The sequence below is a fragment of the Erinaceus europaeus genome, chromosome 2 (genome assembly GCF_950295315.1).
Source record: "Erinaceus europaeus chromosome 2, mEriEur2.1, whole genome shotgun sequence".
Taxonomy (NCBI): domain Eukaryota; kingdom Metazoa; phylum Chordata; class Mammalia; order Eulipotyphla; family Erinaceidae; genus Erinaceus; species Erinaceus europaeus.
This window is the reverse complement of record NC_080163.1, coordinates 121750183-121885393: the sequence shown is the minus strand read 5'-3', so window position 1 is coordinate 121885393 and position 135211 is coordinate 121750183. Positions and strand designations below refer to the sequence as shown.

The 135211-nt window shown below is 42.8% G+C and overlaps 2 protein-coding genes, 1 non-coding gene and 1 pseudogene across 9 annotated transcripts in view; 2 read left to right on the top strand and 2 right to left on the bottom strand.

The window, feature by feature from the left end:
• Positions 1-9574, top strand: part of KLHL36 (kelch like family member 36) — a 16301-nt gene extending 6727 nt beyond the window's left edge. For all 5 annotated transcript variants that reach the window (XM_060185087.1, XM_007528351.3, XM_060185085.1 and 2 more), the window contains 3 exons: positions 2581-3654; positions 5143-5300; positions 8822-9574. In XM_060185087.1, the coding sequence (XP_060041070.1) occupies positions 2737-3654; positions 5143-5300; positions 8822-9377 (1632 nt within the window). In that variant the 5' untranslated portion in view covers positions 2581-2736 and the 3' untranslated portion in view covers positions 9378-9574. The remainder of the gene's footprint in view (positions 1-2580; positions 3655-5142; positions 5301-8821) is intronic.
• A 36402-nt stretch (positions 9575-45976) lies between these two features.
• On the bottom strand, positions 45977-46083 carry LOC132537184 (U6 spliceosomal RNA). Its single transcript, XR_009548647.1, has one exon. It is a non-coding gene; the product is annotated as a U6 spliceosomal RNA (small nuclear RNA).
• A 23896-nt stretch (positions 46084-69979) lies between these two features.
• USP10 (ubiquitin specific peptidase 10) lies at positions 69980-134894 on the top strand. Of its 3 annotated transcripts, none has more exons than XM_007531620.2 (14): positions 69980-70137; positions 106017-106085; positions 111035-111095; positions 111843-112886; positions 115650-115741; positions 116240-116349; positions 116732-116787; positions 116988-117091; positions 119545-119644; positions 120567-120744; positions 125067-125232; positions 128492-128636; positions 130288-130353; positions 133866-134894. In XM_007531620.2, exons 1-14 carry the CDS (start codon positions 70117-70119, stop codon positions 134051-134053), a joined length of 2400 nt encoding a protein of 799 aa, XP_007531682.2. In that variant the 5' UTR covers positions 69980-70116; the 3' UTR covers positions 134054-134894. The 3 variants fall into 3 exon arrangements, with proteins under 3 accessions (XP_007531682.2, XP_060041067.1, XP_060041066.1); XM_060185083.1 differs by lacking the exon at positions 69980-70137 and adding an exon at positions 90638-90771; XM_060185084.1 differs by lacking the exon at positions 106017-106085 and having other exon boundaries at positions 69998-70137.
• LOC103121127 (large ribosomal subunit protein uL1-like) lies at positions 83867-88802 on the bottom strand (annotated as a pseudogene).
• Positions 134895-135211: the final 317 nt, after the last annotated feature.

Here is a 135211-nt window from a genome sequence, read left to right as displayed (position 1 = left end):
AAGGATCGTCAGTTTCCCCAATGAATGGGTACTCACGGGATGCACCACGAGAAGGTCGATCCAATGCATCCCATCAATTCCAGTGTAGCATGGTGACTAAAAGTTTGGGCTCTGGAATCAGAGATTCAAACATCAGCCCTGCCACTCAGTCACCGTGGAACTTCAGCAGTTTCACTGTCTCTTTGAACCTTGGCTTTCCTTCTCTGGAAAATGGGGATTATAGAGTTATAAATTATAGAGTAGATAGTAGTTGTAGAGCAGGTGCATAATGGTTATGCAAAGAGACTCTCATGCCTGAGGCTCTGAAGTCCCAGGTTCAACCCCTCCACACCACCATAAACCAGAGCTGAGCAGTGCTCTGGTTAAAAAAAAAAAGAGAGAGAGAGAGAGAGAGAAAAAATGGGTAGTATGTAGACATAGGTGGTCCCTTGAAGGTTTTTTTGTGACACTCAAATGAAAGGGTGCAGGTGTAGCACAAAGTGTAATGTGAATCTCATGAAAGCCCAAGGGAAAGGCATCAATCATCATCTACTTATTGTTACTTAACTCTCCTGCAATGGTCCCTGGAACCATGATAAGAAAGCCAGTGTGGAGCTCTTTGGAAAAAAAACTAAATCTCTGGACCCTGAATATCCTGGGCCTACTGGTAGGAGTGCAGGTGTCTGTGGCTTGCCCATATCTGCACCAGCGTGTTACAAGGCATGGAGCACACTGCCTTCCTCAGCTTGCAGCCTCAGTGGACTTCAGTAACACAGCTAAGTTGATGTTCCTCCAGCATTCTTCAGTTATTTGCCATGTCCTGTCCCTCCTCTCTCTCTCTCTCTCTTAATTCAGAGTCTTATTTATTTACTTATTTATGAGAGAGATAGAAGGAGAGAGAAAGAGAACCAGACATCTCTCTGGTACATGCTGCCAGGGATTGAACTCAGGACCTCATACTTGAGTCCAACACATTATTCACTGCACCACCTCCCAGACCACTCCTGTCTCATTAATACCCCTCACCCAAGTGATCAATAGGTTCATCTTCTTTTATGAGATGCAGAACCAGGGGCTCAAACTTCTTATGACTCCCCACAATGACATGTCTGCTAGTACATGGAAGAACTGGGGTGCAAACCTATGGATGGAAGAGCAGCGCTTTGATGTTTCTCCCTCTCTTCTCTCCCACTCCGAAAAGAAGGAAGGAAGGAAGGAAGGAAAAAAAGAAAGAAAGGAGGAAGGAATAGCCTCAGGAGGCCACTCATCTATTTCATGCATATGTGAGGCTCTGGGTTCATTCCCTAGCACCACAAAGAAAAGGAAAGAAAGGAAGAAAGAAATAAAAGAAAAGAAAAGCCCAGGAGGTGGCGCAGTGGATAAAGCAGCAGACTCTCAAGCATGAGGTCCTGAGTTCAATCCCCAGAAGCACATGTACCAGAATGATAGCTGGCTCTTTCTCTCTCCTCCTATGTTTCTCATAAATAAATAAATAAAATCTTTTTTAAAAAATCACCTTCAACCCCACCAATATGTCCTGGAGCTCAGCTTCCCTAGAGACCCACCCTACTAGGGAAAGAGAGAGGCAGACTGGGAGTATGGATCGACCAGTCAACGCCCATGTTCAGTGGGGAAGCAATTACAGAAGCCAGACCTTCTACCTTCTGCAACCCACAATGACCCTGGGTCCATGCTCCCAGAGGGATAGAGAATGGGAAAGCTATCGGGGGGGGGGGTGGGGTGGGATATGGAGATTGGGCGGTGGGAATTGTGTGGAGTTGTACGCCTCCTACCCTATGGTTTTGTTAATTAATCCTTTCTTAAATAAAAATAAATAAATAAATAAATAAAAATCACCTTCAAAAGAAAGGAAGAAAAGAAAGAAAGGAAGGAAGGAAGCAAGCAAGCAGTGAGGGTGGAAGAAATAAATTTTTAGGGCCAGGGAAAAAAGCTCAGCATACTAGAGCAAAGTGTTAGGATGTCTGAGACTTCAAGGTCCCAGGTCCTAAGCCAGAGCTAAGCAGTACTCTGATATCTTTCTCTCAGTATCATTGAAATAATAAAATGTTTTTTTAATTTATTCCCTTCTGTTGCCCTTGTTTTTTTATTGTTGTAGTTATTGTTGTTGTTATTGATGTCATCATTGTTGGGTAGGACAGAGAGAAATGGAGAAAGGAGGGAAGAGAGAGAGGGGGAGAGAAAGACACCTGCAGACCTGCTTCACCACCTGTGAAGCAACTCCCCTGCAGGTGGGGAGCCAGGGGCTTGAACCAGGATCCTTACACCAGTCCTTGCGCTTCACGCCACGTACACTACTGCCCGACTCCCGTAAAATGTTTTTTTAAGAAGAAAATAAATGTTTAGGAATGGCATTATAGAAGGAAGGAACCATGATATATATAGACACATGAAAAATGCATCCCTATTTCCTGTAGTATACTCTGTTGCCTTACTTCCTATGTCTTTCATTGCAGTGTGTGTTAGTGCCTGGAGTGAAATGCTCCATTGATTCCAGGACCCTGCAGGCAGTGGGGGGTAGGTTGATGTGCTTCCCCTCCCCAGTCTAAACTGAGCCTGGCTGGCCCCTTGCTCTTGCTGCAGGTATATCGCTGGGCTGACCATTCAAGCACTGTGCTACAGCGACTGAATGAGCAGCGCCTCCGAGGCCTCTTCTGTGACATCATCCTGGTAGCAGATGAGCAGCGTGTGCCAGCCCACCGCAACCTGCTGGCCGTGTGCAGTGACTACTTCAACTCCATGTTCACCATTGGCATGCGAGAGGCCTTCCAGAAGGAGGTGGAGCTGATTGGTGCCTCCTACATTGGGCTCAAGGCTGTGGTGGACTTCTTATATGGAGGTGAGCTGGCACTGGACGGCGGCAATATTGACTATATCCTGGAGACGGCACACCTGCTGCAGATCTGGACGGTGGTGGACTTCTGCTGTGAGTACCTGGAGCAGGAGGTGAGTGAGGACAACTACCTGTACCTGCAGGAGCTGGCCTCCATCTACAGCCTCAAGAGGCTGGACACCTTCATTGACGGCTTCGTCTTGCGCCACTTCGGCACACTGTCCTTCACACCTGACTTCCTGCAGACCGTGTCCATGCAGAAGCTGTGCCTGTACCTGAGCAGCAGCGAAGTGCAACGTGAGTGTGAGCATGACCTGCTGCAGGCCGCCCTGCAGTGGCTCACACAGCAGCCAGAGCGCGAGGTTCACGCCCACCGGGTGCTGGAGAACATCCACTTCCCACTCATCCCCAAGAATGACCTGCTGCACCGCGTAAAGCCTGCTGTGTGCTCACTGCTGCCCCGGGAGGCCGGCTGTGAGGACTTCATCGAGGAGGCAGTGAGCTACCACAACAACCTGGCCGCCCAGCCTGTGATGCAGACCAAGCGCACAGCACTGCGCACCAATGCGGAGCGCCTGCTTTTCGTGGGTGGTGAGGTCTCTGAGCGGTGTCTAGAGCTCAGTGATGACACCTGCTACCTGGATGCCCAGAGCGAGCAGTGGGTCCAGGAGACACCGCTGCCTGCCCGCCGGAGCCACCACTGCGTGGCCGTGCTGGGGGGGTTCATCTTCATCGCCGGTGGCAGCTTCTCCAGAGACAACGGAGGGGACGCTGCATCCAATCTTCTTTATAGGTATGACCCCCGCTGTAAACAGTGGATCAAGGTGAGATTAAAGCCAGATTCTTTCTTTTCTCTCCAGGCCTTTTGAACTCCCTGGTCTCCACTGCCTCTCACCCCACCCCACCCTCTTAGGCTTTGACTGCAGTCCTAATGCTGTGTGGTTTTAGGGACCTCCAATGTGCTTAATAGCACTGAGCAGCCTCCCTGGTCCAGGTTTTTATTCTTTTTTTATTCTTGTATTTATTTTAATTATTTTATGACAGAAAAGAGAGAGAAAAAAAAGTGAGATAACCACCATGCTGCTTTTATGAAGCAGCCCCCTCTGTTTCTGCCTGTGGTGCTCCCACGTAGTGCCAGGGACCCAACCCAGGGCGTCACTGCAGAGCTGCAAGACATATGCTCTACTGGATGAGCTGTCTCCAGGCCCCCATGGATGTCTTGATTCCAAATACAAGGTGGGACAAGAAAGTGGCTGCCCCCTTCCCTGTGCTCACACCCCAGGATGGGAGCAATGAAGGCTAACCTGCCCTCTGCAGGGCCCGTGATGGCTCAGAACAATGCTGTCCAACAGAACTTTCTTAACCAATGGAAATGTTCCACATCTGGGCGTTCCAGTGGGGTGACCAGCCCATCGTGCATGGTATTTGAGCCCTTGAATTGTTGTGGCCCATGGAATTGAGGTGAATTTTTCTATTTGACTTAACTGTGGCCAACATACATCTGAGCAGGGGTGACCCCACAAAACCAGTGGTTACCAGTCAGTGTCCCCAAGGTCTGAGTCTGCCAAGCTCACAATTCAATCAAAAGGAACTCTGACAACCTTTTGATCTTATTCTCAAAAACTTTGGTGGTGTGGTCCAGAAGGTGGCGCAGTGAAAAAGCTATGGACTCTCAAGCAGGAGGTCCTGAGTTCGATCCCCAGCAGCACATGTGCCAGAGTGATGTCTGGTTCTTTCTCTCTCCTCCTATCTTTCTCATTAATAAATAAATAAAATATTTTTTTAAAAAAAGTTTGGTGGTGGCAGCAGCCTGAGCATGTGGGTCCTGCCAAACCATGTTAATTTTTCTGCTTGGATTAAAAAAAAAAAAAAAATCAGGTCTTCTGCTTTTTTACTTCCTGCTCTGTGGTACTTTCTTCCCTTCTACATGGATGACGGTCAGTGGGAAGAAGACTATCCGGTGGAGAATGAGGGAGAACATGGGTTTTTATTTCAGGATGCCACTAAATCAGCATTTCTGAAGAGTGTGCATCCTGCAAAATTCATGTCCACAGGGACACCTGAGTGTTGGAGGAATTGTGTTCACTATCTGCCTCTTGAGGACTTGAAACATCCCAAGGGCCTTAGGGACTCTGAGAAGGAGACCCCCTCGTCACCTCAAGTCCAGTTCCTTTCCCCCCCACACTCTGCCCTCACTTCCCCTTCCCGGGCCATGTGTTTGTGTAGAATACGCTTGAACAGGTGGTGCCAGCTACTGACACTGCCCTGCTCCCTGCTCGGGAAGGGAAGGTACAGGTGTCTCACCCCCACAGGTGGCCTCCATGAACCAGCGTCGTGTGGATTTCTACCTGGCTTCCATCGAAGACATGCTGGTGGCTGTCGGTGGCCGAAACGAGAATGGAGCTCTCTCCTCAGTCGAAACTTACAGCCCCAAGACCGACTCCTGGTCCTATGTGGCTGGCCTGCCAAGGTGATTGCGACTTTCATAGCAGGCTCTTCTGGTGTAACCTTCTGGGACTTAGAGTATAAACCTCACTTTCTGTATATTTTAGCCTCAAGTTCAGGAAATGTCAGGCCTAAATCTATCAATGGTAGGCCACAGGAGTAGGGGACAAGGTGGTGAGGTCCAGAGTGTGGCTTTTGACCATCTAAGAATAAACTCCAGCTCCACTCTGCCTCAGACACAGACGGCCCCCAGTTGAGTTCACTTTCTGGATTGCAAGGGCTGAGTGAGTACAGGCTCAGGTGTGAGGAGTTTGCCTCAATAAATAAATAAACCTCTGCATTTGAGCAGGGGTTATGTAAAAAGTGGGGTGATGGTTATACTAGATCTGCAACAAGGCAGGCATCTTCTCCCCAACTCTACACACCCACCCGCTTTTTCTTTTTTTTCTTTTTTTTTTTTTTTTTAGATAGAGACAGGGAGACAGGCAGAAAGAAAATGAAGGAGACCACAGCACCAAAGCTTCCTTTACTATGTGGGGGCAGTGCTTGGACCTGAGTGATACAGTTGGCAAAGTAGCATATTATCCAAGTGAACTAGTTCACCAGCCCTGCCCTTCCTCTCTTCTCTCCTTTTTTCTTTATATTTTTTTTCTTTTCTTCTTGCAGAGCCAGGACCTCACTCATAAAGTTTCAGCACTCACACTAAATTAATTTTCATAAATTGAGAGAGAGACCACAGCAACAGGGCCTCTTCCAGTGCCATAGCTCCTCCCATGTGGTGTTTGAACTTGAACCTAGACCACAGCCGTGGCGTTATAGGTACCCTCACTTATGCCTCTCTCTAGTGGAACCCACTTCCATTTTAAATATATAACAAATTTTTTAACTGAAAGGGCTTCAAAGTATCATATGTTATGTCAGGAGTTAAACCTGTCCCCTGCCCCATCCAAGTCCTGTGCTCTTCTTCAACTGTGAAGCCAGCACAATGGGACTACCCAAGTTATAGATTTCACAAGACACTAGCCCTAAACCTCCACCCCCATGCCCATAGCATCCTGCCATGAGACAGCTCCGAGGCTCAGAGCATTCTTCTCCCCTCCATTCTCCCCACCAGGAGGGAGACATTTACTGTATGTGTCATTGCCATAATTTTACTTTATTGGAGCCCTGGAGTTGAACCTCAATTGAATGCTCTTTCTTTACAACTTGCTGGGCAACATGTTCTTGTGTCTTGGAGACACTGTCCCCCCCAGAATTCAAAGGGTGCATGGCTAAGTGTATGGGTGTGGATCTTAGACCCTGTCCTTCCCTTCACACCTATAGTAACAATTAACCTTCTTATGGAGTCCTGGGGGCCAGGGGTAATCTGACCGTCATGACAGCAGCTGCTGAGTGCTATGTGTCAGCTCTAGGCCAGGATTTTCACCTGAGGAAGCCCTTAGTTGCTCCAGGAATCTGTTGGGTGAAGGATGGTACTCATGTGGTGTGTCATCCAAGCCAGGATGATAGTAAACTGGGCAAACCCAGGCCTACAGGCTCCCCAGATGAAGGCTGGGTACCTCACTGTCCCCTCCTGTTTTTGTTGTGTTTTGTTTGTAAGTATTTTAATGACAGAGATGGGGGGGGGGAGATAAACCAGAGCACTGCTCTCAGGTTGAACCTGGGAACTCAGAGCCTCAGGCATAAAGTCTTTTGTATAACCATCATGATGTCTCCCTAGCCTGTCCTTTCTTGTTAATCATAGTCAGGAAAACACCTACCCTAGGTTTCTCTGGGTCACCCAGTGCAGTTTATGTGCCTTCAGCATTGTAACAACCAACTTTTTTTTTTTCTTTCTCAATGGGCTTGAGCTTTCCAAAGCTGGAATAATCAGCCTATGTTACTGTTACCACTAGTGTCTACATGTCCACAGTTACTTCTAGTGTGTATATGTGTGTTTTTGGATTTACCAGACCTCTGCTTAGCTCTGGTTTATGGTGGTGTGGGGGATTGAACCTGGGACTTCTGAGTCTCAGGCATGAGAGTCTCTTTGCATAACCATTAGACTATCTATCTACCCCTGCCCTCCACAGTTACTTCTTTATCATCCTTCTGTGAACCTACACACTAACACAAGAGCCAGGCCATTATCTTTAAGAGTAAAACTCTCAGCCCACGAGGTGGCACATTGGTAAGTATTAGACTTGAGAGCATGAGGTTCCAAGTTTGAAACCTAGCAGTGCATGTGCCAGAGTGATGCTCTGGTTAGCTTCTTCTCTCTCTCATTAATAAATAGATGAAATGTAAATCTTTGTTTTCAATATTTATTTACTTATGAAAATGAGGGGAAAGGAGAGAGAGAACCAGAGCATCACTCTGGTCCAAGTGATGTCAGGGATTGAACCTGGGAGCTCATGCATTATAGTCCAGTGCTTTATCCATTGTGCCACCTCCCAGACCACAATAAAAATAAATCTTACCAGGCAGTGGCGCACCTGGTAAGGCAGTAGCTCAGGTTCAAGCTAGGTTCACTTGCAGGGGTGAAGCTTCACAAGTGGTGAAGTAGGGCTGCAGGTATCTCTCTGTCTCTTTCCTCCCCCACCTCACCTCCCCTCTCAATTTCTGTCTCTGTCCAATAATAAATAAATAAATGTTTCTTAAAATCCAAGATAAAAGAATAAATCTTGGGAGTCAAGCAGTAGCGCAGTGGGTTGAACGCAGGTAGCACAAAGTGCAGGGACCGGCATAAGGATCCTGGTTCAAGCCCCCAGCTCCCCACCTGCAGGGGAGTCGCTTCACAAGCAGTGAAGCAGGTCTGCAGGTGTCTATCTTTCTCTCCCCCTCTCTGTCTTCCCCATCTCTCTCCATTTCTCTCTGTCCTATCCAACTACAATAAAACAACAAGGGGAACAAAAGGGAATAAGTAAATAAAAACTAAAAAAGGATAATAATGAAAAAAATATATTAAAAGAAATAGCAAGGCACTGTCTCCCATCTACCTTCCTCCAGCTGAGAGAATGCTCTCCTGGACATCATTCTCTGCTTCCACTCTAGTGTACATTTTCTACGTTTGTCGTTTTTTATATACGTTTTATTTGTTTTTATTTATTTATTGTGCCTCCAGGGTTATTGCTGAGGCTCAGTGCCTGCACCATGAATCCACTGCTCCTGGAGGCCATTTTTTCTCATTTTTGTTGCCCTTGTTGTCCTTATTGTTGCTGTTGTTGTTGGACAAGACGGAGAGAAATCGAGAGAGGAGGAGAAGACAGAGAGGGGAAAGAAAGACACCTGCAGACCTGCTTCACTGCTTGTGAAGTGATGACCTTACAGATAGGGAGCCGGGGGGATCTTTATACCTGTCCTGTGCTTTGCACCATATGTGCTTAACCCACTACACTACCACCCAGCCCCCTGTTTTTATTTTAATGAGAGAAATAGAGACCAGAAATAAGACCAGAGCATTGCTTAGTTCTGGCTTATGGTGATGCAGGGGAACTGCACCTGGCTTCTGAAGGGCTGCCCTGCACAGCGCTGAGCTCTCCTGTCTGTCTGTCTGCCCATATGCAGGTTTACCTATGGTCATGCGGGCACCATCTACAAGGACTTTGTGTACATTTCGGGGGGCCACGACTACCAGATTGGCCCCTACCGCAAGAACCTGCTATGCTATGACCACCGCACAGATGTGTGGGAAGAGCGGCGGCCTATGACCACCGCGCGTGGCTGGCACAGCATGTGCAGCCTGGATGACCGCATCTACTCCATCGGAGGCAGCGACGACAGCATCGAGTCCATGGAACGCTTCGACGTGCTGGGTGTGGAGGCCTACAGCCCGCAGTGCAACCAATGGACTCGTGTGGCCCCCTTGCTGCACGCCAACAGTGAGTCAGGCGTGGCTGTGTGGGAGGGCCGCATCTACATCCTGGGCGGCTACAGCTGGGAGAACACGGCCTTCTCCAAGACCGTGCAGGTATACGACCGTGAGAAGGACAAGTGGAGCAAGGGCACCGACCTGCCCAAGGCCATTGCAGGCGTGTCAGCCTGTGTCTGTGCCCTGAAGCCGAGGCTTGAAGACAAGAAGAAGAAAGGCAAGGGCAAGAGGCACCAGGACCGGGGCCAGTGAGCCCCCCTGCACCCCTCTTCACCCCACCACCTGACTGGCTGCCTTGTGGTCCCCACCACCATTTCCCAGAGTGTCTGTAGGCCAGCACCCACATGGTAGAACCCCGGAACTATGATGTATTTAGCAGTATTTTTAACTTTTCTGATTCTTGGTATTTCTATATCATAGTAACCAATTAAATATTCTCTATAACTTTACAGATTATCTTGCTTGAGTCATTAAACCTTGGCCCAGGCAGGAAGTGCCCCCACCTTACCCCATCTCTAGGCATGCCCTTTGCCTATAAGACAAATCTCCCTAGGCAAGCTGCCCATCCCCACCCCACCCTCCCTCCCCCAGAATAGATTGGGCAGGGGGGACATGGACACTTTATAATGTAAGGACACACTTCCATGGGACAAGTCAGATTCTTTAGTCCAGGGCTCCCACACATCTGACTGAGCTTTTAAAAGTGCAGACCCAGGAGTTCAGTGGTAGCGCAGTGGGTTAAGCACAGATGGCGCAAAGTGCAAGGACCAGCAATGGGATCCCAGTTCAAGCCCCTGGCTCCCCACCTGCAGGGGAGTCACTTCACAGGTGGTGAAGCAGGTCTGCAGGTGTCTATCTCTCCCCCTCTCTGTCTTCCCCTCCTCTCTTCATTTCTCTCTGTCCTATCCAACAATGATGACATCAATAACAATAATAACTACAACAGTAAAACAACAAGGGCAACAAAAGGGGATAAATAAATACTAAAAAAAAAAAAAAAGTACAGATCCTTGGGCCCTGATTCCAGATGCTGGTACCTAGAGCTACTGGAGCTGGGACTACCTGGAATTAGGCCATGGAGTGACTGAGCAAAGGCTCTGTGTGGAACTCACAGGCCAGGTCAAGTGTATCTGAGTTACAAACAAGAACATAGATCCCCTAGGTAGTGAGTACGTGCCTGGGACAGCAGCTGTTCCCACTGACATTTTCCCATCATGCCACTGGCATTTCAAAATAATTTCCTTTCTCCTGCTTGGTAATCTTCTCAAATTCTAAAAGGGCATAAATGTTCATGAAATTCTTTATAAACATGAATCTTTTCTTAGATTTATTTATTCATTTATTGGATAGAGATAGGAAACTGAGAAAGAAGAAAGAGATAGACACCTGCACCACTGCTTCACCACTTGTGAAGCTTCCCCCTTGCAAGTGGGGATCAGGTCCTTGCATATGGTAACGTGCACTCAACCAAGTGTGCCACCACCTGGCCCCCATAAGCATGATTCTGTAATCTGTCCTTTTGTTACTTTTTCTTCTTTATTTCTGAGCCCTCCATTTCTTTTTTTTTAATTATTATTTTTTTAATATTTATTCCCTCTTGTTGCCCTTGTATTTTTGTTGTAGTTATTATTGTTGTTGTCATTGTTGGATAGGACAGAGAGAAATGGAAGAGGAAAAGACAGAGATGACGAGAGAAAGATAGACACCTGCAGAACTGCTTCACCGCTTGTGAAGCGACTCCCCTACAAGTATGGAGCTGGGGGCTCGAACTGGGATCCTTACACCTTGTGCCACCTGCGCTTAAACCACTGCGCTACCACCCAACTCCCGAACCCTCCATTTCTTAGCTCACCGATGTTCTCACCTCCTCACCTCTGCTTATGTTTCTCAGGAAAAGACCTTAGAACTGCCATTGTTTTATTGTGACTGTCATGAGAGAAGCTGTTGAGAACATCTGCATGGGTGTGCTTTGACCTCTAGCAGTGGCCGAGGAACTCCTAGCTCAGGTGACAGTCCCAGCCATCTGCTGCTAAGTAGGGTTATGCTGCTGACAGATCCTCAAACCAATTTTGAGCTCTTTCCTTATTCATAAAGCAACAGGGTTAGATAAAAACCACAGCAGGTACTTCTAGGAGCTGCAGTCCTGTCTGTCCACATGCTATATTCTGTTCTTCTGGAGTCTACGCATCCTGCTGACCTCCCTGGTCACTAGATCAGGTGTCAGTAGTGTGTGCCCTTTGAGGAGAGAGGCCAGACCGCTGCCCGAGCCTCTCAGTCACAAAGATCACAACAAAAAGACGGCTTTGTCATGCATTCGTTCCTCCAGGAGCCAAAGGAAGCTCTCATGTTCTGTACCTAGCAAAGTCCTGTTTGCAGAAACAAGACTCCTGGAGGCTTGTTAATATTGATAGTAGAATGAAATTTCAACTTTTTTTCTTTTGGGGGAGTCTCTATTCTGTACTACCTTTATTTCCCTTCAAGGGTTGATGTGATTTTGATGGGTCTGTTTCTGTAGTGACCGGGAGAGCTGATAATGACTAGAGAATTAAAGGTTCAGTCTCCAAGTCACTTCTCCTTGTTATTAATTGGGCCAGCAGTTTACATAATTGCCTAGTCCTTGCTTAGGAATGTCCCTTAAGGCTTATAGATCATCGAGAGAAGTTCTGCAAGGCATGTGGTCTATGAAATAAATTATATCTTGTGTTAAAGACTGAGAAGATGTAGCACACCTTGTTGAGTGCACACATTACAGTACACAAGGATCCAGGTTCAAGCTCCTGGTCCCCATCTGTAGGGGGAAAGCTTCATGAGTGGTGAAGCAGGGCTGCAGGTTCCCCTGTCTCCCCTCCCTTCTCAATTTCTCTCTGCCTCTGTCCAATGATTAATTTTGGGGGGCCAGGTGGTAGTGTACCAGGTTAAGCACATATAGTGCGAAGCACAAGGACCCAGGTTCAAGTCCTCACAAGTTCACAAGCAGTGAAGGTTCAAGTTCACAAGCAGTGAAGCAGGTCTGCAGGTGTCTTTCTCCCTCTCTATCTCCCCCTCTCAATTTCTCTCTGTCTTATACAATATATATATATTTTTTTCTTTTTTTTTTTTTACCAGAGCACTGCTCAGCTCTGGCTTATGGTGATGTGGGGGATTGAACCTGGGACTTTGAAGCCTCAGGCATGAGAGCCTCTTTGCATAACCATTATGCTATCTACCCTCCACCCAAATAAATAAAATTTAAAAAAAACACTGTTAAGACCTGCATTACCTGTTAAGCTTCCATCCAGTCAGCATTTCTAGATGTCACAGAGCCTGAAACCCTTTTTTTCTTGACTACCATGTCCCAAGCCTTCACAAAGCATGTTTTTGCAGAACTTCTACCTATTTTTAAATACCCCACCCCCTTCCAAATCCAGGAAAGTTCTCATTGATGGCAGATCCTTTAGAAGGCATATGGACTAACAAAAAACAAACAAACAAAAAAAACAAGCACTAGGATCTAGATTCTGCTCCCCCAGCTCAGCACCAGAATCCAGGGGCTGGTCAAGTGAGGCCTGTGGAAAGACTATCTTCTCATGAAGTAGGATGGATTTGACCTTGGGAGCACAGTCCTCAGTATTTAGTGGAAGCCAACTGTTTCTCCTTTTTATGATGACATGGCCAGGACAGGGGTGTGGTGCTGGCCTATGTTCTGGCTTTCTCATATCTTGTGGGTGATACTGCCTGCATCTAATATTTTATTTTATTTTTTTATTTTTTTTTTATATTTATTTTATTTCCCTTTTGTTGCCCTTGTTTTATTGTTGTAGTTATTATTGTTGTTGTTGTTGTTGGATAGGACAGAGAGAAATGGAGAGAGGGAGGGGAAGACAGAGAGGAGGAGAGAAAGACAGACACCTGCAGACCTGCTTCACCGCCTGTGAAGCGACTCCCCTGCAGGTGGGGAGCCGGGGTTCGAACCGGGATCCTTATGTCGGTCCTTGTGCTTTGCGCCACCTGCGCTTAACCCACTGCGCTACAGCCCGACTCCCTTTATTTTATTTTTTAAAGAATTTATTTATTCATGGGAAGGATAGGAGGAGGTAGAGAACCAGATATCACTCTGGTACATGTGCTGCCAGAGATCAAACTCGGAACCTTATGGTTGAGAATCCAATGCTTTATCCACTGCGCCACCTCTTGGACACCACAACATCTACTATTTTAGAATGGCACTCCTACCACTATAAAGACAACTTGTCAGGGAGGAGGATAGTGTCATGGTTATGCAAACAGACTCTAATGCCTGAGGCTCCAAAGTCCTAGGTTCAATTCCCTGCACTACCATAAGCCAGAGCTGAGCAGTGCTCTGGAAAAAAAAAAAAGAAAGAAAGAAAGGGGAAAAAAGGGAGGGGGGTTGGGGGGAGACAGTTTATTATTTCCCTGTCTCAGAATCTGATATAATTGAGGTTTAGGGGAATTGGGCAGTAGCGCAGTGGGTTAAGCGCAGGTGGTGCAAAGCACAAGGACCCACGTAAGGATCCTGGTTCAAGCCCCCGACTCCCCCCCTGCAGGGGAGTCACTTCACAAGCAGTGAAGCCAGTCTGCAGGTGTCTTTCCTCCTCTCGGTCTTCCCCTCCTGTCTCCATTTCTCTCTGTCCTATCCAACAACAATGACATCAATAACAACAATAAAACAAGGGCAACAAAAGGGAATAAATAAATAAATAAATAAATAAATAAATAAATAAATAAATAAGGTTTAGAAGTGTTCTTTTCAACACAACGAATCCAGAGACTTCAGGTATGGAATGACAACCCTTCAGCTTCATTACTCAGGTGAGACCATTCCTTTCATAGTATTCTCTAATTCCATTCCAGTTGATTCACTTCCTAACAAAGTCCCAAAACCTAGATATAGACCAGATCCCCTGAGATAGACATATGTTCACACGTATCCATAAACTAGGGCAAAATATATACCTGAAAGCAAAAGTACACAATAGTCTGCAGTGAATAACCCCCAACTCTTCATCTGCACTATTCCAGCCTTTAGGTCCATGATAGTTCAACAATTTGTTTGGCTTTGTATGTTAACTCTTTTCAGCCACCAGGTTCCAGATGCCAGCAGGATGCCAACCAGACTTCCCTGGACAGACGACCCCACCAATGTGTCCTGGAGCTCCAATTCCCCAGAGACCCACCCTACTAGGGAAAGGGAGAGGCAGGCTGGGAGTATGGACCGACCAGTCAACGCCCATATTCAGCAGGGAAGCAATTACAGAAGCCAGACCTCCCACCTTCTGCACCCCACAATGACCTTGGGTCCATACTCCCACCAGCGCTTAATCTGCTGTGCTACCGCCCAACTACCTCTCGCTCTTTTTCTATCTCCTCTATCCCTCTCAATTTCTCTCTGTCTCTATTCAAAATAAATAAATAAATAGATGTAGAGCTGGTCAGGAAGTTTCCTTTGTGCTAAGAAAGATTTCTAAGCTCATCTGCAGTCCTTAGAAAGGCATCTTTCTGGGAGTCTGGTGGTAGTACAGCGGGTTAAGTGTAGGTGGCACAAAGTGCAATGACAGGAGTAAGGATTCCAGTTTGAGCCTCCGGCTCCCCACCTGCAGGGTAGTCACTTCACAAGCAGTGAAGCAGGTCTGCAGGTATCTACCTTTCTCTCCCCACCTCTGTCTTCCCCTCCTCTCTCCATTTCTCTGTCCTATCCAACAACAATAATAACTACAACACTAAAAAACAAGGGCAACAAAAGGGAATAAATAAATAAATATTTTTTAAAAAAGACATCTTTCTGTCCTGGTCAGTGGATTATCTAGATGTGGAAGACAGCAAAAAATGGGAGACCTGTGTCGGGCTCTGCTATCTGGTTTTCTAAGGGCCTGAATTCGAGTTTTCAGTTCCCACCTATAGGGGCAAGGTTTGTGAGTGGTGAATCAGTGCTGCAGATGTCTCTCCCTCCCTATCACCCCCTTCCATCTCAATTTCTGACTGTCTCTCTCCAATAGAGATATTAATAATAAGAATACTGAAAAACAAAAAGAAATCACTGTCATATTCCAATTCAGAAAGTAAGAAAATGGTTTTCAGCTCAAGACAGGCAGAGCATGGGGATACCCTCACACAGATGGTCACTGGAACTGCAAAGTTCCAGGTAGATCCTCTAGATCTTCATCTGAACAACAAAGCACATGAGTGTATTGATGGTCTGAGTGCTCTGATGACAACAGGTGACTTAATGGAACCCCCAGGAGCTAGTCCAAACAGGTCTCACTTGGGGTGAGAACTCAAATACTGAAAGTGGAAAGGATGCACCCCTTCTCTCTGGCTCAAATACCTGGCCCCCAAATTAGCAGTGGCCTTCCTTATTTGCAGCAATGTGGGCAGTGGTGGGGGGAAGGAACCTCTGACCCTGCATCCATCCCCCACTTGTGGGGTCATCCATTTTCATCCTTACCTGACTTTCAGAGCAATCAGCTAGAATCTCAGACTAGTGCTCCCACACCCAAGAAACCATTTAGACACAGCCCAGACATCTCCCCTGACTGTCACAATGTGTCCCATGGGGCAGCCCCAGGAATGTCTGGAGACACTGGAGAACAAAGTGACTCCCTGGTCACTTGGTGATCCCCCCCACACACACCCTATGCATCTGCCAAGAGTGGCAAGTTTTAATGACTTTTTGAAATATTTCCATACTTGCTCATGACTGTTTTGTAGGTCTCATTGCAGGGGTTTTCCACCTCCCATTCCATTTCCCACCCCCATCTTCCCCCACCCCTGCTACTGTGAGCTCAGAATGGGTTTGCACCAGGGTCTTTCTGCCCTGGCATGACCTGACAGTGCTTGGATTTTTTTAAGGTCCGCCCCTCCCAGGCTGGCCTGAGACTGGTTTATCAAGAATACTCTCACTCCCTTAGGCTACCTCCCTTGTGCTCCTCTCAAAACCTCCACTTCAGCAGTCTGCAGCTGGAGAGATACCCAGGACCTACCCACCTCTTATTCCCCACTCCCCATTCATTCTCTACCTGGGTGTGGCCTGGGTCCTGATCTACTCCCACCCACATTTCAATGTGAAATTCCCCAAAACTCCAACAGTGAACTGCCTCCACTTTTATTAGACTCCTCAACTTTGGAAATGCCACATTTTTTTGTCTTTGTTTTGTGTGATTTATTTTTTTCGCTTCACAAGTGATGAAGCAGGTCTGCAGGTATCTTTCTCTCCCCCTCTCTGTCTTCCGCTCCTCTCTCAATTTTTCTCTGTCCTATCTAACAACAATGACATCAATAACAATAACTACAACAATAAAACAAGGGCAACAAAAGAGAATAAATAGATATTCTTTAAAATATTTTTTAAAAAATGAATGAAAAAGCAGTACAGAGTAGTGGAATGTACAAGGACCAGGCTCAAAAGAGAGAATAGAGAGAGAAGAAGAAGGAGGAGGAAGAGGAGAATGACAAAAACAAGAGGAAATTCTCTTTTTCTTTGTTTTTATTTATAATAAAAAATACCGACAAGACCATAGGATAAGAGGGGTACAATTCCACACAATTTCCACCACCAAAGTTCCATATCCCATCCCCTTCCTAGAAAGCTTTCCTATTCTTTATCCCTCTGGGACCATGGACCCAGGGTCATTATGGGGTACAGAAGGTGGAAGGGCTGGCTTTTGTAACTGCTTCTCTGCTGAACATGGATGTTGGCAGGTCAATCCATATTTGCATCTTGTCCCTATCTTTCCCTAGTGGGGCAGAGCTCTGGATAGTAGGGGTCCAGGGTACATTGGTGAGGTACTCTGGGGAAGTCAGGTTGGCATCATGGTAGCATCTGCAACTTGGTGGCTAAAAAGCATTAAGATATAAAGCAGAAAAAAATATTTAATAATCAAGAATCTAAAGGTAAGACTATAGCAAATGAGATTTGGGGTCTCCATTTTGAAGAAAGTTAGTAGGTCTATTTTAGGTAGATTGCAAAGGACCCATGACTTTACTAGTTTTTGCCTGAGCCTGACAGCTAACATGCAGGTGGACCAAAGGTATTGCCTGGGGAGAGGGTGTCAGAGTTGGAAAAAGAACTAGAAGCAGAGAGAGATAGCATAATGGATTTGCAAACAAACTCTCATGTCTGAGGCTCTAAAGTCCTGGGTTCAATCCCCAGCACCACCATAAGCCAGAACTGAGCAGTGCTCTGGTTAAAAAAAAAAAAAGAAAGAAAGAAAGAAAGAAAGAAAGAAAAAGAAAAGAAAGAAAGAAAGAGAAAAAGAAAGGAAGGAAGGAAGGAAGGAAGGAAGGAAGGAAGGAAGGAAGGAAGGAAGGAAGAAAAAGGACTAGAAAGCTGGGTCATGGAAGAGAGTAGCGCCCAAATATGGAGAAAGTATATAAATATTGTTATCTGGTGGTCGGGAGGTGGTGGGTGCAGTGCTAAAGTTTTGGACTCTCAAGCATGAGGTCCCAAGTTTGATCCCTGGTAGCACATGTACCAGAGTGATGTCTAGTTCTTTATCTCTACTCCTATCTTTCTCATAAATAAATAAATAAAATCTTTTAAAAATATATTGTTAACTGTAAACCTCATCAATTTGATCTAGGTCCCATATTCATCACAGGATCCTGTGTAACCTCTTCATCCCTGTAGGTCTGAGCTCAAACTCTGTGGTCATGGCTAGGAATATTCTAGGCTGCACTAATTTCAGGACCCATCTTCCTCAAGTTGTAGAGGATGTTGCCCAACTTCCCTTTGGAGAATGGGGCTGTCCCTACCATTGTTGATCTACATTGAGGGCAAGGTCCTATAGGGGCCCACAAGGGGGTCCATTATATTGTTCCTGATGGAGATGACCAGTGACAGTGGTGAGAGGGATCTGGGACTAGGGCCCCAGGTGAGGTTGTGGCCTGGTAGTGACCAAAGAGCCATCATTAAAGTGTGCCAGTCTCTTGCCCTTATCCAGATTTTGTAGTCCTTACTTTGTCCAAGGTTAGCCTTGGAGGGATGTGAAATAAGTAATAAGTGAGAAGGGAAAGTTTTGCTAGTGGTAAATTAGTGCTAACGGTGTCTCTCTGTTTCTCTCCCTCTCTTATTTTATTTTAATTTATTATTGGATAGAGACAGAGAGAAATTGAAAGGGAAGGGGGAGATAGAGAGGGAGAGGAACAGAGAAATACCTGCAGCCCTGCTTCACCACTTGTGAAGCTTTCCCCCTGCAGGTGGGGACCACGGGCTTGAACCTGGATCCTTGAACACTGTAATGTGTGCATTCAACCAGGTGTGCCACCACCTGGATCCCTGTTTCTCTCCCTCTCTATCAACCCCCTCCCTCTCAGTTTCTGGCTGTCACTATCCAAAAAATAAATAAAGATAAAAAATTAAAACAAAAAAGAAACTTTAAAAAGATGGAATTTGAGGACCCAGGACATTAAAGTTTTGGACTTTCAAGCATGAGGGCCCCAGCATCACTTATGCATGCCAGAGTAATGTTCTGTTTCTCCCCCACTGCTGCAAATAAATAAATAAATCATAATATTAGAAAGAAGAAAGAAAATGTGGAAATTTTTAGCCCATTGTTTTAAATATATATATACATTCATTTGACTCTTGTAACTAAGGCAGTAACAAGGCAATTTTAGGGGCCAGATTGTGGTATACTTGCTTAAGCACACTCATTACAGTACATGAGGACTGGGGTTCAGGCCTTTAGTGTCCACCTGCAGGAGGAAAGCTTCATGAGCAATGGAGCATTGTTGTAGATATTTTTCTTCTCTCTCCCTCTCCTCAGTTTCTCTGTCTCTAATATTTATATATACATATATATACATATATATATATATATATATTTTTTTTTTAAGTAGGGCTGAGGAGATAGCATAGTGGTTATGCAAAAGATTTTCATGCCTGAAGCTTTAAAGTCTCAGGTTTAATCTGCACCACCATCATAAGCCAGAGCTAAGCAGTGGTCTGGGGTGGGTGGTGAATCCCAGTCCTGGAACCTCTGGTGTGGGGCTCACTTTCCTGCATGCTTCTCTCAGTTCATAACAACTGATACAGCATCTGCTGATCTCAACCTAATCAATGCAACGAGTATCACCTAGGCATGTTTCACTTCAGACTGTGTCCAGAGATGTCAGGCGTGGAATATCAACCCTCCAGAATCATTACTCTGGTGAGACCTTTCCTAGCTCATAGAACTCCTTAAAACCATAGAACCTACATATAGACCAGGCCCCATGAGTTAGAGCACATGTACACATGATATATCCATGTTAGGGGAAATATATACCTTAAAGCAAAAGTGCACAATTGTTTGCAGTGAGTCAATAAATTCAGCAAGCAAGTAGAAAGACCTAAAAAAAAAAAAGACACCATAGGGGGTCAGGAGGTAGCGCAGCGGGTTAAGCACACATGGTACAAAGCGCAAGGACTGGCCTAAGGATCCCGGTTCAAGCCCGTGGCTCCCCACCTGCAGGGAGGTTGCTTCATAAACTGTGGAGCAGGTCTGCAGGTGTCTATCTTTATCTCCCCTTGTCTGTCTTCCCCTCCTCTCTCTATTTCTCTCTGTCATATCCAACAACAACATCAATAACAATAATAATAATAGCCAACAACGATAAGACAACAAGGGCAACGAAAGGGGAAAAATAGCCTCCAGGAGCAGTGGATTTGTGGTGCAGGCACCAAGCCCCAGCAATAACCCTGGAGCCCCCCCCCAAAAAAAAAGACACCATAAAGTACCTAATCAAGTAGTTTCTACTTAGACCTAGACACCCTTCTCACTAATTTAACACTATCAAAACTTTGCCTCTGTAATGTGCATTCAACCATGTGTGCTACAACCTGGCCCCCTTTTCTTTCTATTTTTTGTCTGTAAAAAATGTTTTTATTGGGGGTCGGGCGGTGGCGCAGTGGGTTAAGCGCACGTGGCGCAAAGCGCAGGGACCGGCGAAGGATCCCGGTTCGAGCCCCCGGCTCCCCACCTGCAGGGGAGTTGCTTCACAGGCGGTGAAGCAGGTCTGCAGGTGTCTATCTTTCTCTCCCCTCTCTCTCTGTCTTCCCCTCCTCTCTCCATTTCTCTCTGTCCTATCCAACAACAAAGCAACGTCAACAATGGCAATAATAACCGCAACGAGGCTGCAACAACTAGGGCAACAAAAAGGGGGAAAAATGGCCTCCAGGAGCGGTGGATTCATGGTGCAGGCACCGAGCCCAGCAATAACCCTGGAGGGAAAAAAAAAATTTTTTTTTAAATGTTTTTATTATCTTTATTTATTTGATAGAAACAAACAGAAATCAAGAGGGAAGTGGGAGAGAGAGGAGGTAAATGAGAGAGCATAATGGTTATGCAAACAGACTCTCAGGCTCCCAAGTCCCAGGTTCAATTCCCCCACACCACACCACCATAAGCCAGAGCTGAGCAGTGCTATGGTGAAAAAAAATAAGCGGGGGTGGGGGGGGGGTTTCTGAGTGGTAGCGCAGTGGGTTAAGTGCAGGTGGCTCAAAGCGCAAGGACCAGCACAGGGATCCCGGTTCAAGGCCCCGGTTCCCCACCGGCAGGGGAGTTGCCTCACAAGTTTTGAAGCAGGTCTGCAGGTGTCTATCTTTCTCTCCCCCCATGTCTTCCCTTCCTCTCTGTTTCTCTCTGTCCTATCCAACAACAATGACAGCAATGACAATAATAACAATCACAACAACAATGATAAAACAACAAGGGCAATAAAAGGAAAAAAAAATAGCCTCCAGGAGCAGTAGATTCATGGTGCAGGCACCGAACACCAGTGATAACCCTGGAGGCAAAATAAATAAATATGTAAATATATAAATAAAATTTTTTTAAATTAAAAAAGATAAAATAAAATAAGAGGGAGAAAGACAGAGAGACACTTGTAGCACTGCTTCACCACTCATAAAGCTTTCCCCTGCAGGTGGGGGCCAGGGGCTTGAACTGGGGTCCTTGTGTATTGTGACATGTGCACTTAACCAGGTATGCCACCACCTGGCCCCTATGGCTCCCATTTTCAAAGTTTCTACTGACAGGTTTACAGATCAGCTTACAATGAAAAGGAAGAATTGAGTCCTTATGATCAATTCAAGTTCATTGCCACCAGCAAAATTAGTCATGGCTTTGATGATTAATTCATTAGGTATGGAGTGAGGGTATAGCATAATGGTTATGCAAAGAGACTTTCATGCCTGCGGCTCTCAAGTCCCAGGTTCAATCCCCCACACCACCATAAACCAGAGCTGAGCAGTGCTCTGGTAAATAATAATAATAAATAATTCATTAGGTGTGTTGGGGCTAATAGTACCAAAATCTGTAACTGTGTGCATGTTTTAAATTATGGCCTTTACATACATTATTATTGTATGACACTTAAAGCTTTTCTGTATCTTACTTCTTTTTAATTAATTTCCTGCACATCGATTCTGTTTTTCTTGTTTAAAATTCCATACAGAGTATTCAACTCTGGATACACATTAAAACGATTTGTCTGCTGGGGTATGGCTTACTTTATAATTACATTCCTAGACTGGTGTGGCTATTGCAATGATTTTCAGTCTTATTTTCTCTGCCCAAATGAAAACAAAACAAAAGCTTGCATGTTGAGACTAAATATAATTTGGAAATTATATTGGACTGCCCTTCAGTGTTATGGGAGACTAGGGCATTTTGATTCTGCTTTCATTGTACTTCTAATTACTGTATTTTTCCAGGAATTTCATTCAGATCTTTAATTATAGCACCAAGCCCTATGACCTGGAATGCAACTCTTTGCTTAAATGTGTGTCTACTGGGGGTGATTTGCTTAGAAAGGAGAAACAGGGGAGTCGGGAGGTAGCATAGCGGGTTAAGCGCACGTGGCTCAAAGCACAAGTACCAGCGTAAAGATCCCAGTTCCAGCCCCCGGCTCCCCACCTGCAGGGGAGTCACTTCACAAGCGGTGAAGCAGGCCTGCGGGTGTCTATCTTTCTCTCCCCCTTTCTGTCTTCCCCATCTCTCTCCATTTCTCTCTGTCCTATCCAACAGCGACAACATCAACAACAATAATAACTACAACAACAATAAAACAACAAGGGCAACAAAAGGGAAAATAGAAAATAAAAATAAATGATTAAATAAAGGAGAAACAGTAGGCATAGCTTATGGCAAGCAGCTTGAATCCTTTATCAGAAAGATGTAGTAACCTGTCAGATGCAGTCAACTGCCTTACCCATAGTGGCCAGGGAGAGGTAAAGGTCTCTTCTTCCCTCAAGGATTCTGCCCCTCTGACCAGCCCAGAGGCCTCTCCCTGTGGGGAACCTTGACCCTGATTTTTTTAATCAAAGAAGTTATTTATTTATTTATTTATTTATTTATTTATTTATTTATTCTGGTAGAGATAGAAATTAAGAGAGAGAGGGAGAGACACCTGCAGTATTACTTCACAACTTATGAGGCTTCCTCCCTGCAATTGGGGACAGAGGCTTGAACCTGACTTTTTTGAGCACAGTAACATGTACATTCACCAGGTACACCACCACCTGACCCCACACCTGAACCTGAAGTCACTCAAGATGAATTGACTTCAGGATGAAGTCCTGAAGGATGGAGTGAGGTACAAGTCATGCCTATTATACCTGAAAACTGGGTTTCAAGTTGCCCCATCAGGCCCCAGCTGCCAGGTCCCAAACTCACTCAGTTTCTATTATTTCAATTTCAGAAGAATCTTGGGCTAGGTGTTGAAATACAACACTGGATATGAGGGAGACCAGAGGCTAGGACCCTGAGCTCCCTTCACATCTCAGGGTTGAGAGGTAAAATTTCATATTTTTAAATATTTTTAATATTTATTTATTCCTTTTTTGTTGTTTTATTGTTGTAGTTATTATTGATGTCATTGTTGTTGGATAGGACAGAGAGAAATGGAGAGAGAAGGGGAAAACAGAGAGGGAGAAAGAAAGACTGCAGATCTGCTTTACCTCTTGTGAAGCTACTCCCCTGCAGGTGGGGAGCCAGGGGCTCAAACCGGGATCCTTACTACGGTCCTTGCACTTTGTGCTAGGTGCGCTTTACCTGCTGCGCTACCGCCCAACTCCCAAGAGATAAAATTTCAGAGATTCTTGCCTGGTAAATCAAGGGGTCTACAGACAGGTGGATGGATGCATACACACCTATCTGGCTGTAGGTTGTGTTAAGCATGAGTGTCTCTCACCAAAACTTGAAGAGTACTTGTTATCAGTCTTCATTACATCAGAGCAAGGGACGAGAAGCATCAAAAGCATCTTTACAGGTGTACACAAATCATGATGGTTAATATTAGGCAACCATGGCACTGTCACATAATCCTTTGGTTACATAGTAGATATTCATTTTGTCCTCATCATGCATTCCTTGGTCAGAGGAGCCATGGTGTTTGTCACAGCATGCAGATTTAGGCCTTTTTAAAAATATTTATTTATTTTCCCTTTTGTTGCCCTTTTTTGTTGTTGTTGTAGTTATTATTGTTGTTATTTATGTCATTGTTAGATAGGACAGAGAGAAATGGAGAGAGGAGGGGAAGACAGAAAGGGGGAGAGAAAGATAGACATCTGCAAACCTGCTTCACCACCTGTGAAGGTACTCCCCTGCAGGAGGGGAGCTGGGAGCTCGAACAGGGATCCTTATGCCAGTCCTTGCACTTTGCACCACATGTGCTTAACCCGCTGCGCTACCACCCGACTCCCAGGTTTAAGCCTTTGTCCTTGGGGTCTGTTGACTTAGAACTGCTCGTTAACTTAAGATATCCACCTGATGCCCGTCAGAGAATAAGAATTTGTAGCCAGAAGGAAGAACATGAAAGGTGGTGAAACATTCTTTTTTGTTCTATACATAGTTTCTCAGTAATTAGGAAAATAGAGAAATCACCAATGTATCAATAAGTAACAGGAATAAGAATTCAGAGGTCTACAATCATCAAGAAATCTGAGATTAAGAAACTAGGGAGTCTCCAACCATTAGAAAAAGAAAAAAAAAAAAAAACTTGGGAGCCGGGAGGATAACATAATGGCTATGCCAAAAGACTTTCATGCCTGAAGCACCAAAGGTCCCAGATTTAATCCCTAGCACAATCATAAACCAGAGCTGAACAGTGCTGACTATGAATAAATAAATAAATAAAATTTAGGGTTGGAGTGGAGGCAGAAAATATAGCTCACTTGGTAGAATGTGTACCTTTTGAAGCATGAGGCCTGGGTTTGAGCCCTGGAACCACATGGGAGTCCTGTGAGCAGCACTGGAGTAGCTTCATAGATAGCTGAATAGTTCTGTGGTATCTTTCTGCCTCTTCCCTTCTCTCTCTTTTTTTCCCTATATTTATTTATTCCTTTTTGTTGCCTTTTTTTTTTTGTAGTTATTGTTGTTATTGATGTCGTTGTTGGATAGGACAGAGAGAAGTCGAGAGAGGAGGGGAAGACAGAGAGGAGAGAAAGATAGACACCTGCAGACCGGCTTCACCACTTGTGAAGCGACTCCCCTAGAGGTGGGGAGCTGGGGGCTCTAAAGCGGGTCCTTAACGCTGGTCCTTGCGCTTTGTGCCATGTGCACTTAACCTGCTGCGCTACCGCCCGACTCCCCTCTCCCTTTCTCTTATCTCATTCTCTGTCTCAATGAGTAGACTATAAAATGGGCTGGGAAGACTGCTCTCATGCAGGTGTAGCACATTGGGCTCATTCTCTAGCAAGCATCACGGGTTTTTTTTATTATTATTATTTTAATTATTTATTATTGGATAGAGACAGAGAGAAATTGAGAGGCATGGGGAGGTGGAGAGGGAAAGAGACAGAGAGACACCTGCAGGCCTGCTTTACCACCCGTGAAGCTTTTCCCCTGCAGGTGGGGACCAGGGGCTTGAACCTGGGTCCTTGTGCACTGTAGTGTGTACACCTAACCAGGTGCGCCACCTCCCGGCCCCGAGCATCACATTTTTAAAAAAGTGTGAAAAGGGTCCACAAGATAGTTTACTTGGACAGTGTACTTGCTTTGTCGTGTGCATGACCTGGGTTCAAGTTTGAAGGAAGCTTTGTGCTGTGGTGTCTCTCCTTCTGCCTGTGTTTCCTTTTTTTTTTTCTTGTAAAGAATTTATTATTTGGGGCTAGGCAGTGGCGCACTTGGTTGAGCACACATGTTGCAATGCGCACGGACCAAGGTTTGAGCCCCTGGTCCCCACCTGCACGGGGATAGCTTTGTGAGTGGTGAAGCAGGGTTACAGGTGTCTCTCTGTCTCTCACCTTCTCTATCGCCTCTTCCCTCTCTACTTCTGGCTGTCTTTATCCAATAAATAAATATTTTAAAATTTAAAAAGGAATTTATTATTTTAATCATTTTATTTTATTTATTATTGAATACAGACAGAGAGAAATTGAGATGGGAGGAAGAGGTAGAGAAGGAAAGAGACTGAGATACCTACAGCACTGCTTCACCAGTCTTGAAGCTTCCCTCCCCTCTCCCCCCCTCCCACTTGTGGGACCAAGGACTTGAATACTGGTCCTTTTTTTTTTTTTCTTCCTTTTTTAAAAAAAAATTTCTTTATTGGGGAATTAATGTTTCACATTCAACAGTAAATACAATAGTTTGTACATGCATAACACTCCCCAGTTTCCCATATAACAATACAACCCCTACTAGGTCCTCTGTCATCCTTCTTGGACCTGTATTCTCCCCACCCACCCACTCCCACCCTAGAGTCTTTTACTTTGGTGCTATATGCCAATTCCATTTCAGGTTCTACTAGTCTTTTTTTTTTTTTTTTTTCTGATCTTGTTTTTCAACTTCTGCCTGAGAGTGAGATCATCCCATATTCATCCTTCTGTTTCTGACTTATTTCACTTAACATGAATTTTTCGAGGTCCATCCAAGATAGGCTGAAAACAGTGAAGTCACCATTTTTTACAGCTGAGTAGTATTCCATTGTGTATATATACCACAACTTGCTCAGCCACTCATCTGTTGTTGGACACCTGGGTTGCTTCCAGGTTTTGGCTATTACAAATTGTGCTGCTAAGAACATATGTGTACACAGATCTTTTTGGATGGATATGCTGGGTTCCTTAGGATCTATCCCCAGGAGAGGAATTGCAGGGTTGTAGGGTAAGTCCATTTCTAGCCTTCTGAGAGTTCTCCAGACTGTTCTCCACAGAGGTTGGACCAATTTACATTGCCACCATCAGTGTAGGAGGGTTCCTTTGACCCCACAACCTCTCCAGCATTTGCTGCTGTTACATTTTCTGATGTATGACATTCTCACAGGAGTGAAGTGGTATCTCATTGTTGTCTTTATTTACATTTCTCTGAAAAAATTAAAATAAAATTAAAATTTTAAATATTTTATTTACTTATTTGTTGGTTAAAGATAGAAATTAAGGAGCCAGGTGGCAGTGCACCAGGCTAAGCACACATAATATGAAGTGCAAGGATCTGCTCAAGGATCCTGGTTCGAGTCCCCAGCTCCCAACCTGCAAGGAGGGTCGCTTCACAAGCAGTGAAGCAGGTTGGCAGGTGTCTATCTTTGTCTCCCCCTCCTCTCTCAAGTTTTGTCTGTCCTAGCCAATAAAATGGAAAAAATGGCCACAAAGAGCAGTAGAATCTTACTACAGGTACCGAGCCCCAGGGAAAACCCTGGAGGTAAAAAAAAAAAAAAAAATTAAGAGGAGTAGGGGAGAAAGAAAGGAGACAGGGACAGATAAAGAAAGACACCTGTAGTAAAGTTGCACTATTTGAGAAGTTTCCCCTGCAGGTGGGGACCAGGGATTTGAACCCAGAACACCCTGAGCATTGTAACATGTGTGCTCAACCAAGTGTGCCACCACTTAGCCATATATATATGATATATATGGCAAATAAAGGATATATATATATATATATATATATATATATATATCCTTTATTTGCTGGGTAGAGATAGTCAGAAATTGAGAGGGAAGGGGGATATAGGAAGGAAGAAAGACAGAGAGAGACTTGCAGCACTGCTTCACCACTCACAAAGCTTTCCCCTTATAGATAGGGACCAGATACAAAATACATTTTTTTCTTTTTTTTTTAAATATTTATTTTATTTATTTATTCCCTTTTGTTGCCCTTGTTTTATTGTTGTACTTATTATTGTTGTTGTCGTTGTTGGATAGGTCAGAGAGAAATGGAGAGAGGAGGGGAAGACAGAGAGGAGGAGAGAAAGACACCTGCAGACCTGCTTCACTGCCTGTGAAGCGACTCCCCTGCAGGTGGGGAGCCGGGGTTCGAACCGAGATCCTTATGCCGGTCCTTGTGCTTTGCGCCACCTGCGCTTAACCCGCTGCGCTACAGCCCGACTCCCACAAAATAAATTTTTAAGAAATTGTAAATGTGTGAGGCACTAGATCTGCCAAAAAAAAAAAAGTAGATAAATCTAAAGTATCTATGGCGAGTTTGTTCAATAAAAAGAAGCTACTTTGATGATAAGAACTCTGCTACCCAAAACAAAAATGAACAAGAGAACAGCTAAAAAGGACAAACCAGGTCATTCAGCAAAGTGGTCAGCTGGCAGATGCTAGGGACCAGGAACTCAGGAGATGAGAGGCAGCCATGGGCTCCCTTCTTTCCCCCAGGCAGGTTACAGGGCTGAGCCTGAAGCTGCTGTTTAACTAAAAACAGACATTAGATAACATGCAAAACAAGCACTAATCCCCGCTCCAGTGGGTCACCTGCAATGTCACTGGACTCTGGATGAAAAACCCACTGTGTTGGTTTCAGTAAGTGACATGAAGACAGAAGCAAGCAGGGAAGAAGGTCTTGTGACATAGACTGGAGTGACAGTTGCCAGCCAAGGATTACTTTGGAGTGGGGCATGGAATGGATATGCCCTGGGGCAGGGGGTGTCTCAGGAGGAATCAATCCTTTGTCACTTTGATTTTGAACTTCTGGCTTCCAGAACTGTGACAGAATATATTTCTGTTGCTTTAAAAAGTTTCCCAGGGGCAGGAGAAATAGCTCACTTGGATAATATGCTGCTTTACCATGTGTGCAACCCAGGTTCCAGCCCAAACCCACAGCACTGAAGGAAGCTTTGGTTCTGTGGTCTTTTTCACTCTCTACCTCTGCTTCTCTGCTTCTATTAAAACATAATAATGATAAGCCCCTGATTACTGGGGTTGAAAGGTAACCCACCTAGCAGAGCACACCGAGACCAGAGTTGGCTCCTGACTGCTATATGGGAGTGCCATATAAAGGGGAAATTTTCATGAGCAGTGGAGTAGTGCTGTAGTCAGTGTCTCTCTCTCTCTCTCTCTCTCTCTCTCCCTCTCCCCTTCTGTCTTTCACCCTCTATCTGAAAAGAAAATCTGCCAAAGAGGTATAATCATACAAGTGGAAAAGCCCAAGAGAAGTTCATCAAGCAAGTAAAAGCGCTGCTTAAGGTGAAGTTGGAGCTTGTCTGGTGCCCTGAGAGGTCATCATTGCCTTTCTTGGTCTCAGATTTCTTTACAGCCTTCAAAATTATTGCTAACTCCCAAAGCTAGTGTGTGAATGTGGAGGGGGGGGTTGCGTGCGCGCACACACGTGTAATCTATTGCTACCACTGAGGAATAAAATCAAAGCCATTTAAATATCTGTTTGAGGGCTCACCAGGTACAGCATGTAGTTTGCCATGTGCAGCCCAGGTTCAAGTCACAGTACCACAAGGGCAGTGCTATGGCAACAGGCGAAACCCAAGTGTTATGGTCTTTCTCTCTCCAAAAAAACCAGCCTGGGAAGAGTGAACTTGTGCATGCATGTATGAATTCCTGATAGCTCTCTCCTCCAAAGAAAAAGGAAATTCATTACATGTTAATATAAAAATAGTATATTTTTATATGAAAGGTTGGTTTGTTTTTTTTTTTTAACCTGAGCATTGCTCAGCTCTTGTTTATTTTGGTGCAGGAGATTGAACCTGGAACTTTGGAGCCTCAGGCATGATAATCTCTTGCATAATCATTATGCTATCTACCCCCACCAATGAAAAATAAAATTTCCAAAACAAAACATTTTGTGGTGAGAAGTATATTTTGCACCTTTGCTGTTTTTTAAATATTTATTTATCCCCTTTTATTGCCCTTGTTGTTTTACTGTTGTAGTTACTATTGTTGTTATTGATGTTGGCGTTCTTGGATAGGACAGAGAGAAATGGAGAGAGGAGGGGAAGACAGAGGGGGGAGACAGAGAGGAGGAGAGAAAGATAGACAGCTGAAGACTTGCTCCACTGCCTGTGAAGCAACTCCCCTGCAGGTGGGGAGCTGGGGGCTTGAACCGGGATCCTTAAGTCAGTCCTTGTGCTTTGCGCCACGTGCACTTAACCCGCTGCACTACCGCCCGACTCCCAATCTCTGCTGTTTTTGTTGTTTCTTTGTTCTGTTTTCCTTCTGACAGGTCTTTGCTGGGACTCTCACACTTCCAAGAATTTTTTTTACCACTCCCAGTGAATTTTTTTTTTTTCAGATAGAGGGAACTAGGGGGTGAAAGAGAGAGGGAGAGAGAGAGAGAGAGAGAGAGAAGAGGGAGATGACACTAGGGGTCAGGTGGTGGTGCACCTAGTTAAGCTCTCACATTATAATACTCAAGAACTCAGGTTCAAGACCCTGATCCCCACCTGCAGTTTCATGAATGGGAAGGCAGGGCTGCAGGTGTCTCTCTGTCTCTCCCTCTCTATCTCCCCCTCTCTCCTTTCTCAATTTCCCTCTGTCTTTTTTTTTACCAGAGCACTAACCAGCTCTGGTTTATGGTGGTACAGGGAATTGAACCTAGGACTTTGGAGCCTCAGCCATGAGACTCTCTTTGCATAAACATTATGGTATCTACCCCTGCTCTCTCTGTCTCTAATTATGAATAAATAACATTTAAAATATGAATTTCTACAAAAAAAATTAAAAAATAAAAAATAAAATATGAATTTCTGCTTTTTAATTTTAATTTTTATTTTTTTAATTTATTTCTTTATTGGGGAATTAATGTTTTACATTCAACAGTAAATACAATAGTTTGTACATGCATAACATTCCCCAGTTTCCCATTTAACAATACAACCCCCACTATGTCATTTATCATCCTTCATGGATCTGTATTCTCCCCACCCACCCACCCCAGAGTCTTTTACTTTGGTGCAATACGCCAATTCCATTTCAGGTTCTACTTGTGTTTTCTTTTCTGATCTTGTTTTTCAACTTCTGCCTGAGAGTGAGATCATCCCATATTCATCCTTCTGTTTTTTCAAGGTCCATCCAAGATCAGCTGAAAACGGTGAAGTCACCATTTTTTACAGCTGAGTAGTATTCCATTGTGTATATATACCACAACTTGCTCAGCCACTCATCTGTTGTTGGACACCTGGGTTGCTTCCAGGTTTTGGCTATTACAAATTGTGCTGCTCATGTTACAATGTGCAAGGACCCAGGTTCACTCCCCACCTGCAGGGGAAAAGCTTTGCAAATGGTGAAGCGGTGCTGCAGGTGTCTCTCTGTTTTTCTCCCTCTGTACTTCCCCCTTCCTCTCAATTTCTGTCTGTCTGTATCCAATAAATAAAGATAATAAAAAAAAATAAAAAAAAAAACAAGTTCCCTGTAACTACCCAGTCTAAGAACACATATGAGAAAAGTGAACATTTATTAAGGAAAAAAAAAACAAATTGTGCTGCTAAGAACATATGTGTACCACATCAACAAAAGCAAGACCAAAAACCACATGGTCATATCAATAGATGCAGAGAAAGCTTTTGACAAAATACAACATCCCTTTATGATCAAAACACTACAAAAAATGGGAATAGATGGAAAATTCCTGAAGATAGTGGAGTCTATATATAGCAAACCTACAGCCAACATCATACTCAATGGTGAAAAACTGGAAGCATTTCCACTCAGATCAGGTACTAGACAGGGATGCCCACTATCACCATTACTATTCAACATAGTGTTGGAAGTTCTTGCCATAGCAGTCAGGCAGGAGCAAGGAATTAAAGGCATACAGATTGGAAGAGAAGAAGTCAAACTCTCCTTATTTGCAGATGACATGATAGTATACATGGAAAAACCTAAGGAATCCAGCAAGAAGCTTTTGGAAATCATCAGGCAATACAGTAAGGTGTCAGGCTACAAAATTAACATTCAAAGTCAGTGGCATTCCTCTATGCAAACACTAAGTTAGAAGAAATTGAAATCCAGAAATCAGTTCCTTTTTCTATAGCAACAAAAACAATAAAATATCTAGGAATAAACCTAACCAAAGAAGTGAAAGACTTGTATACTGAAAATTATGAGTCACTACTCAAAGAAATTGAAAAAGACACAAAAAAGTGGAAAGATATTCCATGTTCATGGGTTGGAAGAATTAACATCATCAAAATGAATATATTACCCAGCCCTAACACAACATGGGAGCACCAGGCATGATGGCAGGTACTGTGATGTTTCTCACATGCTCTTTCTCCCACTTTTTCTATTTCATTTTTTTTAATTTTTAAAGTCAATTTTCTTTTATATATATTAATATATTTATTTATTATTGGACCGAGACAGAGAAATTGGGAGGAGAGGAGGAGTTAGAAAAGGAGAGAGACAGAGAAACACCTGCAGCCTTGCTTTACCACTTGTGAAGCTTCCCCTACCCCCTGCAGCTGGGGACCAGGGACTTGAACATGATTCCTTATGCACTGAAATTTCTGTGCTTAAACAGATGCACCACTGCTGGCCCCCTGTATATTTTATTCATTTATTATTTCCTGGATAGAAATTGAGAGGGAACAGAAGATGTAGAGGGGGAGACACAGAGAGACACCTGCAGCGTTGCCTCACCACTTGTGAAGCTTCTCCTCAGCTGGTTGTATCTTGGGCTTGAACCTTAGTCCTTGTGAATTGTAACATGTTCACTCCACTGGTTACATCACCTCCCGGACCCCACTTTTTTCATTTTAAATTTAAAAGGAGAAAACAACTGTTGGCAATAGTAGAATTATGTAGTATAAAACTGTTGTACTAAAATACATCGATATATGCATCTTTTTTTAAAGGTCATTTTGTGATTGCACATGTATAGTGTGAGAGGACCAATGTTCAAGCCCTTGATCCCCACTTGCAGGCAGTAGCTTCACAAGCAGTGAAACACTATCTTAATGTGTCTCACTTTCTTTTTCCACTCTATCTCCCCTTTCCATCTCTATTTCTTTCTCACAAAACAAAAAGAAAAAAGACTTTTTAAAGGTTACTTTATATTAAAAATGTTATTTCATTATTCTTGACCAAGTATCCTTGACCAAGTATTCTTGACCAAATACCTCAGGACATATAGAAAATATACTCCATTGAGAATAAGAAATAACTTGAATGTTTAGGCTCTCTGTGTCTGTTCCAGAAGGGGTTTGCTAAGAAGTAATGGTTGGGAAATCCGAATTCCTAGCTTCAAGTCTACCTACTAATGCTCCTCTGCAATCTGAGACCATCGCAGGCAAGGGATTAATATATCATTTGCACTGTCACTTACACTTCTGCAGGCTAAAACAAGGGTAGTGAAAGTGGAAAGGACAAAAGTAGGAAAATCTAAGATATCTAAATCAAAGTGACTAGTGACAGTTACTATAATGCTCTCTGTTATGCAACCCACTTTTCCTAAAATGCTACAAGGTTTATTGCAAATAACTAAAAAATCTGGGTATTTTGTGCTTCCACATTCTCTTTCAACACCATTCAGGTTTTACTTTTGTTTCTAAAGATTTATTTATTAATGAGAGAAATAGGGGAGAGGAAGAAGGAGACAGCATCACTCTGACACATCTGATGCCGGGGACCAAACTTGAGACCTCACACCTAAGAACTCCAAAGCTTTATCCACTGCACAACCTCCCAGACAGTGGCAGCCTTTATTTTTTTATAATTTAAAATATTATGATACTTTGCTTACTTAAGAGGCAAAATATTTATACAATCTGAAGAGAACAAGAGTATACATACTTTGCTTATTTAAATGATACATACACTTTAGTAGAACTTACACATTTGAATAAAACTACATACATATGTAATTCAAAATCTAGGAAATATCGAAAAATGTAGTGGGGGAAAAACCCTTTCTTGCCCCTTGACCTTAGACTCTATAAGTAGAAAATATTAGAGTATGGTTTTTTATTTATTTATTTTTTTTAAAGCCTTTATTTTATTTTATTATTATTATTTTTTTTTTCTTTCTTTTTTTTTTATTTATTTTTTATTAAAGAAAGGATTAATTAACAAAACCATAGGTTAGGAGGGGTACAACTCCACACAATTCCCACCGCCCAATCTCCATATCCCACCCCCTCCCCCGATAGTTTTCCCATTCTCTATCCCTCTGGGAGCATGGACCCAGGGTCATTGAGGGTTGCAGAAGGTAGAAGGTCTGGCTTCTGTAATTGCTTCCTCGCTGAACATGGGCGTTGACTGGTCGGTAGAGTATGGTTTTTTAAATGAATTAATTTATTTTCCCTTTTTAGTTGCCCTTGTTTAACATTGTTGTAGTTATTGATGTTGTTGTTGGATAGGACAGATAAAAATGGGGGCTCAAACTGGGATCTTTATGCCCATCCTAGTGCTTTGAGCCATGTGTGCTTCTCCTGCTGTGTACGGCCCAGCCCCCAGTATTTGCCTTTAATGACTTTGGTGTACCTTACTAATAATGAGACTATTTCTCATAGAGACTCAGAGTAATACTTTGATCGGACTTTTCAGGAAGCATTTCTTTAGATCATGTTCAGAGTTATATTTCTCTTTTTAAATATTTTTCATGACATGCCCGGTTTTATATATATGGAGACAGAGATAGAGGCAAAGGCAGGGACTGAGAGACAGAGAGACAGCGTCCCAGCATATACAGAACCTATCTGGCTGGAATGATCACCTAATCTGGCACTCTCTCCGTCTCAGGAGATGTTCTCATCCCTACTCCCAGCCTGTCCTGGGACCCTCTTCCTAGTAATTGCTACCTCTGCATTTTTCCTAGTTAACATGGATTTTTGATCATTTGAGAGTTGGTCTCTATTCTTGAAAGTTGCTCACACTTTCAAGGTGTTTCCCTCCTCCCCCCTACATTAAGGAGCACTTTAACTGCTATGTGGATACAATATATTTCCTTGCAAGGGAGTATTTGAAACTATGATCTGTATTTAAAGTTGATTTACAAATTGCTGAGTTTGCTAGAATATATATCTGTCATTTACAAGGAAACAGTCACTGTGCAAGAAGAAATACAGTGTTGACAGTAGTGTTTCAAATATATAGTGTTCTTATGCACTCTGTCCAAGAGTTACTGAAATCAACAATGTTTACTCTCAAACTGTAGTCAAGTCTGTGGAGCTAAGAGAATTTACATTTTTACTTGATTCATTTTTTGTGAACCTTTGGGAAGCTAAAGGCAAGTTTTCTTCAAGTAGATCCTGTGAAACGTGGGTTGTAACCCCAGTTTTTTAAAAATTATTATTCAAGGTTGCACAGCATCAGATGTGTCTGACTTCTAAGGAAAATGAGACCCCAGACACATTGATGGGTGAGTGTCAAAATATTTAAGTTGGGATGGTTGGATTTAAAATAGCGGTTCAAAACTCTCTCAATAGCTGCTGTTTAGTATTAAGCTTAATTGTCTTCACACATTTCATCCATCCTGACCAGCCCTTACTGTGGCACAAAACTCAGACCTGCCTTGCTAAAAGTTTTCTTTAGTACACTAAAGAATATACTAATTTGTACATCTGGGGAACAATATAGTTGCTGGGTCTTTGTATTTGTTTTGTCATCTCAGTGTAATTTGTTTTAGGTAAAATACTTAATTAAAATAATGAAAATAGAAACCAAGCATTGCACAATGTAAAGGCATCAATACCCCTGTCCCAAACTCACCTGTTCCCAGTGTCTTTTTCATCCCATTTTCCATGTTTTCAGCTACATGTTCTCAGGGGAAAAAACAAAACTCAGACCTGCTTCTCTGCACCTCTAACCACACTTGATGGTGTTGTTAGCCAGAGAGGTGAAGTCTCCTATTTTTTTCACCAAGAAGTGCTGTCTTGAAAAAAATATTTTGAGGGAGAGGCTGGGTGGTGGCTCACCTAGTTGAGAGCACATGTTACAATGCTAAAGGACTCAGGTTCAAGCCCCTGTTCCCCACCTGCAGGGGGAAAGCTTCATGAGTGGTGAAGCTGTGCTGCTGGTGTCTCCCTCCATATCACCCCCATTCCTTCTCAATTTTAGGCTGTCTATCCCATCAATAAATATATAAAGATAATAGAATATTTTTAAATATGTATATTGAAGGGGCTGGCAGTATACCTGGTTAAGCACACATAGTACTCAGAACAAGGACCCATGCAAGGATCAAGTTTCAAACCCCACTCCCCACCTTCAGGGGGGTCGCTTCACAAGAGTCGAAGCAGGTCTGCTAGTGTGTCCTTCGTTCTCCCTCCTCTCACCTCTCAATTTCTTTTTTTTTTAATTTTTTTATATTTACTTATTTATTCCCTTTTGTTGCCCTTGGTGTTTTATTGTTGTAGTTATTATCAATGTCATTGTTGGATAGGACAGAGAGAAATGGAGAGAGGAGGGAAAGACAGAGAAGAGGAGAGAAAGATAGACACCTGCAGACCTGCTTCACCACCTGTGAAGCAAGTCCCCTGCAGGTGGGGAGCCGGGCCTCAAACCGGGATCCTTTCGCCGGTCCTTGCATTTGGAGCCACATGCGCTTAACCCGCGGTGCTACCGCCCGACTCCCACCTCTCAATTTCTGTATTATCCAATAAAATGAAAAAATAGGCCATCAGGAAAAGTGGATTCTTATTGAGCCCCAGCAATAAATAACCCTGGAGGCAAAAAAAGGAAAAATCTTTTAATTGATTTATTCATTTACTTCACTAATCATATCTTTCTCTGCCCCCTCTGTCTTCCGCTCCTCTCAATTTCTCTCTGTCCTGTCCAACAACAATGACAGAAATAAAAATCAATAATAACTACAACAAAGATAAAAAACAAGGTCAAAAAAAAGGAAAAAATACCCTCCAGGAGCAGTGGATTTGTAGCATAGGCACTGAGCCACAGCAATTCCACGGGGGGCAGGAATTAAAGAAAAAAAGAAAAATAGAGAGAGAGGGGGACTTTTAAACCTACTTCACCACTCATTAAAAATCCTTCCTGCTGGTGGGGAGTAGGGGCTCAAACCCAGGTCCCTGTGTATGGTAAGAGCAGTCTCAGCTATGTGCATCACCAGCCATGCCCCATTCTAACATAGTTATCTAGTTGTCTGTGTTTAGGTTTCTTCCATATTTTGACTTACCAACTATATAGCTATATAAACATAGCTGTGCATATGTCTTGGGACTAGCATACAATTAAATATTAGAAATTAAAGTACATATATATGTTTTTTAACAGACTATTATTATTGGAAAGGGCAGAGAGAAATTTAGAAGGGAGGGGGGGAGGTGGAGAAGGCGAGAGACACATATGCACCTGCAGCCCTGCTTCACCACTCTTGAAGCTTTCTCCAACTCAGGCGGAGATCAGAGGCCTCAACCTGGGTCACTGTGCACTGTAACATGTGGGCTCAACCAGATGTGTCACTGCCTGGACCATAAAATATATATATATTCTTTTTATATTTTAAAAATATTTTTATTAATATTTCTTTATTCCCTTTTGTTGCCCTTGTTTTACTGCTGTAGTTATTACCGTTGTAGCCGTTGTTGGAAAGAACAGAGCGAAATGGAGAGAGGAGGGGAATACGGGGGAGAGAAAGATAGACACCTGCAGATGTGCTTCACACCTGTGAAGCAAACCGCCTGCAGGTGGGGAGCCTGAGGCTCTAACTGGGATCCTGATGCCTGTCCTTGTGCTTTGCACCACGTACACTTAACCAGATGCACTACCAGCGGACTCCCAATTCTTTATATTTTAATGAGAGAGATACAAAAAGAGAAAGATCAGAGCACTGCTCAGCTCTGGGTTATGGTGGAGCTGAAAATTGATCCTGGGACTTCAGAGCCTCAGGCATGGAAGCCTTTGACATACAGAACCATTATGCTGGCTCCCCAGCAGGGTCAGTGGAAGATAAGGAAGTTAGATGAGTGATATGCCTGGAGACAATCTGAGTATTCAAGACTATCGGAAGTTCTCAAAAATTGAGAAAAGTGGGCAGTTAGTGTGTCACCCAGTAGAGCACTTAAGTTGCCATGTTGGTGACCCGGGTTCCAGCTCCAGTCCCTACTCGCTAGGTGGGGATGGGGGAAAGATTTAGAAATAGTAGAACAGTTCCGCATCTCGGTTCTTCATCTTTGTCTCTACATACATTCAAAATGAATAAATAAAATAAAGACAGCTGATGATGATGTTAGAGTCCTGTAGGTAATAATAAAAATAACATAAATGATATATTTATTATATATGAATAAAATAAATTAAATGAAGACAGCTGATAATGATGATAGAGTCCTATAGCTAATGAGCAGGAGCCGTAGCATTAGCAACAACAATGAAACATCAAAAAGAAAACGACACATGGGCCTTTAGAGTTTTTCAAATATTATGAATAGGGTACAGAAAAAGTACAGGTAGTCAATAAATACATAAAAATATTACACTTGTTATTAGGGAGGTACAAAAGAAACTATAATGTTGATTGTATTTATAAGTAGCTTTAAAAAAGTGGGTCACTATTGAAAAGTTACTGTTTTTATTGTTGTTGTAATTATTGTTGTCTTCGTTATTAGATAGAATAGAGAGAAAAGGAGAGAGGAGGGGAAGACAGGGGTGGAAAAAAAGACAGACACCTGCAGACTTGCTTCACCGCCTGTGAAGTGACTCCCCTGCATGTGGGTAGCTGGGGATCCTTACGCCACTCCTTGCATTTCACGCCATGTGCCCTTAACCCGTGCGCTATTGCCCAACTCCCTGTTTCTATCTTTTTTTTCCTTTCAGAGAGTTTAAACTTTTAAAAATTTATTTATTCCCATTATTGCACTTTTTAATTTTTTATAGTTATTGTTGTTGTTGACCTTGTCAGATAGGATAGAGAGAAATGGAGAGAGGAGGGGAGGACATAGACGTGAAGGGAAAGATAGACACCTGCAGTCCTGCTTCACCAATTGTGAATCAACTTCCCTGCAGGTGGGGAGCTGGCAGCTCTAACCGGGATCCTTACCCCGGTCCTTCTGCTTTGTGCCCCCTGTGCTTTACCAGCTGTGCTACTGCCCAACTCCTGACCTTAAACTTTTATAATTATCAGGTGTGGTCCTAGTGTACACAGGCTTTCATTTTTTAAATTTTGACAAAAGCATACTCTGATATTTTAGAAAATGTGTGCTTTTTATTTTGGAAATGCATACTTGCTTGTTTAAAAATGTCACTAATAACATTGTGAGTTCGCTGTCAAGTGTAGAATTCTCCCTTCAAGAAAAAACTTGTGACCATTTGGTATGGCTTGTATGCAAACTTCTGTAAATCTTTTAAGTTTTAGTAAAATATTTTTTCTTATTCTAAAAAAAAAAAAAGGCAAAGAAACACAAATGCCCAGCAGCATATGGCTAGCGGGTGTCTATTGGGGATACTGACACATATCATAGGGCCAGTCACTCCAGTGAAGATGTTGCAACTGGGGCGACACAGGGCCATGCTGCTGTCCTGTGGTGCACTGCGGGCGCCCCTGCCCCTATGGACTCACACAGATGGGGGGCACTGAGCTGTGCCCAGGGCCAGCGTGGATGGGCCCCACAGTATCACCAGAGCTACGCACATCTGCATGAACAGGGACTGCTGCCAGGTGGGACCTCCAGCTGGTGGGCAACAGGAGATAATGCAAACAATATTCTTCATAAGAATGCAGCTGTCTCAGGGAAGAGCCAGCTTGTTGGAAACCCTGAGACTTATAATGTCTGATCACTTATGTCACCTATTTCTCTCTTACTGGCAGCTATGTACTAAAACCAGTTATGTTAGAAATTCTTGGGCAGGGGAGATAGCATAATGGTTATGCAGAGATTCTCATGCCTGAGGCTCCAAAACCCCAGGTTCAATCCCCTGCTCCACCATAAGCCAGAGCTGAGCCGTGCACTGGTGTTTCTGTCTTTTTCTCTCCCTCTGCATCTCTCTCAAAAAGAAAATAAGATATATTTTAAAAGTTTCTAAAAAGAAATTCTTTGTAATCTTTGTAGTTCTATTTACAACTTCCATGGTGTTTTGGCCACATCAGGGTAAACTCAAATAGTGGTCAACAGGGCCTTTAGGCTAAAAGTAAGTCTGTCTTATTTGATACCCCTGAATTATGCCTACATCCTTGGCATAAGGTCAGAATTTGAAAAGTAAACAGAGAATCTGATATAGTCACTAAAATGGAGACAGGAAGTCTGATATAGAGCAGTTTACAGACTAGGGGTGAGATCATTCTATTGTGTATGCCCTTAAGATGTTATATATATATATATACCGTAAGATGTTTATACTTGACATAGCTACATGCATACACAACCAATATATAAGGAAAAGAGCTGCCAGTGCAGGACACACACAGGGAAGAATCTTTTTTTGTGTTATTGCTGGGCTTATTGCAGGGTTATTGCTGGGCTCAGTGCTTAAACTAGGAATCCACTGCTCCTGGAGGCTATTTTTTCCCTTTTGTTGCCCTTGTTGTTCATCAATGTTGTTATTGCTGCCGTTGTTGTAGGACAGGACAGAGAAAAATGGAGAGAGGAGGGGAAGACAGTGACAGGGAGAGAAAGATAGACACCTGCAGACCTGCTGCACTGCCTGTGGTGTGTACCCCCTGCAGGTGGGGAGCTGGAGGCTAGAACCAGGATCCTTACTCAGTCCTTGCGCTTTGCACCACATGCGCTTAAACAGCGTAGAATCTTGTTGTAAGAGGTACACCATGTGCCTGCCAGTCTTTATAATGGAGCTCAGGGTCCTGGCATCTGGTCCTTAAACCCAACACTATTCTACAATACCAGCTACTATTGAGGGCACAGGAATGATTAGAACAATGTGAGCAAGAGAACTGGGATACGGTGCAGTGGAGTAAGTGCTAGACTCTTGAGAATGAAGTCCTAAATTCAATCCCCAGCACTGCATATACAGAACGATGCTCCAGTTCTCTCTCTTCCTCATATTAACAAATAAGTAAATTTTGGGGACTGGGCTGTGATGCACCAGGTTATGCACGTATATAACCATGTGCAAGGTTCTGGGTTCAAAGCCCTGCTCTACACCTACAAGAGGGACACTGCACAAGCAGGGAAGCAGGTCTTTCTCCCTCTTTCTCTCCATCTTTCTCAATTTCTCTTTCCTATTCAAAAAAAGTAGAAAAAAAATAAATCTAACAAAACAAAACAATGTGTCTAAATGGTCATACTAAATTATTGCTAGGCAATTACATTTTTAAAATTTTATACTTATTTATTTTCCCTTTTCTTGCCTTTGTGTTTTATTGTTGTTGTAGTTATTGTTGTTGTAAATGATGTCATCATTGTTACATAGGACAGAGAGAAATGGACAGAGTAGGGGAAGACAGAGAGAGGGAGAGAAAGATAGACACCTGCAGACCTGCTTCACGGCCTTTGAAGCAACCCCCTGCAGGTGGGGATCCTGGGGCTCCAACCAGGATCCTTACACTGGTCCTTGCACTTTGTGACACGTACACTTAACCCGTTGTGCTACCACAAAGCCCCGAAATTTGATTCCTTAATAAATCAAAGATACATTAAGCACATTCAGCAATATTACCTTAATATCTTGGTCTTCATATCCTACCCTGTGGTCAGTGACACTATTCTGGGTGAAATTGTAGGTCCAAATTCTTTCTGACTGGGCTCTTGTTCCAACCTTGCAGTGATAGAAATTCACATTTTAACATAATCACTATCTTTACTACAATGGAAAAGGCACTTGTAAATTTTTTTTCTAAGGATTTCTATTTCTAGAGGTCAGGCACATACAACTGACAAGGAGCAAGAGTGGAAGGAACTTAGTTGTTTAAAACTCTTGTTATCTCAGGTTTACTTATGGAGTAAGTGTTTTTTTTTTTCCCTTCTGCACTACAAATTCACTGCTGCTGGAGGCCATCCCCCCCATCCCTCTTTTTGTTGCCCTTTGTGTTTATCATTGTTGCTGGATAGGACAGAGAAATTGAGGGTTGGGGGGAGACAAAGAGTGGGAGAGAAAGACATACACCTGCAGACCTGCGTCACCCCCTGTGAAGTGACATCCCTGCAGGTGGAGAGCTCAAACCAGGCTCCCAACCCCCATCCTAGCCCTTCATGCCATGTGTGCTTAACCCGCTGCACTACCACCCAGCCCCCAAGAGTGCCTCTTCAGTAGTTCCACTTCCAATCAAAGCCAAATTATCAGTGGTCTGGGAGGAGGAGGCAGAGTGGATAAAGTGCAGGATTCTCAGGCATGAGGTCCCAAGTTCAATTCCCCAGTGCCACATATACCAGAGTAACATGCTGATCCTCCCTTCTCCTCTCTCTCTCATTAATGAATAAATAAGATCTTTAGAAAAAACAAAAGAAAAATATCTCTGAAGATGGGTAAGTTGCACCATGGAAGAAATTAGAGCTTCTGTATTTTAGGTCCTGAGTCCAATCCCAAGCACTGCATATGTTAGAGTGCTGCTTCTGTGCCCCTATACCCCCTTCTGTAGTTCATGAAATTAAAATAATTAAAAATTATATTTTTACCCACACAAGTCCTTAATCCAGCAAGTTTACAACTGAGTTAACTCAAATGTCTTTCTCAAGCTGTTTCTATTCAGGATTTGTATCATAACTGTCTAAAGAGAAAATTGGTTTAAAGGTCATTTTTATGGATTTTTTTTGTAAATTAAGATACTTTCAAGTTTTAAAATAAAAAACAGTATTACAAAAATTCATTATGACTCCCTGTGGGTTCAGAAATAAATAGCTCTGCCAAAACCATACTGCAAAGTGCAAGAACCAGTGGAAGGATCACAGTTCTGGCCCCTGCCAAAACCATACTGCAAAGTGCAAGAACCAGCGGAAGGATCACAGTTCCGGCCCCCAGCTCCTCACCTGTGGGGGAATCACTTTACAAGCTGTGAAGCAAGTCTGCAGGTATCTCTTTCTCTTCCCCTCTCTGTCTTCCCCCTCCTGTTGGTCTGCTTCTAAATTCTGCTTCTAAGACCTCTTCTGTTGCACTACCTAAGGTGTGGTCTACTTACATAATCACTGTGTTACCTGGGAACTGCCTTGCCTGTAGGGCATTGGTTTAATCCACACTGGTTCCTGAGCTTTTTCCTTCTCCCCACCCCATATCTTACCTAAATCTTCTTCCAACCTGACAGTTACATCTCAGGATATATAAGGACAGGATTATGATTAGAGATAGCTCTGGTTAGATCACACTGCATTCCCTACTCAATAAAGATTGAACTGCATCCCAGTTCAGCCATGACTCCCTGGTCTTCTGTCTCCCACGCACAAAGGTAGCCTGGCACCCTCCTCTCTCCATTTCTCTCTGTCCTATTCACCAACAACTACATCAATAACCACAACAGTGTTAAACAACAAAGGCAACAAAAAAGGGGAAAATTAATTAATCAAAAAAAAAACATACTGTAGAATTTTCTACTGATAGTGTCTAAGATCAATGGGCAGGAAAGGGTTTTTCCCCCACAACCTTTTTCTATATTTCCAAGATTTTCAATTACATATGTATGTAGTGTTATTCAAATATGTAAGTTCTACTAAAGTGTATGTATCATTTAAATAAGCAAAGTATGTATACTCTTGTTCTCTTCAGATTGTATAAATCTATTGCCTTTTAAGTAAGCAAAGTATTTTAAATATATTATAATATTTAAATTATTATAATATATAATATTTTAAATTATAATATTTTAAATTATAATATTTTATTTTATAATATTTTAAATTATAATAATATTTTAAATTATAATATTTAAAATAATATTTTAAATTATAAAAAAAAAGGCTGCCACTGTCTGGGAGGTTGTGCAGTGGATAAAGCTTTGGAGTTCTTATGTGTGAGGTCTCAAGTTTGATCTCAGGCATCAGATGTGTCAGAGTGATGCTGTGGTTTTCCTCCTTCTTCTCCCCTATTTCTCTCACTAATAAAGAAATCTTTTTTTTTTTAAGTAAAGCCTGAGTAAGGATGAAAGACAATGTGGAAGTCCAAAATAGCCATGTTTTTTAGTTATTTGCAGTAAAAATTGAAGCATTTTAGGAAAAATGGGTTGCATAGCAGTAAGCATTAAATAACTGTCATTAGACACATTCAGATAATTTAGTTTTCCCCTACTTTTGTCCTTTCCACTTTCCTTACCCTTGTTTTAGCCTGCAGTAGTGTAACTGACAGTGCAAATAATGTATTTATCCCTTGCCTGTGATGGTCTCAGATTGCAGAGGAGCATCAGTAGGTAGACTTGAAGCTAGGGATTTGCATTTAGAAACCACTACTTCTTAGCAAACCACTTCTGGCACAGACACCAGAGAGCCTAAACATTCAAGTTATTTCCTATTCACAACGGAGTATATTTTCTATATGTCCTGAGATATTTTTACTTGGTCAAGAATAATGAAAAAACATTTTTTATATAAAGTAACTTTTTCAAAAGTTTTTTCTTTTTACTTGGTAAGACAGAAATAAACAGAGATGGAAAGGGGAGATAGAGTGGAAAAAGAAAGTAAGACACATTAAGATACTGTTTCACTGCTTGTGAAGCTTCCCCCTGTAAGTGGGGATCAGGGACTTGAGCCCTCGTCCTCTCACACTATAACATGTGCACTCACAAAGTGACCTTTAAAAAAAGATGAATATATTGATGTATTTTAGTGCACCTGTTTCATACTCACATAATTCTACTGTTGCCAACAGTTGTTTTCTCCTTTTAAATTTAAATGAAAAAATGGGGTCTGGGAGGTGATGTAACCAGTGGAGTGCACGTTACAATGCGCAAGGACTAAGGTTCAAGCCCAAGATCAATCCAGCTGAGGAGAAGCTTCATAAGTGGTGAGGCAGCGCTGCAGGTGTCTCTCTGTGTCTCCCCCTCTACATCTTCTGTTCCCTCTCAATTTCTATCCAGGAAATAATAAATGAGTAAAATATACAGGGGGCCAGCAGTGGTGCATCTGGTTAAGCACAGAAATTTCAGTGCATAAGGAACCAGGTTCAAGTCCCTGGTCCCCAGCTGCAGGGGGTAGGGGAAGCTTCACAAGTGGTAAAGCAAGGCTGCAGGTGTTTCTCTGTCTCTCTCCTTTTCTAACTCCTCCTCTCCTCCCAATTTCTCTGTCTCGGTCCAATAATAAATAAATATATTAATATATATAAAAGAAAATTGACTTTAAAAATTAAAAAATGAAATAGAAAAAGTGGGAGAAAGAGCATGTGAGAAACATCACAGTACCTACCATCATGCCTGGTGCTCCCATGTTGTGTTAGGGCTCAACACCAGGTCTGCAAGCATGGTGATGTGATGTGCACTCTACTGGGGGAGCAAGCTCTGGACCCCTTCGTTTATTTATTTTTATGGATAGAGCACCACTCAGAACTTCTGTATGCTGGGTATCAAACTTGGGGCCTCATGCATGTGTAGTATGCAATTTACCACTAAATTTCCTCTCAGTTCAATGCTTATGATTTTGAGATAGTGACCTAAGCACAGCTCTACCATCCATGAAACTTCACTTGCTATTTCTGTGTTACTGTTCAGTGGTGCCAGGAATCAAGCCCAGGGACTCCCACAATAAGGTATGTGCAAAGTGACTCTTCGAAGAGTTGTTAAGTGATTCTACTAAATAAATATTATCTGCAGTGTCCTGAGAGGTGGTACAGTGAATAAGACATTGGACTCTAAAGCATGAAGTTCTCAGTTTAATCTCTGGCATTCCATAGGTCACAGTGATGCTCTGGTTCTTCCCTCAATCCTTCTCATTAAAAAAAAATTGTTTTCTTTTTCCTTTCCCTTTTGTTGCCCTCGTTGTTTTATCATTGTTGTGGTTATTATTATTATTGTTATTGATGTCACTGTTATTGGATAGGAAAGAGAGAAATTGAGAGAGGAGGGGAAGATAGAGAGGGGGAGAGAAAAATAAGACATCTGCAGAGCTACTTCACCACTTATGAAGAGAAAACCTGCAGGTGGGGAACAAGGGGCTCAACCCAGGATCCTTACTCCAGTCCTTGCGATTTGCACCCAACTCAGGACCAGAAGGTGGCTCAGGGGGTAAAGCACGTGCTTTATATAGCATGTGGCTGGGGGTCTGATCCTGGACACCGCAATTGAACACCACAGGCAGGCAATGGGAGGGACTCCATGCATAGAGGAGCAGTGCTTTGCATGTCTCCCTCTCTTAAAGGATATAGAATGGAGACTGGCAGGGGAGGCTTCTCAGCTGTTCCATGCAGGTGCAAGGTTCTGGGTGGGATTGATCCCCAGGCACAATATTTGAAAAAAATTTTTAAAAGATCTTTGTATTACTTAAAAGATGTACAGTTAAAAGAACAATATTACCATGAGTTTATAGCCAATCTGCAGACCTGGAGGCTGGCACAGTGGTTGGAGTTTTGGATTCAAGCATGAGGTCCTGAGTTCTACCTCCAGCATCACATGTTCCAGACTGATGCTATAGTGTTTCCTCTCTCTCTCTCTCTCTCTCTCTCTCTACCTCTCTCTCTTTCTCCTCCCTTTCTCCCTCACTGATTAATAAATCTTTTAAAAGAGCTCCAGCATATGTAGAACCAGAGTTCAGACAGACCTAGGATCCCACACATGCAAATCCAGACCTCTTGCCACTGAACCACCTCCCAGCTTGCATTAACTGGCTCTTTAAAAGATTATAATTATTTATATGTGTGTACATATGTTTTATAATCTTTTTAAAAAAATATGGTAGGCTTCATGAATTTGTGTGTAATCCTTGAGCAGGGGCCATGCTAATCTTCTCTGTATCATGCCAATTTTAGTATATGTGCTACCGAAGCCAGGACTATATTATAATCTTATTTAAAAAGTGTTAAGAGAGGGAGACAGTTGGAGTCGGGTGGTGGCACAGCGGGTTAAGCGCACATGGCGCAAAGCGCAAAGACCAACTGAAAGATCCAGGTTTGAGCCCCTGGCTCCCCACCTGTAGAGGAAGATCCGGGTTCGAGCCCCTGGCTCCCACCTCACAGGTGGTGAAGCAGGTCTGCAGGTGTCTGTCTTTCTCTCCCCCTCTCTGTCTTCCCTTCCTCTCTCCATTTCTCTCTGTTATCCAACAATAAGGACATTAATAAGCACAACAATGTTAAGCAACAAGGGCAACAAAAAGGGAAAATAAATAAAAATAAGAAAAGAATGGAAAAGAAAAGAAAAAAAAGAGAGGGAGACAGTGAGACCTTAGTGACAACAACAACAACAACAAAATAAAATAACCTATTTATACTCTAGAATTGCAGAATGGCTAGGGCAATGGATCTATAAGCATTAAGTCCTGAATTTGATCCCCAGCATTGCATGTGGCATAGTCATGCTCTGCTTCTCTTTTTTGTATTAATAAATAACATTCTTTTCCTTTTTTAAATTTCCTTTTTTTAAAACCGTAGTTCCTGCCTGGTTCCTACTCAGCTCCAAGATAGGCCCCTGTCTTGCTCTCCTTGGCTCCTAGAGCAGCTCTCACCAGCCAGCGCCCAGACAGCCCCATTGTGCTGGAAGGCCAACAGCACAGGACTCCCCAGAACTGTCCCTGCAGAAACAGAGCCCCAGGAGCCCCCAACCACACTCCACAGCGCATGGAGCCCAGCCAGGCCCAGGCAGCCAGGAAGCAGTGGGGGTGAGGGGGAACTTGGAGTGACCTCCCCAGACCAGCACATTGCAAAGTGCCAACCCTCAGCCCAGACCAGATCCACAGCCCGGGCGCGGGGCTCTGCACAGGTTGGAGCCAGCCGAGAGAGAGAGAGAGAGAGAGAGAGAGAGAGAGAGAGAGAGAAAGACAGAGAGAAAGACAGAGAGAAAGACAGAGAGACAGAGACAGACACAGTGAAAACACTCTGTTCTAGAAATGCGAGGGGACCCCCAACTTGGAACCGCACCCCCAGCCCCAGCCTTCACCCTAGTCTAGGAGCCCGGCTCCCCATGTTGTCCCAGGTCAAATGTTCACCATTCCAAACAGCCGCCCCCTGAAGACCTCTTCATGGGCCACACCTAGAGGAAGGACAGTGGGTGCACTTTTTCAGTGAGCAGGCTAGCGGAAAGTTCTCCTGGCCTGGCCACTCACGAAGCCCCCTCAGGCCGGTGGGTTCCAGGGTCCCCTCCTGCCCGGGGTGCAGAGGTGTGGGGGTTTGGGGTGGGCGCAATCCCGGCCTCCAGCTGAGCGGGCAGGTCCTCACCCTCGGGGTGCTCGAAGCCACCTACAGGGACACGCTGGGCGAGGCCCTGGCACCCTAGGACCCCTCTCCCAGCAGGGAGGAAAGGGAAGGAATGCCCAGACTCTCCAACGGGGTCCCTGAGCTCGCGCTCGCCCTCGCTGAAGCTGAAAGCAGCAAGATCTGGGGGCACGCAGCCACCCTTCCAGAGTGTCCCTGCCGGGGATGTGGGGTCTGGGGCTCATGCACAACTCTCCAGGGTGCGCCACTGCTTGGGGTGCGCAGGGCCGCAATCCCATGGAGCGCCCCGCCAAGGGCGCCCGGCCAAGGGCGCTGGGTCCTGGGGGTGGGGGTGAGGGGGCGCGTAGCACCCTCTCCAGGGTGCGCCTGGCCCGGGGCGCGGGGTCTGGGCAAGCCCAGCCACCATCTCTCTTGGCTAGGGTGCTGGGTTCTAAGGTGCGCGGCCCCTCTGCGCTCCACCCCGACTTCGCCCCTCCACCCACCCAGCACCTTCCTGGGCAGGCGCGACACCCTAGCTGCCGAGGGCTCGGGAACCCGGGGTACACTAACTTGGAATTGGAGGAACGCTTGACATCTCCTCACCCAATCTGGTCCCCTACGCCTACACTGAACTTCTCTGTTCCAGTCTCTTGGAAACAGAGCTGGCAGTCAGCTGAGGTAAAGAACAAACACCTCATCACAGACCCCTGCAAGCGTCAACCCGGCTTTGACCTAGCATGTTATGATTGGGCCCTCCTCAATTGCTATCGAACAGGCCATGGCCAGTGCACCTCTATGTTCCATCGCTGGGGAGCCAGAGACGACCCGAACTGCCCCTGCGGCTACAGACTATGACCCACATAGTCAATGACTGCCACCTCTCCAGATTCAAAGGAGGTCTCGAAACTTTACATCAGGCTCAACCTGATGCTGTTGACTAGCTATGGAAGAAGGGCAAATGCTAAAAGAAGAAAGGAGGAATCCCAGTAGATGGGCTCCTGCACAATGGACCTGGTCACAGCTGTGCAGCACAGCACCATCGCAAATTCCCAGCAGTACTTCTAAGCTGGGATCCTCTGCATGGCCATGGCCGGGGGTCAGCGTGGGGGTCGGGGCCCCAACGCTGGGGCATCTGGGTGCGAAGCAACACTGCGTGGGGTCGTCATGGCCTCAGGGGCCGGGCCGCCAGGCTCCATGGCTGCGCTGGAGGCAGCTGGGATGGCCAACTCCAGGCGGCTCCAGTGTGCAGACGAAGGCTCCAGGGTGCTCTGGGTGGGCGCAGGAACTATAGATCCAGGGGCGCAAGCGGTCTTGGTGCGCAGCGAACCGGTGCCCTGGCGAGGGATCCCATGTCCTGGGTGCAGGTTTCCGAGGTCAGGTTGGCCTCAGCAGAGACAGCAGGTGTGGCCTTTGTGTGACAGCTCTGGTGCTGTGCGGCTTCTGCTCCCAGCCCGCATCCCCACCAAGGAGTCCCCCAAGATAACATTTTTTAAATTAAAACAATGCTGTCATGAATTTCCTGTATTTTAATGGACACAGTATAGCTGTAGGATAAAATGACTAAAAGTGCATGACAAAGTTGTGTCTATTGACAAGCAAGCAGAGCTGCACATGCCTTTCTCTCTCTTTCTCTCCATTATCTCCGCTCCTTGTATGAATTTCCTTGTTCTATCAAATCAAAATTTAATTGTAAATATAAACTCCTTAAAAATAATTTAAAGGGAGTCCAGAGGTAGCGCAGCAGGTTAAGCACACATGGTGCAAAGTGCAAGGACCTGTGTAAGAATCCTGGTTCCAGTCTGCAGGTGTCTTTCTCTCCCCCTCTGTCTTCCCCTCCTCTCTCTATTTCTCTGTTCTATCCAATAACAACAACATCAATAACAACAGTAACTACAATAATAAAGCAACAAGGGCAACAAAGAGAATAAATAAATATTAAAAATTTGATAGTAAAAAACTGGAGAAAATGCTCCTTAAGAAAAAAAAATATCAAAAATAGTAGTATCTCCAAATCATAAGTTAGATGTAGCTCCTATAGGACTAAGAAAGCCTAGAGAAAGAAATCATCCAGGAAAGTATCTACATGGCCATGCACAACACCAAGCTTCCAGGTCTGGCAACATATGGGAGATGCTAGGTCCCAGTGAAAGCTTCACAGCAAAGCTCCCTCTCTCTCAGTGTCTTTGCATCTGAAACAAGAAAAATGACCAATGACCCAAGGAGAGCTACAATGGCTAGAATATTCAGCTGAAATCCATAATGTGCCAAGTATGATGCACCCTGTCACATGTGCCAGACTGATTATCTAGTTCTCTCTCTTTCTTGCACAAACACACTCATACTCTTTCCCCACTCCACAAACCCCTCTCATTTATATGCAGATATTTCAATGTGTCTAAGAGCAGTGAACAGACATATATGAGGCCCAAGTTCCTCCCCATGCACACAGAATACCATGCATAACATTTTGGTTTCAAGCCTAGGGTCAGAAGATGGCTCAGAGTGTAAAGTACAAATCATACAATGTGTGAGGTTACAGCACAGAACCACGCATCCCCCTCACACATGGACACACAGCAGCCTCTCTGACAAGAAGCCTCAAGATTTCAGGAGCAGTTGATATTGTCTTGTTACTCTCTTACCGCCCTCCTTCCCACTTCACTGTCACACACCTCTGTAAAATAAAGACAATCCAGAAGGGGCATTTAGAATCATGTATTCACAGGGCCAGTGTGGTTACCCTGATGAATTATTTAAATGACACAAGCTAGCACAGGCAATGTAGGTATTAGAAATGAAAGCACAAGTTCTGTCATTCAATCCTTGGAATCGTATTCACGTGGAATGTGCTTGAATGATGCTCTGGCTCTCTCCTGCCCATAGTCACTTAGTAAATAAACACACCTTACAAAATAAGAAAATCCTCCTGCTCTTCTGTATGTGCTCTGCCTTTTATCTGTCTCTCTCTCTCTCTCTCTCTCTCTCGTAACTTTTCTAGTATCCTCACTCTCTCTTCCCATATATGTATGTGTGTGCTCTGTTGTCTCTCCCCCCTATATGTATGTGTCACATAAACACTAAAATAAGAAAGTCTCAAACAAGAAATTCATGTGAAAGATAAACCTTGCTGCAATGAAATGCCTGTCAGTGTAGTTTCCTATGATGTGTGAAGGTAGCAACAGGTCATACTCCAAGATATGGCTCACAGCATAAGGAGTATAAGCTACAGACCATTTTTATTGTGCTTTGCCTGGTAATGCTTCATAACTGGCTACCCAAACCCCAGCAAGCTCCTCCCATTTGCTACAAGCTTCATTTAGGTGATTTCTTAGGAGCTTATGAATGTAACTCATTGAAGAAGCTCATAATTTTTCAAGTGCTTGGTATTTGGCTCCTACCCTGTTGTTAAAATTTTCGGAGGCTCTTGCCGGGCGGGTCTAGCTTCACGGGCGGCTAACAGAGACGCGGAGACAACGGCTGGGCAGGGAAGCTGTATTTCTTTATTCAGGAACAACGATTCATAAACTAAGACAAACTAATCACCAAACAGAACTCTGCTGTCTCTTTCCGGCGGCGCAAGCACTCTTTCTTTTACTCTCGAACTCAGGAACCCAGGAACTCTGTCTCTCTGGCACTATCTCTTACTCTGTAACCCTGAAACTCTCGAACTCAGGAACTCCGGAACTCTGGCACTCTCGAACTCAGGAACCCTCTCCCGGGGTTCCTTGGGGTGGGGCCAAGCAGGCCTGCGAAATTAATAGGACTGATCCAATTCTCTTGGCGGGGGAGGGCTAGAACAAACCAATGTAAAGCATACGACAATTCCCCCTTTTCTTTTTAACTAAATGACTATAGTATCAAGTGTGGGGTGAACAGAAACATATATAACAAAAACCAGCATGTTGCCAAGGGAAGGCCTGAGGGGGCCATATCTGAAAAAAAAAACATTTCTTGCCTCTGGGGGGCTACTTGCCTCACGGGCAATTGCATGGGGGTGGGGAACGGCCTAGAGTCCCACAGGCAGCTGGCTGCAACTTACTTACTATGAAACAAAACTTGTTATTAGCATATCTACTACACGATCCAACGTTTCTAATAGAGAAGGAATTTGAGACTTTTACATATCAACAACGTCTTTTAACCTTTTGTTACACCCATTCAAGATGGAGACACACCCTAGGTGTGGGCCGGAGAGGAAACCTCAGGCATGAGAATAATTAGCATAGCCATTGTGCGATCTACCATTTCTAATAGAGAAGGTAGTGTTTTACATATCAACAAGTCTATTTAACCTTTTGTTTAGACCAACTTAGTTAAAATATATTGATTGTTAACTAATTTTTACCTCAGACTTTAAATGTAAGTTAATTTTTATCTTTATGAGAATTACGTTGAAAACCTTTTTCATTTAACTTTGACTAGTAAGAATTTAGCCTTAAAGCTACTGTTTACCAAACTTTAAACATACACATAAACATGGTCATTAATACACGAGGAGAGAAACCTTTGTTACGAAGACATGTCATTTTAAACACGAATTTAAATCTGTACTGTCTTAGTTGTTGGGGGGTGGTTCACCATCCGGAGGTGGCTTCCCACGCAGCTTTACTTCTAGGAATTGCAGGTTGCGATCTCTGCACAAATCTCTGTGTACTCCGGCTTGTCTGCCTTCAGACTGGACCGGCGGCTGGAGATCTCATGTGCCCAGTTTCAGCAGGGAGCCCGGGGGTCCGGGAGGCCCGGGATGGTTCCAGAATTCATAGAAAGAGGGCAGGCAGGCCAGTTTTGCAGAAGGCGTGGGCCTAGGTGCCCAGGGGTGGCGGCCATGATAGGCCTCCGCGGCCCTGCCCCATGGCCCTGCCATGTCTGCTGCCCTGCTCGCAGTGGCCGAGCAGCGTTGAGGGATCACATGTCCAGTGCCCTGCGCCACGCGGTGGAGAGCTGGCTCCTGTGGGCTGGCCTGCGTGCTGGCATCGGGCTCCTGCGTGGTGGAATCGGGCTCCAGCGTGTTGGCATCGGGCTCCAGCGTGTTGGCACCGGGCTCCAGCATGCTGGCATCGGGCTCCTGAGTGCTGGCATTGGGCTCCTGTGTGCTGGCGTCAGCCTCCTGCGTGCTGGCGTCGGGCTCTTGGGGCTCTTGTGTGCTGGCATCGGCCTCCTGCGGGCTGCGGGGCTGCGGGCGCGGTGCGCGGGGTTGTCTGGGCACAGCCGGCTGGCTGGCTGTTTAACCAGGTGGAAACAGCAGCTCCGTGCCTTGCCTCCCGCCCACTGGCTCTTCCCGCTGGCTGTTCTGAGTTCGCCCGAGCGAGTGGAAACCACAGAGTGGTCCAGAGATAAATGTTCCAGAAACAGCAAAACAGTCTCGTGAAGAAAGAGCAGAGGCCTTTGGAGATCTCTTCACAAGCAGAAGAGAAGGCCATAGTGCATAGGTAGCTAGATTGTCTTTACTTATCTGAGAGATGCGCAGGTCAGGTCCACGTGGGCGCCATTTGTTGTTAAAATTTCTGAGGCTCTTGCCGGGCTGGCTTGCTTCACGGCTGGTAACAGAGACGCGGAGACAACGGCTGGGCAGGGAAGCTGTATTTCTTTATTCAGGAACAACGATTCATAAACTAAGACAAACTAATCACCAAACAGAACTCTGCTGTCTCTTTGCGGCGGCTCAAGCACTCTCTCTTTTTCTCTGGAACTCAGGAACCCAGGAACTCTGTCTCTCTGGCACTCTCTCTTACTCTGTAACCCTGAAACTCTCGAACTCAGGAACTCTCTTTTCTCTCAAACTCAGGAACTCAGGAACTCTGTCTCTCTGGCACTCTCTCTTACTCTGTAACCCTGAAACTCTCGAACTCAGGAACTCAGGAACTCTGGCACTCTCGAACTCAGGAACCCTCTCTCTTACTCTCGAACTCTGAAACTCTCGCACTCTCCCACTCTCGAACTATGGAACTCTCTTTTCTCTCGAACTCAGGAACTCAAGAACTCTCGGACTCAGGAACCCTCTCTTACTCTCGAACTCAGAAACTCTGCCGGTCCGGTCTGAAGGCAGACAAGCTGGAGTACGCAGAGATTCGTGCAGAGATCGCAACCTGCAATTCCTAGAAGTGGAGCTACACGGGAAGCCACCTCCAGATGGTGAACCCCCCCCCCCAACAACTAAGACAGTACAGATTTAAATTCGTGTTTAAAATGACATGTCTTCGTAACAAAGGTTTCTCTCCTCGTGTATTAATGACTATGTTTATGTGTATGTTTAAAGTTTGGTAAACAGTAGCTTTAAGGCTAAATTCTTACTAGTCAAAGATAAATGAAAAAGGTTTTCAACGTAATTCTCATAAAGATAAAAATTAACTTACATTTAAAGTCTGAGGTAAAAATTAGTTAACAATCAATATATTTCAACTAAGTTGGTCTAAACAAAAGGTTAAATAGACTTGTTGATATGTAAAACACTACCTTCTCTATTAGAAATGGTAGATCGCACAATGGCTATGCTAATTATTCTCATGCCTGAGGTTTCCTCTCCGGCCCACACCTAGGGTGTGTCTCCATCTTGAATGGGTGTAACAAAAGGTTAAAAGACGTTGTTGATATGTAAAAGTCTCAAATTCCTTCTCTATTAGAAATGTTAGATCGTGCAGTAGATATGCTAATAACAAGTTTTGTTTCATAGTAAGTAAGTTGCAGCCAGCTGCCTTTGGGACCCTAGGCCGTTCCCCGCCCCCATGCAAATGCCCGTCGAGGCAAGTAGCCCCCCAGAGGCAAGAAATGTTTTTTTTTTTCAGATATGGCCCCCTCAGGCCTTCCCTTGGCAACATGCTGGTTTTGGTTATATATGTTTCTGTTCACCCCACACCCTTGATACTATAGTCATTTAGTTAAAAAGAAAAGGGGGAATTGTCGTATGCTTTACATTGGCTTGTTCTAGCCCTCCCCCTCCAAGAGAATTGGATGAGTCCTGTTAATTTCGCGGGCCTGCTTGGCCCCGCCCCAAGGGACCCTGGGAGAGGGTTCCAGAGTCCGAGAGTTCCTGAGTTCCCCAGTGACAGAGTTCCTGAGTTCCGGAGTTCGAGAGTGCGAGGGTGCGAGAGTTTCTGAGTTCGAGAGTAAGGGAGAGGGTTCCTGAGTTCGAGAGTGCCAGAGTTAGCCAGAGTTCGAGAGTAACAGAGTTCCTGAGTTCGAGAGTTTCAGGGTTACAGAGTAAGAGAGAGTGCCAGAGAGACAGAGTTCCTGAGTTCCTGAGTTTGAGAGAAAAGAGAGTTCCTGAGTTCGAGAGTTTCAGGGTTACAGAGTAAGAGAGAGTGCCAGAGAGACAGAGTTCCTGGGTTCCTGAGTTCCAGAGAAAAAGAGAGAGTGCTTGCGCCGCCGCAAAGAGACAGCAGAGTTCTGTTTGGTGATTAGTTTGTGAATCGTTGTTCCTGAATAAAGAAATACAGCTTCCCTGCTCAGCCGTTGTCTCCGCGTCTCTGTTACCTGCCCATGAAGCTAGCCAGCCCGGCAAGAGCCCACAAAATTTTAACAACAAATGGCGCCCACGTGGACCTGACCTGCGCATCTCTCAGATAAGTAAAGACAATTTGGCTACCTATGCACGATGGCCTTCTCTTCTGCTTGTGAAGAGATCTCCAAAGGCCTCTGCTCTTTCTTCACGAGACTGTTTTGCTGTTTCTGGAACATTTATCTCTGGACCACTCTGTGGTTTCTACTCGCTCGGGCGGACTCAGAACAGCCAGCGGGAAGAGCCAGCGGGCGGGAGGCAAGGCGCGGAGCTGCCGTTTCCACCTGGTTAAACAGTCAGCCAGCCGGCTGCGCCCAGACAACCCCGCGAACCGCGCCTGCAGCCCCGCAGCCCCACAGCCCACAGGAGGCCTACGCCACCATGCAAGAGCCTGATGCCAGCTCGCTAGAGCCCGATGCCAACATGCTGGAGCCCGATGCCAACATGCTGGAGCTCTATGCCAACACGCAAGAGCCCGAGGCCAGCCCACAGGAGCCGGCTCTCCACCGCGTGGCGCAGGGCACTGGACGCGTGATCCCTCCACGCTGCTTGGCCACTGCGAGCAGGGCAGCAGACATGGCAGGGCCATGGGGCAGGGCCGCGGCGGCCTATCATGGCCGCCACCCCTGGGCACCTAGGCTCACGACTTCTACAAAGATGGCCTGCCTGCTCTCTTTCTATGAATTCTGGAACCATCCCGGGCCTCCCGGACCCCCGGGCTCCCTGCCGAAACTGGGCACACGAGATCTCCAGCCGCCGGTCCGGTCTGAAGGCAGACAAGCTGGAGTACGCAGAGATTCGTGCAGAGATCGCAACCTGCAATTCCTAGAAGTGGAGCTACACGGGAAGCCACCTCCGGATGGTGAACCCCCCCCCAACAACTAAGACAGTACAGATTTAAATTCGTGTTTAAAATGACATGTCTTCGTAACAAAGGTTTCTCTCCTCGTGTATTAATGACTATGTTTATGTGTATGTTTAAAGTTTGGTAAACAGTAGCTTTAAGGCTAAATTCTTACTAGTCAAAGATAAATGAAAAAGGTTTTCAACGTAATTCTCATAAAGATAAAAATTAACTTACATTTAAAGTCTGAGGTAAAAATTAGTTAACAATCAATATATTTCAACTAAGTTGGTCTAAACAAAAGGTTAAATAGACTTGTTGATATGTAAAACACTACCTTCTCTATTAGAAATGGTAGATCGCACAATGGCTATGCTAATTATTCTCATGCCTGAGGTTTCCTCTCCGGCCCACACCTAGGGTGTGTCTCCATCTTGAATGGGTGTAACAAAAGGTTAAAAGACGTTGTTGATATGTAAAAGTCTCAAATTCCTTCTCTATTAGAAATGTTAGATCGTGCAGTAGATATGCTAATAACAAGTTTTGTTTCATAGTAAGTAAGTTGCAGCCAGCTGCCTTTGGGACCCTAGGCCGTTCCCCGCCCCCATGCAAATGCCCGTCGAGGCAAGTAGCCCCCCAGAGGCAAGAAATGTTTTTTTTTTTCAGATATGGCCCCCTCAGGCCTTCCCTTGGCAACATGCTGGTTTTGGTTATATATGTTTCTGTTCACCCCACACCCTTGATACTATAGTCATTTAGTTAAAAAGAAAAGGGGGAATTGTCGTATGCTTTACATTGGCTTGTTCTAGCCCTCCCCCTCCAAGAGAATTGGATGAGTCCTGTTAATTTCGCGGGCCTGCTTGGCCCCGCCCCAAGGGACCCTGGGAGAGGGTTCCAGAGTCCGAGAGTTCCTGAGTTCCCCAGTGACAGAGTTCCTGAGTTCCGGAGTTCGAGAGTGCGAGGGTGCGAGAGTTTCTGAGTTCGAGAGTAAGGGAGAGGGTTCCTGAGTTCGAGAGTGCCAGAGTTAGCCAGAGTTCGAGAGTAACAGAGTTCCTGAGTTCGAGAGTTTCAGGGTTACAGAGTAAGAGAGAGTGCCAGAGAGACAGAGTTCCTGAGTTCCTGAGTTTGAGAGAAAAGAGAGTTCCTGAGTTCGAGAGTTTCAGGGTTACAGAGTAAGAGAGAGTGCCAGAGAGACAGAGTTCCTGGGTTCCTGAGTTCCAGAGAAAAAGAGAGAGTGCTTGCGCCGCCGCAAAGAGACAGCAGAGTTCTGTTTGGTGATTAGTTTGTGAATCGTTGTTCCTGAATAAAGAAATACAGCTTCCCTGCTCAGCCGTTGTCTCCGCGTCTCTGTTACCTGCCCATGAAGCTAGCCAGCCCGGCAAGAGCCCACAAAATTTTAACAACAAATGGCGCCCACGTGGACCTGACCTGCGCATCTCTCAGATAAGTAAAGACAATTTGGCTACCTATGCACGATGGCCTTCTCTTCTGCTTGTGAAGAGATCTCCAAAGGCCTCTGCTCTTTCTTCACGAGACTGTTTTGCTGTTTCTGGAACATTTATCTCTGGACCACTCTGTGGTTTCTACTCGCTCGGGCGGACTCAGAACAGCCAGCGGGAAGAGCCAGCGGGCGGGAGGCAAGGCGCGGAGCTGCCGTTTCCACCTGGTTAAACAGTCAGCCAGCCGGCTGCGCCCAGACAACCCCGCGAACCGCGCCTGCAGCCCCGCAGCCCCACAGCCCACAGGAGGCCTACGCCACCATGCAAGAGCCTGATGCCAGCTCGCTAGAGCCCGATGCCAACATGCTGGAGCCCGATGCCAACATGCTGGAGCTCTATGCCAACACGCAAGAGCCCGAGGCCAGCCCACAGGAGCCGGCTCTCCACCGCGTGGCGCAGGGCACTGGACGCGTGATCCCTCCACGCTGCTTGGCCACTGCGAGCAGGGCAGCAGACATGGCAGGGCCATGGGGCAGGGCCGCGGCGGCCTATCATGGCCGCCACCCCTGGGCACCTAGGCTCACGACTTCTACAAAGATGGCCTGCCTGCTCTCTTTCTATGAATTCTGGAACCATCCCGGGCCTCCCGGACCCCCGGGCTCCCTGCCGAAACTGGGCACACGAGATCTCCAGCCGCCGGTCCGGTCTGAAGGCAGACAAGCTGGAGTACGCAGAGATTCGTGCAGAGATCGCAACCTGCAATTCCTAGAAGTGGAGCTACACGGGAAGCCACCTCCGGATGGTGAACCCCCCCCCAACAACTAAGACAGTACAGATTTAAATTCGTGTTTAAAATGACATGTCTTCGTAACAAAGGTTTCTCTCCTCGTGTATTAATGACTATGTTTATGTGTATGTTTAAAGTTTGGTAAACAGTAGCTTTAAGGCTAAATTCTTACTAGTCAAAGATAAATGAAAAAGGTTTTCAACGTAATTCTCATAAAGATAAAAATTAACTTACATTTAAAGTCTGAGGTAAAAATTAGTTAACAATCAATATATTTCAACTAAGTTGGTCTAAACAAAAGGTTAAATAGACTTGTTGATATGTAAAACACTACCTTCTCTATTAGAAATGGTAGATCGCACAATGGCTATGCTAATTATTCTCATGCCTGAGGTTTCCTCTCCGGCCCACACCTAGGGTGTGTCTCCATCTTGAATGGGTGTAACAAAAGGTTAAAAGACGTTGTTGATATGTAAAAGTCTCAAATTCCTTCTCTATTAGAAATGTTAGATCGTGCAGTAGATATGCTAATAACAAGTTTTGTTTCATAGTAAGTAAGTTGCAGCCAGCTGCCTTTGGGACCCTAGGCCGTTCCCCGCCCCCATGCAAATGCCCGTCGAGGCAAGTAGCCCCCCAGAGGCAAGAAATGTTTTTTTTTTCAGATATGGCCCCCTCAGGCCTTCCCTTGGCAACATGCTGGTTTTGGTTATATATGTTTCTGTTCACCCCACACCCTTGATACTATAGTCATTTAGTTAAAAAGAAAAGGGGGAATTGTCGTATGCTTTACATTGGCTTGTTCTAGCCCTCCCCCTCCAAGAGAATTGGATGAGTCCTGTTAATTTCGCGGGCCTGCTTGGCCCCGCCCCAAGGGACCCTGGGAGAGGGTTCCGGAGTCCGAGAGTTCCTGAGTTCCCCAGTGACAGAGTTCCTGCGTTCCGGAGTTCGAGAGTGCGAGAGTGCGAGAGTTTCTGAGTTCGAGAGTAAGGGAGAGGGTTCCTGAGTTCCAGAGTAAAAGAGAGAGTGCTTGCGCCGCCGCAAAGAGACAGCAGAGTTCTGTTTGGTGATTAGTTTGTCTTAGTTTGTGAATCGTTGTTCCTGAATAAAGAAATACAGCTGCCCTGCCCAGCCGTTGTCTCCGCGTCTCTGTTCACCACCGTGAAGCTAGCCGGCCCGGCAAGAGCCTCAGAAATTTTAACAACACTACTATGATTGTGTTACTGTTAATATATTGCTGTAGCTCTTTTAGTAGACGTTTGATGTATTTAGATGGCTTCTCATTGGGTGTATAGATGTTAATAATTGTTAAGTCCTCTTGATTGACTGATCCTCTGAGCATTAAGTAGTGTCCATTCCTATCTTTTTAAATCTTATCTATTTTAAAGTCTATCATGTCAGATATGAGAATAGTTGTTCCTGCCCTTTTTTGTGGGCCATTGGCTTGTATGATAGTTTTCCATCCTTTCACTTTAAGTCTGTGTTTGTCTTGTTGAGTCAGGTGGGTTTCCTGTAGACAGCATATTGTTGGATTGTGTTTTCTGATCCATCTTCCTACTCTGTGTCTTTAAATAGGTGAATTCAGGCCATTGACATTTATTGATATCAAAGATTGAAGATATTTTAACGCCATTCCTGTAGAGTTTTAGAGTGTTTTGCTATATGGCCTATTTGTGGTGGTCTGATTGTTTATAGGAGACCTTTCAGAACTTCTTTCAAGGCAGGCTTGGTGATGGTTGATTCCTTCAACTGTTGCTTGTCTGAGAAGGTTTTGATGCCTCCATCTAGTCTGAATGACAGTCTAGCAGGATATAGTATTCTTGGCTGAAAGCCTTTCTCATTGAGCAGTCGATAGACATCTTGCCATTCTCTTCTGGCCTGTAGTGTTTGTATGGAGAAGTCTGCTGCTAATCTCTTTTTTTTTTAATTTTTTTTATTTAAGAAAGGATTAATTAACAAAACCACAGGGTAGGAGGGGTACAACTCCACACAATTCCCACCACCCAATCTCCATATCCCACCTCCTCCCCTGATAGCTTTCCCATTCTCTATCCCTTTGGGAGCATGGGGGTCATTGAGGGTTGCAGAAGGTAGAAGGTCTGGCTTCTGTAATTGCTTCCCCACTGAACATGGGCGTTGACTGGTCGGTCCATACTCCCAGTCTGCCTCTCTCTTTCCCTAGTAGGGTGTGTCTCTGGGGAAGCGGAGCTCCAGGACACATTGGTGGGGTCTTCAATCCAGGGAAGCCTGGCCAGCATCCTGGTGGCATCTGGAACCTGGTGATTGAAAAGAGAGTTAACATACAAAGCCAAACAAATTGTTGAGCAATCATGGACCCAAATCTTGGAATAGTGGAGAGGAAGTGTTAGGGAGGTACTCACTGCAAACTCTAGTGTACTTCTGCTTTCAGGTATATATTTTGCAGTAGTTTATGGATACGTGTGAACATAAGCTCTCTCTCACAGAAACTGGTGTATATCTAGGTTTTGGCACTTTGTTAGAAAGTGAACCACCTGAGATGAAATTAGAGTGTACTATGAAAGGAAAGGTCTCACCCGAGTAATGAAGCTGAAGGGTTGTCATTCCACATGTAAAGTCTCTGGACACAGTCTGAAGTGAAGCATGTTGAGGTGGCAATCATTGCATTGTCTGCTGCTAATCTTATGGGTTTTCCTTTGTAGGTGACTCTTTGTTTTTTCTCTTGCAGCCTTCAGGATCCTTTCTTTATCCTTATTCCTTTCCATTCTAAGTATGATATGTCTTGGTGTCTTTAGGTCTGGGTTAATTCTGTTTGGGACCCTCTGGGCTTCTTGAATCTTTATTTCTTTGATGTTGTCTAGACTAGGGAAGTTTTCAGCTATTATGGCCTGGAAAATGCTTTCTTCCTCTCCTTCTCTTTCTTCCTCTAGTATGCCAATAATGCGTATATTGTTTCTTTTGAAGTCATCCCATAGGACTCTGTTGTTGTTTTCAGCATCTCTTAATCTCTTTTTGAGATCTCTTACTTCTTTTTTAGTTGTCTCTAATTCATCCTCAGTCTTGCCAATTCTGTCTTCAGCCTCATTTATTCTAGTCTCTCTGCCCTCTACTGTTTTCTGGAGTTCATCTATTTTGTTGCCCTGTTCTGATACTGTTTTAGCTTGTTCAGCTAGTTGCATCCTTAGCTCAGCGATTTCAGCTTTCAGCTCTCTAATGACCATGAGATTAGTATTTTCTTCCATATTCTCATATGTTGTTCCTGTATTTCTGATTATAATTTTTTCAAATTCTTTACTCACTCCTGTTATTATTTCCTTAGCTAATGTTTGGATGTTGAACTCGTTATTTTGTGCTTCACCCTCTGGAGGACTCTTAGCTGGACTCTTGTCCTGGTTCAATTCTCCAATATATTTTCTTGTTGTTTTAACCATTTTATATATTATGTTATGAGTTCCCTTTATCAGTACTTTTCAAATTATTGATCACTATTGCCTGGATTGACTTGTGTCCAAGTAAGTTAATTAAAGGGTTTACAGTGGTGGAAATTAACAGTTGTTTCAATCCCTGAGTTGGAGCTCAGTGGTTTAAAAGCCTCTTTTTTTTTCTCTTCCCTGTAGGCTATGGGAGCCTGAGGGCTTTTAAATTATCAATAGGCTTCTTAGCTTAATCACTGACTCCTGACCAAGAGATAAAGCAGGGTGTGGCAGAGATAATCCAGTGGTTATGCAAAGAGACTTTCACAGGCCCTCAGCTATGCCACCGAGGTCTAGGTCTTCTGAGTTTCCTGGTTAGATCTCTGTCCCCTGGTGTTCCTCCCTGTTGCTGCTCCAGATTCTGAGGGTAGTAGCAATGGAGACTCAGAGTTGCACTTGGTGAGTCTCTGGGGAGTCCTCTCCTCCCTTAAGCTGTCCCCTTGTTGGTGGAGCAGACTGGAGGTGGTGTCTCAACTGATAAACTGCTGAACTGTTAATTTTTATTGTAGTTATTATTGTTGTTGTTATTTATGTTAGATAGGACAGAGAGAGAGAAAAATGGAGAGAGGAGGGGAAGACAGAGGGGGAGAGAAAGAGACACCTGTAGACCTGATTCACTACTTGTGAAGTGACTCTCCTGCAGGTGGGGAGCCCAGACTTGAACCGGGATCCTTACTCTGGTCCTTGCACTTTGCGCCACATGTGCTTAACCCTCTGCATTGCCACCCAACTCCCTATTTTTTAATTTTTTTTAACCAGAGCACTGCTCAGCTCTGGCTTGAGGTGGTGCAGGGGACTGAACCCGGGACTTTGGAGCCTCAGGCATGAGAGTCTCTTTGCATAACCATTATGTTATCTACACCTGCCCAAAATATGCATTTCTGATAACTGTCATGAGAGAGAGAATGAGGTGACACCACAGCACTAGGTGCTTGAAAGCAGGTGTGTAGTTATGTGCGCTCAACCAGGTGGACTTTCTGCTTTTTATTATTTTTATTTTGAGCAGAATACTTTGTAATTTTTGTCAAGTTTTTGATATCTTGCTTAAGAAGAAAATATCTGAAATCAGTTCCTTGTGATACACTGCTTTGATAAATATAAATATATATATATATATATATATATATATATATATATATATATGAAGAAATTGTGCCCTCGCACACAATAATGTAGTCTGGAATGGGAGAGAAGCATATTTTCCTAAAAAGAATATTCTTCAAAAGGAATAGCCTTTAAAGTAATTGTGGGTGTATTTCTTTGATGCTCTGCCAAAAGCAGACACACTTCTAAAGGGAAATTTACAAAGTAGGGGGTGAAATCATATCAATGAACTTCTTATTCTCTGTGAGATTTAAATCCTTTGGTCTGTGCTGTGAATAGATTTTTTCCCCTCATGCATGATTTTATAGCATCCCACATGGGTTACCTGAAAAATATTGATTCAGGGAGTTGGGTGGTAGCGCAGCAGGTTAAGCGCAGGTGGCACAAAGCACAAGGACCTGCGTAAAGATCCCAGTTTGAGCCCCCAGCTCCCCACCTGTAGGGGAGTCATACCAAATGGTACTTGATACATAGGCTGGGGTCTCATGTGTATAAAGCATGTGGTCTAAGGTAACTGCTAAGGTAACTCTTTAATCCCCAAATTTTAATTTTTGTTTGAAAACCCTAACCTTAACTCTTTTTCCCCTGCAAGCTGGGGCCTCAGGCATGTGTAATTACTCTTGACACTTTTTTTCACACAGAGAAGTGAGACACAACAGTACCAAAACTTTCTCCAGTGTCATTCCACCTCCCATGTGGTGCTGGAGTTCAAACCTGGGCCACTCTTTTCTTTAAAAAAAATTATTTATTGGATAGAGACATCCAGAAATCAAGAGGGATGGGGGAGATTGAGAGGGAGAGGGACAGAGAGACACCTGCAGAACTGCTTCACCGCTCATGAAGCTTCCCCCTGCAGGTAGGGACTGGGAACCTGGGTCTTTGTGCATTGTAACATGTGTGCTCAACTAGGTATGCCACCATCCGCCCCCCCCCCCCGCCACTCTTACAGCAAGACAGGTACCCTACTTGGTGAGCTATCTCTTAGAACCCTGAAAATGGGACTTTCTTAACCCCCCCCCCCCTCTGTCTTTGGTCATGGCTGGAACTCCACAGCTTTAAACCAAAAAGAAATTTTCCCCTCCAGATAGGAAAAGCTGAAACAGAGGAAAAGACACCACAGCACCAAAGATTCCTTATTTGTAATAGTGGCTGAGCTTGAACCTGGTTTGCAGGTATGGCAAAACAGGGGCACTGTTCAAGTGAGCTACTCTGGCGTCTTTGTAACCAGTTTTCACAAGTGAGCTACTCTGGCATCTTTGTAACCAGTTTTCAGAAGTGAGCTACTCTGGCGTCTTTGTAACCAGTTTTCACAAGTGAGCTACTCTGGCGTCTTTGTAACCAGTTTTCACAAGTCATCTTGCTATCACCACACATTTGTGATGATACATTGTGATGATTTCTCTCATTGTATATATAATGTAACAAGCCCAGAGAGGTTAGATACTTGCAACTTAATTTTTTTTTTTTTAGGTGGGGGTAGATAGCATAACAGTTAAACAAAGAGACTTTCATGCCTGAGGCTGCAAAATCCCAGGTTCAAGCTCCACACCACCATAAGCCAGAGCTGAGCAGTACTCTGGTAAAAAAAAAAAAAAATTATCTTTATTTATTTATTGGATAGAGACAGCCAGAAATCAAGAGGAAAGGGGGAGATAGAAAAGGAGAGAAACAGAGAGACACCTGCAGCATTGCTTCACCATTACAAAGCTTTAACTCAGCAGGTGGGGACCTAGGGTTCTAACCTGGGTCCTTGCACATTGTAACATGTGCGCTCAACCAGATGTGCCACCACTTAGCCCTGATACTTGCTCAAGACCATACACCTATATCTGGAAAATAATTTCCCAGGTAGGAATGACCTAGTTGAAATAATCTGCACCCTGGGCCCAGGAGTTAGCTTCTGCTTCCCAGATGTGTGTCTATTGTTTTTTTTTTTTTTTGGGGGGGGGGCTATGTAAGGTAGGTGGTATTAACCACTATGTTAAACTGATAACATTGCTGTTGCAGACCACATTCACTAACTTAAGCTAACACATGTATTTATTTCACAATTGTGTAGATCAGAAAGAAGGTACACTGAGGTAAAGAAGTCAAGGAACTTGACAGAGGGGAATGTATAATGGCCCTGCAAAAGATATTCATGCCTGAGGCTCTGAGGTCCCAGGTTTAGTCCCCTGCACCAACTAAGCCAGAGCTGAGTAATGTTCCAGTATCTCTCTGTGTGTCTGTATCTTTCCCTTTGTTTCTCTCGTTAAAATAAAATAACAAAAATAACAAAACATATGTGATTAAGGAGGCAGGTGGTGGTTCATCCAGTTAAGCTCACATAGTAAGTTCTAAGAGCCAGGTTACTCAAGGACCTGAGTTGGAGCCCCTGGCTTCCCACCTGCCAAGTGGCAGCTTCATGAGCAGTAAAGTAGATCTGCAGGTGTCTAGTTCTTTTTCTCTCTCCCCTCCTCTCTCAATTTCTCTTTGCCCTATCCAATAAAATGGAAAAAAAAATAGCCACCAGGAGCAGAGGATTCATAGTGCTGGCACTGAGCCACAGCAACTGGAGGCAAAATAAAAATAAATAAATAAATAAATAAATAAATAAAGGGATTAAAAAAAATAAAGTCAAGGCACAGGAAAGGCTGTGTTTCTTCTGGAGCCTCCAGGAGAAAGTCTCTTTCCTTCCTTTTCCAGCTTCTAGAAATCTTCTGCATTCCTGGGCTCAGGATCCCACTCTACTTTCAAAGGCAGCATATCAGCATATCATCTTAGAACCTTTTTTTTTTTTTTTTTGCCTCCAGGGTGATTGCTGGGGCTCAGTGCCTGCACTACAAATCCACTGCTCCTGGAGGCCACTTTTTCCACTTTTGTTGCCCTTATTGGTTATCGTTGTTGTTGTTACTATTATTGTTGTCATTATTGTTGGATAAGACAGAGAGTAATTGAGAGAGGAGGGGAAGACTGAGAGGGGGAGAGAAAGATAGACACTGCAGACCTGCTTCACCACCTGTGAAGTGACTCCTCTGCAGGTGGGGAGCTGGGAGCTCGAACCGGGATCCTTTCGCCTGTCCTTGAGCTTTGTGCCATGTGCGCTTAACACGCTGCGCTACCACCTGGTCCCCAGAACCTTTATTTTATTGTTATTATTATTTCTTTCTCTCCTGATACCTGTTCTGGACTCGTCCCCCTTTCCCTTATAAAAACTTCAGTGATGCAACCTGGGAGGTGGTGCAGTGAATAAGGTGTTGGATTCTCAAGCATGAAATATTGAGTTTGATGATCCCCAGCATCACATATGCAGAATGATATTATGGTTCTTCTCTCTCTCCATCTCTCTCTCTCTTTCTCCTACTAATAAGAAAATATATAAATAAATCTTAAGAACCCTGGTGATATAAAAAAAAAAAAAACTACAACTATTCCTAGGGATTATGTTGGGTCCAACTACATATCCAGGACCATTGCTCCATTTCAATATAATTAATTAGTTAATTTTGCCAGAGTACTGATCAACTACTTTATTGGTGGTCCAAGAGATTGAGTCTGGGACTTATGGTGTCTCAGGCATGAAAGCCTTTTTGCATAACCATTATGCTTTCTCTCCAGTCCACAAAATCATTACCTTAATTCATCTGCAAAGTGCCTTTGTCCAGTTCAAGTCACAGATTCAAAAGCCCCTGTGGAATTAGGATGTTGATATTTTTTGTGTGCAGGGAATGATGGCATTACTCTGCTCATCACACCTACTTTTTTAAAAAATATATTTATTTATTTCCTTTTTGTTGCCCTTGTTGTTCTTATTGTTGTAGTTATTATTGTTGATGTTGTCGTTGTTGGATAGGACAGAGAGAAATAGAGAGGGGAGAGGAAGACAGAGAGGAGGAGAGAAAGATAGACACCTGCAGACCTGCTTCACCACTTGTGAGGTGACCCCCTGCAGGTGGGGAGCCAGGGCTCGAACCGGTTTCCTCATGTCAGTCCTTGCGCTTTACACCACGTGTGCTTAACTCGCTGCGCTACCGCCTGACTCCCCACCTACTTTTATAGAGATCCACAGAAAGGCTCAGTAAACTGCTGAAGTTCATGTAGTGAGTAGGGAGATTCAGATTCTTTATATTGGACAGAGACAGCCAGAACTCTCAAGAGGGAAGATGGTGATAGTGAAGAAGAAAGACAGAGATATCTGCAGCCCTGCTTCACCACTCACAAAGATTTCCTCCTGCAGGTCCTTGTGCATTGTAACATGTGCGCTCAACCAGGAGCCACCGCTCAGCCCCTGGGAATTCAGATTCTAACTCAGGCCATTGCAAATACTACTGTCTGCAAAGCACCACAGCCTCCATAGACTTGCTAATTTCTACCTTTTTCTTCTCCTTTTTCCTTTTCCAGAGGACTGTTCACTTCTGGCTTATGGTGGTGCAGGGTCTTGAACCTGGGACTTTGGAGCCTCAGGCATGAAAGCCTCTTTGCATACCCAATTTCTTTGAAGAAATTGTGTGCTAGTTTCTCTGAGTGGTTTTAAATTTTGAATCTTAGTTGGTATAATTTTTTCCCCCAGTGACAGGAAAATAAACAACAGACATCAGAGGCTCAGCTAGAGCTTGCCTCATAGAGCAGGTGCCTTGCCATACACTGGCCCTGAGTTTGAGTCCTGGCACTATGTGGAGGCACCACTACATCAAAGGATGCTCTGGTGCAGTGGTGTCTCTGTGAAAATTTTTACAAAATGATGAAATAGTTGGCCTGGAAGCAATGAAATCATATGTGTGATGCCCTGGCATCGGAAAAAAAAATATTAGACATCATCTCTGATGAGTGTATTTTTAATTTTTATTAGCAATTTAATAATGATTAACAAGATTGTAGGATAACAGGAGTACAATTCCATACAGTTACCACCACCAGAGTACTCTCCATTGGAAACTTCCCTGTTTTTTTTTCTTTTCTTTCTCTCTCTCTCTCTCTCTTTCTTTTCTTTTTTTTTTTTTTTTTTAATCAGAGCATTGCTCAGCTCTGGTTTATGGTGGTGGTGGTGGTAGGTATTGAACTTAGGACTTCTGAGCCTCAAGCAGGAGAGTCTCTTTGCATAACCAGTATGTTATTTACCCCCACACAACTTACTATTTTTTTTCCTTCCCCAGAGCATCAATCAGCTGTGGCTTCTGGTGGCTGGGGGTGGGGGTGGGGGTTGAACCTACAATCTCAGAGCTTCAAGCATTAAAGTCTTTTTGCATAAACATCTAACTCCTTAATTCTCTTTTCTTTACTTCTTGTTATTAAAATTTGCAAAAACAAACAAACAAAATGCAGAAAAGTTGACAGTATCATGTAGATCTTACAACTGTGAACATACTTTTTTTTTTTTTTTATCTTTAATGGGAGAGAAAGACATATACACACCAAGGTACTGCTCAGATCTGGTTTATGGTGGTACTGGGGATTGAACCTGGTACCTTGGAGCCTCAGGCATAAGAGTCTTTTGCAAAACTATTATGCTATATCCCCAGCCCAACATTTAACTTTTTTCCTGTGTGGTGGACCAGGAGGTGAGACAGCTCTGCAAATGATTACACTCAAATGTAAGTAAAAAGTACATGACCCTGCCACCTCTTGTAACTTTTCTTTGCAACAGTAACACCAAGCTGCTCCTGGCTTACCTGAGTCTAAATGCAAACAATCAGAAAGCCCTCCCTCCATAGCCAGTGGTCCAGCAAGCTTACATCACTTTTGAGGGGACTGGGAGAACAAGAGCACTCTTCTAAACTATGGGAATGGATCTTATTGTTGGTCTCCACGTCTGGCAATTAGAGTAGGTGCAGTGGATCAAGTGTTGGACTTGCAAGTACAAGGTCCTGAGTTCTATCCACCCCCCACTCACCCTGCATGTGCCAGAGTGATGCTCTGGTTCACTTTTGTTTTTTTTTGCCTCTCGGGTTATCGGTGGGGCTCAGTTCCTGCACTACAAATCCACCGCCCTTGGCAGCCATCTTTGTTTCATTGTTGTTACTGTTATTACTAATTATTGCTAATTGTTATTACTGCTGTTGTTGTTGGATAGGACACAGAGAAAGGGAAGACAGAGACGGGGAGAGAAAGACATGTGCAAACCTGCTCCACAACTTGCGAAGCGACTCCCCTGAGGTGGGGAGCCGGGGGCTCGAACCAGGATTCTTGCTGGAGTACTAGCGCTTTGCACTATGTGGCTTAACCCGGTGCGCCACAGCCTAAGCCTCCTCTGGTTCACTCTAATAAACAAAGCTTTTAATTTTTTATTAAAAGATTATCTTTATTTATTGGATAGAGATAATCAGAAATACTGAGGGTAGGGCAAGATAGAGGGAGAGAGACAGAGAGTCACCTGCAGCACTGCTTCACCATTCGCAAAGCTTTCCCCTTGCAGGTGGGGACCAGGAGCTTGAAACCTGGTCCTTGCGCCTTCTTACACGGGCGCTCAATCAGGTGCACCACCACCCAGCCCCGCTCATAAACAAATCTTTAAAAAATAGGCTGACAGTATACGTTGAGAGAATAAAACCAGCAGTGATAGTTACAAGTAATCACAGTGACTAAGTTTTGTTGAGAGGACTCTCTTGTCCATTGTACTCCTAGTCATTTAATTTGATCCTTACAGAGATCTTCCTCAAAAGCAGGAAAAGAAAGGCTTAGGAAAGGGAAGTAACTTACTTGAAATCACTCAGCAAGAAAAGAGAGCCTAACCAGATGGTGAATTGCATGATTAGGTGGGTGGGTGACTGGGAAGATCTCCCTAATGTTCTGAAGGAAGAAGCCTGTAGTTAGGTGGGTAACAGATAATAGAGGGTCCGGTCCCAATACAGATAACAGAGACATATCCCAATACCAAGCACTTAACATGCGTACCTACTGTATTAATTTGATTTAAAAGAAATTCTGGGCAGGGAAGACAGCATACAGAATAATGCTTATGCAAACGACTTGAGACTCTTAGTTTCCAGGTTCAATCCCCAGCACCACTATAAACCAGAGCAGAGAGAAAGTGTTCTGGTAACAACAAAAACAACAAAATAAACAAAGAAATCAATCAATCTACAATGCTTAGCTAGTGGTGTGGTACAAAGTAGACACCCAGCACTGTTTGTGGAATGAATGCTGACAGAATAAATTCAAGCATGGGATCTGCAGAACCAAAGACTCCTTAGGGAGGCCCAGACCCAGGAAGCCTTCAGGATTCTTTCTGGACGCCCCGAGACCCGCCCAGTTCCCAGGTGGCCTCTGATTGGGGAGCAGTTCGGGTCACTAGGTTTGCGGGCTTGCCTTTTCCGCACCGGGGCCCCGCAGCCAGCAGGCCTGGTGTCCTCCTGGCTGCCGGCTCCCAGTCCACCCTGCCCTCTCCAGCCACACACGCCCACCTGTCGGCCGCGCATGCGCATCGCGCTCCCGGCGCCCCCGGCCTCCCCGCGGCCCGCGGCGCGACGCTAGTGCGCAGGCGCGGCGGCCGATGCGAGTGTGGATGTGCGGGTGAGAAGATGGCGGCGGCGGGGGAAGCCGCGTGAGGATCCCAGGAGCGCCCAGTCCCATTGAAACGGGCCGCCATGGCCCTCCGCAAACCGCAGGTATTGGGCGGCCGGCGCTCGCGGTAGACAGAGGTCCCGGGTGGCGGGGCGGGCGGGCGGGCTACGGGGTAGCGGGCGGGCGGGCGCCGCCTGCCCCGAGCGAGCGTGTGGGAGTGGGGGAGGGCGCCGGGACACGCTGCCCGGGACTAGGCCCCGAGCCGCCGCCACCCCGCCCGCCCCGGCCTCCCGGATCCCCGGCCGCGCGCCGGCAGGCAGCGCCGACCCCCCACCCCACCCCGGGCCCGGGCTGGAGAGGGAGCGAAGGGGTTAACTCCCCGGGCCGGACCGGGCGAGCCGGCTGGCAGCCGGGGTGTCCAGGCCGCCCAGCACCAGCCTCCCAGGCGGGGGGCGGGCGTGCTGCCCAGCTTTCCCGGGCTCCTAGGAGGCGGCCTGGGGCTTGCAGGACCGCACGGGGGGCTGGCTGCGCGTCGGGCTTGGAGACTCGAGTCACCCCGGGGTGCTGCCGGGGCTTAGTTACTGTTGCAATAGGCAGGGCGGCCAGGTTCCGTACTTGTCTGCTCGCTTCCGTGAGTCCGGGCTCCCTGTGCACCGGCCCGGCGCAGCTTTGGGGAGAACCCCCCCTCCCCAAGTCAGGACCGTGGCTGAAGCTCAGGGGTCGCTCGCTCTCGCACTAAACCCCGCGGTGGTGGTGGTGGTGGTGGTGGGTAAAATGCGCTCACTCACTCCCTGCTCGCAGGCTTTCTACGGGGGTGGGGTGGGGAGAGGGGTCGAGTGGAGCATCAGTTCCCCCCCTACCCACTCCCCCTATTAGCTGCTCTGGAAAAAGTCATGTGGCAGTAGCTTGCTTTAGGACATTGGTTTGTTTGACATCCAGTCTGAAGCATTAATCTCATGCTTCATGACATGCAATGGTTTTTTTTTTTTTTTTTTTTGGTATTAAATAGAGGGGAAATGAAACATGCTAGCTAGCTACTATTCGGGGGGAAAAACACTAATATTAAGTGCATCTAACTTTTAATAGACAACTCGTTTTTGTGACCCTTTTGGGCATGGTGTGATTTTTCAGTTTGTGATGATGGTCTATCGTGGAATTTAATACATGAAAACTCCCCACCCTATTAAACTGTTTTTTTACAAGAATAGATTTTTTTTTTTTTTTAAACCAGAGCACCGCTCAGCTCTGGCTTATGGTCGTGTGGGGGATTGAACCTGGGATGTCAGAGCCTCAGGCATGAGTCTCTTTGTATAACCATTATGCTATATCCCCACCTGGTTTTATTAAAATTTTAATAGTTTGCATTAGAATGTCTCCCTTCCAAATTTCTTTTCTTTCTTTTTCTTTTTTTTTTTTTTTAAGATTTTATTTATTAATGAGAAAGATAGGAGGAGAGAGAAAGAACCAGACGCTACTCTGGCACATGTGCTGCGGGGGATCGAACTTGGGACCTTATGCTTGAGAGTCCAAGGCTTTATCACTGGGCCACCTCTGGGATCACTGCTTTTCTTAAAAAAATTTTTTTGGGGGGCAGAGGATAGATAGCATAATGATTATGCAAACAGACTCATGCCTGAGGCTCCAGAGTCCCAGGTTCAATCCCGTGCACCACCATAAGCCAGAGCTGAACAGTGCTCTGGTTAAAAAAAGAAAAAAAGGGGGGATTTTTTTTTATTGGGGGACTGTTTTACAGAAGACAGTAAATACAGTAGTTTGTATATGCATAACATTTTTCAGTTTTCCACATAACAATACAACTCCCACTAGGTCCTCTCATCCTTTTTGGACCTGTGTTCTACCCCCCCCCCCACCCCAGAGTCTTTTACTTTGGTGCAGTAGACCAGCTCCAGTTCAGATTCTACTTGTGTTTTCTCTTCTGATCTTGTTTTTCAACTTCTGCTTGAGAGTGAGACCATCCAATATTCATCCTTCTGTTTCTGACTTATTTCGCTTAACATGATTTCTTCAAGATGCATTCAAGATGGGCTGAAATCACTATTTGTAATAGCTGAGTAGTATTCCATTGTGTATATATACCAGAACTTGCTCAGCCACTCATCTTTTGTTTTGGCTATTACAAGTTGTGCTGCTATAAACATAGGTATATAAATTATTTTGGATGAGTGTGTTGGGTTCCTTAGGATATATCCCCAGGAGAGGAATTGCAGGATGATACGGTAGGTCCATTTCTAGCCTTCTGAGAGTTCTCCAGACTGCTCTCCACAGAGGTTGGACCAATTGACATTCCCACCAGCAGTGCAGGAGGGTTCCTTTGACCCCACACCCTCTCCAGCATTTGCTGCTGTTACCTTTTCTGATGTATGACATTCTCACAGGAGTGAAGTGGTATCTCATTGTTGTCTGTATTTGCATTTCTCTGAAAATCAAAGACTTGGAGGATTTTTCATGTGTTTCTCAGCCTTTTGGGTCTCTTCTGTGGTGAATAGTCTGTCCATGTCTTTTCCCCATTTTTGGATGGGGTTATTTGTTTTCTTGTTATTGAATTTGGCTAGCTCTTTATATATTTTGGTTATTAAACTCTTGTCTGATGTGTGGCATGTGAAGATCTCCCATTCTGTGAGAGGTCTCCTTGTTTGGGTATTGGTTTCTTTTGCTGTGCAGAAGCTTTTTTGTTTTTTGTTTTTATTTTTTAACCAGAGCACTGTTCAGCTCTGGCTTATGGTGATGCCGGGGGGGGGGGGGGGGGGGGGGGGGGGGGGATTGAACCTGGGACTTTGGAGCCTCAGGCATGAGAGTCTGTTTGCACAGCCATTATGCTATCTACTCTCTGCCCATGTGCAGAGGCTTTTTAATTTAATGTAGTCCCATAGGTTTATACTTGCCTTAGTCTTCTTTGTAATTGGATACATTTCATTGAAGGTGTCTTTAAAATTTATGCGGAAAAGACTTCTGCCAATATTTTCCTCTAAGTATCTGATAGTTTCTGGTCTAACATCCAGGTCCTTGATCCACTTGGAATTTTGTATTTGGTGAAATACAGTTGTTCAGTTTCATTCTTCTGCATGTTTCAACCCATTGTTTCCAACACCATTTGTTGAAGAGACTCTGCTTTCCCCATTGAATAGTCTGGGCACCTTTGTCAAAGATTAGATGTCCATAGGTATGGGGGCTCACTTCTGGGCTCTCAATTCTATTCCATTGGGCAGTGTGTCTATTCATGTTCCAGTACCAAGCAGTTTTGATGACAACGGCCCTATAATACAGTTTGAGATCTGGGAGTGTGATGCCTCCCGTTCTGTTCTTTCTTCTCAAGATTGTTTTGGCAATTCTAGGTCTTTTCTGGTTCCAGATAAACATTTGTAGCATTTGTTCTATTCTCCTAAGAAATATGGTTGAGATCTTGATGGGGATAACATTAAATTTGTAGATGGCGGGAGTCGGGCTGTAGCGCAGCGGGTTAAGCGCAGGTGGCGCAAAGCACAAGGACTGGCATAAGGATCCCGGTTCGAACCCCGGCTCCCCATCTGCAGGGGAGTCACTTCACAGGCGGTGAAGCAGGTCTGCAGGTCTTTCTCTCCTCCTCTCTGTCTTCCCCTCCTCTCTCCATTTCTCTCAGTCCTATCCAACAACGACAACAACAATAACAACTACAACAATAAAACAACAAGGGCAACAAAAGGGAATAAATAAATAAAATAAATATTAAAAAAATTTGTAGATGGCTCTGGGTAATATATTCATTTTAATGATGTTAATTCTTCCAACCCATGAACATGGAATATCTTTCCACTTCTTTCTGTCTTTTTCAATTTGCTTGAGTAGTGACTCATAATTTTCAGTATACAAATCTTTCACTTCTTTTGTTATGTTTATTCCTAGATATTTTAATTGTTTTTGAGAGTTGGGCGATAGCGCTGTGGGTTAAGTGCACATGGTGCGAATCACAAGGGCTGGAATAAGGATATTTTATTGTTTTTGTAAAAGGAATTAATTTCTGGATTTCATTTTCTAACTTAGTGCTTTCATAGAGGAATACCACTGACTTTTGAATGTTAATTTTGTAGCCTGATATGTTACTGTATTGCCTGATGATTTCCAAAAGCTTCTTGCTGGATTCCTTAGATTTTTCTATGTATACTATCATGTCATCTGCAAATAGGGAGAGTTTGACTTCTTCTCTTCCAGTCTGTATGCCTTTAATTACTTGTTCCTGCCTGATTTCTACGGCAAGAATTTCCAACACTACATTGATAATGGTGATAGTGGGCAGCCCTGTCTAGTACCTGATCTGAGGGGAAATGTTTCCAATTTTTCACCATTGAATATGATGTTGGCTGTAGGTTTGCTACATGTAGACTCCACTATCTATTTTAGATAATTTTCCATCTATTCTTATTTTTTGTAGTGTTTTCATCATAAAGGGACATTGGATTTTGTCAAAGGCTTTCTCTGCATCTATTGCTATAACCATGTGTTTTTTGCTCTTATTGATGTGGTGGATCACGTTGATTGATTTACTTATATTAAACCAACCTTGCATCCCTGGTATAAACCCCACTTAGTCATGCTGAACAATTAAAAAAAAATTTTTTTTATGGATTTTTTTTTTTTTCCACAAGTGATCGGTAGATTGAGAGAGGGAGAGAACAGCAGCATATTGTTCTGGTACATGGATATGCTGGGCTTGAACTCAGGATTTTTTTTTTTAATATTTATTCTCTTTTGTTACCCTTATTGTTTTATTGTTGTCCTTGTTGTTGGATAGGACAGAGAGAAATGGAGAGAGGAGGGGAAGACCAAGAGGGGGAGAGAAAGACACCTGCAGACCTACTTCACTGCCTGTGAAGTGACTTCCCTGCAGGTGGGGAGCCGGGGGCTCGAACCAGGATCCTTATGCAGGATCCTTATGCAGGTCGTTGCGCTTTGCGCCACCTGTGCTTAACCCACTGTGCTACTGCCTGACTCCCGAACAATCTTTTTAAAATACTGCTGTATCTGGTTGGCTAGAATTTTGTTCAATATTAGCATCTGTGTTCATCAGAGATATTGGTCTGTAGTTCTCTTTTTTGGTTGTGTCCCTGTCTGCTTTTGGTATCAGAGTGATGTGGGCTTCATAGAAGGTTGGAAGGGAGTAAGTGTCTTCAATCTTCTGAAAGACTTTTAAAAGTAGAGGAATTCTTTGAAGGTTTCATAGAGTTCATTTGTAAAACCATGATGGGCCTGTTCATGTTATCTAGTTCCTCTTAGTTTTGGAAGTTTGTGAGTATCTAGGAAATCGTCCATTTCTTCCAGGTTCTCTAGCTTGGTGGTATATAGTTGTTCATAGAAGCCTCGCATGATATGTTGAATTTCTGCAGCTTCTGTTGTGATATCTCCTCTTTCATTTAGTATCTGATTTATTTGGGTCTTCTCCCTTTTTTGTTTTGTGAGTCTGGCTAAAGGTTTGTCGATTTTGTTCACTCTTTTGAAGAACCAACATTTACTTTCGTTGATCTTTTGTATGATTTTCTTATTTTCAATGTTATTTATTTCTGTCCTAATTTTAGTTATGTCTGTCCTTCTGGTTGCTTTAGGGTTCCTTTGTTCTTCTTCTAGGTCTTTAAGGTGTGCAATCAGGTTGTTTATTTGTGCTTTTTCTTGTTTCCTAATACATGTTTATATGGCTATGAACTTCCCTCTCAGAACTGCCTTAGCTGTGTCCAAAATATATATATTTTAAAAATTTTATTTATTTATTCATGAGAAATGATAGGAGAGAGAAAGAACTAGACATCAGTCTGGTACATGTGCTGCCGGGGATTGAACTCAGGACCTCATGCTTGAGAGTCCAGTGCCCTATCCACTGTGCCACCTCCCAGATCATGTGTCCAGAATATTTTGATATCTTGTGTCATCATTTTCATTGAACTCTTGAAACATTTTATTTCTTCTTTGACCGAGTAGTTGTTATGTAGTATACTGTTGAGGTTCCACATTTTGGGACTACTACTAATCTTTTGTTTATTGTTAAGTGTTATTGTTAATTCCACTGTGGTCTGAGAAGATGCTTGGGATGATTTCAATGCTCTTGAATTTGTTGATGCTGTCTTTGTGGCCTAACATATGATCTGTCCTTGAGAATGACCTATGTGGATTTGAGTAGAACGTGTATTCCAGTTTCTTGGGGTGAATGACTCTGGAAATGTCCAATAATCCTAGTTTATCTGTCTCCTTATTTAGCTCCCTCATTTCTTTATTGATTTTCTGCCTGGATGGTCTGTCAAGTGGAGAAAGTGGAGTGTTGAAGTTCTCTACTATGACTGTGTAGCTGTTAATATATTGCTGTGGCTCAGTAGGTGCTTGTATTTAGATGGCTTCTCATTGGGTGCATAGATGTTAATAATTGTTAAGTCCTCTTGATTGACTGATCCTTTGAACATTAAGTAATGTCCATACCTATCTTTTTAAATTTTATTTATTTTAAAGTCTGTCATGTCAGATATGAGAATAGCTGTTTCTGCCCTTTTTGTGGGCCATTGGCTTGTATGATAGTTTTCCATTGTTTCACTTTGAGTCTATGTTTGTCTTGTTGAGTTAGGTGGATTTCCTGCTGACAGCACATTATTGGGTCATATTTTCTGATCCATATTCCTACTCTGTGCCTTTTAATAGGTGAATTCAGGTCATTGACATTTATTAATATAATAGATTGAAAATATTTTAATGCCATTATTGTAGATTTTTAGATGTTCTGATATGGTATATTCATGGTGATCTGACTATTTATAGGAGACCTTTCAGAACTTCTTTCAGGGTAGGCTTGGCGATAGTTGATTCTTGCAACTGTTGCTTGTCTAAGAAGGTTTTTATGCCTCCATCTAGTCTGAATGACAGTCTAGCAGGATATAGTAGTCTTGGTTGAAAGCCTTTCTCATTGAGCACATGATAGATATCTTGCCATTCTCTTCTGACCTGTAGTGTTTGTGTGGAGAAGTCTGCTGCTAATCTTATGGGTTTTCCACTGTAGGTGACTCTTTGTTTTTCTTTTGCAGCCTTCAGGATCCTTTCTTTATCCTTATTCATTTCCATTCTAAATAGGATGTGTCTTGATGTCTTTAAGTCTGAGTCTGGGTTAATTCTGTTTGGGACCCTCTGGGCTTCTTGAACCCAGGTCTTTTATGTCTTTTATGTTGTCTATATTAGAGAAGATCTCAGCTATTATATCCTGTAGAATGCTTTCTTCCTCTCCCTGTCTTTCTTCCTCTGGTAAGCCAATAATGAGTATATTCTTTTTTAAATATTTATTTATTTATTCCTTTTTGTTGCCCTTGTTTTATTGTTGTAGTTATTATTGTTGTCATCGTTGTTGAATAGTACAGAGAGAAATGGAGAGAGGAGGGGAAGACAGAAAGGGGAGATAAAGAAAGACACCTGCAGACCTGCTTCACTGCTTATGAAGTGATTCCCCTGCAGGTGGAATCCTCTGGCTAGAGGCTTGAACCAGGATCCTTATGCCAGTTCTGCGCTTTCTGCCACCTGCGTTTAACTGGCTGCACTACCACCTGACTCCCAAGTGTGTTATTTCTTTTGAAGTCATCCCATATATCTCTGTTGTTTTCAGTATCTCTTAATCTCTTTGAGATCTCTTCTTTTTTAGTTGTCTCTAATTTGTCCTTGATCTTGCTAATTCTGTTTTCAGCCTCATTTATTCTATTCTCTCTCCTCTCTACTGTTTTCTGGACTTCATCTATTTTGTTACCCTTTTCTGATACTGTTTTAGCTTGTTCAGCTATTTGTGTTCTTAGCTCCGCTATTTCAGCTTTCAGTTCTCTAATAATCTTGAGATAATTAGTGTTTTCTTCCAGAGTCTCATTTGTGTTTCTGCATTTATGATGACAATTCTTTCAAACTCTTTACCCCATGACTGTTTCCTTAACTAGCGTTTGGATGTTGACTTCATTATTCTGTGTGTCAACTTTTGGGGGGCTTTTAGCTGGTCTCTTGTCCTAGTTCATTTCTCCAGTATTTCTTCTTGTTGGTTTAACCATTCTGTATAGTATGTTATGAGGCTCCTCTGCCAGTACTTTTCAAATTACTGATCACTCTTGCTTGGATTAACTTGTGTCTAAGTAAGGTACTTAAAGTTGTGGAAATTAACAATTGTTTCAATATTTCTTTTTTTAAAAGATAATTTATTTATTTACTCATGAGAAAGATAGGAGGAGAGAAAGAACCAGCCATCACTTTGGTACATGTGCTGCTGGGATCGAACTCTGGACCTCATGCTTGAGAGTCTAGTGCCTTAGCCACTGCGCCACCTCCCAGACCACTCAATATTATTTCAATCCCTGAGTTGGTGCATAGTAGCCGTTAAAGCCTCTTTTGTTCTTTTTCTTCCCTGTTGACTATTGGATCCTGAGGGCTTTTAAACTACAAGTAGGTTTTTAATCACTCTCCTGACCATGAGATAAATCAAGATGGGGGAGAGATAATACAGTGGTTATGCAAAGAGACTCTCAAACCCCAAGGATCCAAAGGTCCAGGCTCAATTCAGCTTCTCTGCCAAGCCTGGCAGCACTGCTGGGGCCCGTGAGTGTCTAAACAAGCCCTGTTGATAGTGTGTAGGTTCTGAGACAATTATTCAGCATGTTCTCATCAGGAGAACAATGTGGAAAGGCTCCCACTATACAACCCCACTGCTAGGTTACCGGGGTGTAGATTGTCTCCTGAGTTTCCTGGGCAGTTCTCTGTCCCCCAGTGTTAGCACAGGGCCTCCCCCCTGCTGCTCCAGCCTCTGAGGGCAGTAGCAATGGAGACTTACAGTTGTATTTGATGAGTCTTAGGGGAGTCCTCTCCTCCCTTCAGCTGTCTTTTTGTTGGTAAAACAGACTGGAGGTGGTTCCTCAACTGATAAACTGCAGGACTGTTACCAGCCACTCAGTCTCTCCTTAAGCTCCTCTTTGTCCACAAGCCACATGTGTTTGCACTCACCAGTGATTTGGTGGCTTCCCGAAGTAGTTCTAGTCCTGTCTTGTGGTCCCAGGTGATCGATCTCCTTTGGTATTCCTAGTTGACCCACACTTTTCTAAGTACTTTCATATAGCTTTGGGACAAAAAAAAATTTTTTTTTAGAGTTTTTGATTTTTTTTTTTTTTTAAAGTTATTTTGGATAGAAACAAATTGAAGGGAGAGAGGTATACACACACACACAACCACTGTTTTACCACTAGTGAAACCCTTTAGGTGCGGGCTGGGCACTTCAACCCTGGTCCTTGCACAGTGTAAAGTGTTCACTCAACCAGGTGTGACACTACCAGCCCTTTATATATATATTTAAAAATAATTTATTTTGAGAGAGAACAAATAAGAGAGGGTAGGGAGAGGGAATGAGAGACCAGACTCTGTCACAAGGTGGTGCTGGGAATTGAATTTGCAGTTTCTGGTGTCACAGGCTTGCAGGTTCTGTGCTGTGATAGGCTGAACTCTCTTTGGTTTTTGACTGGTAATTGAATAAATATTATAAATATGTAATTAAAAAACTCATTAAGTGACTTGGTATTTGTCTGTTTCTCAATTTAAATATTAATGCTTAATAGCTATTAAAATAAGTGAGCAGGTGCAAAGTTCAGTGTGATATTATAATAATATAGACATAATATTCATAGTGATTTTGAAATGAAAGCATGCATAGGTAAAATTCACTTCCACTATAAACACCTATCTCAATGCATAGTTGTTTGAAATGAAATGTTAGTGGTGATAACATGTAAATATAGCCATTTAATTTTTAGTATTTGTTCTCTCCCCATCTCTGTCTTCCCCTTCTCTCTCCATTTCTCTGTCCTATCCAACGACGACAACATCAATAACTACAATAATAAAACAAGGGCGACAAAAGGGATTAAATATTAAACAAATAATAAAAGAAATAAAACAGTGCTATTACAGTTGACCAATACAAGCAGGATCTAATCACAAAATCCTGTCACATACTATTTCATTACTTATTTTGATTAGTAGTCTTTTTTTTCATGCTTCTGGTTAAGTGCACATATTATAGTGTACAAGGACTTAGAATCAAGCCCTTAGTCCCCACCTGCAGGTGGAAAGCTTCATAAGTGGTAAAGCAGGGTTGCAGGTGTCTGTCTCTTTCCCTCTCTTATCTCTCCCTCCTCGAATTGCTTTCTGTCTCTATCCAACAGTAAATAATAAATAAATAAATAAGAGAGAAAGAGAGAGAGAGAGAGGGAGAGAGAGAGAGAGGAGAAAACCAAAGTATCTGGCATGTAAGATGCTAGAAATCAAATGCAGGACCTCATGTTTGTTAAGGCCCTTTCCACTGTACCACTTCCTATGCAGCATGTTGCGTGTATTCTGTTGGGATTAACAATTAACAGTAAGGGTCTAGTTGGACTTTTAATACATTCATATAAATTATATCCCATTTCCATATAGAAGATGATTCAGTCCTCCCTAACTTGTAAAACTGCAAAATGTTGAAACATTTTTTTTTCTTTGTCATCACTGAGACTTTGTCACTCCAGGCTGATTTTTAGAGAGACCAAAATAGAGAAAAATAAATTACAGCATTGAAATTGAAGTTTCTTTCAGTTTGATGATGGCTGGGGTGGAGCTTTACCTTCCTTTAACTGGGGTGGAGCTTATGACAAAGCAAGTGCACTATCCAAGTGAACTGTCTTGCTTGGAAACATTTCTGATACAAGTAGCTCTCAATATTTTAACAAATACAAATGATGAACGTTGACAATTGAAGTGTAGGTACATCTCTAACTTAATGAATGTTGTCATGTCATGAGGGAACTGCTTAAATGATTTGGGGCAATTAATTTGGTCAGTTCTGCCTTATAGTAGAAGTTTTATGATCATTGGAGTTGTTTATAGTGAAATCCTTCCAATGCCTATACCTAATTTGGGAATCCTGTTCTGGTCCCTTTGCAGCAGTCCCCTTCCCACCTCACCCACCATTTTAACTAGAGCACTATTCAGCTCTGATTTATGGTGGTGCTAGAGATTGAACCTGGGACATTGGAGCCTCTGGCATGAAAGTCATTTTCGTAGGAATTATTCTATCAGCTGGGGCCCTGTAGCAGTCTTACTATGCTGTAAGTGGGAATTTTCCACTTTACACTTTGGTGGTCCAGGAGGTGGCGCAGTGGATAAAGCATTGGACTCTCAACCATTTTACACTTTGGAATTTTCTTGGATCCAGTTTATAGCATATGGCAGAGTGTTACTGTCTCAGTGAATATCTGCTTAAAACTGGCAGCTGATTTAGTAATTTTTTGGCAGAGTACATTTTTATTGGATTCTCACGTAGTGAGCAGCTGGAGTAAATAAAATTATTTGAAATACTAGCAGAATTTTTGACCGTATCAGTTCTCCTTTGTGTCATTGCAGGGAAAGAAAATGTGTATGTAAGATTTATTTTATTTTTAGATAAAGACGGGGAGAGAGTAAAAGACACCAACACCAGAGTTTCCTTCAGTGCTGTGGGGGGCTGGGCTTGAGCTTAGATTATGCACTTGGTAAAGCAGCACAGTCTCCAAGTGAGCTATTTCATCAGTCCCTCAGCAAAATTTTGACATTTGTCTTAGAACTAGATAAGCTTAAGTTTTTGGGTGACTGGCTATCCTGGTGGTTTCTGCAGTTTCTTCACTGATGAGTAGCATCTGGGTCCTTGTCCTGTGCCATCTAGTTGGGGCTAGAGTGTATAAGAACGCACCTACCTGCCTCTTTCTAAATTCCTCTCTAGAGCAAAGGTTAGGACTTATTCTCCAGGGCACTTTTATGTGAAAGTGGAGTGATTTAGAGTGGTTCACAGATGATAAGGTATAAAAGAAAAGGTTTACAAAGCTTAATTATTATTTAATGCTTACCCTAGTGAAACATTTACCCACTTTACTTAGACTGTAATACTCAAGTAATTAAGGAAAGATATATTATTTTTTACTTCCATTAGTTATATCAAGACTATTTTTTTTCTTTTGAGTTTTATAAATTTCAGACATGAGTACATCTTAATGGAGCTATTTTTTCAAGTGCATGTTAAAGGTCGTTAACTGTTAACATTATTTTACTAATATACAGAAGTATGAGAAATAGCTGGAAGAGTTTACTTGAATTTGCACATAGATTGTAGTATTTCTATTCACTGCTACACATGCAAGAATCACTGTAGCACAAGCTAGATAAACTCTTTAGCAATGGAATTTACTGGCTTTGGGCCATTGGATTACTGTCATTTGTCACTTTAGTGCTACTTCAGCAGTGTAGATGCTGATTTCCAGACTTACATGTGCTTGGACTGCAGTTTTCCTGTCCATTGAAGTCATCTCCCAAAAGTTCTCTCTGTGACCATTTCTGTCAATACAGTAATACAGACTGGATTGAGAACTAGGGTAAACAGATTAGGGTAGCTCATGGAATAGATTCATAGTGTTTGTTTCAGGGATCAAAAAATTTTAATAGTTGTGATTCTGGAGTTGGTGTAGTGGGTAAAGCATTGGATTCTCAAGCATCAGGTCCTGGGTTCAGTCCCCAGCAGCAGAGTGATGTCTCTGGTTCTTTCCTCCTCACCATACACTCCCCCCCTCCCCCGGAGCATTGCTCAGCTTTGGCTTATAGTGGTGCAGGGGAGTGAACCTGGGACTTCAGAGCCTCAGGCATGAGAGTCTCTTTGCAGAACCACTATGCTATCTACCCCACCCTCCTATCTTTCTCACTAATAAAATCTTTTAAAACAACTTTAGAATTTATCATAATTCTGGAAGTAGAATCTTTAGAATGTAGACTTTTCACAAGCTGACTTATTTTCTGACTATTAGAAAGCTTTTTAGTCCTGATCCCATTTTTCAGTAGAAGACCTGAGAAACTGGAAACTGTCAACTGGCAATTCCATTCTGCCTACTGTCTTAAAACCTAGATATACTCGGTGTGCCCTCTTGGATGGTGGGATAAATGAGGTAGACAGAAATATGATTTTGGGGTGGAGGGGCAATGGTTATGCAAAGAGACTCTCATGCTTGAGGCTCTGAAGTCCCAGGCTCAATCCCCCACACCACCATAAGCCAGAGCTGAGCAGTGCTCTGGTTAAAAACAAAAAAAAAAGTGTGATTTGGGACCTGGAGCCATGCAAAGAGAATGATGAGAGCAGATCGTCCTAGACTTTTACCTTTTTGCTTACTTGTGAACTGAATATGTAGGTAGACTTGGTGACCATAACTACCACCCCTGACTTGCTCAATCTAATTGTAGAATTTAAGTACAATTGTACCTGGCTAGTGATTTATTTATTTATTTTACCAAAGCACTGCTCAGCTCTGGTTTATGGTGGTATGGGGATTGAATCTGAGACTTTTGAGACATGAGAGTCTTTGCATAACCATTATGCTATCTACCCCCTCCCCCCACCTGGTTAGTGCTTCATGGGGGAATTTGCAGGTAGAGTATTAATCAGTGTCTAGGCACAAATGGTAGCTACTCTTAATATGACCCTTTCCCATTTGTTTTTTCTGAAACAATATTGATTGGTCTTCTTTAGATGAGTGTATGTGTGTTTTCCTATATATTTTTAAATGTTTTATTTATTTATACCCTTTGTTGCCTTTGTTTTATTATTGTAGTTATTGTCATTGTTGGATAGGACGGGGGGGGGAGAGAAAGACACTTCAGACCTGCTTCACCACTTGTGCATGTGGGGAGCTGAGGGCTCAAACCGGGATCCTTATGCCAGTCCTTGTGCTTAGTGCCACCTGTGCTTAACCCACTGCGCTACCACCCGACTTGTGTGTGTGTGTGTTTTAATGGCAGTACTAGGGTTTATTAAACTGATTTAGTACAGACACTAGGGCTTTCCCATGGTGCTCTTGTATAAAGCCCAGATATTCTGCCAACTCTTCTTGAGCTTTGACACCAGGAAATTAACAGCTAAGTGGATTCTGTACACAAGCTCATCATCTATCATTTTCATGTGCCCAACTGCCCCTGTCATAGACACAGCACCTTCTTTATTTGGAACTTGACTGTAGACTTTGCTTCATCAACTTTGGCCACCATATTTTCATTGTGGGTCAGCAAGGATGGAAACTCACCAGCCTTATTCATTCAGACCTGGGCCCAGGATTCTGAGGATCTGCTTGATCAGAGACTCTGGGAACCAAAAAGGCAACATAGATTCTTGACCAATTTCTTATTATTGTTGAGTTTCTTCAGTGCTTTGATGTCCATGTGAGGAATGTCCACGGCCTTGGCCTCTTTGCAGTGCTACTGGACTCTCAGGATACACAGGGAGAACTTGGGGAGGGGTGTGGACTTAAGCCTCATGGTGCCCAAGAAGTGCTTGATCTTCTGGGGGTCATAGTTCTTCCAGCTAATCTTTAGCTCCACCATCACCAAGAACTTCCACTTCCAGTACTTGCACTGGTTCCTTTGCAGGATTTCCCACACCAGCTCATACAGGATGTCCCAAGACACTGTTGCTCATGGTGCTTAGCCCTGCTGTTACCAGAAAGGAGCAAGCCCTATATTTTTTCTACTTACCATTTGAATTTTTTTCACAAGGCAGTGCATGGGGAATAAAAGTGTGCCCTAACAGGAGGCTGGTTTCCTAGTCTTGTATCTTCTTCGGTACCCCTGATTTTTTTTTTTTTTTTTTTACCTCTGACTCCTTTATTTCCTCCCTCATATCTAATAGTATAGGTTTGGTTTTCCCATTTGTCCTTGTTTTATGAAGAAATGCTCCTTTTCATCTGTGTTTATTGCATATAGACAAATTAGTATGCCTTTGATCTTTTACTTGGCAAAACAATCTTAAACTTATGAAAAGATGCACTAAGACATCTTCAAACTTACATGCCTGTTGGCACTATGAAAAAATGCTTAAAGATTAATTGAATACTAGGCTTATCAGAGATGCTTGCTGTAAAAAAACTGAAAATAGAAAAGTATTTAAGAAAGGTGCAGACCTTGAGAGCTTGTTTGGAGGTTCTAGCAGGGAAGCGCAGCTACTCGTATACCCTCGACCGAAGACCGGTCCATCTCTATTCGGGGAAGGCCGTCCTCTTCGACCGAGCGCGCAGCTTCGGGAGGGACGCACATGGAGCGGTGAGGGAGGAAGGGGACACCTGCCTAGCCAGCCAGATCAGCCGAATCAACCCTGGCGATCAATGGGGTGACAGATGTCGCAGCCAGATCGCCCTCACATCCATTTGGAGTATTACACCAAAGTAAAAGACTCTGGGGTGGGTGGGTGGTTGGTTGGGGAGAATACAGGTCCATGAAAGATGATGAATGAAATAGTGGGGGTTGTATTGTTAAATGGGAATCTGGGGAATGTTATGCATTAAAAAAAAAAAAGAAGTAGAAACGCAAAGCAGAAATTGACTGAGTTTGGAGTATGGCACCAAAGTAAGAAAGCAGAAGTACACTAGAGTTTGCATCACCAGGTTCCAGGTGTCATCAGGATGCTGGCCAGACTTCCCTGGATTGAAGACCACACCAGTATGTCCTGGAGCTCAGCTTCCCCAGAGACCCACCCTACTAGGGAAAGAGAGAGACAGACTGGGAGTATGGACCGACCAGTCAACGCCCATGTTCAGCGGGGAAGCAATTACAGAAGCCAGACCTTCTACCTTCTGCAACCCACAATGACCCTGGGTCCATGCTCCCAGAGGGATAGAGAATGGGAAAGCTATCGGGGGGAGGGGGTGGGATATGGAGATTGGGCGGTGGGAATTGTGTGGAGTTGTACCCCTCCTACCCTATAGTTTTGTTAATTAATCCTTTCTTAAATAAAAAAAAATTAATAAAAAAAAGACTTAAAAAAATAATACAAAAAAAAAAAAAGAAAGGTGCAGAAAACAGACTCGAGGTATAGACCTGATGTGCGGGCCACTCTGCTGGGCTGGGAAGAGGGCTGTCCCATGAAGTGTCCCCTCCTCCCCTAGTTGTAGTCCTGAAATGAAATTCTTTGACTGCAGGAAATGGAAAGGATGGCTCTTCAGATCCATTTCTTCACATTCTATAGAAATAGAAGTTTACCATGATTAGTTTACTGTTATTTACCATTATGAGCACATGTCAAAAATATTCATTTTAATGTCTTAAAATATACTGACTAAAGCTGGATTTTTGTATAAACTAAAAAAAAAATGTCTAGGTTAGAACTGCCCAGGAGTGTATAATATATGGTTATAGAAAATTTTGATTTGCTTTCCACTTACAGTCTGTATTAATTGTTCTCACATGAACACAATAGTATCCTTTGCTATGGATGTAGGTAGTTAATTTAAAATTATATTGTATTCATTTAAATTCAGTCAGGGCCAATTAACTTGTGAATTTATTTGCTATTCTAATAACTGTCAAGAGGCTTTTTAGTGTTCTTTTGTGTTTCTTCTACTTTAGACAGTTCTCTTCATGAAGGAAAGCAGTGTCTCTCTTGAGGTTTTCATCTTATTAAAATACGTTCTCTATTTCTGAAAGTATCAATCTTTTTCCTTTCGATAGGACATGTTGAAGCTTTGGAGGAAAAGAAAAGATTCTGAAAATAAAGTTTAATTCTAGAGTTTTTGCCCTATGTTGTAAAATTCTTCTTTTAATATGTAAAGTAATAAAGTCCTTCAGGTGACTGCCAAGGGCATGTATATTTATTTGGGATGTGAAGCAAGCTTTCTGGGTAGCAGAGAAGGAAAAGCATACTATAAAATAGTAAGCATTACAGTAGCAAACATTCAAAGAATGGTGTATAGTGTGTTTAACATTTAATTTTAACTTCTTTGATCGTTACAGCAACACTGTATTATGTTGCTATTATCACTGTCTGCAGATGAATCAAATGACCTAGAGAGGCTGTGACTTGAAGCTGTCAAATGACTGGTTACTGAGTGATCAAAGACTTGTAAATAGTCTTAGGATGGGAGTCGGGCGGTAGCGCAGCGGGTAAAGCGCACGTTGCGCAAAGCGCAAGGACCGGCCTAAGGATCCTGGTTGGAGCCCCCGGCTCCCCACCTGCAGGGGAGTCGCTTCACAGGCGGTGAAGCAGGTCTGCAGGTGTCTATCTTTCTCTCCCCCTCTCTGTCTTCCCCTCCTCTCTCCATTTCTCTCTGTCCTATCCAACAATGATGACAACAAGAATATCTACAACAATAAAACAACAAGGGCAACAAAAGGGAATAAATAAATAAATTAAAAAAAATAGTCTTAGGACTTGTAAACTTTTTTTTTCTTTAACTTTGTCAAACCACTTTTTTGAAAGAGACTGATGAAAATATGCTGTTTCACCTTTTAACTTTCTCATTAGTTTCACCGAGAGAGGTGGACAGTATGGAATGGACAAATGAATGAAAAAATAATTTAAATGTTTATTTCGGGGTAGATAGCATGATGGTTATGCAAAGAGACTCTAATGCCTGAGGCTTCAAAGCTTTAGGTTAATTTCCCCCACCCCCAACACCATAAGCGAGAGTAGAGCAGTGCTCTGGTGAAAAAAAATGTTTTAGAGACAGGGCCAGAGAGATAGTTTATCACTTAGGATGTATTCCTTGCCCTCAATGTAGTGAAGGTTAAAAGCCAGAGGAGGCTCCAGTGTTGCGGTTTCCCTGCCTCTTTTTATAAGTGAATGAAAAGAGTATTTAAAGATAATAATCTATGCTGCTAAGTGTTATTGATAATTAAATTGCACAGGCAAAATTGAGTAGTGTGCTGCTTTGATTTTCTGTCTTCTATGTAAAAATAAGTAAATACATAAATAATATTAATTAAATTTTGTGGTGTTTTGATAAAAATCCTTATCGGTTTTATTTTATGTATTTTATTTTTTATTTATAAAAATGAAACATTAACTAAACCATAGGTTAAGAGGGGTACAACTTCACACAATTCCCACCACCAGAACTCTGTATCCCATCCCCTCCCCTGATAGCTTTCTTCTTCTTTTTTTAATATTTATTTATTTATTTACTCCGTTTTGTTGCCTTTGTTTTATGGTTGTAGTCATTGTTGGATAGGACAGAGAGAAATGGAGAGAGGAGGGGAAGACAGGGGGAGAGAAAGATAGACACCTGCAGACCTGCTTCACCACTTGTGAAGCAACTCCCCTCCAGGTGGGGATCTGGGGGCTCAAACCAGGATCCTTAAGCTGGTCCTTGAGCTTTGTGCCATGTGTGCTTAACCCGCTGCACTACCACCCTACTCCCAGCTTTCTTATTCTTAGCCCTCTGGGAGTTATGGACCCAAGGTCATTGTGGGATGCAGAAGGTGGAAGGTCTGGCTTCTGTAATTGCTTCCCTGCTGAACATGGGTGTTGACAGGTTGATCCATACTCCCAGCCTGTCTCTTTCTTTCCCTAGTGGAGAAGGTCTCTGGGGAAACGGAGCTCTAGGACACATTGGTGGGATTGTGTGTCCAGGGAAGTCTGGTCAGCATCATACTAGCATCTGAAACCCGAGTAATGAGGCTGAAGGGATAAAATTCCATGTCTGACATCTCTGGACACAGTCTGAAGTGAAGCATGCTGAGGTGGTACTCATTGTGTTGATTTTATTTTTAACTACAACACCAGATTTTTTTTTGCTAGCTAAGTATAGGCTTTCAGACTGCATGAGTCTGCTGCTTTTGGTGGACTCTTTCTCTTCCTCCCTCTAGAATAGAAGGTGAAAGATGGGGAGATAGAGAAGGAGGAGACTACCCAAAGCACTGCTTCACCATTTGTGAAATTTGTGGTCAGGTTGGCTCCCAGGTCCTCAGACATGGTCAAGTATGAGCACTACGGGTGAAATATTTCCCAGTCCTGATTTCATTTTTTAAACACACATATGTATATTAAATATTTTTATTTATTTATTTTATATTTATTTGTTTTCCCTCTTGTTGCCCTTGTTTTTCATTGTTGTTGTAGTTATTGTTGTTGATGTCATTGTTGTTGGATAGGACAGAGAGAAATGGAGAGAGGAGGGAAAGACAGGGGGAGAGAAAGACGAACACCTGCAGACCTGCTTCACTGACTGTGAATTGACTCCTCTGCAGGTGGGGGTCCTGGGGCTCTAACTTGGATCATTATACTGGTCTTTTCGCTTTGTGCCACGTGCGCTTAGCCCACTGCGCTACCGCCTCACCCCCTTTCCTATGTATTTATTTTTGCCTCCAGGGTTATTGCTGGGGCTTGGCACTACAAATCCACTTCTCTTGAAGGCTATTTTTTTCCCTTTTGTTGCCCTTGTTTATCGTTGTTGTTATTGCTGTCGTTGGATAGAACAGAGAGAAATCCAGAGAGGAGGGGAAGACAGAAGGGGAGAGAAAGATAGTCACCTGCAGACCTGCTTCACCGCTTGTGAAACAAACCCCCTGCAGGTGGGGAGCCTGGGGCTGGAACCAGGATCTTTATACCAGTCCTTGTGCTTTGTGCCATGTGCGCTTAATCTACTGTGCTACCACCCAGCCCCCCTTATTTCATTTTTTAAAATGTAACTTTAAAAAAGGTGTGGGGGCGGGGAGGGCAGAGGTGCACTAAGAATCATATCATCACTCTGGTGCATGTGATACTGGGGACAGAACCTGGGACCTCATCTTTCAGGGTTTCCTTTTTTTTGTTTGTTTGTTTCTTTTTTTTTATTATTCTTTTTTTTAAAACATAATTTATTCATTTATTTATGAGAAATGAGAAAGATAGGAGAGAGAGAAAGAACCAGACATCACTCTGGTACATGTGCTGCTGGGTATTAAACTCAAGACCTCATGCTTGAGAGTCCGATGCTTTATTCACTGTGCCACCTCCCGGGCCACTATTTGCTTGTTTCTGTTTCACCAGAGCACAGCTCAGCTCTGGCTTATAATGGTGGTGATATTGAACCTGGGATTTTGGAGCCTCAGGCACGAGAGTCTCCTTGCATAACCATTATGCTATCTACTCCCCCTTCTCCCCTCAGGGTCTACTATTCCATTCACTGTGCCACCTTCACCTTCTGGGTTGCCTCTGGTTCCACCCACCCTGGCCCTTCCACAGAAAGGCACACAACTCCTTAGAGTAAAAAGAAAAAGTCCCCTTACTCTTTAAAAGTCCTCTCAGTTCAATGTGTGTATATATACTATCCCCCCCTCATTAGACATTGGGGTGTATGTACCATTGTATCTGACATGTGATGCTGGGGATCAAATTTGGAACCTCATGCTTTTAAGCTGAGCACTGTCCGTGGCACCACTTCCAAGTTCTGGTCCCATCATCCCTTCATTGTTTTGAGTTAATAAAAAAAAAATTTTTTTTTTAATTATTGAAGGTATTATTCAATAGTTAGCTTATAGTTAGTATAGTTTGCTTGTTTTTACCTAACTTTGTTGGGAAACGAAGCTTGTTCTTTGTAGGTTAAAAGTGAATCTGAGGGGCAGGGGTAGATAGCCTAATGGTTATGCAAAGAGACTCTCATACCTGAGACTTTGAAGTCCCAGGTTCAATTCCCCACACCACCATAAACCAGAGATGAACAGTGCTCTGGTTAAAAGAAAAAAAGTGACTCTGAGATACAGAAGACTAGAAAGTGCTGTGGGAATTTCTGCATTTAAAAAATGTCCAACTAACTTTCTTTCCTTTTGTTCTTTACCGGGGTCTCACTCCAGGGCTGCCCTTTTCAGATAGAGGAGAGATAACAACACTGAAGCTTCCTTCAGTGCCATAATACTGTGTGACCTCTAGGAGCTTGAACCTGGTTGCTCACATGGCAAACCAGGTGAGCTATCTTGCCATTCCACTTTTTTTTTTTTTTTTTAAAACTTTATTAGTTAATGGGGCTGGGGAGAGAATCAGAGCATCAATCTGGCACATGCAAGTCGGGGGTCAAACTTGGGACCGCATGCTTTCGAGTTCAGTGCTTTATCCACTGTGCTACTTTCTGGGCCACCCCACTATTTTGAGTGAAGGTGGCTTAGTAGAGCTTGTGCTTTGTAATTGTGAGGCCCTGGATTTGAGCACTGGTCCCACTAGCAAAATATAGGTATCTTTAATTTAATTTTCATTTTTATTGGCTACCAGGATTATCTGCAGGGGTCAACTCACTGAATGCATGATGAAGACTCCACTGCTTCTGATGGCTTTTCCCCTGTTTTGATGGGGTATTAGAGATAACACCCAGCTCCAATAGTTAAATCTATATATATATATTAAAAAAGGCAGGGGAGATAGCCTAAAGGTTATGCAAAGAGATTATCATGCTTGAGGCTCCAAAGTCCCAGATTCAATCTTCTGCACCACCATAAACCAGAGCTGAGCAGTGCTCTGGTAAAAAAAAAAAAAAATACACACACACACACACACACACACACACACACACACACACACACACACACACACACACACGTATATATAAAGTATTTGAAGACATTTGACTCCTTGCTTACAATTGCTGTGCTGTCCAGGCTTTGTATAGTAAATAGAGATCTGGTTTAAATTTGAGTTCTTGCTTATTAGTCACCTGTTAGAGATTACTAAGTGGAGGAGAAATCTTTTTGTTGTTGCTGGATTTGTGCCACACCTAGCCAACTTTTCCAGGTAGAAATAGAACTAAGGATTTGCTCTGGAGATGGCATACTGGACAGAACTTTAGGTTTTCAAGCATGGGGTTCTGAGTTAAGTACTCAGCATTGCTTATGCTACAGATCACTATGCTATCTGGGTCACTCTGGGTCTGTCTCTGCTCATCCTCATAAATAAATAACTAAACCTTTAAAGGAAGGAAGGAGGGAGCTGGGTGGTGGCACAGCCAGTTAAGCGCACGTGGCACAGCCATTAAGCGCACATGGCACAATGTGCATGGGCTAGCATCAGGATCCTGGTTTGAACTCCTGATTTCCCACCTGCAGGTCTGCAGGTGTCTACATTTATTTATTTATTTATTTATTTATTTATTTGCCTCCAGGGTTATCACTAGGGCTCGGTGCCTGCACTGTAAGTCCACTGCTCCTGGAGGATCATTTTTCCCCTTTTGTTGCCCTTGTTTATCATTTGTTGTTGTAGCTGTTGTTGGACAGGACAGAGAGAAATCGAGAGAGTAAGGGAAGACAGGGGAAGAGAAAGACAGACACCAGCAGACCTGCTTCACTGCCTATAAAGCGACTCCCCTGTAGGTGGGGAGCTGGGGGCTCCATGTGTGCTTAACCCAATGCACCACCACCTGATCCCCAGGTGTCTTATCTTTCTCTCCGCGTCTTCCCCTCCTCTCTCGATTTCTTTCTGACCTATCTAACAACAACAGCAATAACAACAATGATGATAAACAATGGCAACAAAAGGGTAAAGATTATATATATGGGGAAGGCAGGAAGGAGACAGTAGGAATGAGACAGACAGATACACACCATACCACCACAGCTTTCTTTCAGTGTAGTGGGGGCAGGGTTCAAAACTGGGTTGCTTGTATGACAGATGCAGGGGAGATAGTATAAGGGTATTCTTTGGCTTTTCCCTGTAAGCCAAAGCTGGGCAGTGTTTTGCTGGCTCATAAATCTTTATTTAGTTGGAGAGATTGGTAGGTCACCAGCGAGTGAATAGTGGAGAATTGGTAATTAACTAGTGGTTTTCCCTATTTTCACCAAAAACAAGCTTCTTCTCTTTCCATGTTGTATTCCTAAGGGAACTATAATCCAGAGACAGCCATATACCACCACTTTGACTAATAAAACACAAACTCAGGTCTTCCAAGGGTAGCATTCTGTTTAATATTTTGACCTTTCAGTCAGGTTGTTTGGAGTTCTCTACATATTCTGAATGGTAATTCCTTGTCAGGTATATGATTTGTAAATATTTACTCTTATAGGGGGCAAGGTGGTGGTGTACTGGATTAAGTGCACTTGTTACCATGCACAAGGAGTGTTTGAGCCATTGCTCCCAACCTATGGCAGGGGGATAGGCAGGGGAGACATTTCACAAGTGGTTAAGTAGTTCTGTAGGTATCTCTTTCCTCTCTCTTTTGTAAATTTATTATTATTATTATTATTGCCTCCAGGGTTATTGCTGGGGCTCAGTGCCTGCACCACGAATCCACTGCTCCTGGAGTCTGTTTTTTTCCCCTTTTGTTGCCCTTGTTTTATCGTTGTTGTGGTTATTACTATTTTTGTTATTGATGTCATTGTTGTTGGATAGGACAGAGAGAAATGGAGAGAGGAGGGAAAGACAGAGGGGGAGAGAAAGACACCTGCAGACCTGCTTCACTGTTGGTGAAGAAACTCCCCTGCAGGTGGGGAAATGGGTGCTCAAACCAGGATTCTTGGGCCGGTCCTTGTGCTTCACACTATGTGCGCTTAATCTGCTGCACTACCGCCCAACTCCCCTATTATTATTATTTTTATCTTTATTGCATAGAGATAGCCAGAAATTGAGATAAGGAGGGAGAGAGAGACACCTGAAGGGGTGGGGGCACATAGCATAATCAGCATTCTGTTTAATTTGTAGACTATTAGACGCTTATCTAAAATCACATATAAAGGACCTTATTTCTGCTGTGATCCCTCAAAGACTTGTGCATTGCAAATGCAGAATTTTGGAGAGTTTTGTGCTTTCATGATCTCACCAAAGTAGTGGGGAAAACAGGTTAATTGTGACTCCTGGGTGGTCATTCCTAAAAGGGAGATAGATGGGGAGAATGGAGGGGTGAGGGGGGGTGAGGTAGAAGGAGAAAATACACCAGGGCACTGCTCAGCTCTGGTGCAGTGTGGTGCCAGGCAGTTTGAACCTGAGACCTTTGGGACCACAGGCATGTACATTGTTGCTAGAACAGACAGAGTTATCTCTGACTTTTAACTCATGGATTGGTGAGATAGCTTGCTTGGATAGTTTGTTGCTTTGCAGTGACTGGAAGCTTGGATAGTTTGTTGCTTTGCAATGAACTGGAAGCTTTAGTGATGTGGTTTCTTTCACTCTCTCAGCCTGTTTCTTTGTTTCTATTTAAAAAAATAACTTTAGTTCATTCATTGATTTCTTCTACTTAGTGAGTGACTACTGTGTACAAGGCACTGAGGGTGGAGTGATGGGCAGAATCAGACTTTGTTCAACACTTACCAGGTTGCTCAAGGGTGGGGGAGGAGAGCAGTTAATCATATTATCACAGTAATTCACTTCTGTACAAACTCTGAGACGAATCCTGAAGGAACAGAGCACAGCCCTCTTAGCATGGCACTGGGAATAACCTGAGACAATGGGAACAGTCTATGTAGTGACCTGGGGGGGGGGTTTAAAGCAGTTAATAGAACTCAGAATAGTCTGAGTCTTGAGCTTAGTGCTGGAGGGAAGAGTTAAAGAGAGTGCATTCATCCTGGCATACTTTCTTAGATGTTACCCACTCTTTTTTGTTTTTATTTATTTATTTAAAAGATTTTAGAGAAGAGAACCAGACATCACTGTGGTACATGTACTAGACCCCTAGATATTAATGTCTTTACTCTGAGAAAACTGGTTGTGGATTGATGTGTGGTACATTACTTGACCTTGAATCTTTGCACTTTGAACCCTGACCACTCCACACAGAGCAGGTTATTATTATTATTATTATTATTATTATAATAAGAGGGGTACAATTCCCACCACCAGAGTTCCATATCCTATTCCCCGCCATTGGAAACTTCTTTGTTCTTTATCCCTCTGGGAGTATGGACCAAAATTCTTTTTTAAATTAATGAGAGGGGTGGGAGGGAGGGAGGGAGGAGGAGAATAGAGAGAGAGAGACACAGAGAGAGAGATATTGAGAATGAACCAGACATCACTGTGGTACATGTGCTGCCGGGGATAGAATTCAGGACCTCATGCTTGAGATCCAGCGCTTTATCCACTGCACCACCTCTGGGATCACTGGACCAAAATTCTTTATGGGTTGTAGAAGGTAGAAAGTCTGGTTTCTGTAATTGCTTTTCTGCTGGACATGGATATTGGCAGGTTGATCCATACCCCCAATCTGTTTCTGTCTTTCACTAGTGGGGCAGGGCTCCAGTAGGTGAAACTTTAGGACACATTGGTGAGGCAGAACAAGCTCTTAACAGTGACCAAAGGAAAACCAGGTAGGAACTTTATGGAATTGACTAGGAAGGGTGGAGAGAAGTGGCATGAGCGGGTATCTCTTTGTCTCTCTCCCTCTCTTATTATCTTCCCCTTCTCATTATCTCTGCCTCTATTAAAAGGGAGGGAGGGAGGAGATACTGACCATCAAAGTCTCTAAACCTGCAGCATGTTTGGAAACCCAGGATATGCTTGTGACTGAATTGATGGGTAGGGTGCTGTGGTGCTGGTGCAGAGGAGCCGTGAGGGTGTTGGTTAGTCCACATCAAGACTGCTTTGGTTTTAGAGTGGACAACTGTATAGGGGCTGGTTGCTTTTCTTTGTAGGTTCTTAAACTCTTCATTCTTTGGTCTCTCTTCCAGATGTGGGAATTTATTCAGCACATTAAAGCATATTAAACCCAAAAATCATGAGAGGGAAAATTAAGGCCATTCATTGGGGACATCTAATGTAGATGGATGCAAGTCAGATAGCCTTTGAATGTTCTTAGTGAAAACTGGATAGAATTGTTAAGAAAGAATGTTCAGGGACATTATTCTCATATTTCTCTCTCTCTCTCTCTCTCCTCTCTCTCTCTCTCTCTCTCTCTCTCTCTCTCTCTCACACACACACACACACACACACACACACACACACACACACACACACTCTATTTCACAGCTCAACTCTAGCTTATGGTAGTGCAAGGAATTGAACTTTGAAGCCTCAAGCATGAGAGTTTCTTTGCATAATCATTTGGCTATCCTCCCAACCAAAAAGTCATTCTCTCTCAGGAGGTGATCTTATTTATTTATTTATTTATTTATTTATTGTTTAGACCAGAGCACTGCTCAGCTCTGGCTTATGGTGGTACAGAGGATTGAACCTAGGACTCTGGAGTCTCAGGCATGAGAGTCTCTTTGCATAACCATTATGCTATCTACCCCCACCCTGGTTGTATTTATTTTTGAAAGACTTGTTTGTTTTAACATTAGAGAAATCAATCTAGGAGGTGGCAAAGTGGATCAAGTGCGGAACTCTAAAAACTTGAGGTTTTGAGTTCTGATAGTATATCATGTGCCTGAATAATGCTTTAAATTTTTTTTTTTTTTCTGTAGAGTCCAAAGCTTTATCATTGTGCCACCTCCTAGACCACAGCACTGGACTCTTTTATTTTTTATTTTGCTCCCCCCCCCCCCCCAGGGTTATTGCTGGGGCTCGGTGCCTGCACTACGAACCCACTGCTCCTGGACGCTATTTTCCCCCCTTTGTTGCCCTTATTTATTGTCATTGTTATTATTGTTGTTGCTGCAGTTGCTGCTGTCGTTGTTGGATAGGACAGAGAGAAATTGAGAGGAGGGGAAGACAGGGAGAGAAAGACACCTACAGACCTGCTTTTTTTTTTTTTTTTTTCCAAGAGAGATAGGAAGAGAGAGAAAAAGAACTAGATATCACTCTGGTACATGTGCTGCCAAAGATTAAACTCGGGACCTCATGGTTGAGACTCCAGTGCTTTATCCACTGCGCCACCTCCCGGACCACAACTTTATTTTTAATTTATTTAACCAGAGCACTGGTCAGCTCTGGTGTTCAGTGGTGCTGGGGATTAAACCTGGGACCTCAGAGCCTTAGGCATGAAAGTCATTTGCATAACTTATTACACACTTTATTATTCTTTTTCAAAATTAGTATAGCTATTTGGGGTCTTTAGTAATTCATTACAAATACTAGGTGTATGTGTACACATATGTTTACCTTGTACCTTGCACATGTGTGATTTCACTGCTATGGGCTGCTTTTCTTCATTCAGGTAGATGCCATAGCACCTCCCATGTTGTGCCAAGCCTTGAACCTGGATCACATACACAGCAATGCAGATACCTTACCCTCGGTTTCTATAAATAATGCTACTGGAATTGCTCTGGCTTATGGTGGTATAGGGTTCAGCTTCTCCGCTGAACATGGGCATTGACAGGTTGATCCATACTCCCAGCCTGCCCCTCTTTTTGGGCCCCAGATCACATCAGATTGATGGGGTTTACAGTCAACAATATGTATAAACCTTTCCCGTATTTGGGAGCTACTCTCTTCCCTGATCCAGCTTTCTGGTCCTTTTTCCAGCTGTGACATCATCTCCCTAGACAATAAATTGGATCCACCTGCATATCAGACTTCGGGCTCGGGGGGAAAAAGGTCTTTTTGTATAACCTCTCCCCAACCCAGTTGTGTGGACATTTTAACAGTAATCATGTGATCCATGGCTATGGTGTTTTTCCATTTATTTGTGAATTAGATTTTTTTCAGCACTTATCTAGTTCCTGTGTACTGGAAATGCACAAGGGTTCTTAAGTTGCAAACTTTATTTTGAAAAATGATGTAAGTACACATATAAAACTCAAAACTATGAAATAATAGCTGTCATGATAACTGCAGTGCTCATTTGTGAAGTAGACTTAGTGGATGGTGTGGGGCAGCTCAGACTCCACAACACTGCATAATAGCTGGAATTATCTCCTCTCTTAGAGTTCACTTTCAAATTCATCCTGCACTCTGTTTGTGATTACAGGATGGGGGCTTGGCAGTGGCACACCCAGTGGGGCACATTTGGTTCAATCCCTGGGTCCCTATCTTTGGGGGAGAGTCTCCTCGTGGTGGAGCAGTGTGCTGCAGGGGGTCTCTTTCTCTCCACCTCTCTGGTTCTGTTATTCTCTATCTTTATTAAAAAAGCTTTGAGGATGTATGCATGCTACTAAGCCACACTGCCATCAGGAATGCTTGCTGCCACCTCTGTTGCTGGTCCTGCAAATTTTTCAGACCAGTACTATAATAATTCCTTTTTGGTTTTTAGAGCTGTTAGCTTTTTCTTTTAAAATTTTTAAAAAATATTTATTTTCCCTTTTGTTGCCTTTGTTTAACATTGTTGTGGTTGTTGATCTAGGACAGGAGAGGACAGAGAGAGAGGGAGAGAGACAGACACCTGCAGACCTGCTTCACTCTATGTGAAGCGACTCCCATTGCAGGTGGGGATCCTTACGCCTGCTGGTCCTTGTGCTTTGCGCCACATGCGCTTAACCTGCTGCGCCACCGCCCAACTCCCGAGCTGTTAGCTTTTTTCTGTTTGTATGGAGAAGTCTGCTGCTAATCTTATGGGTTTTCCTTTGTAGGTGACTCTTTGTTTTTCTCTTGCAGCCTTGAGGATCCTTTCTTTATCCTTATTCCTTTCCAATCTAAGTATGACATGTCTTGGTGTCTTTAGGTCTGGGTTAATTCTGTTTGGGACCCTCTGGGCTTCTTGAATCTTTATGTCTTTGGTGTTGTCTAGACTAGAGAAATTTTCAGCTATTATGGCCTGGAGAACGCTTTCTTCCTCCCCTTCTCTTTCTTCCTCTGGTAAGCCAATAATGCGTATATTGTTTCTTTTGAAGTCATCCCATAGGACTCTGTTGTTGTTTTCAGCATCTCTTAATCTCTTTTTGAGATCTCTTACTTCTTTTTTTGTTGTCTCTAATTCATCCTCAATTTTGCTAATTCTGTCTTCAGCCTCATTGATTCTATTCTCTCTGCCCTCTACTGCTTTCTGGAGTTCATCTATTTTGTTGCCCTGCTGTGATACTGTTTTAGCTTGTTCAGCTAGTTGCCTTCTTAGCTCAGAGATTTCAGCTTTCAGCTCTCTAATAACCATGAGATAATTAGAATTTTCTTCCATATTCTCATTTGTTGTTCCTGCATTTCTGATTACAATTTTTTCAAATTCTTTACTCACTCCTGTTATTATTTCCTTAGCTAATGTTTGGATGTTGAACTCGTTGTTTTGTGCTTCACCCTCTGGAGGACTTTTAGCTGGACTCTTGTCCTGGTTCGAGTCTCCAATATTTTTTCTTGTTGTTTTAACCATTTTAAATAAGTTAACAGTTTTTTCAATCCCTGAGTTGGAGTTCAGTGGTGTAAAAGCCTTTTTTTTTTCCCCTGTAGGCTATGGGAGCCTGAGGGCTTTTAAACTATCAATAGGCTTCTTAGCTTAATCACTGACTCCTGACCAAGAGATAAAGCAGGGTGTGGCAGAGATAATCCAGTGGTTATGCAAAGAGACTTTCACAGCCCCTCAGCTATGCCACCGAGGTATAGGTCTTCTGAGTTTCCCGGTTAGATCTCTGTACCCTGGTGTCCCTCCCTGTTGCTGCTCCAGATTCTGAGGGTAGTAGCAATGGAGACTCAGAGTTGCACTTGGTGAGTCTCTGGGGAGTCCTTTCCTCCCTTCAGCTGTCCCCTTGTTGGTGGAGCAGACTGAAGGTGGTGTCTCCACTGACAAACTGTCGAACTATTAGCAGTCACTTAATCTCTCCTTAGGTCCCTCTCTCCTCTCTGTCACCAGCCACGCGTGTTTGTACTCACGGGTGATTTACTGGGTTTCTGTGGTCATTCTAGTCCTGTCTTGTTTCGGTCCGGGTGGTCTCCTTTGGTATTCCTAGTTGATCCGGGAGAGGAGAGGAGAGGAGAGAAAGCGATCTGCTGCTCGTAGCTCCGCCTCCGGAAGTCGAATCTTGGGGGGGTCTCTGTTTTGTAGATAGGTAGTAGGCATGTTTTAGTTATATTCCAAAGGGCCTGTGGCTATGCTAGTGTTTTTTTTTTTTAACTGCCTTTGAAGTGACTCCCCTGCAGGTGGGGAGCCGGAGCCTCGAATGAGCTTAACCCTCTGAGCTACCGCTCGACTCCCCTAATTCACCATTTTTAATAGCTGAGTAGTATTCATTGTGTATATAGACCACAACTTACCTCTATTGTTGGACTCTTGGGTTGCTTCCAGGTTTTGACTATTACAAATTGTGCTGCTTTGAACATGGGTGGGTATACACAAATTTTTTTGGATGGGTGTGTTTGATATCCTTAGGATATATCCCCAGGAGAGGACCTGCAGGGTCATAGAGCAGGTCCACTTCTAACTTTCCTAGAGTTCTCCAGACTGCTCTTCACAGGGGTTGGACCACTTGACATTCCCACCAGCAGTGCAGGAAGGTTCCTTTGTCCCCACAGCCTCTCCAGCATTTGTTGCTGCCACCTTTTCTGATGTATGACATTCTCACAGGAAGATACCATTTCTTTTTTTTTTTTTTTGAATTATCTTTATTTGTGGTCCAGGAGGTGGCGCAGTGATAAAGCTTTGGACTCTCAAGCATGAGGTCGGTCCCAATCCCCGGCAGCACAGGTGCCAGAGTGATGTCTGGTTCTTTCTCTCTCCTATCTCATAAATTAATAAAATCTTTTTAAAAACTATCTTTATATTTATTGGATAGAGACAGCCAGAAATCAAGTGGGAAGGGGGAGATAGAGAGACACACCTATAGTTCTGCTTTACCACTTGCAAAGCTTCCCCCCTGCAGATAGGGACTGGGGACTCTAACTTGGGTCCTTGTGCATTTTAACAAGTGTGTTCAACCAGGTGTGCCACCACCCAGCCCCGAAGATACCATTTCTATATCTCCTGAAGTTTCCCTTGGTGACCTCTTGGAACCCATCTGCTCATTCACATCTAGTTCCAGCAGACAGGCTTCTGTTACTTTGTTTTTTATTAGTGTTTTCCTGCCTCCTTTTTTTTTTTTCTTTAAAAAAGATTTTTTTGGTAGGCCAAAGAGAAATTGAGAAGGGGGGGGATAGGAAGAGAGAAAGAAAGGCTTCACCACTTGTGAAGTGTCCCCGTTGTAGATGAGGAGTGAGCAGCTTGAACCTGTGTCCTTGTGCCCAGTACTATATGCAAATAACTAGGTGTGTCATTGCCCGCTCCTCCCTTTCCTTTTTTCCTTCTCCATCCTCATGCTTTTCTCTTTCTCCCATTTTAAGATTAGCACCATATAATTGTAACAAATATAAAATAAATGGAATCTTGAACTTCCACTGGGGTTATCCCAGATAAATGCTCTAAACGTATTCCTTATCGGTCTGGTTCCATGAGATAAAATTCATTATAGTCCATCATCCTATAATGAAGACTATCTCAGTTGCTGTGCAGCTTAGTTACTCTGTTAGAGCTAATCAAGTTACAATTTAACTGCCATTGTGCAATAACTTATGTATATGTAGAACTGAAATGTTGACAGTAAAAGATTTCTGTTAAAGGAGTCTTATCTTCTCTAATTTCTAGCTGTGCCCAAAATGGTCACTGGAAGGGAAATTTAACTCATGTTTTTTTTTTTAACTCATGATTTTTAAAAAAATTTATTCCCTTTTGTTGCCCTTTTAAAAATTATAGTTATTATTGTGGTAATCAGTGATGTTGTTGTTGGATAGGACAGAGAGAAATGGAGAGAGATGGGGAAGACAGAGGGGAAAGATAGACATCTGCAGACCTGCTTCACCGCCTGTGAAGTGACTCCCCTGCAGGTGGGGAGCCAGGGGCTCAAACCACCTGACTACCGCCTGACTCCCTAGCTCATGATCTTTTTTTTTTTAAGTTTTTTATTTATTTATTTATTCCCTTTTGTTGCCCTTGTTGTTTTATTGTTGTAGTTATTATTGATGTCATTGTTGTTGGATAGGACAGAGAGAAATGGAGAGAGGAGGGGAAGACAGAGAGGGGGAGAGAAAGACAGACACCTGCAGACCTGCTTCACTGCCTGTGAAGGGACCTGCCTGCAGGTGGGGAGCCGGGGGCTCGAACCGGGATCCTGACGCCGGTCCTTGAGCTTAGCGCTAGCTCATGATCTTAATGAATGTGCTTCAAAAGTATATAATCAACCCATTATAAAATTTTTTTTTAAAATAATTTATTTCTTTATTGGGGAAATAATGTTTTACATTCAACAGTAAATACAATAGTTTGTACATGCATAACATTCCCCAGATTCCCATTTAACAATACAACCCCCACTATGTCATTCATCATCTTTCATGGACCTGTATTCTCCCCATCCACCCACTCACCCCAGAGTCTTTTACTTTGGTGTAATACTCCAATTTCATTTCAGGTTCGACTTGTGTTTTCTTTTCTAATCTTGTTTTTCAACTTCGGCCTGAGAGTGAGATCATCCCATATTCATCCTTCTGTTTCTGACTTATTTCACTCAACATGATTTTTTCAAGGTCCATCCAAGATTGGCTGAAAACGGTGAAGTTACCATTTTTTACAGCTGAGTTGTATTCCATTGTGTATATATACCACAACTTGCTCAGCCACTCATCTGTTGTTGGACACCTAGGTTGCTTCCAGGTTTTGGCTATTACAAATTGTGCTGCCAAGAACATATGTGTACACAGATCTTTTTGGATGGATGTGTTGGGTTCCTTAGGATCTATCCCCAGGAGGGGCATTGCAGGATCATAGGGTAGGCCCATTTCTAGCCTTCTGAGAGTTCTCCAGACTGTTCTCCACAGAGGTTGGACCAATTGACATTCCCACCAGCAGTGCAGGAGGGTTCCTTTGACCCCACACCCTCTCCAGCATTTGCTGCTGTTACCTTTTCTGATGTATGACATTCTCACAGGAGTGAAGTGATATCTCATTGTTGTCTTTATTTGCATTTCTCTGACAATCAGAGACTTGGAGCATTTTTTCATGTGTTTCTCCACCTTTTGGATCTCTTCTGTGGTGAATATTCTGTCCAAGTCATCCCCCCATTTTTGGATGGGGTTATTTGTTGTCTTGTTGTTGAGTCTGGCAAGCTCTTTATATATGTTGGTTATTAAACTCTTATCTGATGTATGGCATGTAAAGATCTTCTCCCATTCTGTGAGGGGTCTCTTGGTTTCTATAGTGGTTTCTTTTGCTGTGAAGAAGCTTTTTAATCCATTATAAAATTTTATTTATTATTATTTTTTTTTGCAGATTTTTTTTTAAAACCAGAACACTGCTCAGCTCTGGCTTATGCTGGGACAGGGAATTGAACCTGGGACTTTGGAGCCTCAGGCATGAGAGTCTCTGTTATTTTCTATCATTATGTTATCTATCCCTGTCCTTATTATTACTTTTTATTATCTTTATTTCTTTATTGGATAGAGACAGCTAGAAATTAAGAGGGAAGGGGGTGATAGAGAAGGAGAGAGACAGTGAGAAACCCACAACACTGCTTTACCACTTGCAAAGCTTTTCCCCTGCAGGTGGGGACGAGGGGCTCGAACCCAGGACCTTGCACACTGTAATGTGTGCGCTCAACCAGGTGCACCACCATCTGGCCCCCCCATTATAAAATTCTACATTGAAAGTTGAGAGGGGATCTTGCTAGGACTTTAATAGAACGAAATAAATAATGAAACTAGGCACTAAATTTCAATACCTTATTTTTTTTTAATTTTTATTATCTTTATTAGATAGAGACAGCCAGAAATCTAGAGGATGGGGGAGAGAGAGACAGACACCTGCAGAACTGCCTCACCACCTCTAAACTTTCCCCTGCAGGTGGGGACCGGGAGCGTGAACCTTGGTCCTTGCACATTGTATGTGTGCACTCAACCAGGTGCACCACCACTGGCCCCTGAAATTCAATACTTTGTTGCTTTGATGTTTAAGTCCTAAGATTGTCCTCTTCTGGGCATTTTGTTTAAATTGAACCTTACATTAAGTGGCCTTACATTATATTAACCTTACGTTAATTTGGAATATGACTTATTTTACTCAGCATCATGTTTTTTGGTCTTTGTTAGACCTAGGTCATTCTTGGGGAGCTGGGAAGAACTTTGGAGGCTGTCCAGAATACCCTCACTTTACAAATAAAGTGAAATAAACATCACTGGGTTGTTTGTTTTGCTACCAGGGTTATTGCTGGCGCTTGGTACAACTGATACTTGTCCAGTGCCACAGAACCTGGAAAGTGTGATTAACACACACAACCAAGTGTTCATTGCTTGCTGCCTTTATTTATTACACCAGAGAACTGCTTAGCGCTGGTTTATGATGGTGCGGGGGATTGAACCTGAAACTTTGGAGCCTCGGGCATGAGAGTCTTTTTGCATAACCATTATGCTGTCCCCACCATCACCACTGATCTCTTTTCATGGATTCCTTTGAAGGAAGAGAGCTTTTTAGTGGTACCTACATGGGTTTCTAGAGTTGCAGTTTGACTGAAAGTGCAGCAAACTGTGCTCTGGCGTCCCCTAGTGTCGTACAGTGTGATAGTCCTCAGTTTCTCCCATTTCTTCAGAAAGCGTATTGCCATCATGCTATCTCCCCCACCCTATCCCTACCTTTCTTAAACTTTTTTTTTCATTTGAAGGTGTCTTCTCCTTTTGCTGCTTATTATGTCTGAGTGATCTGAATGTCAGCCTTCCTCATGTTTTTAAGCTCAGGGTGAAAGCATTCCAGGCTGGGGACAGCATAGTGGTTATGCAAACAACTTTTATGCCTGAGACTCAGAGCTCCCAGATTCAACCCCCCAGCACCACCATAAGCCAGAGCTGAGCAATGCTCTGCCCCACAAAGGGAAGAGAGAGACAGGGTAGGAGTATGAATCGACCACCCATGTTCAGCAGGGAAGCAATTTACAGAAGCCAAACCTTCCACCTTCTGTACCCATAATCACCCTGGGTCTATACTCCCAGAGGGTTAAAGAATAGGAAAGCTATTAGGGGAGGGGATGGGATACGGAATTCTCATGGTTGGAATTGTACTCCTCTTATCCTATGGTTTTTGTCAGTGTTTCCATTTTATCAATAAAAATTAAAACTTCAGGTCATTTCTAAATATTTTCGAGATTTTATTTTCAACATTACTGTCAGTGCACACTTTGCATTTTGGAATATATATATTTTATGAAGATAGTTTTGTTTTTAGTGTATATGCATATATGCATATATATTACTAGAGCACTGGTCATATGACTTATGCAGGAGATTGAACCTGGAACATCCAACCCTCAGGCAAGAAATTCTTTCATATACCATTTTGCTATCCCCTCAGTACATTGTTACTGGTTACTTTTGAGTTGTTTGTAAGATTTCCTTGCAAGTCACTAAATTGTCAGCTCCATTAGAATAGTGGACCTGGGAGTCCAGTGGTAGTGCAGTGGGTTAAGGGCAGTAGTGCAGCAGGTCTCACAAGGACAGGCGTAAGGATCCCGGTTCGAGTCCCCGGCTTCCCACCTGCAGGGGAGTTGCTTCACAGTAGTGAAGCAGGTCTGCAGATGTCTATCTTTCCTCTCTGTCTCCCCTCCTCTCTCCATTTCTCTCTGTCCTATCCAACAACAACAACAATAAAACAACAAGGGCAACAAAAGGGAATAAATAAATATTAAAAAGATTTAAAAAACACTTCTCTTTAAAAAAAAATAGAGGACCTACCAATCATGAAGATGAACTCTTAGCAGGCCCGCATAATTATTGAATGAATGAATGAATGAATGAATGAGTGAAGAATTTGTGAATGATTCTCTATTGTAGAAGTCTGATCACATTGCTTTTTGTCAGCTTAATTCTTGTCTATCAGGTGTTGCTCCATTGGAGGCTTTGGTGGTATAGTGGTGAGCATAGCTGCATTCCAAATGCTGCTCCATGTGTCATGTTCTAATATCTTTTTTCAAGGGATCATTCCTTGGGATCATTACATTTCCCCTTTTTTGGGTTTCCTTATGTCCCATCCTATGCTTTCCTTTAATATATCTAACAGATGACAATGGAAGTAATGTTTGGTGCATGAGTCAGCAAAAAAGGGAATGGACCAGCTAAACCAAAGTGTTTGTCCCCTTGTAGCAGTTTTGCTTTTAAGTTTGGCGTACAACATCACCTGTTTCAAGAAGGTTTTGCCAAATTCACAGCATTCTTTGACAATTGATAGAAAAGGATATAAGTATTGTTTTTTCTGTTTGTAATTAAGAAATATGTTTACAGGTTCATAATTTATTTTGAGAAAAGAGTTTGGGATTCTGGCCCAGATATTTCATAGAACTGTAGTGGCAGCACTTTCTGGAAATATATAATTTGTATATTTTATGTGACCAGTGGCTCTTTTTTTTTTTTTAAATTTTTTTCCAGTACATTTTTGGAGATTTTAGCCCCGATGAATTCAATCAGTTTTTTGTGACTCCTCGCTCTTCTGTTGAGGTAAGACAGTACTTTGTTTTACTGGATAAATGTGTAGGTATAATTAATAGTTATGTTTACTTTTTTATTAACTATGTTGTTTTAAGATAATTGCAATATGCAGGAAAGTTCAGAGACAAATAAGAGAAATGCGTGACCCCACCAACAAGATTTAACATATCTTTATAGATAGCAAAAAATTTGCAGATAACTCTCGAGGCCATCACTGCATACTCCCCCCCCCCGCCCCCAAGGGTGAACCACTGGCTTCTGGTAAGAACAAGGTTTGAACCTGATGCTCAGTCTACCTCAGAGTTCATGTGCAGAGCCACTATACCATCTCAGTACTCTCCACTGTATATACTTCTTTCATCTCATTCTCCGTTCTCCCCAAAAATAATTGCTGAAAATTTTAAGTATTCTTTCCTGACTGGCTCCCCCCCCCCCCCCCATTTGTGTTCCACAAATGATTTCATGTGTATTCAGTAAGCTAACATCTAATTTTTTCTATGCTTGTTCTTAACTTTTAATGACCAAATATTATATCATTGCATAATTGACTGTATCACAACTTTTTAAAAACCATTTTGTCCTATTGAGGGATATTTAGGTCTTTAGTTCTCCCAGTATTTACAAAAAAGCTGCACTGAACACTAAAAAAAATGTTTCCTGGTACTCTGGTTCTCTCCAGCATATATTCCTTTCCTTTTTAAGATTTTATTTATTAATGAGAAAGATAGGGGAGAGAGAGAGAATGAACGAGAACCAGCATATGGTACATGTGCTGCTGGTGATGGAACTCAGGATCTCATGCTTGAGAGTCCAATGCTTTCTCCACTGCGACACCTCCTGAACCACTCCAGGACATATTTCTAGCAATGGACTTGCTAGCTTCTGCAAGCATCTTTATTTGCAGAAGTGGCTTTAGTATTTTTAAGCATCTTTAGTTTTTTGGTTTTTTTTACCTTTAGTTTCTTTTTTTAAACATCTTTAGTTTTACTAGTGAATGCTAATCTGCTTTCTAAGTGGTTCAAACAGTCTACATTCCTGTCACAAATTGTTTGATGTTAAAATTTCTATTTTGTTAATTATCATTGTAGGCCTGCTTAAACTTTTGTTAGTCTGATGGGTAAATACATTGTTTTAGCTCACATTACAAACTACCAAGTGTTATTTCATTGCTTTTTGTCTGGACAGTATAGATTTCTGTTTCAATGATTCATGCCTCATGGTTGTGTGTGTAATACATTTACTGTTTTTCTCATGGTTTCCACAGACCACTTTTTAAATGTATCTGTAAGAAGTACTTCCCTTTCTTGAAGTAATAAAGATAAACATTTATTTATTTAGCATTCAGGGTTATCGCTGGGGCTTGGTGCTTGCACTGCTCCTGGAGGCTGTTTTCTCCCTTTTGTTACCTTTGTTGTTTATTGTTGTTATTGCTATTATTGTTGTTGGATAGGACAGAGAGAAATGGAGAGAGGATGGGAAGACAGAGAGGGGGAGAGAAAGACACCTGCAGACCTGCTTCACCGCTTCTGAAGCGACCCCCCTGCAGGTAGGGAGTTGGGGACTCAAACCAGGATCTTTACACTGGTCATTGTGCTTTGTGCCACGTGTGCAAGTTTTAAGCTTTTGAAAAATTTCCACTTCAGTACATAACAGCAGAAATTGAGATGCTGATTTTTGTGTATGTGTGAGAGAATCTATGTGCCCACATCTCCATCTCTACCCTCCAATAGTGAGCTATTCTGGAACCACTTAGAGAGCTGGATTGTCCTGATTTTGTGTCCTCTGTACTGCCGGACCTTTTGCTTTATAAACTCTGCTTAATACCACATACTTTAATGACCACAGCTTTGTATTTGGACTGGTAGGGCCCACACCCCTTTCTTGTATTTATCCACAAATATTTTGTCAATTTTCCACCCCTAATTTCTGACCTGCATGTCATGAAAGCTCTATGAAAAATCTTACTGAATTTTCTGTTGGAATTGCATTCAATAATAAGTTTTTCTTATCATGACTGTGGTCTGTCTCCAGTTAGGTCTTTCATGTTTATTATTTGATTGATGGTTTTATTTAGTTTAAACTAAAAAACTTATCTGGACATTTAAAAATTTATATATCAAATATAAAAATTGTTGAAATTGTATAGAATGAAGCAGAAGTGTTACCAAGTAAAATCACAATTAACTTTTAATAAAGCTAACTTGCCATTTCGATTCCTTAATTTTAAATCCCTTAATACACTTAGTTCATTTTCTTAACTAAAATTGTTTGATAGGATTAAAACATGTAAGAAAGATTTATTGTTCTTTTCTCTTTCACTTTAGGACAAAAGAAAAAAATCAAAGAAACTAAAGCTTATATCAGGTTTCATTAAAAAAAAAATGAACAAAATCAGTTCAGTACCATCTTCTTGTCTTGTGCTCATTGATGTTAACAATTATGATTTTAAGTAATCTAAGGATCCAAACCAGGAAAAAGTGAAAGTTAAGTTTTAAATAATTTGCCTTTGAATCACAATCAAACAGGGTGGTACTTACTAGTAACACCATAGCTAATTGTGCTTTGTGACTAAGGTTTTTGTTACATGTTAAAAAAAACCAAAAACATTATGAGAGAGAAACCAGACAATGCTCTGGCATTTGTGGTGCCAGAGCTCAAACCCAGGGCTCCCATGCATACAGATGTCCTGCCCTCTACATGCCGAACTACTTTCTAGGCTAGTACTATTAAGATGTTGTGTTTACACACCAGACCACTGCTCAACTCTGGTTTATGTGGTGTGTGGGGGATGAGCCTGGAACCTTGGAGCCTCAAGCCAGAGAGTCTCTTTGCATAACCATTATGCTGTCTCCTCTGCCTGACTGTCAAGGTTTTAAGAATCAATAAAAGCTCAGCTTCTGTGTTTCCTAGCTTTCTGCATGTGTGTATGTCTTTTTGTAAGTGACAGAATGAAAACTCAAGTTTTCCGGTGATAGGAGAGTGGAAAGTGCACCATTTCCCACACTAGGCTCTTCACCTTGCTATTTAAATTAACCTGCCCCAAGACCACTTGGGGCAGTTACTTTCATTCCATTTTCCCCACTTTGCCCTGACCCTTATTTATTCACCATGCGAAATGTTAACAGCATAATTTTCAGGACACACATTCTTCACACATACATGATTGCGGGTTCATGCATTGCTGAATTTGCATCTCTGAGTGAAATTATATGTTTAGAACAGTTCTTGCATTGTTATTCTGTAGTATGTTCCTTTGTACAGACTAAGGGACATTTTACTAATGGCAGAGGTTTGTTGGTTATCCCACCAGTTGTTTTTTACAAGGTTAGTAAATGGGAATTAGTGTTTATAACATACTAATAGGAAGTGGTAGTCTGCTGTGTGGTCTGTTTCCAAATTATTCCACAATTATTTACTTGATTTTTGTAAGTTAGAAAACAAACCTATCAATATTTCTAGTTCCTTAAACTTAACAGATTTCCAACACTAGGGGGACACCCTTGTATCTTTGATAGATAAAGAGCAAGACTTCTGTGTCAGCAGTTTGCTTAACCTACTGTATAGTCAGAGTTGAAGAGAGACCAGATGAGGGCTCCCTCAGACTTGCCTGTCTGTTGTGTGTATCCTCCTGTGGAAGTGTGGCAGCTTTTGGTATTGCAGTCTTGAGGGGCACAGAGAGTGGTTTTCCACTCAGGGTGTAGGGCTTGGGTAGCCTTTCTCTGCACCCCAGAACTAACACACGTACCTGCTTGTGTCCACTCCACCAAAACTTCCTGAGCACAGGGGTGTCCGTCCCTACAAGGTGAAAATGAGTGCGACTCTCCAATCCTGACAGCAAAACATTTAATTCCCTTGGCATCACCTGCCTTTTCTGAGCTGTCCTTTGTTATTAACTAAGCAGGAAAGTGTGCTGAGTTAGTTGAAGTGCTAAACTTTTATCTCTGCTATGAGTGAATTAACTAAGTTAATTGGAGAAAATAGTCAAGGTAGCCAATAGTAAGAGACTCTCTGGGTGTCTCTGAACACACTTGGTTTCTGTTTGCCACCCTGACACTGGGAGTGATTCTGTTATGCTACATACCGTGAGCAGTATGTCAAAGTTAAAGCAGGAACCAAGCTTTAACTTCCTTATGGACCTTCTCTGTTGTCTGCAATAGGCTTGGTGTCAGTCTGTGCTGATGATACTGACATTAGTGATTTATTTTATTCATTCACTGGATAGAAAGAGAGAAATTGAGAAGGACAGGGGAGATAGAGATGGAGGGAGGGGAGATAGAGATAGAGAGAGAGAGACACTTGCAGTACTTGGGAAGCTTACTCCTGCTGCAGGTGAGGGCCTAGGGCTTGAACCTGGGTCTTTGCACACTGTAACGTATGTGTTGAACTGAATACACCCCCTTTGTAGTGACTTAAAAGATTTATTCTTGCTTGTTAATAAGAAACTGAGAAAGAGCTAGAACATCACTTGTGTGTGATGCTGGGGATTTAACTTTATGCTGTCAACCCATTGCTTTACCACCCTCTGTGCCACCCTTTGGTCCTGGGCTACTGACTTAGTAATTTGAACAAAAAAGACTGATAGTCATTGAGAGTCATTTACTAGTGGACAAAGTCACATGGCCATGGTGTTTGTGTGCAGTAACTAACATCCTAAAACTGTCACAGTTTTAGGAGTGCAAAACTATCACAGCATTTATTGTAATCTATAAGAGTTTTCTCACCTCACTTGTAGTAACAAAAGATAATTTGATCTGTAGGATATGTTTAATAATAAGTATTTAAAAGTGCTTTCATCTAGATTGTTTTCTTAAGTCAAGATAATTTAATTTTATTGGCTATTTGTAAAAATAAGGAGAAGAAGCATGAATAAAGAGTTTTAGTAAAGTATTACAATAATAAAATCACGCAGGATGTTAACATTATTTTGAATTAAAGTTTACTTTCTGATTCCCATGCAGCTTCCTCCATACAATGGGACAATTCTGTGTGGTGCACAGGCTGCCGATGAACTACTTGATGGTAAGCTAGTTTTCTCAGCGGCTTTCTGAAGTGAGTGCTCCTTTTGCTGACTGGGCAGGCTACCTGGAAGTGTCTGTTAACACTTTTAAGTTAACCTTTCCAAATTACTTGTGTTTTTTTTGTTTGTTTGTTTGTTTTTGTAAGCTATATTATATTTCATCTCAACATCTTGGCTTTATGTGCTTTTATTCTTTGGAGCAGGAGAGGGTGAAGGTGACTGGGACCTCTCAAGTATGATTTCATGAAAGATTGATTATTTATTTTAATTAGAGAGAAACACAGAAAGGCATACAGAGAGAGACCAGAGCACTGCTCAGCTTTGGCTTATGTTGGTGCTGGGAACTGAACCTGGAATTTCAGAGCTTCAGGCATGAAAGTCTTTTTTGCAGAACTATTATGCTGTCTCTCCGGTCCTTCATGAGGGTTTTTAGATTAACAAAATATTATTTGCTTTTTAATCTTTTGTTTTAATTCCTACCTCTGGAAATCTCCCATAGCTACCCAAAGAGTAGAAAATAAGTGTGAACATCTGTTTTTTCATGTCCCAAAATTAAATGTAAATTTATAGTTATTGTTTTAGCAAGTCACTTATTCAACCCAGTAGAGTGGCATAGCTTAAGCTTTCAGTGTTCAGGGAGAAAATAATGGCTGATATTTTAAATAATATCTGTAACTATGATTTTTTTTTCTTGGGGGGAGGTGTTATTTTTTAAAGTATGGGATACTTACAGTTTTCTCTTTCTACAGGACCAGAATACCAGAGGATTGAATTTGGTGTTAATGAAGTGATAGAAACCAATGATACTTTGCCGAGAACTCATAACTACAGTATTTCAAGCACATTGAATCCTCAGGCCCCAGAATTTATTCTTAGCTGCACAACTTCCAAAAAGACCCCTGATGACCTAGATAAAGATGTGAACTACAGCTCCATTGACTGCCAGTACCCAGACTCCAGCCTTGCTTTGGATAGCAGTTCTAATGTGGAGGTAGAAGTGTCGGAAAATGATGGCGTCTCGGGTGGTTTAGGACAAAGGGAGCGGAAAAAGAAGAAAAAACGGCCACCTGGATATTACAGTTACTTGAAAGATGGCAGTGAGGGTAGTGTTTCCACAGAAACCCTGGTCAATGGCCACGCCAATTCAGCAGTCCCGAACAGCATAGGCACAGAGGATGCTGAGTTGATGGGTGACATGCCTCCGTCAGTGTCACCCAGGACTTGTAGTAGCCCTCAGGACTCCATGGACTTTGTCAGTGACACTGTACCAGGAGGTTCTTTCTCTGAATCCATAGACAGCAATGGAAGGACTGCAGGGCAGCCTGAGGGCTGCCCAGGGGCTGCCTCTGAACAACCCTGCCTTCCTGCAGAGACTGGCAGGGACAGCCTGCTGAGGACAGCTGTGGCTCAGCCTTTCCTTGGGACCGATACTACTGAAAACCTTGGAGTTGCTAATGGACAAATACTTGAATCCTCAGAGGAGGACTCAGCTACTAATGGGGTAGAGTTCCACCCAGTGGAGAGTACTGACTTGGACCCAGCCAAAGCTGAGAGTGCTTCCCCTTCTGCTGAGGCTCAGGCCTTTGCAGTAGGGGCCGTGTCTGGCAGTCAACCTGCCAAATCCTGGGCCAGTCTGTTTCACGATTCTAAGCCCTCTTCCTCCTTACCTGTGGCCTCTGTGGAAACTAAGTGTTCTCCTCCTGCCACATCTCCCATTGTCTCTGAAAAGCAGGTTGAAGTCAAAGAAGGGCTTGTTCCAGTTTCAGAGGATCCTGTAGCCATAAAGATTGCAGGTATAGTTCAAAAGGTCCAGGTCGAATGTGAAGATGGGAATAAGCCTCATCACCTGAGGGATGAGAAGTTTGAGACAATTGAGGCTTTACAGATTGGTGGCATATTGTTACCTAGAGCAGTAGTAGTAGACTACCTGGGTGTTAATAGGAATTTCTGAAGAATGCTTGTGCCTTAGTTGTTACCTAGGAAAACAATACATGTGTACAACAGCAGGGAGAGTTTTGTCTTTTCATGTTAAGTGAGAAAAAAAAAAACTGTCTATTTCCATTCCTTTTATATTGATAAGTTTCTACTACCTGCCTTTTAGAGGAAATTTTGCTCAATTTTTGTTACAATAATGGCTTTTTCCTATCTGTTGCAGAGCTTTTGTTCACTCTGGTATAACAATCTTTAATATATATTCATTTCATACTGTTTCTTCACTCACTAATTTGGTTTGAGTGATATTTTAAATTACTATTTTTTAAGTTCTACTAAAGTTAGCTCTGGATATGAAAAGAAAATTGGTAATAGTTTGATGCAATAGTTTGTTATCAAGTGCTAAAGCTCAAAAACAGTCCTAATTCACAGTGGTAATATAAAGGAACATAATCAGCAGCAGCTTTAAAGTGGGAGTCAGAAAGGCCAGGGGTGTATATAGGTCAGTATATATCTAAGAAGCCAAAGCTGTTTCTATAAGTTTTGTTATACCAAGAAGTTGAGTTAAAAATATTTTTAGGGTAGTAGCGCAGCGGGTTAAGCATATGTGGTGCTAAACGCAAGGACGGGCGTAAGGATCCCGATTCGAGCCCCTGGCTCCCCACCTGCAGGGGAGTCGCTTCACAAGCAGTGAAGCAGGTCTTCAGATGTCTGTCTTTCTTTCCCCCTCTCTGTCTTCCCCATCTCTCTCCATTTCTCTCTGTCCTATCCAACAATGATGACATCAGTAACAACAATAGTAACTACAACAGTAAAACAAGGGCAACAAAAGAGAATAAATAAATATTTTAAAAAGAAAAGAAACCTTTAAAAAACATTTAAAATATTTAAAACATTCTAGTGACTGGGGCTGGGCAGAGGCTCCCCTGGTTGAGCACACACATTGCCATGTGCAAGGACCCAGGCTCAATCCACCTGTCACACAGGTATAAGCTACATAGGGCTAAAAGGGTGGTCTGGCAAGATTTGTAGAACCTGACTATCCTGTTAGATTTTTTTTTTTTTAAATTTATTTCTTTATTGGGGAATTAATGTTTTACATTCAATAGTAAATACAATAGTTTGTACATGCATAACATTCCCCAGTTTCCCATTTAACTGTTAGATGTTTTTTACACATGAATTATACTACCACTCACCCTCCCCATGCCTGTGCCCTGCGTAGCTTATACCTGTGTGATAAGTGGATGTAGAACCTGAGGAGTAGTACAGGTCACCTGGTGTGTGTTCCCTGGTCTTTGCTCTTAATTGGCTTTCCTAGGGGAGCCTCCTGCTAGTTTTTTCACTACATGATAAAAATAAAACCCCAGCTGTTTTCTAACAAGCCTAAATAGAAATATTTGCCATAACCATCAGTGCTAACCTCCACATATTTAATTGATCCCACATTCCTGTTTCCTAGGTCTTTAGCGTATGTCACCACTATCTAAGGAATAAGATCAGAAAGGAACAGGGCAGCTCTTACCAGAAAGATATTTGCACAGGAATGTGGTGAGCAAGTGATGAGAATGTTGGCATAGCCAATCATTTCAAGATTTGTTTGTTGGTTGATTGGGGCAGAGGGTGGGTTGAGAGAACCAGTGCTTCACTCTGGCATGTATGCTGCCAGGGGTCAACTCGGGACCTCATGCTTGTGAGTCCAATAATTTATCCACTGTGTTACATCCTGGGATGCAGTGAGGTATTTTAATTTATGAAATCATTAAGGGAGACCAGAATTGACCAGTGTCTCTTTTATTTTCCAATTCTGTGAACTTACTAGTTTACTTACATGAATATTGTACCAGAAAACTATTTTCAAGAATATTAGACTTTAAAAGGGAGCTATTTCTTTGTCTAATAAGTATCTAGAGTATCCTTTAGTCCATGTTTTTGCCTCTTAACACATGGCTACATCTCTTAGTGCTTTAATGTTTTGTTACTTGCAGTTATCAAGCAAACCACTAGGTGGTGCTAAGTACTGTCTTAAGTCCCTGAAAGCTTAACTTCATGCTTCTTAAAGTAAGCAAATCAGGAATCATGACCAGAGCTGCCATGATTCAAGGGCAGGGTGTATGTAGAGGCCAAGGGCTTATATTTAGCCTGTATGCATTGTCTCCTACATAATAGTGGCTTTTCATTTGGATGTATTCTTATCCAGAGGGTTCAGTGTTAAAATCTCAGGGTTTGCCAAACAGGTAGCTTAGTTATGAACACAGAAGGAGATGTGTTTTCTAGTGGAGCTTTATGCAGTTGGCTCTTGATATTTTTCATGGTTGCCATTTGAGAATTAGAAATGATTGTAAAAGAATTAACAAGATATAAATTCAGAGTACTTTTGATCACATAAAATCAAGTTTTCGCATCTAAAAATGTTGATGTGGAAAGGAAATTTCAAACTTGTATGTCTTTGGATATGTGCTTTATTGAAGTAATTTTTAGTCCTTGAGTAGCACATAAATTTGTTTCATTATTATTCATTAGATGCCATTCTTTGTTTTATCAGGGAAAAATCATAATTTATGAGATAGTTGCTTTCACATGGTCATGTCACTAACTTCTTGTATGTTTCTTCACTTTTTCAGAGTTATTGGAGAATGTAACCCTAGTACATAAACCAGTATCGTTGCAACCACGTGGGCTGATCAATAAAGGAAACTGGTGCTACATTAATGCTGTATCCTCCTCAGATGTGGGCCCCAGGGCTGACTGTCAGCAGTTTTCTCTTCTCTGGGTGTAGTTAGTTTAGTGCAGCTTCTACATTTTGAATAAAAAAAATGTGGCTGCTAAACTGTAGTCTCTTCTTATACATAGGATTTTTTTCTTGGTATCCTTCAACCCCAGATAACTTACTGATCTGTAAATGACAGACTCAGGCAAATTTTATTCTTAAAGCAGTCGAGAGTAACCATTTACAACAGCAAATTGTATTGTAGTTGATTTGCTGCTCTTGGTTGACTCAATTTCTTATAGGTGAACTGCTAATTTACTACCAGTAAACCCATACTTCTATATTGTCAACAGTATCCTCAAGATTATTTATCTTTTTGCGTGTTTACATATCCTAAGTCTTCTAGTATCTTTATTTGGTTTTACATGCTCTTGTTTTTAATATGATTTTTGGAATTGGGAGTGTGTTTTATTTCCTTTACACTTCTTTACTGCCAATGATTAGACACTGCAGGCATTGGTTGCTTGCCCTCCAATGTATCACCTGATGAAGTTCATCCCTCTCTATTCAAAAGTGCAGAGACCTTGTACTTCAACACCTATGATAGATAGCTTGTAAGTAAGATGCTCCAAATGTATTAAATAAGTTTTAAAAAATATAGCAAAGTTCTCGATTTCCTGCAAATGTATACTATGATTTAAAAATTTTATTGTTTATGACTTTATATAAAAGTTTACCAGAAATGGAATTTGAGTCTGTTTATGTGTTCTTTAGATTCAATTAACTCTTAACATTTTCTAGATTTTATCACTTCAAGTATACTAAATATTTACATAGAAAATATTTAAGAACTGACTAGCTGTTATAGGACTGGTTACCTAAAATTTACTTCTTTATATAAATTACTGTGCTACTCAGCTATTCAGGTTCTTTAGTAAATTGTGCCTTTTTTTTTTTAATGTGCCACTTAACATTTTTCCCCCCCTCTGTGTTTAGTGTTCGACTAATGAATGAGTTTACTAATATGCCGGTACCTCCAAAATCCAGGCAAGGTGAGTACAAATGAGGGCTACTGGCATGCTATTACATGCTGGGAACTATAAAATCAGGCTAATTGTCTTGGGGTGGAAAAGTGTGTGTGTGTATTTTTAGGTACTGTACTTAAATTGTTCTGTTTGGGGTGTTCTGATAATTTTACTTTCCATCATTTAAGACTTTAATTGTGAAAGTTCATGTTATGCTTATATTGCAGCTCTTGGAGACAAAATCATGAGGGATATTCGCCCTGGAGCTGCCTTTGAGCCCACTTACATTTATAGACTCCTGACTGTTATCAAGTCAAGCCTGTCTGAAAAGGTTTGGGACAACTCTAATGTGGTTAAAGTGTTGCCTTTGCTGTGATTTGTAGGTTTAGTTCATTGTTTGGATGAAGTTAAGAATGTGATATAATCAAGAGTCATTCAAGTCCTTAACTGTACACTAATTACTTTGGCAGGTCTGTCTGAGTGTTAGTTACTTAACCCTCTGAGTTAAGTTTGACTCTTACATCCTTGTTACAGTTGAGAAAAGTAGAAGCACTAGACAAGGCTTCATAGCTAAGAAATGGCAGAGTCTGGTGTCAGGGCCAGCTGCCTAACCATATTCGATACTGCCTTTCAGGTAGATTAGGAGAGATAGGTCTGAAAAAGTGGCAGCTTTCAGAATAGCTGCTGTCTTCATCATACATACACTCACCTCATGTCCATACCTTTCTGATCTCCCACTTTTTCTCTTATGATTTATTGCTAAAGGCATGGACCAAAGACCAAGACTTCTGACTACTGTTGAGTGAAGCAGGAATGCTTTACATAGTTCAGGTTATTCCCAAACTGCCTTACAGAGTTAGTGATGAATCAGTGCGACCATTTGAAATGATACGTAGGGGAATTATTTTTTAAAGATTTTATTTATTTATGAGAAAGATAGGAGAGAGAGAGCCAGACATCACTGGTACATGTGCTGCTGGGGATCGAACTCAGGACCTCATGCTTAGAGTCCAGTGCCTTAGCCACTGTGCCACCTCCCGGACCACCATAGGGAAACTATTTAGAGAAAAGAATTGAGAAGATTCCATTACAAGTGAGTAAAGTAATATTCAAGCCATTGTGTTTTGAAGAAGGATGAATTCCCAGAACAGTGCTGGCAGGACTCCTTCAGCAGCTTTTTAACTATTTATGATGTTGCATTTGGTGTTAGCTTGAAAGTAATGTGTTAAGGAGGCAGAAATGAAATAAAATGGGCCCTTTGCCCTCAAAGAACTCACTATCAGGAGGAAAATAGGCTACAGAATTCAGGAAAAAGATAAAAGAAATGCTAAGATAAATTCATTTCAACAGTGTTGGATGCCAGGGGAGGGCAACCCAGCTAAGTTGGAAACAGATAAAAGTGGTAAGACTTGGATTTTCCTTACTACAGTCTCTATAGGAATCTAATCAGGTTGGTTCATGGACCTAAATTCTTTTGAATTTACCTTAACATTGGTTGTGTGGTAATCTCCACAGACACACTCAGGCTAGATAATTTTCTTGGAAAGCTCACTGTTTTCCTTATGGTGCTACTGTGTAAGAAAGTGCAAGGAACGATACAGCAAGTTAGCATAGGAAAACACAGGGAACCTGGGAGATTTCTAACATTTTTACGTGGTTGCACTTACTCTTCCAGCAGGAAATTATGTCAGTGAAGAGTGCCTGTTATCTACTTGGTAGCCAAAGGTTTCATTAAGTGCTTATCGTGTTATATAGATATTTAACATAAAATAACTGTTTGTATACTTTAGGCACAGTTCCTTATCTATTCTGAAAATTGTTTTATCCCTCCTCAAATCCAAATTCCCAGGGACCAGCCAAGGAACAGCCCAGCAATCAGATCCAGCAACTTAGGCCTGTTGTCTTAACTGTTGTCGTAACTCTTTTCTGCACCAACAAGCTTGTAACACACCCAACACTAGACAGCTGTTCACTGCTACAGTTCCATTTGAAGCTAACAAGAATTTCCATTCCCTTCAATATGTGATACTGTTCCAGAAAATTAAAATATGAACTAACCCGGATTAGTTATTTTTAAAAATCGGTGTCCAGTTATAAAGCATATAGGTGGCCATATAACTTCTCTCTGATTTTGCTGATATGTGTATAAAACAATGATAACAATCGCTTTCATATATAATTTGTGTCTTTCCCCCTCTAGTTCCCCATCAACAATAAAAGAGTCTTTGTGAATGACTACTAGGGTCATGTGCAGTGAGGTGGCCCAGAAATTCTAATGCTTCTTCTATTTCATCTAAAGAGAATAAATGCAACTAACATATATATTTGTAGGAAATTCTCACTAGATGGAGTGTTTAGTTCCATCTTCCACCCAGCTATCTGAAAGAAAACACCATTTTTCTGAGAACTACTGAGTCTTGCTGAAAATTGACAAGGATGGGGGTAGGGCTGTAGCACAGCAGGTTAAGCGCACATGACGTGAAACTCGAGGACGGCTCTAGGATCCCGGTTCGAGCCCCCGGCTCCCCACCTGCAGAGGAGTCACTTCATAGGCAGTGAAGCGGTTCTGCAGGTGTCTTTCTCTCCCCTTCTCTGTCTTCCCCTCCTTTCTCCGTTTCTCTCTGTCCTATCCAGCAACAACATCAATAACAACAATAATAGTAACCACAACAATGACCAAAAAAAGGGGCAACAAAAGAAAATTGACAAGGATGCATAGTTTGAATATGCAGATTTTGCTTCCTGCAGGTCTTGGATAGTAATGTGGTCATGTTCACTATTCAGGGTCGACAAGAGGATGCTGAGGAATACTTGGGTTTCATTCTAAATGGACTTCATGAAGAAATGTTAAACCTAAAGAAACTTCTCTCACCAAATAATGAAAGTAGGTTACAACACATGTACTTATCAGAATGTATGAGAACATTTTCTTAAGAGTTAAAATATTTTAAATTATTTTTTTTTAACGAAAGAGATGAAAACAGACTAGAGCACTGCTCCAGCTTTGGTTTATATTAATGTTGGAGATTATACCTAGGACTTCAGAGCCCCAGACAGTTCTTCTCATTACCATTAAATAAGAGCTGGCAGAACAGCACATTGCTTTGCCATGTATGTAACTTAGGTTAAACCCAACCCCCGCCACAATGAAGGACGCTTCAGTACTGTGGTTTCCTTTCCTTTCTGTCTCGTGTGTGTGTGTGTGTGTGTGTGTGTGTGTGTGTGAGAGAGAGAGAGAGAGAGAGAGATGGAGAAAGAGAGAGTGAGTGAGTGAAGGGGAGGAAATAAGATAAAACAAGCAAGTCAACAAAACAGCAAATTATTTTTAAGCAGATATTGCTTTACCCCACCTCCTCACATTCCCAATCTGTATAATGGCTGGATTTTCTGACAATTGTTAACATGTTGTCAGTGTTTTTTCTTTCTACACAAATGTGCACAGGCATGTATTGTTTTCTCGAATGACTCAAAACTGCAGATGTCATTGCATTCACAGATGCTGAAGCATGCGTCTCCTGAGGACAATGATAATCCTCTGTATAAACAAAGCACCTTATCAGATGAAGAAAACTGACTGTAACTGCACAGTAATACATACTTCCTGAGCTGTCATCATAGTTCTTCAATGTCTCCAAAATGTCTTTAGCAACTTATGCAAGCAGGAGTTGGGATCACTCCTGTTGTGTTTGATTGCTATTTCTCTTACTGTAGAACACACCCTAATTTTATTTTTGCGCATAATTACAAATCTGTGTAGCTGCTGGTTCGTTGTAAATAGTAGCCTAAATAGACCATCTCCTTTTCAGAATTTACTATTTCCAATGGACCCCAAAGCCACTCAGTAAATGAAGAAGAGCCAGAAGAACAAGGCGAAGGAAGTGAGGACGAATGGGAGCAAGTGGGCCCCAGAAATAAAACTTCAGTCACTCGCCAGGCGGATTTTGTCCAGACCCCAATCACTGGCATTTTTGGTGGACACATAAGGTTTATGCTTTTCTGGAATAATTTAGTGTTTGTCTTTTTTAGGGGTTTGATAAGGGAAGGGTGGACAGGTATGAGACTTGTCCCAAGGAAGTTTGAAGTTTGCCTTCATACTCTGTGCTCCTATTACATATCTCTCTCCCTCCCCGCCCCCCTCCTCCCTCCCTCCCCCTCCAGCGCACTGCTCAGCTCTGGCTTTTGGTGGTACAGGAGATTGAACCTGGGACTTCAGAGCCTCAGGGATGAGAGTCTCTTTGTATAACCATTATGCTGTCTACCCCCTCCCCTTTTGTACTTCTTGATGCCTTTTTCCCTGATCTTCTCCCTGATCCCCAAACAGTCACCTCCCTGTCATGGGTCTCCAAACATCCTGTGAACACTACAGTGAGCTCCTTGCTTCCTTCACCCACACTACATTCCCTTACTCTGATGCACATAGCTAGGCAAAAGGAGAAAAACTAATGGAAAAGCATATTTGGTTAGAAGAAGAAATTCAGGTATCTGGGAAGAACCAGTTGAACTCTAACATTAAGGGAACATAGCAGGAGGTTCTTAGAGGGACAGAGGACGTGTGGCCAAGGCTAGGATCCTTGAGAACTACTTCTGCCACCGTTAAGCCAGCAGCTTTTGTTCATCCACAGGATCCTTCTGAAAGGTTTCTATTTACTTATATAACTGCCTTTCTGATCTGCTGGGATATGGTTGTGAGTAAAGCTTGTACAGTCTCTGGAGTCAGAGAGGAGCTCAGTAGAGTTCCACTTCTCCCTGAAGGCCTCAAAGCTTAACCAGCAAGGCTGGTTTCAGTGAGATTGTAGCCTTCATTCTTATAGAGAAGCAGCCCTGGTTACTATGTAACTGTAAGAAGTAACACTGTTCAGGACATTGAGAGTTGGCTCCATTATTCTTAAACTGAGCTACTTTGACAGGCAGCTAATCTCAGAAATTCTGCTAGCTGCCTCACAAGCTCATCACTGATGCCATACAGCTCTTGATTTTGAAACTAGTTGTACCACACCATGTGACCTTGAACAAATCATTTTTGTGCTATAGACTTTTAGCTAGCTCCTACATGCTCCACTTCTATTACGAAATCTCAGCATTATGCACATGTTCCAGGAATGCCCAGGCCAGGCCTCAACCACTACTGCTTAATTTGTTTTCACCTGATTGGATTTTTCAGAATGAGTTGTGCCGGGAGAGCAGACTATAATGCTCTCAGCTGCTCCTTAGTCCAGCAGCTGGGTGTTAGCAATTGTAGATTGCTCTCTTAGAGATGTGACTACGGTTGAAGGACTAGCTCAGATGAAAGTGCCATTAAGAAACAAACAAAAACAGGTAGAATGCCAGAAAGGCATGGCCTCTGATAGCCACCAACCCAAAGATCCCAACTTTACCTAAGAATAACCAGGTAAAAACCAGATATACTTTGTTTTTTGTTTAATATTTTATTTTTGAGAGAGAGAGAGAAACAACAGAGCACTGCTGAGCTCTAGCTTATGATGGTGCAGGGGCTTGAACCTGGGACTTTGGAGCCTCAGGTATGAGAGTCTATTTGTATAATCATTATGCTATTTCACCTGCCCAAAATCAGATATACTGTGGATAAATTGCTAGATTGACTCATGACCCTGTCATGGTCCCAAACCTTTGTGGGTTCTTTGTGTTAAAGTTAGTTATAGGTATTTTGTTTTGAATGATGATAAATTATTTTATCATGAACTATACTGTATGTACAAATGACTATACTATAAACTATTAATCCCCCAATAAAGTTAAGATAAATCAAAGATAAGGTATTCTTTGAATGTAGAAATTATTCCTATGGGTAGCAGCCATCTCTTTTATTAATTTTCTTAGCAATTTGATATTGATTTACAAATTTGCATGTTCAACAGGGGTATAATTCCACACCATTCCCACCACCAGAGTTTCGAATCTGAAGTCGCTCCATTGCAAACCACCACAGTTCTCACAGGGTTGCAGATAGGGGTTAACTGTCATCTCTACAACTACCTGTCTATATGTGTACATATTTGCTCCCCTTTTCTTCCAGGTCCAATCCTCTCTTCCCCTCCAGGCCACACATAACCCTATTACTACATTCAAATATTTCTCTCTTTTTCACCCCCTCTGTCTGGGACCTGATAGAGCTGGAATTCAGAGCCCTCTTGTCCTCTTCCTCCTATTACTTCTCCCCCACTGGGAGTATGGATCAAAGCTGTCTTGGGGGTGCAGAAGGTAGGAGTTCTGGCTTCTGTAATTGATTCTCTGCTGAAATTGGGTGTTAGCAGGTCAATCCATACCCCCAGCCTGTTTCTGTCTTTCCTTAATGAGGTAGGGCTCTGGAGAGGTGAGGTTCCAGGACTCATTGGTGAGGTTGTCTGCAACTTAGTGTCTGGAAGGTGGCAGGACATAAAATGAGACAAAATGGTTAATGAATAGGAACCAAAAAGTAGGAACAGGGCAGATGAGATTGGGACTCTTAGGGCAGAAGAAAGCTCAGATCCATTTTAGGCTGTTTCTAGGGGTCTACAACCATGGTAGTTTTTACTTGACTGATAGCTTAGCATAAAGTTGGATAAAATCATTGTCTGAGAAGATTGTGTCAGAATAGAGAAAAGGACTAGAGTTGGATTAGGGCAGAGAGTAGCTCCCATTCTTGAAAAAATTCTGTGGATAGAATTAACTTATCTCCATCCACCCGATCCAGGGCATGCATATATATATATATATATATATATATATATATATATATATATTTAGTACCAGAGCCTGTGTAACCTCTAAGCCCCTATTGGTTTGAGTTCATCCGTAGCTCATGATCACAACTGGGAACATTGCAGGCAGTAGCAGCCATCTTTAAGCATAGTTCTTTATTTAGATCAGTTAAAATATTTTTTCTTAAACTTGTTTCTTTTTCCCCAGCTTCCCCCTCCAAAAAAAAAAAAAAAAAAAAAAAAAAGGCCAACATCTTCCTCTTCCAAGACCTTTCCTGCCTTATCTTTGCTTATCTTTGGTCTAATCCAAGCCCTCTTGAGTCAAATGATCACTTCTTGATCTCGATATCTATCTATCTATCTATCTCCCCCTTCTCTCTCTCTCTCTCTGTTTAGTGACTTGATCCCCACTGTTCTGCTCTGGAGCCATGGAAATGGTTATGATTATCACTGCTAAATCTTTGCACCTTAAAAGTGTGAAGAGCTACTTTTTTAGATTGTGCTGGGCTCACAACTAATGGAAACTGTAACCTGGGCAGAATAGCATCAGCTTTGAAAGTTTTCACTTTTGACTCCTTTTGTAAATGAATCGCTCAGACTGCAGAAATAGAATCACTGCTGAACTAGAATGTTTCCCAGTTGAGGCTAAAAGAGATGGTCCAGTCTTCACTCAGAAAAACTTAGAAAAAGAAAAATGAAATGAAAAAAACAGCTAAACAAGGTTAAGCTGGCTCCCTCCTTTCTTGGGGTGGTAGCTTTGCTTCCTGGAATGTTAACTGTTTTTTATTACACACACCCTATTTCTCTTCTTTTGTAAGTTTTTATAGGGGAAAATGCCATAAAAATTCTGTTTACCTTGGGGCTTCCTCTGTTTTACTAGAGTAGGCCTAGATACTTGGAGAAAATGAATAGTCAGCATTTTGAGGCTGTGGCAAGATAGTCACACTCACTGTGTATTGAGAACTTGTGGAGTTGAAGGATTTGAAAGATGAGATGTATTTTCTTCTAGAACACTTGAGCTGAGAAAATGATTTAGTTGCTAGAAATACTTAGTATGCAGCATTCAGCTGAGTTATTTTTATTTTTATTTATTTATTTATTTTTTAATTTTTTTTTTATTTAAGAAAGGATTAATTAACAAAACCATAGGGTAGGAGGGGTACAACTCCACACAATTCCCACCGCCCAATCTCCATATCCCACCCCCTCCCCAGTAGCTTTCCCATTCTCTATCCCTCTGGGAGCATGGACCCAGGGTCATTGAGGGTTTCAGAAGGTAGAAGGTCTGGCTTCTGTAATTGCTTCCCCGCTGAACATGGGTGTTGACTGGTCGGTCCATACTCCCAGTCTGCCTCTCTCTTTCCCTAGTAGGGTGGGTCTCTGGGGAAGCTGAGCTCCAGGACACATTGATGGGGTCTTCAATCCAGGGAAGTCTGGCTAGCTGAGTTATTTTTAAATTTAGTATATTTTTGGCTTTTCTGTTTTCTGGTTTTCTGAAAGTAATACTGAATAATTTTCTTTTTGGTGTTTATTCTTCTGTTGAATAATATTGGGGAAAGTGGAAAAGAGTGGTCTCTTCAGTTTTTTGTTTTTATTTTCAATTCTCAGGTCTGTGGTTTACCAGCAGAGTTCAAAAGAATCTGCCACTTTGCAGCCATTTTTCACATTGCAGCTGGATATCCAGTCTGACAAGATTCGCACAGTCCAGGATGCATTGGAAAGCTTGGTGGCAAGAGAATCTGTCCAAGGTTACACCACAAAAACCAGACAAGAGGTATATTCACAGTTGATCTTGAAAAGCCAAGGCACTCTGGTGTGAGAAGGACACAGGATTAGGAGGAGAAATGGATTTGAGCTCTGCCTCTTAAATCAGTGACTTAGCTTTTCTATACGGAACATTTTCCCACTTTCAGAACGCAGTAGTTGAAAGGGATGATCCCAATAACTTCCTTTAACTTAAATCAGCGTAACACAAGGTGCAACACAACATGCAGTCTTTGGGGTTATTTATCCTGTGTTATATTAAATCTTCTGGCAGTCTGATCACAACTCACTACCACTTCTAAATGAGCTGAATAGCTTATTTGCATCACTGATACAACACAGCACAATTGCATGAAGTTAGTATAAATAGAGGTTCTATTATTTGCTTATGGAGGGGGGGCACACACCAAAGCATTGCTCTCGCACATGTGATGCTAGGGATCAAACTTGGGACCTCATGCTTGAGAGACTAATGCTTTATCCACTGCACCACCTCCCTTGTTGCTTAAAGAGATTCTAAACATACCTTTTTTATTTGGTTATAGATCTTCAAGGACATTGAAAAACATAAAGTAATTGTTCTGATGGCTATTACCCTTTAGCTTGGTCTGGAAAAGACAGTCTTTCAGTACTTACAAGTCAAGCGAAGCACATTATTGCTCAGTGGGGTGCTTATCAGCCTAGCCAGGAGATATGGATAACGTTCCACTCTTTGGGGGCTCATCAGCTCGTATTACCCAGATGTGCCCTTTTATGCCTGTTTGATATTGGGCTGTTAGAAAAGTCATGATGCATTTTTGCATAGAAAAGTTCGTTATGACATTCCCAATAACCCAGTATATTTTATAGTAGAAGATGCTTTCTCTGTTGTATACCCTTGATTATGGCAGCAAGAATAGACTCTGCTCTGAGGGATGGGTGAGGAGAGGCTTCAACTTGTCTTTGGACTACCAAGGAAGGAAAGCTTCCATTATGAAGTGTCTGTTCCTCCTTCTTTTTTGTTCCTGTTGCAATGAAATGTAGATGTTGGGGAGGAAATAAGGTGGAACTTTGATTTGGGTTGACCTAGAGGAGTTGCTGGTCTATTGTTTGAGAATGTTGGAAGGGGGGGGGGGAGATATATTGGGTCATTGGAAAAGCCATGGTGTATTTTTTCCTGTTTTTCTATACAAAAAAAAAAAAGCATCAGGACTTTCCCAGCAATCCAGTATTACAAATAACAGTTGAGGAAATGACTCAAAGAAGTGGCATTAGTGGAGCCTCAAAGATGAAAAAGAACGATGCTCACTGTTCTAGTTCTGTGATTGTGGACAGTACATAATTAGATAAGACAGAATAGTCAGAAAAGCAGATGTTTAAGGATTAGTCAGGGATATCTGTAAAGAGCAAATAGCACATTTTTGGAATGTGTTTTTTTTTTTTTAATTTATTTTTATTAGCAATTGCTCAGCTCAAGCTATTGGTGATGCCAGGGAACAAACCTAGAACTCTTACATGCAGGCTGTGTAATTCTATGTTACCATCCCAGCCTTTAGATGTGATTTTTTTTTTTTAAAGTTTACTTTTAAAAAATCAATTATATTGTGATTTTGGGCCAGATGCCCTTTTCCCCCTTCCCAGTGGGAATACACAAATTCCATGGGAAAATAGGACTATATAGGAAATGTTCTAATCTTGTTAAATGATTAGAAAGTACCTTGATTTGTCTGGAAATTAAAAATACACATTTAAGAATTTCAGACTAGCTACTGAAGGACTGCTAGAAAGTTTGGACAGAAGCTCATAGAAATCTCCCAAGGGCAGTCTGGCAGTAGCACAGTGGGTTAAGCACTGGTGGCATAAAGCACAAGGACAGGAGTAAGGGTCCTTGCTCGAGCCCCTGGCTCCCCACCTGCAGGGGAGTCGCTTCACAGGCGGTGAAGCAGGTCTGCAGGTGTCTGTCTTTCTCTCCCCCTCTCTGTTTTCCCCATCTCTCTCCATTTCTCTCTGTCCTATCCAATAACAATGGTATAAATAACAACAATAAAAACTACAACAATAAAACAAGGGAAATAAATAAAAAGAAATCTCCCAGAGACCCTTGAGCATAGGTCTCTCAAATTGCAAGTGAGGGTTCTGGGATCTTTAGGCATTATCTCTGGGTTTGATTGTTGAGTTTTCATACTTTGCACTCAACTCACAAGTTCTAGGGGCACTGAAAAGACACATAGAGAACTACTGGTGGCTTCCATTCCTGGGCTCCTAATCCAGGACATAGAAGGCTCCATAGGTTTAATAAACCCAGACTATGGCCACTCCTGTGATACCTTCCCAAAGTTCCTTAAATATCCCTAATCATATCCATATATACATCTGCAAAGGATCCCTTAGTCTTCTCTATATAAATCAAGGAAGAGCAGAAGTTTACTAATACAGAGAACAGTCAAAGAAATTTAGAGTTGTTTGTAAAGTTACTTTTTTGTTTGTTTTTTAACTAGAGCACTGGTCAACTCTAGCTTATGGTGGTGTTGGAGATTGAATCTGGGAGCCTCAGGCATGAAAATCTTTTTGCATAACCCTTATGCTACCTCAGCAGTTCCTTGAAGTTTCATTTTAATGAAAAGCAATGTTAATTATCTGTGAAAGCAATGAAGGGCATATTAAGTTGCTAAACCTGAAACTTATTAAGCTAATAATTAGAGTGAATAGCTTTAGGGACATTTAAAATACTTAATTCAAAGCTTATTGGTCTCCATTTTATCAATGCTAGGAAGTTATTTTAAAAACAAATGAACACACATATAACAAAAGGCATTATGAAGCTAACTTTTGCCCTTTTTTTTTATTATCTTTATTCATTGGATAGAGACAGCCAGAAATCAAGAGGGAGGGGAATAATAGGGAGAGAGACAAAGAGACACCTGCAGCCCTCCTTCACCACTCATAAAGCTTCCCCCCTGCAGGTAGGGACCAGGGGTTTGAACCTGGGTCCTTGCTCGTTGTAATACATGCGCTCAACCAGGTGTGCCACCACCCGACCCCCAGCTTTTGCCTTTTTATGTATATTAATATGACAAAACAGTGTCAACTGGAATTAACAGATGGGCTGACCCAATTTATAGGAAACACTTCTCTAAAAAGAATTTAGCTTTCTAAAAATGAGAACATTCTAAGAACCACTGTCAGAGATTGTAAGGAGTGGAAATTAGAGGAGGTCACTAGGAGAAAGTGGTGATGGCATTTGCTCCTTGAGTGAGATGAACTGTATGTCCTGCTGTTTTGTGTCTTAGGTTGAGATAAGTCGGAGAGTGACTCTGGAAAAACTCCCTCCTGTTCTTGTGCTGCACCTAAAACGATTTGTTTATGAGAAGGCTGGCGGATGCCAGAAGCTTATCAAAAACATTGAGTATCCTGTAGACTTGGAAATTAGTAAAGGTAAGAAGTTGGGGCCGGGCACTGGCATTCCTGGTTAAGTGCACATAGTATGAAGAGCGAGACCCTGCTTGAGGATCCTGGTTCAAACCTCCAGCTCCCTACCTGCAGGGGGGTCATTTCACAACCAGTGAAGCAGGTGTACAGATGTCTATCTCTCCCCCTCTCTCGATTTCTCTCTGTCCTATCCAATAAATCGAAAAAATGACATCAATAACTACAACAATAAAAAACAAGGACAACAAAAGGGGAAATAAATAAATATAAATAAAAAAGGAACAAAAAAAGAAGACACCTACAGCACTGCTTCACCACTCACAAGGCTTCCCCCCTGCAGGTGGGGAGTGGGAGTTTGAATCCGGGTCCTCAAACATTGTAACGTGTGCTCAACCCAGTGAGCCACCAACCAGCTCCCGTTTGCTTTTCTTAATCATTTTATGGGATGGGGTAATGATTTATGTTGTTGACACTTTGGGATGGGGGGTGCAGTCAGCTGTTATTTTACACCGTGACACTTATGTCTTCAGTTTGTTCTCAGGAGCTGCCACTTCTAGGTGGGTGGGTTTATCGTTTCCCCCTCCTTTTCAACCTCTCTTTCACATGCACTATTTTTCTAGTCCTAGGAAAGAAATACAGCTAAGAATCATATACTGTAGCATCCCTCCCATTTTGCTTTGGCTATCCCCAGACATAGTCCAACATGGTGGCCATTGATCCTCTCAGTTTTTCCATCACTTCTCCAAAACCATCTGTACTGGCCATGTATTTCTCTCCACAAAATTTTTATGTGCATGCACTTTCTTATGTGCATTTCTTTATCAACTGCAACTCACATGCATTATAGAAAGAGAATGTTATTGGAGACAGGAGGACCCTGTTATGTCATGGTAGGCTCAGAGAAGGGGCTAGTATTGGCTGCCCTGAGACTCCTGTCTTGGGATGTAGGTTCATCTGCAGAGGGGGACCTGCACACATTGAGAATAGGACTTTCAGATGGAGTAGCTGCCATACCTTCTCCTTGGAGAAGCCATTATTCTTGCGAAGTGAAGTTTGTTGTCTGTCTCACATGTTTAATAAAAATATTTTAATACTTAGGTTTCTGGGCCTGTTTACATCATTAAGTGGGAAGCCTTTCCCATTCGTTGTTTATGAATATCAGCTTTTATGGGGTTTCTGGCGTGAGCTTATTAATGGGCTCAGTATATCGGTTGCTCTCTTATTTTGGTCATGTTTAGAACCTCTTATAGGTCTGCTGTCCCTAGGCAGACTCTGCCACTGTGGACCCACCTATTCCAATCTGTGTGTGTGTGTGTGTGTGTGTGTGTGTGTGTACGTGTGTGTGTGTGTGTGTACGTGTGTGTGTGTGTGTGTGTACGTGTGTGTGTACACACGTACACAGAGGGAACTTCAGCACTTCTCCATTTGTGGAGCCCCCTTAGTGCTCTGTTACTCCTGTGTGCTGTTGAAGTTTGAGTCTGAGGCTTTGCACAGGTAAGATGCACCTCCCGTTGGCTGTGTATGTCAGCAGGTTGAACAGCTCATTTTCCTCAGGGCTTATTATCATGAATATAGGGTAGCTTACTTGTGGGACTGTGCTATTCGTGATCTTTCTGTAAGTGCCTTTAGAGATAGGAACTGTTGTTTTGTTTTTCAGAACTGCTTTCTCCAGGGGTTAAAAATAAGAATTTTAAATGCCACAGAACCTATAGGCTATTTGCAGGTAAGTAATTTAGCACATTGTTTTCTTATTAAAGCCATGATAAGAAGGTTCATACTCAGGCATGGTTTGTTTCATTTATTTATTTTCTGTTTTATTGGCTAAGACAGAGAGAAATTGAGAGGGGAGGGGATGATAGACACCTTCAGATCTGCTTCACTGCTTGTGAAGTGATCTCCCTGTAGGTGGGGAGCTAGGGGCTTGAACCGCATGTCCTTGTGTTTTGTACCATGCACGATCAACCCAGTGCACCACCACCACCACCCGGCAGTTTTATTGTAATGTTACCTACCTATAGAAAATAGATCATGCTGACATGCCATGATTCAGGAGATCATTTGGAAATGTGTTTCACCTGAAACTTGATGTTTGGAATTGGAAGAATACATCTTGGCTGTAAGTTGAGTCAACATTGAGACCTTATTTGTTAAACTAAAGAGTTCTGGCAGTTTGCGAATATCTCCTTCCTCTGTATGGTGATGGCACCTGTGAGTGATGGGACTGCAAAATGATCCTGGCATATAGGTGCCCAGCCAGGCTGGTAGCCCACTGCATGTACTTCCACTTTGGGCTCTGTCTGGTGTGTGGAGAGGTAGCATACCTCTTGCAAGGGGGGCAGTGCCACAGAACATTCTCGAAACTGGGGATTCAGAACCTGTCTAATAAACTTGAGTCCTCTGTTCTTTCTCTTTTAGAACGTGAAAAAAGTCTCTTATGTCTTTGACCTTTAATTTCTTTTGATAGATGCTATTTGCTTTTCCGGTTGTTTTTTGTAGCCATTTTTAGTTTTTCTCATTTCTTCTGTGATAGCGTTTGGTGGGAGTGTTTGTGATTTAAATTTAAAGTAGCATTGCTGTTATTTGCCTTCACATCTTTCTGTCTCCAAGATTTTTTTTTTTTTTTGGTCTTACCCCCCCCCCCCGACCCCCCCAGTTTATCGCTAGGGCTTGGTGCCTGCACTACAAATCCACTAAGCTAGTATCTCTGAAAGAGATACTATCCTCATTTAAAAACTATATCAGAAAGGGACTAGCACTGAGCTCAGCATTTGACGTGCCAGAATTTGAACCCATACTCAAGTTTTCACCCCTCTTATTGAGTCACCTCTAGCTGCACCATCCACATTTTTATGAAAGAATATGCTGAGACTCAGGAGAAACATGACCACTTTGACCTAAGTAGTTGAGCAGGGATTTTATTTCCTCTCTCCTCAGGACTGTCCTGACCTTGAGTTTAGGTTATTGAATTCTGGATGTGAGTCAGGTTCCTGTGCCAGAAGGTGCTTTTAAAATTAATTAATTAATTGGCGAGACGACCAGTTGAGAGGGAAGGGGGTGATAGAGAGAGACAAACTGCAGCACTGCTTCACTGCTTACAAAGCTTTTCCCCCCTGCAACTGGGGGGACCAGAGGCTTGAATCCCCGTCCTTCTGCATTGTAACATGTATGCTCAACCAGGTGTACCACCACTTGGATCCTGACAGTCTTTTCTTCAACCTGATGAAAAATGTCCTTTGTGTCCTCTCCATTAAGTCAGTCAATACCAGTTCTTCCTAACCTACGCAAAATAAGACACAATGGCACTACCCCCCGCCACCCCCAAGCATCTCCAGATCTTTCCTTGCACTGCTTGGGATGGAAACCCATCTGCAACCTGCCCCCTCTAGACTACAGGGGGGCTTGGGCTCTTCAGAGGGGAAGGCTGAAGGCCAGTGTCTGGGAATTCCTAGTCTTGGAGGAGCTCCAGGGTGAGGGCATGCTTTGCCACCCATCATCCTCACCCACCTGCCACACACAGCCCAGGGCTCACACTTGAGTCACTGTTAACCTGCACTCCTGAACTCTATTCTGGAGCTGTCTCCTGCTGCTGCTCTTCATCCGCTTTTTTTTAATAAATGCAAATTTGTTCATTTATTTGGATATAGACAAATTGAGAGGAATGGGGAGGTGGAGAAATAGAAATAGAAAAGGAGAGACACCCGTAACACTGTTTCACCACTTGTGAAGCTTTCTTCCTGCAGTTGAGGACTAGGGGCTTGAACTCAGGTCCTTGCACACTACAGTGCAAGGTATGGGGTGGCTCACCCCACCCCCTCACTAGGTGTAATGTTGCACTGCTGCTCTTCCTGCAGTCTCCTTCCTAGAATTGAGATTCTGGAGGGGGCAGGCTTCTTCTTGGACTGCCTTGTAATCTCTCCACTGCATCTTCCAACAGGTTGTTCACATCTTTCTTTGACTTCTCGTTTGGTTTATATCATTTAAAAAAAGTAAATAGAGGGAGTCAGGCAGTAGCTCAGAGGATTAAGCACACACGGAGTGAAGCGCAAGGATCCTGGTTTGAGCCCCCAGCTTCCCACCTGTGTGTGTATGTGTGTGGGGGGGTCACTTTTACAAGCAATGAAGCAGGTCTGCAGGTGTCTATCTTTCGCTCCCCCCCTCTCTTCCCCTCCTCTCTACATTTCTCTCTGTCCTATCCAACAGTGATGACATCAGTAACAACAATAATAATAACTTTAACAGTAAACAACAAGGGCAACAAAAGGGAAAAAACAGCCTCCAGGAGCAGTGGATTTGTTGTGTAGGCACTGAGCCCCAGCAATAACCCTGGAGGCAAAAACAAATAAATAAAATTAAAAAAAAAAGTAAATACAAGTGGACTCTGAGAAAAATGACTCTTTTGTAAAACAACATTTCTCCAGATAAAAAAAAAAAAGCGTGGTTGGTGGCCTAGTGAATATAGTATTGGCGTCTCAAACATGAGGTCTTTAGCTTGATCCCTGGTACCACATATACCAGAGTGCTCCACTTCTTTCGTAAATGTTTTTTTTTTAAATAGTAAATGCAGATGGTACTTGACAGTGCACGCACCCCCACCCCACCCCCCGTTAAAGCATTGTGGTAAAGGAATAGTGACTGTTCTGACATCTGCTTATGTGGGTGCTGTCGCATGTTCAAATGGTTATCCACAGGGACTGGGGAAATCCTTGATTGGTCATGTAACATAAGCATACTTCTGCATAGCAAAGCAAATTTATCTATCCTAAGAAAGATTTATTGAAATAAGTAATTGTGCATGTGTATTTCCATTTCCCACTGTTAAAAAATATTTGTCTAAGATTCAGTTCAGTTCACCTTTTTAGCCTCCAAATGGAATTGTCCAGGTCAAAGGCATGAGTGTTTTAGGTCTCATGTCCTTGGCTGACTCTGGAAAAGAGTTTCTTAGTGTATTTTTCCATGTCCTCACTCCCAATTAAGTGTTAAAATGACTGCCAGTTCTTGCCTAAAGGTCTCAAAGATAGGACATTCCCATTTGATCTGTTGTGACATACTAAACATTTTAAAATATTTAAGGTGTGTGTGTGTAGCTTCCTCTTGTAAATTGTTGTAATTTACAACATATGATTATGTGTCTCCCGCTGATGTGTTCTATTAAGAAGTACACTGGGAGGGAGTGAGGTGGGGCCTGCCATCTAGCATACACTGCTTCTTACCGGGCACCTGTGGCCTCTCTTCCAGTGGTCTACCATCATGGCAGCAGTGCCACCGGGGGCCACTATACCACAGACGTCTTCCAAATCGGTCTCAACGGCTGGCTGCGCATCGATGACCAGACAGTCAAGGTGATTAACCAGTACCAGGTGGTGAAGCCCACTGCTGACCGCACAGCCTACCTCCTGTATTACCGCCGAGTGGACCTGCTGTAATCACCGTCTCCTGTGCGACACCCGCTGCTTCTTCTCACTGACTTCCTTCCTCTCTTTAGTGGCTCTTCAGAGAGAAAAATCTTTCTCCTTTTTGCAAAACTGGGCTAGAATGGAGACGCCTTGGGGTCTGTGTACAACATAGTTTGTGTTGACTTCTAACTTCCAAATCAAAATCATTTGGCTGAAACAAGACTGTGTCACTTGATTTAAGAAAATACACCGAAACCCACATTACTGAAATAATGCTGATTTCTGAGTAAGGAAGGGGAACTTGCATTTGATTCCCAAATATGATTGCTTAGTAGAATAAATCCCACACCAGCAACACTTGTAAATTTGTGAAAATGAATTTTATCTTTCCTTAAAAAATAATTTTTTAATTCATCACACTTTCTTCCCCACCCTTTAGTTTTTGATAAATGATAGAAGTGAGCCAGTTATCCATGAAGAAATAATTCTTAACTTCAAAAGGAAAATAAACATGAAAACAAAGTTGCTGGTTCCTAACAGGAAGAATCCATTTTAATGATTGTGCAATGAGATACTGCTTGCCTACATGTTGCAGAGCAAATCTTTGGAGTGAAGATGTCAGTCCACGTGGATGGGTGATTGTAACCTTATTGCCATTAAAAGATTTCAAAATTGCATTCATGCTTCTGTGTACACATAATGAAAGAAATGGGCAAGATAATGAAGATTGAACTTTCCTTAAGTCTGTTCTGTTTACTTCTGCTGTCTGCTCTCTTCTCTAATGCTGCGTCTCTTAATTGTACACAGTTTAGTGATACCTAGAAGTATAAGTGGTCGCCCATCAATAAAAATCACAATGTTGGTTTAGCGATGTACGTGGTGTTTCTTTGACTCTGACTGCCTGCTGTGAGACCAGATTGCAGGCGGCGTAACACCTCTCCACCTCCAGAATTATGATCAGCCAGCCTGGCAGGGGTGTGAATGCTGAAACAGACCCAAGTAGCAGGTCAAATGTTGATAGAGCTAATGATCTGGAGAAATGGGACAGACAGGCTATAAACTCAGTAACGCCTGTGTTTCTGTGCCAGTATTTTCAGTATCACCAAAGTGGTGACCTTTTTTTTTTTCTTTCAATTTCTTTATTGGGGAATTTATGTTTTACATTCAACAGTAAATACAATAGTTTGT

Bases quoted from the DNA above. Each gene is read 5' to 3' on its own strand.
- USP10 (XM_007531620.2), top strand. From the start codon at position 70,117: ATGGCCCTCCGCAAACCGCAG. The intron at 115,742-116,239 runs GTATCCTCCTCA...GCCAATGATTAG, and splicing joins ACTGGTGCTACATTAATGCT to ACACTGCAGGCATTGGTTGC. The intron at 128,637-130,287 runs GTAAGAAGTTGG...TTTGTTTTTCAG, and splicing joins AGACTTGGAAATTAGTAAAG to AACTGCTTTCTCCAGGGGTT.